We start from the raw sequence: 144,179 nt of genomic DNA on the forward strand, positions 1-144,179 counted from the left end.
AATGATGGAATGCCTTTAGAGATTTTATCATATGATATTCCCTATCACTTGCACTTATATTAATTTGGAGGGAACAAATTAAAACAGTCCCTATGTTTGGTTTAGGTCATACCAAAGTGGCTCCTACTAATTTTCATAAAGTCAGATTCAAATGGGCCCAAAAGAGGTTAGGGTTCCGCAGGATTCCTCTTGCGGAGGAAACTAATCAAGGGGTCCATTGAAAAGGGAGATCATCCAATTTGTGGAGATCATCCACAAATTGATCCAAACAATTAATAACTTGTAAAGATCCTAATTAGTTTAAGTTAACACACAATCAGCCCATTAATCCCATGTATTATCAAATAATAACATCTAGGTATATGGGCTAAACTACAAAAAACAGTATGACCCATATAGCAGTTATGCTAAAAATGAGATGATGTTGCTTTAACTTAGCAAAATTAGGTCTTACAAGGGAGGGCCGAATTATAACATGTGATGGGCCATCAAACCCTTGGCCCATAACCGAATTTAAGCCACTTAAAACGTGACCCATGGGGCTGAGATCAGACACAATCAAACCATGGGTTTGGTCCAACCAGTTTGGACCAAACTAGGTCAATTCGGCCTAGGGTTTGGTGTCCAAAACATGTTACAATTTCTAAGATTTTGATCTAAAATTATTAACGGCCAAAATTGACATTCAATCACAGCAAGAAACACAAAACATAGGGCTGCAAGAGTGATGGTCTGAATCTAATCCAGACGAATTGCAAAGTAGCAAGAAACTGTTAATCACAGATTGTAGATTTCTCAGCAAAAATTTCTTCTTCTCCTCTACGCGCTCCAGCAAGTCTTCCAATGTAAAAAAATAGAAAACCCTAATTTTCTATTAATTACATTAGAATAAATCCTAATACATTTTGTCTAAAAATATTATTTACAAACCAAAATTGAATAGATAAATCACAGGGTGCGCAAATCATGGTGCCAATAAAGAATTCGATCTCCACCACACCAACAACCTAAAAAATCAAGAAACAATAATAGAACAATTCTAAAAATATTGCAGAATATTATAAAATTAATTTTAGATCAAATCACCCAAAACTGAGAACCAATTTCTCATAAAAACAATAAACTGTGCATATCGAGTAGAACCATTCAACCGATTTCGATCTGCTTCAGATCTAATCTAAATCTAGTTCAAGATTGAACCTAGATCCGATACCACTAAAGGGAAGGGAGATCCAACATATGGATCGCCGAACCATGCAATATGGCTGGGCAAAATTTCAAAAATTTCTTTTCTCCCTTCTAGGAATCATATTCCCAGTTTTAGAAAAACTACATTTTTCAATGATCATTCTTGCACCAAACCGGACCAGATCTGAAACCAAAGGAAAGGGAGAAGAATACCTGATATGGAATCCACACGTGTAGTTCCCAAAGTAGGTTTTCATGCCCAAAGAGGGTACCAAAACCCGCTTCCACTTAAGATGGCACAACCTAGGATGAAACAGGTTCAACAATGTAGTCCTTTAGCAAGAACTGTAATCCAACAACTTGGATCAAGTAAGGGAGTATGAGTACAAAATGTGATCTGATTTTCTTGCAAAATCAGAGGTAGGAACTGATTTCTATCAGTCCAAAAGGTGGAGAACATTTTAGGTATGTATGGCGGCAAGAGCAGAAGCATAGAGGTAGAACTAAGAGCAGTATATTGTGTGTGTTGGAGCATTTTGCCCTTTCCTATTTATAGATCTTAAAGAACAGCTCTCATAATCTAATTAGGATCTTCCTAATCCAAATCTTTATTTGGATCTGGACTCTTTAAGTGGATAAGGCTTATCCTCTTATCCTATTTGTTGATCCAAACCCATATCCATCCCCAAATTCACCCATGTCACATGACTGCTTAAGCTATCATGTGACATCCTGATTAATCCAATTAATCTTTCGGCTTTAGGCCCATTAAGGAGGTGGCTCACGTTCCTTATTAATTGCTAACTAACTTGGCTCACTTTGTATGGTGTGGAACCCTAATAATGACCTCACAAAAGTCTATATGGGTTCAGCCTAGCTTTTATAACAAATCCTAACCGAAATCACTGTTAATGAACCCCTGAGTCCATCACTATGGGCTCTTAATGGGCCCAACATTTACATTAAATGGTCCCTGAGTCTAGCCATCCTATGAAGGCCCAAGGACAATGAACTTAAGTGAGATATAGCCCATCAGGTATAAAAGCCCTAAATGGTCTTACACTTAACATCTCAGCCCTTAATGATTAAACACTGTCCAACAAAAGAGGACCTCTCCCTCAGCTGCAAGATACATTGTTACACTCTCTGCTCGAATGGATCCCAGGAATCAAAACCTTTTCCAAACCTTTTTCTTAAAACATAATATATATTATATATTATATATTATATATTATATTATATTATATATTATATATTATATATTATATTATATTATATATATATATATACATATAAATATATTTTGCAAAAACAAATCTCAAACAAGTTTGAAATCGATTGCCGGCAATTTTGGTATCCATCAGAGAGAGTGCAGTCCCGATCATTCACTTTGTCCAACAAAGGGGTTGATCCTATCACTATGAACACCCACTCGAGTCAATTTTCAGACTGCCCCAACATACCTAGGGTTTTGACCCCCGAAGGATCTCACTGATTAGCATATCAAAGATACCCTAATCCAACACCCAGTGCAGTACCATAATCGAGTCTAGGGGTTAGGTGTCACTTTCCAGTTTTTTCCACCAGTCTCCAAGGTCCAAGGCACAACTGAAAATTGGTATGGGCTTAGTGTTTCAAACAAACACATGCTACATGTGCTTCGGGTCTAACCTTGGCAGCTGAGACAAGCTACCACAACCGACTTGGCAGCACATTAGTGTTAGCCTTGGTAGGATAAACTTCCCCAAGTCTATCCAATGGCTAAAAACATTCTAAATTAACACAAGTCTCAAAAGTGTCCAGTTTAAGGGTAATTATACAGAAACACACCATATATAACATGAATCAATTATGTACTTTTATTCATTTACAATAAATTTATATGTACATCAATCTTATTGGAGAGAAGGGCATACACTGTCTAACAACAGTTACAGTTGTCCCAAGTAAAGTACAACTTCATCATCCTTCAGCCTTCTACTTTCCTTGAATCCCTGCAATGTGTTACATGCATGAGTGGAAGCACTAGAGTCAATACACCAAGATGCAGAAGTAACCAACATATTGGTTTCTATGACAAAAGATTCAAAGTTACCTTCTTTGTTCTTGCGGGATTCCATATACTGAAGACAATTCCTCTTCCAGTGCCCAGTCTTCTTGTAAAAGTGACATTTATCTAATGACTTGTCTCTCTTCAACTTTTTCGGTTTACCTCCCTTTTTTTTAGTCCTCTTCTTACCCTTTCTCTTCTTCTTGCTGAATTTTCCACATTCAACAAGCATGGCTATCGGCTTGTCCTTCTTTATCAGTTCCTCAACTCTTTGCAACATATTGCTAAGCTCCAGCAAGCTAATTTTTAGCTTGTTCATGTTGTAGTTAATGATAAACTGATTGAAGGACGAGGGTAGAGAGTTCAGGACAGCATCAGTTTTGGTCTCATCGTCAAGTTGGAAGCCAAGAGCCTCTAATTCATTTATATAAACTATCTTCCGCATGGCATGGTCATGAACTGGTTAGCTTTCGATCATCCTCGTAGTCATCAACAATTTCAGGACCTTCTATCTTGCTGAACGATTCTACTCCTCATACATCATTTTTAAACTATCCAATATATCGTTGTAGATATCAATTTTATCAAATTTTCTCTGGATAAAGTTGTCAAAAGAGGCTATGACATAAATCCAAGCAAGAGAATTTTTCTCTTTCCATTCCTGATATTCCCTCCTTCGTGCTTCAAAAGCCTTGTCACCCAGATGTTCCAATGCTAGATTTTTGGCAAACTTATCCAATTTCTTGGACGTGAGCACTAGATTAAGGTTATGGTACCAGTCTACATAATTAGGTCCTTTCAATTTGTTGTCGCCTAACAATTTGGCGAACTGTCTATGTGCCATTTTTTATAAAAGACATGAATAATTAGCCCACGACCATAATATTGTTTCATGTTATCTTTCATAGAATTGACTTTTATTTATGTTCCATCTCCATTTGTTCAGCTTTGAAATTCCCCTCCTATCTCAGTAACGAGGACACAATTCATGTCTTTGGAAATGTGAAAAATCACATAGGTGCATGGGGCCAACTGTTTCAGTTGCATAACCCCACCACTTTCTGTGAAGGATCACATATCCACCCATCCAATGAGCTTTCCCTTTCGCCTCTATTAAACAAGGTTCATTGCCATTTTAGGTTAAGCCTTTCTATTTAGTAAGTGCAGACCCATCAAGTAAGTTGGGCGAAATTTTAAAAAATTTCTCTCGCCCATGTGGGAATCACATTCCCTATTTTACAAAATCAGCATTTTCAAGGATCGATCTTGAACCTAAACCGAACCAGATCTGAAACCAAAAGGTAGGAGAGGGATATACCTGATACGGAGTAGCAGTAACTCCCAATGAAGGTGTTCACACCCAAGAAAAGCTCCAAAGACTGTTCCCACTGAAGATGACACAGCGTAGGGTGGAGCAGAATCAGCAAGTAGTTCTTCACAAGAATCAAATCATTCAGCAAAAATTCGATGGAGGGTATGTGAGCATTACTTCATATAAGTTTTTCTCCAAAAACTTATATCAAGAACCCTTCTTGATCGCTCCTACAGTGGAGAACGAACTGATAATGGCAGCAGCAGGAGGAGGGCGAAAGAGAAGATGGTGCAGTCTTACTATTGTCTTCTCTCTTTCTGTGATCTGAGATCTGATTGAGTTGTTATTTTTTTTTCTCTAGAGGTTCGCCCTCCTCCTCCTTTTATAGCCTTATTTCCTAATTCAAATCATTATTTGAATTTGGACTCCCTTTAAGAGATAAGGATAAGCCCTTATCTTATTTGCATATTAGATCAGCCCTCCTAATCTCATTAGGAGCTTCCTGATCCAAATCCTTATTTGGATCTGGACTCTCCGAGTGGATAGGGATAACTCCCCGTCTTATATGCTAATCCAAAACCCAAATCCACCCCTTTTTATTTAATCTAATTAAACTAGTTCGAATTGGGCTTTAGGCCCATTAAGTCCATGTGCTCACTAGCCTTCCAAACTGCTGCCCAGTTGGGTTTCCTTGTATGGTGTGGGACCCAAACATTGATCTACACATAAGCCACATGGGTTCAGCCTAGCCTCTGTTACAAGGCCTGGCCAAGTTCACTGTTATGGACAGTAAACCCCTGAGCCCATCACCATGGGCTCTTAATGGGCCCAACACTTACGCTAAGTGGTCTCTGGGCCAACCCACCTTATAAAAACACAGGGATTATGGGAAGATGCAAGATTAGCCCATCAAGTATTACCCTCAATGGTCTAACACTTAACCTCTCAGCCCATAATGATCAAACACTACCCGACAAGAGAGGACCTCTCCCTCGGCTACAAGGAATAGTGTTGCACTCTTCCTCAGCCCATAATGATCACCCACTCAAATGAATTCTCGGACTGTCCCAACATACCCAGGTTTTGACCCCCTCTAAGGATCTCACTGATTGGCATATCAAAGACAACCAAATCTGACACCTAGTGCAGTATCATAATCGAGTCTAGGGGTCAGGTGTAACATTCCAGTTTTTCCCATCAATCTCCAAGGTCCAAGGCAATACTGAAATTCTGGTCTGGTTCAGGGTTTCAAGATAACCCACACTACATGTACCTCAGGTCTCACCCTGACAGTTGAGTCAAGCCACCCTAACCAACTTGGCGGCACATCAGTGTCAGCCTTGGCAGGATAAATCTCCCAGATCTATCCTACGGCTGTGAAGATTCTAAACTAACATGAGTCTCATATGTGTCCAGTTTAAGGGTATTACACAGAAACACACCACAATAACATGAATTGAATATGTACTTTATTCATTTACAATAAATGTCATAAGTACATCATTTTGATTGGAGCTAAGGGCATACACTATCTAACAGCTCCCACTTGCAGTTAGGTCCAATCTGGTATAAGCTAGAGTCTCATACTTTCCACGTGTTTCTCAAACACTTTTTGAGTCAGTGGCTTAGTCAATGGGTCTACTACATTCTTCGTTGATGCTACCTTCTGATTCAGGATGTCCCCTCTTCCAACTATCTCCCCAGTACATGGTACTTCCTCTCAATGTGCTTCGACTTTGAGTGGGCTCTTGGCTCCTTAGCCTGAGCGATAGCTCCATTGTTGTCACACAACAGCAGAATGGGTGATGTGCTAGATGGAACTACTACCAATTCATGAATGAACTTCTTCATCCATACGGCTTCTTTGGCAGCCTCACTTGTGGCAATGTATTCAGCTTCGGTTGTGGATTCTGCCATGGACCCCTGTTTGTTGTTTTTCCAGCAAATAGTACACGATCCTATCATGAAAACATACCCATATGTAGGCTTTCTATCATCTGGATCTGACTAGAAGTCGACATCAGTATACCCCCGGATCTTTAGTGAGCTACCATCGAATACCAGACAATACTCTTTTGTCTTTTGAAGGTACTTAAGTATATTTTTTATAGCAGTCCAGTGCTCCTGCCCTGGGTTGGCCTAAAATCTACTTACCACACTCACTGCCTGAGCAATGTTAGGATGAGTGCACAGCATGGCATACATGATGTTCCCTACGGCTGAGGCATAGGGAACATCCTTCATGCCTTCAATCTCCTCAGAATCTTGGGAGACATCCCCTTGGCGAGAGTGACTCTGTACCTGAAATGAACATTTTCTTTCTTGGAGTTCTCCATGATATATCTCTTGACTGTTTTGTCAATGTAAGCAGATTGGGATAATCAAATTATCCTCTTCGATCTATCTCTATAGAGTCGAAGACCCAGTATATAGGAGGTTTCTCCAAGATCTTTCATGAAGAATTGCTGTGAAGGCCATACTTTCACTGTAGTCAACATTCCTACATCATTCCCAATGAGCAGAATGTCATCTACATACAAAACCAAGAACGTAACCTTATCCCCACTGGATTTCTTGTAAACACAAGGTTCATCAGGATTCCGCTCAAAGTCAAACTTTTTGATAGTAGAGTCAAACTGGATGTTCCAATTCCTAGAAGCTTACCTAAGTCCATATATGAACCTATTTGATTTACATACCATGTGTTCCTGACCCGCAGCTATGAAACCTTGCGGTTGTTGCATATAGATATCTTTAGTAAGATTTCTATTCAGGAACGCAGTTTTGACATTCATTTGTCAAATCTCATAGTCATGGTATGCTGCTACAGCTAGCAGGATCCTAATGGATTTAAGCATGGTCACTGGCAAAAAGGTTTCCTCATAATCGATGCCCTCTTTCTAAGTATACCCCTTCGCCACCTAACGAGCTTTATAGGTCTCAACCTTACCATCAAGGCCCTTCTTCCTCTTATAGATCGATTTGCAACCGATTGCTTTTACCCCAGGGGGCAGATCTACTAGTGTCCAGACTCCATTGGTCTCCATTGAGTCCATCTCAGCTCTCATGGCATCTACCCACTTCAAGGAATCTATGTCCAACATAGCTTCCATATAAGCCACGGGATCCTCCTCACTGGTCGTAGCTTCCACCAGGTAACTATCCTGATCAAAGCCGAAACGAACTAGAGGCCTGGATACCTGGGTAGATCTTCTAGGTTAGTCATTACCTAGAACTTGTGGGACATCTCCCACTGACCCTGAGCTCTCATCATCAAGAACAACTTCCAGATGATGATTGTTCAGGATGTAATCATCCTCCAAGAAATGGGCATTTCAGATACAGAACACCTTTTGTTCTCCTAGGTCATAGATAGGTAACCTACAGAGCCTTTGGGGTAGCCTATGAATAGGCAATGGCTGGTCTTGGATTCCAATTTGTCCGCAATCGTTCTTTTAACATGTGTTGGACAACCCCAAATCTTCAAGTGTCTCACACTTGGTTTCTTTCCACTCCAAAGCTCATAGGGAGTCTTCGGAACTGATTCGGTCGGAACCTGGTTCAGCACATATATCGCAGTCTCCAATGCGTAACCCCAAAAGGATGTGGGTAACTCTAAGTGCACGAGAAGTGATCAGACCATATCCAATAAGGTCTTGTTCCTCCTCTCTGAAACACCATTAAGTTGTGGTGTAGCAGGAGGAGCTAACTATGATACTATCCCCTTAACCTTTAAGTAGTCCCTGAATTTTTTAGAGAGATACTCGCCACCTCGATCTGATCGAAGGGTCTTAATTTTTCTCCCTGAATTTTTTAGAGAGATACTCGCTACCTCGATACTCACCACCTCATTAGGTACACGTAACCGTACTGAGAGTAGTCATCGGTGAATGTTATGAAATAAATGTGTTGGTTATGTGTCCTAACACTCAGGCGACCACATACATCAGTATGTATAAGATGGAGCATGCCTGTACATCTTTTAGGCTTACCGTTAAATGGCAATTTCATCATCTTACCGTGAAGGCAAGGTTCATAGGTGGAAAGATCTTCTATCGCTAGAAATTCCAAAGGACCATCCTTTACCAACCTTGTGATATGATCTATAATAATATGGCCAAGTCGGTAATGCCACAGGCACGTGGGATTAACTGTATCACGGATTCTTTTCTTGGGGATATCAACCGACGTAGTTTTGGCTATGTTAGTTTCCAGAGAAGGATGGAGAACATAGAGACCATTCTCAAGTTCTCCGTATGCGAGGAATTTGTTATTTCTTTTGATAGTAATCAAATTTCTTCTCAAATTCTATACATAAATGCAAATTTTCAGTATAATTATTCCTTCTCTAAAAATTAACTCTACGGTTCCTATAGCCATAGCTGCAACACTTGCAGAAGTCCCCAAGTAAAGAGTTACTTCTCCGTCATTCAGTCTTCTGCTTATCCTGAACCCCTACAGTGAGTTACACGCATGAGTCGAAGCCCTAGAGCCAATACACCAGGAAGCTGAAGTTACCAACAAATTGGTTTCTATGACACAGGATTCAAAATTACCTTTCTTGGATTCCAGGTATTGAGGACATTTCCTCTTCCAATGGTTGGTCTGTTTGCAGAAGTGACAAGCATCTGATGCTCTATCCTTCTTCTGCTTCTTGGACTTGGTGGCCTTCTTCTAGGGCTTTCTCACCTTCCTCTTTTTCTTGCTTGACTTGATAGCTTCAACAAGCATAGCAAGAGCCTCATCCTTCTTTATCAATTCTTCGGCCCTCTACAACATATTGTTGAGTTCCTGAATGCTGACATTCAGCTTGTTCATGTTATAGTTCATGATGAACGGATTGAAGGAAGGAAGCAGAGAATTCAAGATGGCGTCTACCTTTGTGACATGGTCAAGCCCGGATCCAAGAGCCTCAAGTTCATTGATATAACCCATCATCGGAAGATAATGGTCATGAACCTGCTGGTTCTTGGACATCTGTGCGGTCATGAACTGCTTCAAGAGCTTTTGGCGAGTAGAACGGTTTTGCTCTTCATACATTGTCTTTAGACTATCCAATATGTCATTGGCCAACTCGATCTGATCGAACTACCTCTATATCGGATTGTCTAGGGAGGCAATGATGTAAAACCGGGCCAGGGAATTTTTCTCTTCCCATTCTTGGTAGTCCCTCCTGTGGGCCTTAGAAGCCCTATCTCCTGGACGCTATGATCACCCACTCAGGTGAATTCTCGAACTATCCCAACATACCCAGGTTTTGACCCCCTCTAAGGATCTCACTGATTGGCATATCAAAGACAACCCAATCCGACAACTAGTGCAGTATCATAATCGAGTCTAGGGATTAGGTGTAACATTCCATTTTTGCCCATCAATCTCCAAGGTCCAGAGCAATACTGGAATTCTGGTCCGGTTCAGAGTTTCAAGAAAACCCACACTACATGTACCTCAGGTCTCACCCTGGCAGCTGAGACAAGCCACCCCAACCAACTTGGTGGCACATCAGTGTCAGCGTTGGTAGAATAAATCTCCTCAGATCTATCCAATGGCTATGAAGATTCTAAACTAACGCGAGTCTCATATGTGTCCAGTTTAAGGTTATTACATAGAAACACACCACAATAACATAAATCAAATATGTACTTTATTCATTTACAACAAATGTCATAAGGTACATCATTCTGATTGAAGCTAAGGGCATACACTGTCTAACACAAAAGGGGTCTTCAAATAAGGGTCGAATTGGTCCATGTAATGGGCCATCAAACCCTTGGCCTAAAACTGAAATAGAATCACTCAAACCATGATCCAAGGGGCTTTGATCAGACTCCAAAAAACTATAGATTCAGCCCAACAAGATTGGACCAAAACTAGGTTAAATCGGCCAAGGGTTGGTGTAAAAAACATGCAGCAGTTCTTATAATTAATGATCTGAAATTTATCATTTATGATTCATAATCAAAACAGCAAATAAACAGAAAATAATAAAGCTAGGGCTGATAGTGTGATGGTCTGAATCCGATCCGGACAAAACTGCAATCCTGCAATTTGCAGATTGTTCTCCATCTACAAATTTTGTCTTCCCCGTGTGCTCCAGCGATTTCTCTTATGTAAAAAAATAGAAAAAACCCTAATTTCTCTTACTTCAAGAAAAACCTAATACAATTTTTCTAAAAGGAAAAAAATTATTATAGACCCGATAATCAAAATAATGAATATCGAGTACATAGAACTTGGCACCGTAAAGATTTCGATCTCCCTCACACATTCATCCCAAGAATTCAAGAATTCACTATTGAACAGTTCTAAAATATATCAGAATATAATCAAAAAAATTTCAGATAATTTGCCTAATTTCTGAGAACCGATTTCACAGAAAAACTACTAAGTCCTCAAATCAGCAAGACTAGTTCTTGTCGATTTGAGTTTTGGTTTCAAATCTGATTTGGTTCAGTTCAAGGCTGAACCTAAGGCTCTGATACCATTGAAGGAAGGTTTAGGATCCATCACATGGATGGTCGAACTATGCTAGATGGCTAGGAAAATTTTCAAAAATTTCCAGACCTTCCAGAAATCGTATTCCCTAAGTTTCGAAAAATTGCATTTTTCTTGGATCGGTCTTGCACTGAACCGGACCAGATTTGAAACCAAACAAATAGGGAGATGTATACCTGATACAAATACCACAAGTTTAGATCCCAAGATGGAAGTTCACACCCAATCAGTTCCTAAAACTAACTTCCACTAAAAATGGCGCAGCTTGATCTTGAAGTCGATTCAGCAACGCAGTTTTCAATAAAACTGCAATCCAACTACTTGGATTGAACTGGAAAGGTGAGCATGAAATTTCTCTGCTTTTTCTTGTAAAATTCAGAGAATGAACTGATCTTTATCAGTCCCAAAAGCTATAGTTGAATTAGGGTTTCTTGGGAGACAAAAGAAGAAGAGAGAGAGCAGAATTGACAAGTGTTTTAGATCAATTCGCCCTCTTCTTTTTTTATCTCTTTATGGAGCACTTCTCCTAATCAAATTAGGAGATTATCCAAATCTTTATTTGGATATGGACTCTATTAAGAGATAAGACTCATCCTCTAAAGAGGATAGGTGCTCCATACCCATTTCTAAACCCAAATTTGCCCCATGTCGCATGACAACTTAAGCTATCATGTGACATCTTAATTAATCATATTAATTATGGGTCTTAGGCCCATCAGCTATATGGCTCACGACCCAAGAGTGTTGCTTGGAGAATTTAGGTTTGATTTGTATGGCGTGGAACCACACAATAACCTCACATATGCCCACATGGGTTCAGCCCAACCTCTGTGAAAAGGCCTACCCGAATTCACTACTAAACGTAGTGAACCCCTGAGCTCATCACTATGGGCTCAAAATGGGCCCAACATTTACTGTTAAATGATCCTTAAATACAGTCATCCTATGAAGACACAAGGATAATGGACTTAAGTAAGACAAAGTCCATCAGGTAATCAACCCTTAATGGTCTCTTACACTTAACCTCTCAGCCCATAATGATCAAACATTGCCCGACAAGGAAGCACCTCTCCCCTGGCTGCAAGGTGTAGTGTCACACTCGCTACTCGGATGGATCCTAGAAATTAAAACCTTTTTGCAAACACTTTTCATAAAACTTAATATATATATATATACCATATACATATATTTTGCAAAACCAAATCTCAAACACAGTTGAAATCTTCTACCGGCAGTTTTGCAAACTCGATCATTCACTTTGTCCAACAAAGGCATCGATCCTATCACTATGATCACCCACTTAAGTGAATTCTCAAACTACCCCAACATACCCAGGTTTTGACCCACCATGGATCTCACTAATTGGCAGATCAAAGACAACACAATCCAACACCTAGTGTAGTACCATAATCAAGTCTAGGGGTTATGTGCAACTTTCCAATTTTTCCCATCAATCCCCAACGTCCAAGGCATAACTGAAAATGATACGAGTTTAGTGTTTCAACCAAACACACACTACATGTGCTTTGGGTCTAACCCTAGCAACTAAAACATGCTGCCCCAACTTCTTTGGCAGCACATTAATGTCAGCCTTGGTAGGATAAACTCCCCAAGCCTATCCAATGGCTGAGAACATTCTAAACTAACACGAGTGTGTGTTCAGTTTTAAGGTGTAAATTTATAGAAACATACCAATGTCAACATGAAACAATAATGTACTTTTATTTATTTACAATAAATGTATCTATACAGCAGTCTGATTGGAGTTAAGGGCAAAAACTGCCTAACAGTTACTAACTGGAGTGCCTATCCCATAGTGTTGGGAGCCGGCATCAAGACTGAATCGTCTTCTCAAGTTTGAGTGTAAAGCCAAAGTGGGGAGTCAATGTTCTCTACCTCACTTCTGTTCATATCAAGAGTTTTTGATGTTGTTGTAAATAGTCAAAATACAATCATGTTTTATGTCATTCCATGACACTAGCGAAACTACATCGGGCCTTACCGCTTTCACAAGGGTACATAGCGCAGCCCATATCATGGGCCTAGCCCCTATCATAAATAAATTTTTATTTCCCCCCATTAGTTATTGCTCTACCTTCCTTGTACCCAGGAATTCCCACTTGAGCTAGATGATTTTGACATTGAGTTGACATCGCTCTCATGGGCATTGAACAAGAAGATCCTAGTGAGGAAATTCTGAAGGAGCTTCTTAATCAAATAGAGCAATTTGGAGAGAATAAGCCAAATGTCGAGTCTGAGACCATAAATTTGGGTACTAAGGGTGAGCCGAAGGAAGTCTTGATTGGAGCAGATTTATCCTAGGAGTAGAGAGCAGACTTGATAAAACTATTGCATAAATACAACAACATTTTTGTGTGGTCTTATAAAGATATGTCTGGTTTGGATACCGATCTGGTGGATCACAAGATTCCCACTTATTCTGATGTAAAACCAGTCAAACAAAAGCTCTGCAAACTTAACCCGAAGTGGTCACTTCAAATTCAAGAAGTTAAGAAGCAGTTTGAGGCTGGGTTCATAGAGGTAGCCACATACCTAGAGTGGCTAGCCAATGTCATTCTAGTACTAAAGAAAAATGGTAAAGTTTGGATGTGTGTTGATGATTTTCAGAATCTCAATCGAGCAAGCCCTAAGACCGATTTCCCTTTTTCCAAATTTTGACATCCCCGTGGACGAAACAGCCGGACATGAAATGTTTTCATTTATGGATGGGTTTTTAGGTTATAATCAGATAAAGATGGATGAGTCTGATAAGGAGAATGCTGCTTTTATCACACCTTGGGGTGTTTTCTGTTACAAGGTAATGCCTTTTGGGTTGAAAAATGCTGGAGAAACTTACCAGTGAGATATGACTACCCTTTTCCATGACATGATCCACAAGGAAATGGAAGTTTACGTGGATGACATGATAGCAAAATCCAAAAGGCGGAAGACCATCTGTAGGATCTTTGCAAATTGTTTGATAGGCTCAGACACTTTAAGTTGTGACTTAACCCCCAAAAATGTATTTTTGGGACACAATCAGGTAAGCTCGGATTCATAGTCAGCAGAAGGGGTATTGAAATAGATCCTGCCAAGGCTAAGGCCATCATTGATATGCCTCCACCCAAAATAGAGTTGAAAATTCAAAGTTTCTTAAGACGTTTGCAGTACATCCGTAAATTAATTGCACAATTGACTCCCATCTGCGAGCCCATCTTTAAGCTGCTCAAGAAGAACACTCCAATAATTTGGAATCAAGAATGTCAAGTTGCATTTGACAAAATCAAAGAATACCTTCATCCCCCTGTTTTGGTAACTCCGGCACCAGGTCGTCCTCTCTGTATGTACCTTTCAGTTCAAGAGAATTCAATGGGTTTTATACTTGGGCAACAAGATGAAATTGGGAAGAAAGGGTCATCTACTACTTGAGTCAGAAATTCAATGAATATGCATGTCGTTATACGATGGTGGAGAAAACCTGTCTCGCCCTCACTTGAGCTTGTCAAAAGTTGTGACACTATTCGTTGTCCTATCCATTTCTTCCCATATCTAGAATGGACCCTCTGAAGTATTTATTCGAAAGGCCAGTAATTACCAGTTGGATATTCAGATGGATCATGCTAATATCAGAATTTGACATCATATATGTGACCTATAAGGCAATTAAAGACCAGGCTATAGAAAATTATTTGGCAGGAAATCCTTCCGCTAGTTATAATGCTTTGTTGACAGATTTTCCAGATGAATCAATCTTAGAGGCACGGGGCCAAGCTTGTGGGAGATGGACTATTTATTTTGATGATTCTCCAATTTGAATGGCTGGCGAGTAGGTATTATTCTTGTACATCCTGACAGTTTGCATTATCCGTTTGCTATTAGCCTTGATTTTTCTAATACCAACAACACATGTAAATGGGAGGCTTTCTTGAGAGCACTCAATATGGCAAAAGATTGGGGTGTTAAGGAAGTTGGTGTCTTTGGAGATTCCTTCTTGGTCATCAGCCAAGCCCGGGGTGATTGGGAAGTTCAGGATGATCGATTGGTCCTCTATTATAATTACCTTCAAGAAGTGTTGCAGGGTATTGGTAGCATACTAGATCCGTCACAGACTTGCGATATCATTTTATGCCCATCGCATGTCAGGAATAGCACTCTACTCATCACAGATGTTGGATAGCAGTATGTGCTCATCCTAGGTCTCAAAAGGCACTTTATGCCCATCACAAGTCTTGGATAGCCTTTTGTGCTCATTGCAAATGCGTGAACTTTACATTACTTTGATAAAGTGTCATTGTGCTATTATAGAAGTGCCTCGATTACTCTAGTACCTCAGACATTGCTTATTGTCTTGTTTTTTTATTTCAAGTGTATGATTTATATGAATTACAATATGGAAAAAATACAGTCTAATGCTATGATTTGGTAGAAATAGTACAACAAATAAGGTATGATCATTAACAAAGACTTGATAAAAATACTTTGATCCATGGTTGTAGGTTGGTAGGATGGATAATTACTTAAGGTATCACCTTTAAATTTTGAGCCAATCAAGCTACTAGAGCAAAATACGACACATCATCCAAATATGGACCGACCGCTCAAGATCCTTACATCCATCATCAAGAGTCAACCACCAACCAAGCCAAACAACGATTGTTTCATTGAAGGTTCACATCCGTTCTTTAAGTAGAGTTGTGAATCAAACCAAGCTCTAGCGGTAGGACAACCACTCATCATCTACTTCGCATAAGGAACAAGTCCTCACCTGAGTGTGCGCCTTTGTGATGTCCAAGTTCAAATAGATAAAATATTTTGCTCTACACGCCAAATTAGTATAGATGTATAGGAGTGCAAATGAAAAGAATTCAAATTCTGGTTTAATTTTGTTTTAGGTTTTATTTTTTCTACTCCAGGTCTTATTTCACTTCATTTGTTTTGCTACAAAACAAAATAAGATAAAATTTGAAATAAAAATAAATGAGAATCTACACTCGAATCATTTTTACTATCATAATTTTGCATCAGTACAAATAAATTTCCACTTCAACCAAATGTAACCTTAAGGCTCTGCAAGGAGTACAAATACAAATATTTAGAGTGCAAAGTTTGTATTTTGTATTGTTTTGTATGTAAGCACTATACATATTTATATTTGCACAATCAACAATCTCTTAATGGGATGTGGGGTGTTTCCAATGAAATCAATGATGGAATTCGCTGCAAAGCATAAACTCTACACATGCTAGCATGGGAATCCGACAACACATTGAGAACATTTCTACACCAATTTAATACACACACACTATCTATCTATCTATCTATCTATGTATATATATATAGGAGATCTGGACTCAATAAGCAGTGACCACCCTCTCAGTTTATTCAAGGGAAAATTCCCGATTAGTACCCCGTGCTTTGGGCCTAGTGCCACTTTGGTCCCCAAACTTTAAAACGCAAGAATTTATGCCAATTCAGTACCTGCCGTTAACCAACCATTAACTAACCATTAAGTGACATTTGAACAGATATAAATGCCCTTCGAGTTTCATCTAATTCCTTTGTCAATCATCCAAATTAGATGACACTCAAAGGGCATTTGTATCTTTTCAAATGCCGCTTAACGACTGATTAACAGGCTGGTTAACAGCAGGTACTGGATTGGTAAGTTTTGAAAGTTTGGGTATTGAACTGCCGCATTTTAAAGTTCAAGGACTAAAGTGGAACTAGGCCCAAATTACAGGGTACTAATTGAGAATTTTCCCTTTATTCAATATGTGATCCTCACTAAGACAATTTCATTTGTGTCATTCCAAAGACTCAAGAAAATAAAGATCAATTTGGGTCCAATAAATTTGGATCAGTGTAGTTGCAACTTGCATATTCTTGCTTAATTCAGACGGAAACAGATGCTAAAAATACACAGATTTACATATGATCCAGCATAAATCTCACCAGATAAAAGGCTCTAAAAATGTTTAATTTCTATACATAATAGGTCTATATCAAGGGCCATTTGGATGAAAAATTCCACAAACATTATTAATCCTTCTCTTTCTCTTGGGCAGTATGGTTGAAAATTACAAATCTCAACTCAAATCTTGGAAGCATCTGCTGTAATTCTGCTTAAAGCGGTTGCAACCTTGGAACCAGATGGGCGGCACAAATGCTTGGAGATGAACTCCCCAGCCAATATGACTTTCCTAAGATCCACATCTGTCTTCACACCAAGCCCGTTGAGCAGGTACACAACATCCTCAGTGGCAACATTCCCAGATGCACCCTTGGCATATGGACACCCCCCAAGGCCAGAAACAGAAGAATCTATGGTGCCAACCCCTATCTGTTTAAATCAGAAAATAAGAAAGAGTTAAGAGCATGGATCAAAAGGAACACCCACATTCAAGGTAGAAAAACCCATCCGTGAATCTGCCACATGCACACCTTCACTCACAAGGAAACTGGGATCCTCCACTCAGTGGATCTAATCATCACACAAGAGGCCAAAAATTCTTCCATAAAAGCATGAATGTAAGCCATGAGCTAGATTTTACCGAGCATTTCCAATGAATTACTTACTGGATACTCAGTTTCTTGATCAAGCCTAGGTGAATGTGCATTCATACACATGTACACATGCGTTGGTTCAAGTTAGGAAATTATAAGTCTTTATGTAATTCAATCTCACCAAAGGATGGTGCATATAATATCATATCTGAAGTGTAGTATAACCTGGACTGACTCAACTAGTGTCCTAATTAAGGTAAGTTGAAATTAGGCATTGGACCAGGCTCAGGACGACGCCTGAGATTGGTTATAGTTTACCGATTCTGGAATTGTGCATTAAAGCATAGTTGACTCCATTGTCCACGGATTACACTACTATAGTATACATGCAGGAAATTCCATCAAATATTCTCACAAACTCCTCATTAAACATTCTTCAGTATTCAATTTAGAGTTGCACAAGATTTCTTACTTGAAGGGATACCAAAATATTTGCCAGAGCTTGACCATAAGTATCATGAAAATGAACAGCAAGCTTCTCAGAAGGAACAACCGCCATCACAGCTTCAAGCATTGGAACAACAGAACCTGTTCCAAAGGAGAGAACAGAGTTTATCAGAGAACTAGACAGTATAGAGGAAAGCATCAGATAATGCTTATCATGAGGTTTTAGTAGTGTAGAGGAAAGTATTTAAATAGCAAGGGGCAATAAAAAGAACAGTAAAAACTGATCTACAATCTACAGCACCATAAGTAGTGATCTGTTGCAATTTGAAGGAAGAGATAGGAGCATATCAAAAAGAACATGGATTGAAGTAGTGAGAAACGATTTGATGGCCTATAATTAAACAATGGAACAATGCAAGGTAGGATTCATGTAGGCGACTCTGTAGAGTTGGGACATGGCTTTGTTGATTTGAGCACAGCTTAGTGGTATGATAAACTGAGAAACTAGCATTTACCTGTCCAAAGCCCGCAGAAGTAATAAATCAGTAGTAATGTATTATCACCAGGGCTCGAGTCCTCCCCCCCCCCCCCCCCACTCAAGGTCTGGTATCCATTAGCTGATATATGGACCCACCTAAATGGGCTTATTCAGAATGTTTATGCAAATGTCCTTGTGTTAGATAGTTATGCCCTTAGCACCAATCAGATTGATGTATCTTTTGGCATTTATTGTAAATGAATAAAGTACATAATTGATTCATGTCATTGTGGTGTATTTTTGTGTAATACCCTTAAACTGGACACTTATGAGACTCGTATTAGTTTAGAATCTTCACAGCCGTTGGATAGATCTGGGGAGATTTATCGTGCCAAGGCTGACACTGATGAACCACCAAGTTAGTAGGGGTGGCTTGTCTCAGCTGCCAGGTTGAGACCTGAGGTACATGCAGTGTGGGTTTTCTTGAAACCCTGAACTGGACCAAAATTCCAATATTACCCTGGACCTTGGAGATAGATGGGCAAAACTGGAATGTTACACCTGACCCCTAGACTCAATTATGGTACTGCACTAGGTGTCAGATCGGACTGTCTTTGATATGCCAATCAGTGAGATCCTTAGAGGGGGTCAAAACCTGGGTATGTTAGGACAGTCCGAGAATTCATCTGAGTGGGTGATCATAGTGACAGGATCAGCCCCTTTGTCGAACAAAGTGAATGATCGGGGATGCACTCTCTCTGATGGAAGCCTAAACTGCCGGCAGTTGATTTCAACCGTTGAAATTTGTTTTTGCAAAATATATTTATATAGAGATATACATATATATATTATGGTTTCAAAATGTTTGCAAAAGGTTTTAATTCCCGGGATCCATGTGAGTAGAGAGTGCAACACTGTTCCTTGCAGCCGAGGGAGAGGTCCTCTCTTGTCGGGCAGTGTTTGATCATTATGGGTTGAGAGGTTAAGTGTAAGACCATTGAGGGTAATACCTGATGGGCTAATCTTGCATCTGCCCACAGTCCTTGGGCTTTCATAAGGTGGCTGGACCCAATGACCATTTAGTGTAAATGTTGGGCCCATTAAGAGTCCATAGTGATGGGCTCAGGGGTTCACTGTCTCCTACAGTGAATTCGGCCAGGCCTTGTAACAAAGGTTGATGTGGCTAATGTGTAGATAAATGTTTGGGTCCCACGCCATACAAAGAAAGCCAACTAGGCAGCAGGTTAAGAGGTTAAGTGAGCACATAAACTTAATGGGCCTAAAGCCCAATTCGAACTGGATTAATTAGATTAATTAGATTAATTAAATAGGGGCGGATCTGGGTTTGGATCAGCAGATAAGGATAAGAGGATAAGTCTTATCCACTTAAAGAGTCCAGATCCAAATAAAGATTTCGATCAGGAAACTCCTAATTTGATTAGGATTAAGTTAATCTTAAACTGTAGATAAAATAAGGAATTATCTTTATCACTTAAAAAGTCCAAATCCAAATAAAGATTTGGATCAGGAAACTCCTAATCAGATTAGGAGGCTGCCTCTTTAAGGCTATAAATAAGAGAGCAGGGCGGACATGCAAAACACACCGGACATATCACACCAATCTGTAGAGTTCTTCCCTGTTCTTGCTGCCCCTACCTAGTTCGATCTCCACTTGTGGGAGTGATCAAGAATTGTTCTTGATATTGTTTTTTGGTAGAAGAAGCAATCTGAAGTCGTGCTCACCAGCCCTCTACTCCATTCTTGCTGAAGAATTCGGTTCTTGCTGAAGAGCCGTCCTGCCGATCCTGCTTCACCACACACTGTCATCTTCAGTGGAAGCGGGTTTTGGTTATCTCCTTGGGCGTGAACACCTTCATTAGGAGTTACTTACAAGGGCTAGAAATAATAAACCATGACAGAAAAAACTTTTGCAGTCCCTTGCAAAAGAACATTCAATATGAGGATTGAAGTGACTCAAATCTGAATATCTGATACTAGGTAGATGCATCTAGGGCCATTATATCCCAAACATGTCTCATGGTTCTAAATGTTGCCAAAATTTCATGCAATTTAGGAATACATCTGATTGATAAGTTACAACAAAAATTAAACTAAAATTTTGCTAGAAACTCATTGGAGAACATAATAGATTGAAATATTGCCAAGACAAAAGGTGCACTTGTGCCACTTGCTACAGAGACAGGGATAGTGAGGATTAATATTGTAAATTTATTTCTAGTTGTACTATACATCATGTATCTTAGGGACAGATTTGTCCTTTTACTTTACATTAATATATAAATATTTTTTTCTTGGTGTGTGTTAGAATGTTAGAGTGATGTTTGGCTGATAAGAGTTCTTATTAGCCCATTCTTATGTTTAACTTATCTTGTAACTAGGCTTGTGTTAATGGGCCTGGGCCTAATCCTGTTTAATGATTCAAGTCATCTGGGTGTCCCATCACTAATCAGGGGCATCCCAGTAATTTCTTGTACCTTGTACCATATTCATCTATAAATAAAGGACTGGTCGACTGGATAGAACAGTTCGACATTCTCTTCAATTCTGTGGTTCTCTTCTCCTCATTGCTACTTCGAGTATAGCTCTTCAGATTACATGGTATCAGAGCATTAGCTCCTTCCTGGTTTCAGCAGGCGCACTTTTTTTTCTCTTGCTGTCCTTTCCTCTTCTCTCTTCCTTTTCTGGGTTGCTGCAGTGAAGACCTAGGAGTGTAAGAGAGTAAAGCAAGTTTGAACCTAGGACAGACCTGGTTGAGGGCTGATTCAGCAGTCCTAGCACTAGCCAAGAGGGTGAAAACTTCCTCTACAGTTGCAGCTTCGTGCTCCAACAAGACTTGTGCAGAACAAGTGGTAAAGACTTAGCTCCTTCAACTTCGGTTGCAGTCTTGGTGCATCAGAACAAGTGGTAAAGGCTTAGCTCCTTCAACTTCAGTTGCAGTTTCGGTGCATCAGCTTCTACAGTTGCAGTCTTGGTGCATCAGCAAGACTCTTACAGAACTGCGGCAACCTCAGTTACAGATTTTCTTCAGGTCGGTTATCAGCCCTACTCTTGGACTGAACTGGTTCAGTTACAGAACTTTACCTTTTACCAGAACTGCGACAACTTTTGCACCACACAGTTGCAGCCTTAAACTTTTACCAACACTGTGAACTGGTTCAATTACAGACCTCTACTTGCTACTGTACCCGTACTGTGAACACAGTGACCAATTTGGCCAGTTCTTAACAGAATCACCTATAGTACTGTGAACAACTCTTGGACTGAAGTCAAGATGTCCTCACTATCCGGTGAAGTTTCCTCTAGAGATAACAGACCTGTTACAAGGTCCTCAAACCTGGAAAACCCTAATCTGCACAGCTTGCAGATTACAAGTGTGCTACTAGATGAGTATAACTTCAAAGAGTGGTCTGTCTCAGCAATGTTGTTCATTACCTCTCGTGACCTCACAGGCTATTTGGATGGAGACAAGAAACAACCAGAAATTGGCAGTCCTGAATACACCGTGTGGCGCAAGGAAAATGCCACAGTCATGTCTTGGTTGCTGGCCTCTATGACTCCTAGGGTGGCCAGAACTGTTCATCATTTCCCCGCAGCTGCTAAAATTTGGGAGAAAGTATCTAAGACATATGGCCAGAAAAAGAACAATGCTAGAATCTACAGGCTGAACCAAGACATTGCAGCCCTAAGGCAAGGAGACATGTCCGTGGCAACCTACTTTGCAACACTGGAAGGCCTCTAGGAAGAGCTTGACCACCATTTGATTTTGGATTGGGAAAATGCTAATGATAAGGGGAGGCATGATAAGCAGATTGAGGAGGACAGAGCCTTCAAGTTTCTGGCGGGTCTTGACCTTGTATATGAAGGTATAAGGTTACAGATTCTAGGGAGGGATGAATTACCTGAACTTCACCATGTCTACTACCTGGTGAGGAATGAAGAAGTAAGGAGAAAGGAGATGCAAGTTGACTTCCAGACAGTCAACAGAACTACCTGGAGAACATTCAGCCTTAGTCTCCACTAAGGGGAATAGATCTTCAGACAAGAAGTCCCTCAAGTGTACACATTGTGGTGGTGAAAAACACACAAAGGAAAAATGTTGGGTCCTGTACCCTCATCTGAAGCCAGCTGCTCTAAGAAAGGACAAAAGGCAACATAAGGGCCACACGGCAAGTGGGAATCTTGCCACCAACAACAGTAGTGACAACTCACAGAGTATTCAGACAGTGTCATCTTCCACCGCAAGGCAGGCTGCCAACTCCTCTAGACCATGTACTTTGGGCTTCACAGCTAGTGAGGTAGAGGTTCTTAGCCGGGCATTAGCCCGTCTGAAGAACAATTCTTTAGCTTCCACCTCTCTTGCCAAATCAGGTACAACCTCTGCATTTAGTGCATCTAGTTCCATTAATTCTACCTCTTGGGTGATTGATTCAGGAGCCACTGACCATATGACACATATGTCCTCCTTATTCTCCACATATCATCTGTTGTCTGGCCAGGATAAGATGCGAGTAGCCGATGGGTCCCTCTCCACCATCTCTGGAAAGGGGGTGGTTGACCTAAGCAAGGATCTCTCTATTAAATCAGTCCTACATGTTCCTAATCTTACCTCAAATCTGTTGTCTGTTTCAAAGCTTACAAAAAACTTGAACTGTAGTATAACTTTCTTTCCTTCTCATTGTGTCTTCCATGACAGATTGACGAGGAGAACGATTGGGAGTGTCATGAGTATGGGGGCCTCTACTATTTTGATGAAGATGTCAGCTCAGCCTTGCAAGCTTCTACTACTAGTCCGGAAAGTGTGGAGTCAATAGCTAGGCTGCACTTGTGGCATGCTAGGCTAGGTCATTTGTCTTTTTCTTCCTTAGCAATGTTGTTTACCGAATTATGTAAGGGCATTCTGAGTCAGAGTTTAATTTGTGATGTGTGTCAAATGTCAAAACAATGTAGATCAATGTATCCAATTTCTAGTAATGAAATTCAAGCCCCTTTTGATTTGGTTCATTCTGATGTTTGGGGTCCTTCACCCATTGTTTCTATTGATGGCTTCCGTTACTTTATCAGTTTTATTGACCATTATTCTCGGTGCACTTGGATTTATCTGTTGAAAGGACGTGAAGAAGTTCCCCGGATAACTATGATGTTTTGCAAGATGGTTGAAACACAATTTGATAAAAAGATCAAGCAATTCCGTTCAGACAATGCAGCTGAATACTTTGAAAGATTTCTGAACTCATTCATGGAAGATGCAGGCATGTTACATCAATCATCATGTGCTTACACCCCTCAGCAAAATGGGGTTGCTGAGCGCAAGAACAGGCATCTATTGGAGACAGCTCGAGCCCTTCTTTTCCAGCACAATGTGCCCAAGCAATATTGGTCTCAAGCTATTCTTACTGCATCTTACCTGATAAATCGGATGCCATCTAAGGTACTGGGTATGAAGACCCCTTTCTCTATTTTGTGTCCCACTCTTCCAAAATTTCCTCTTCCCCCGCGGGTTTTTGGTTGTACATGCTTCATACATGTGAAAGATCCAAAGAAGACCAAGCTGGATCCTAAGGCTACAAATGGAATATTTTTGGGGTACTCTCCTACGCAAAAGGGGTATAAGTGTTATGATCCTATCTCCAAGAAAAAATATGTCACTAGGGATGTAGTATTTTTTGAGTCTCAACCCTATTTCCAGTCTTCTCAGAATCCTCTTCAAGGGGAGAGTAGTGGGTTGGAAGAGGATTCTCATTCTCCCTTCTTTTTTGTTCCCATTTCATCACCTTCCACTACTACTAGCTGTAACATTCCGGGTCAACCTAGTGAGACTTCCACTGTGCCAGATGCTCCTGAAGGTTCCAGTAAACAAGAAAAAGAGATACTTACATACAGTAGAAGGAAGAAGGCCCATCAACCTCATGATTGCAACTAGTTGAACTCAGATCAATCTATCTCTACAATCCAAGGTAATTCTGATTCACTCAATTCAGATTTGGATCTTCCTATTGCTCTCCGTAAGCCTGTTCGTTCTTGTACCACTCGGCATCCCATAGCCGATTATGTTTCTTACTCACACTTATCCCCTGCCTATCATTCCTTTGTGTCTGCCCTTTCCTCTGTATGTGTCCCTTCCAGGTATTCAGAGGCGGCATCTGATCCGAGGTGGAAAGAAGCCATGAATGAGGAGATGAAAGCCCTAATGAAAGCAAGGACATGGGAATTGGTGGACCTGCCTGAAGGGAAAGGCACTGTTGGGTGCAAGTGGGTATTCACAGTAAAGCACAGGGAAGATGGGTCAATTGAGAGGTACAAGGCTAGACTTGTGGCAAAGGGATTTACACAAAAGGAAGGAATTGACTACAAGGAAACCTTTGCCCCAGTAGCAAAGCTCAACACAATCAGGGTTCTACTGTCACTAGCAGCAAAATTCTCTTGGGAACTTCATCAACTGGATGTGAAGAATGCCTTCCTAAATGGTGATCTTCATGAAGAGGTATTCATGGAACCCCCACCTGGATATGATGTTGGAAAGAAGGTATGTAAACTAAGGAAAGCATTATATGGTTTGAAGCAATCTCCCCGGGCATGGTTTGAGAGACTTTGTTTGGCCATGAAGAAAGTAGGGTACACTCAGAGCAGTGCAGATCATACATTGTTTACAAGGAGACAGGATGACAAACTTACAGCACTCATTGTGTATGTGGATGATATGGTGATTACTGGAAATGATGTGAAAGAGATGAAGAGGCTGAAGGAGTTCTTAGCTTCAGAATTTGAGATCAAAGACCTGGGAAATCTGAGATACTTTCTTGGAATTGAAGTTGCTAGATCAAGAGAAGTAATCTACATATGTCAAAGAAAGTATGTGCTAGATCTCCTAGAAGAAACAGGCATGATGGGGTGCAGGCCAGTAGACACTCCAATAGAACCAAGCCATGGATTACAAGAATCAATGGGTGAGGAATACTGTGATAAGAAAAGGTACCAAAAGTTGGTAGGAAAACTGATATACTTATCCCTTACTCGGCCAGATATTGCCTATGCAGTGCATGTTGTCAGTCAATTCATGCACTCACCAAAGGCTCCTCATATGAGAGCAGTAGAAAGAATCCTCAGATACTTGAAAACTTGCCCAGGGAAAGGAATTGTATTCAGAAAAAACAGCAGACTTGAAATTGAAGCCTACACTGATGCTGATTGGGCTGGGTCCGTTGGAGACAGAAAATCAACCTCAGGTTACTGTACATTCTTGGGAGGAAACCTAGTCACATGGCGTAGTAAGAAGCAGAATGTTGTGGCTAGATCAAGTGCAAAAGCAGAATACGGGGCTATGGCACACGGGGTTGCTGAACTCTTATGGCTCAGGACTCTCCTTAATGAGTTTGGTATCAAGACTAAGGGTCCTCTCAAGCTGTATTGTGATAATAAAGCTGCTATCAACATTGCCAACAATCCTGTGCAGCATGACAGGACAAAACATATTGAAATTGATCGACACTTTATCAGAGAGAGAATTATTTCAGGAGAACTTTGTGTGCCTTATACTCCATCAGAGATGCAGATTGCAGATGTATTAACTAAAGGGCTGGCATCAACGAAGTTCAGGGACATACTTGGCAAGATAAACATGATTGATATTCATGCTTAGCTTGAGGGGGAGTGTTAGAATGTTAGAGTGATGTTTGGCTGATAAGAGTTCTTATTAGCCCATTCTTATGTTTAACTTATCTTGTAACTAGGCTTGTGTTAATGGGCCTGGGCCTAATCCTGTTTAATGATTTAAGTCATCTGGGTGTCCCATCACTAATCAGGGGCATCCCAGTAATTTCTTGTACCTTGTACCATATTCATCTATAAATAAAGGACTGGTCGACTGGATAGAACAGTTCGACATTCTCTTCAGTTCTGTGGTTCTCTTCTCCTCATTGCTACTTCGAGTATAGCTCTTCAGATTACAGTGTGGTTAACTGACTTAGACACACCACAAATCTGTTCACATTCTTTATTTGAACTGCACTAACAGGTATCAGAGAAAGTTCAATCCTCTAGACATTGATTTTTTTGTGTAAATTTGTGAAACCTCTCCTGAAGTTTCAAGGAAGGTAAATGCAATTATGAAACTTTAGGGGAGATTTCAGAAATTTACCCTTTCTTGATTGGAAACTGTAGCTTCATTAAATATATTTCGAAGTACAACTGTCAACCCTAAGAATATGGTGTTGACCCAAGTTACATTCAGTAGTCGTACAGGACTACAGATATCTTTTAGATTTTGAACAGAAAATAAAAGAAACATAGAAGAGAAGAGGAGAAGAGAAGAAGAGAGATGAGAGGGAGAACTTGTGGAAGGGTTTTAGAAGGAAGAGAGTGGTTGGTGTTGTAAGACAGCCGCCCCACCCTTTAAATTTATATACATAGTTTCATAATTGTAATAGGACTTAATGCTTACATGGCAAGATAAGATAAGATAAGATAAGATTAAAACTAATCCTACTAGGAAAGCTAACCCTAATCAATGACTTAAATCTAAATACAACTTAAGTTGTCACACAAGTACACTAATGTGGGGTCCACAATTTCCTACACTCCCCCTCAAGTTGGGAGTAGATGTTTGTCATTCCCAACTTGCATAGATCTTCCAACTTTTTTCTTGAAACAGCCTTGATGAGAAGGTCTGCAAGCTGCATGTCAGAGGTGATGTAGGGAAGGCATACTTCTTGAGATGTAACCCTTTCTTTGATAAAATGCTGGTCCACTTCAATATGCTTAGTGCTGTCGTGCTATACTAGATTATGGGCTATATTAATGGCAGCCTGATTATCACAATACAACATTAGGGGTTTCTCATAAACAGCACCCAGTTCCTCAAATAATAATCTTAACCATAGAATCTCAGCCACACCACTTGCCATGGACCTATATTCAGCTTCAGCACTGGAACAAGAAACAACACTTTGTTTCTTAATCTTCCAGGAGACCAAATTACCTCCTACAAAGGCACAATATCCAGAGGTTGATCTTTGATCATCAACACACCCAGCCCAATTAGCATCTATGTACTATCTTCATGTGGTTATTATTCTTGAACAAAATGCCTCTGCCTGGGGACCTCTTCAAATATGCTAATATCTGAAGGAATGAGAGATCCATCATATGGATGGTCGAACCCTGCAGGTAGTTTGGGCGAAATTTCAAAAATTTCCTCTCCCCTCATCTGGGAATCACGTTCCCTGTTTTTCGAAAATCTGCATTTTCAATGATCAATCTTCAACCATAAACTGAACCAAATCTGAAACCAGGAGCAGGAGAGGGATATATCTGATACGGAGAAACAATATCTCCCAATGGAGGTGTTCACGCCCAAGGAAGGAACCAAAGACTGCTCCCACTGAAGATGGCACAGTGTAGGATGGAGCAGAATCAGCAGTGTTCTTCCAAAGAACCAGATCCTTCGCAAGAATCAACTGGACGACACGTGAGCACTACTTCCAATTAGCCCTTTCACAAAGGACTGATATCAAGAACTGTTCTTGATCACTCCTACTGTCCTGGAGATGCACTGGCAATGGCGGCGGCGGCGGCGGCAGGGAGATACAGCGCAGTCTTACTGGAAGTTGTTTTCTCTCTTCTATAATCTTTTCTCTATAGATGAGAATTGTATTTTGAGGCTACCACCCCCTCCTTTTATAACCTTAAAAGGGATCAGCTCTTAATCCTATTAGGAGTTGCTGATCCAAATCTTATTTGGATTTAAATCCCCTTTAAGTGATAAGGATGAGTCCTTATCTTATCTGCAGATTAGATCAGCCCTTCCTGATCTTATCAGGAGGTTTCCAGATTCAAATATTTATTTGGATCTGGACTCTCTGAGTGGATAGGGATAAGACCCTATCCTATCTGCTAATCTAATCTCATATCCGCCCCCTTCTTTAACTGATCAAATCAGCCTAGTTCGAAATGGGCTTTAGGACCAATAAGTATATGTGCTCATTTATCCTTCCAAACTGTTGCCCAATTGGGCTTCCTTGTATGGCATGGGACCCAAGCATTGATATACACATCAGCCACAAGGGTTCGGCCCAACCTTTGTTACAAGGCCTAGCCGAATTCACTAGAAAGCCCAGTGAACCCCTTGAGCCCATCACATGGACTCTATGGGCCCAACACTTACACTAAGTGGTCCCTGGGCCAAGCCACCTTGTAACACCCAGGGACTGTGGGCAGATGCAAGATTAGCCCATCAGGTATTACCCTCAATGGTCTTACACTTAACCTCTCAGCCCATAATGATCAAACATTGCCCGACAGGAGAGGACCTCTCCTTCAGCTGCAAGGAACAGTGCTACACTCTCTACTCACATGGATCCCGAGAATTAAAACCTTTTTGGAAATTATTTGAAAGCATGATATATATATTTATATCCATATATAAAATATATTTTGCAAAACAAATTTCAACGATTGAAATTGGCTACCGGCAGTCTCGGTTTCCATTAGAGAGAGTGCATCCCCGATCATTACCTTTGTCCAACAAAGGGGCTGATCATGTCACTATGATCACCCACTCAGATGAATTCTCGAACTGTCCCAACATACCCAGGTTTTGACCCCTCTAAGGATCTCACTGATTGGCATATCAAAGACAACCCAATCCGACACCTAGTGCAGTATCATAATTGAGTCTAGGGGTCAGGTGTTACTTTCCAGTTTTTCCCACTAATCTCCAAGGTCCAGGGCAATACTGGAAATCTGGTCCAGTTCAAGGTTTCTAGCAAACCTACACTACATGTACCTCGGGTCTCACCCTGGCAGCTGAAACAGGCCACCCCAACACTTGGCGGCACATCAGTGTCAGCCTTAGCAGGATAAATCTCCCCAGACCTATCCAACGGCTGTGAAGATTTTAAACTAACACGAGTCTCATTAAGTGTCCAATTTAAGGGTATTACACAGAAACACACCACAATAACACAAATCAAATATGTACTTTATTCATTTACAATAAATGTCATAATGTACATCAATCTGATTGGAGCTAAGGGCATACACTGTCTAACAATATCCTCTCAACTGCAAGGAGGTGAGTAATTCTAGGAGAGTGCACATACTACTAACTACACTGACTGCATAACTGATGTCAGGTCGTGTGAGGCAAAGATAGAGAAGTTTTCCAACTAACCGTTGGAACATAGCTTTATCTTCAAGAAGCTCTCCACCCTCTGCATTGATCTGTGGTTCTGTTCAATAGGTGTGTCTACAAGCTTAACTCCCAACTTTCCTATTTCTTCTAGTAGATCAAGGACATATTTTCGTTGAGAGACAAAAATCCCATGCTAGGATCTAGCTACCTCAATGCCCAAGAAGTATCGTAGTTCCCCCAAATCTTTTACCTCAAACTCTTGATGGAGTTGCTTAAGAGACTCGGTTTCACTAGTATCACTCCCTGTTACTACAATATCGTCCACATACAAAGCAAGCAAGGTTACGGAAGAATCCACTCTCTTAATAAACAAGGTGTGGTCTGACTGGGCCTGCACATATCCACACCTTTCAAGGGCTCATATGAATCTATCAAACCAAGCTTTGGGGGATTGTTTTAGTCCATATAAGGCTTTGTTCAACCAACAAACCTTTTTTCTTGTCTCCGTACCATAAAATCTAGGAGGCAACTGCATGTAAACTTCTTCCTGCAAGTCTCCATTGAGGAAGGCATTTTCAACATCCATCTGATACAATGGCCAAGAATAACTAGCTGCAAGAGATAATAGGACACTGATAGTGGTCATCTTTGCTACTGGCAAAGATATCTTTTAGATTTTGAACAGAAAATAAAGGAAAATAGAAGAGAAGAGAGATAAGAGGGAGAACTCATGGAAGGGTTTTAGAAGAAAGTGGTTGGTGTTGTAAAACAGCCGCCCCACCCTTTAAATTTATATACATAGTTTCATAATTGTAATAGGACTTAATGCTTACATGGCAAGGTAAGATAAGATAAGATTAAAACTAATCCTATTAGGAAAGCTAATCCTAATCAATTACTTGAATCTAAATACAACTCAGGTTGTCACACGAGTACACTAATGTGGGGTCCACAATTTCCTACACATTCTAATTACAACACTACCGAAAACATGTTCTCCCCGTACAATCACTTGTTTTGCTAAAGTATCTAGTCCATTTCCTGTGATTTTTGTCCACTTGAAACCAATGTTTTCAAAATCATCCACAATTTGAATCGTATGATTCAAATCGAATCGGGGCTAAAATGATACAAATATATGTATAAATTGTTCTTTCAATTAATTGTACGATTTGTAATCAATTTGATAGCTCAACAAATCTCCTTCTCCTATTGGTCCCACAAGCGTACCAATAATTCTGCCCTCTTCATCTCTAAAGTTCAATTTCCTCCTTTGAAGTGTTGGTGGGGACCAAAGTTCCTATACCACAAGAAATCTTTAAACAATTCACTTATTTTCAACTAATAAACAAGGTTCAAAGTATTGGAAATGCCGTGTATCGGAAAGACAATTTTAATAGACATATCGGGATACGCCTTGGATACACATGTATATCGAAGAAAAATTAAGATACGTATTGGAAACACTATAAATACTTCAATAAACCATAAAAATACGACAATAACACCAAATTTAAGGCCTCAATGTGGTGTACATGCATTGAATTAGTATATTTTAATGGTTTTATGAAGAAATACAACATAGTAAATTATAATTTCATTAAAAAACCTATGCTTAACTATAATTTATAAATAATAATTCTTAAGTTTTAAGGGATGGGAAAACCTAACTATCCTATCGCACCATAAAACATGCATTTGCACAACTTCTAAGTGAAAATGTAATTAATAATTATTTCTTATTTAAATAATTATTATTTATATTCTATTTTCAAAAATTATAAAAAATAAATAAACATTATATAATATTCTCAACTTGGATTGGAATTTGATAGCAGCCTCAACTGCTTTAAAAGTGGATGATCTTTAATGACATTAAAGTTGATGAATTCATTAAAGGGTGGAATGTGATGGCAGTTCCAACCACTTTGAAAAATGTTATGGTGCAAGAAAGGTGGGCTCTTTCCAGAAGCAATAGAATTAAAATGGATTTTGGTGGTAGCTCATATGGCAACCCAGGCCCTTCAGGTATGGGGAAGTTTTCAGGGATGGGATGGGCTCTATAATATCCCTATTCTCAGGACCAATAGGGGTGGTGACTCCTTGACAACAGAAATTGCAGTTCTTGTTCAAGGATTAAGGTTATCCAAGTAGCTGAATCTAAGAGAAAAAGAGGTTGAAGAGGAGTCCATGTTGGTTGTGGGATGGATGATTAATAAAAGCATGGGACTTTGGGTGCATTCTCAGGCATGAAAGAAGTTTTGAAATTAGCTATAGCTAGAGAGGTTGAGGCCACCTTTAGGTGGGTTAACTGATCTGCAAATGCATTGGTTGACTAAACAAGGTGTATATAGGGATAAACTTTTTTTGGCCAATTTTCACACATAAAAGGAAAAGCGGGTTCAGCTCCAGCTGAACCAACTGTAGAGAGATTGGGCCGAATGGGCCTTAGTTTTCTTTGTTTTAATAGCATTATATCTGTTGTTAATTCTGTTGTATGGCCCTTCTTTATGGGCCTGTTTTTATTTCTTTTTAACTTTACACATTTTTATTTCAACATAATATAATCAAATGAGAGAGATCAAACTACTCTCTTCTCTCTAAATAATTGGAGAAACTTAGTTATGGGTTCTAGAGACACTTTGAAGATAGGGCTTATGGATTAAAGGGAATTTTTTTATTTCCTCTAAGATCAATTAGGTTGGGTAGTGTTCTGGAACCTCTAGTAGGAGCGGCTGCACTTTCTCTCCTCCCATCCTATCGAGTCCTGTGAAACCCTAGTTTGGGTGGTTGAATAGTAGTTTTTTGCTTTTGGTTAGCAATTCTTGATTAGTAAAGCCCTAATTTGATTTCCTTTTGCATTTGTTCAATCAATGAAGCAAATTGGAGGAGAAAGTTGGATGAAACCACTGTTAGGAGCAGTGACCAACTGTAGAGACTATAGAGACTCTGTTAGGAGCAGTGACCAACTGTAGAGACTATAGAGACTCTGTTAGGAGCAATGACCACTATAAACTTGGATGAAACCAACTATTTTGCCTATGTCTCAGTCTATAAAGGCACGCGTGTAGTAGAGGGAAATGGGGTTACATGACCAGGAGCAAGAAGAAACCTGCAAAGGGTGATCCTAACTATGAAAGGTGGCTGCAAGAAAATTACACAGTAGTGTGGTTAGTAAATTCAATGCAGCCACATATTAGTTGGCATTGTGGATGGAAACTGCAAAGGAAGTGTGGAACGGTGTCACAGAGGCCTATACCCAAAAGTTGAATTTTGCCCGAGCCTACAAATTGAAGAATGATGTGAATAACCTGAGAGAGGGGGAGAAGCTCTTAGCCATCTACTTCTCCATGCTGAAATCTCGTTGGCAGGAGATTGAATTGATGGAAACTGTTGTTTGGGGATGTTCAAAGTATGCTGAAACAAATAGGAAGTTGGTGGAGAGAAATAAAATCTTTTGAGTTCCTCACCGGACTCAACCCGGAATGATATTGTGAGGCAAAATGTTTTAGCAAAGGATGACGTGACTTTGTTTCAGGCATATGCTATGGTGAGTATGAGGAGAGCAGAAGACAGGTTTAGTCTGTAGACCCACAAGTTGATCACCATGCTAATGCCAGGATGAAGTCAAAGGTCAACACTAAGAAGAAAGATGTTGTTTGTGAGTACTACAAGAAGACTAAACATACTAAAGACACCTATTGGAAGCTACATCTAGAGCTCATGCCTACCAGGTTCAAGAATGGAAATAGTGGAAAAAGGATTTTGTTAGGTGCTGCCTAACTCAGTGTTCGTACAGTGAACCAAGCTCCCATGGAGAGAGGAAAAACTGAAGGGGAACAGAGGGGGAGAGAGAGGGATGTTCGAAAGGAATTCTTCCTTTCATCCTTTCTTCCCCTGGTCTTTATAGCCCAGGTAAGTTGTTTACAGTACACAGTTTGTTACAAAACTGTTACAGTTTGTTGTAGGACTGTTACTTTGTTCTAACAGTCTGCAACTTGGATTAACCTCTTGCTGACGTGGCTTCTCCCTTTTCTTGTAAACTTTATATGTAAGCCGGCTGTTCCCGTGCATGGATCTTGGTTTGACGCAGCTCTTGGTCTTAAAACCCCCCCTGGATAAGTTGGACCTTTCCCTTAAGGTCAATATGGGGAAACTGGTGTTGTAGTTATAGATAGGGTTCCCACGTTGCATCCTCTTCTGGCAGCTGTGACCAGACGGCTAAAGCTTCTGGAATAATGTGGGAGCCTTTCTTGGCCCATCTGAACTTAGTGATACGCACCGGCTCTGTTTCTAGGTCCATATCACTTGGAATTTGGGAAGATATGGTTGAGTTATAGCATCTGGTTTCAAGCATTTTTTTGAGAACTAAGACATGGAAAACTGGGTGCACTCTTGAATCTGGTGGGAGATCCAATCTGTATGAAAGAGGTCCAATTTTCTCCATGATCTTGAAAGGTCCAAAGTAGCAAGGTGCCAGCTTGTTCCATCATTGTTTTTGTACTGAAAGCAACTTGTAGGGGAGCAATTTCAAGTAAACCATGTCACCAACCTGATAGTGTACTTCTCTATGATGTTTATCATATGATTGTTTCATCCATTGTTGGGCCCCAGGCAGGTTCTGTTTAAGTTCCTGTAGAATGATGTCTCGATTCAGCAGGTGTTCTTCAAGTGAAACTACTACTATAGAACCCTTCTCATTGGAAATTCAGTGTAGGTGGGTCATGACCATATAATGCCCTAAAAGGGGTCATTCCCCCTAATATCAGATGGGTAGTGTTGTCCCACCATTCAGCCCAATGCAACCAGTTGAACCATTGTCTAGGCTTGGTTCCGGTGAAGCATCGTAAATATGTTTCTAAGCAACAATTGACCACCTCTGTTTTCCCATCTGACTATGGATGGTAGCTTGTGGATTTGCTTAGCTGTACGCCTTGGAGGCAAAAAAGTTCTTTCCAAAAGAGGTTGATGAAGATTGGATCTCTGTCAGAAACAATAGACTTTGGGAAACCGTGAAGACGAGCTATTTCCCAAACAAAAGTGTCAGCTACTGTAATTACAGTAATTGGATGTGACAGTGCTAAGAAATGGTTGTATTTTGTAAGGCGATCAACCACCACTAATATTACTGATTTACCGGCAGAGGTTGGTAGGCCCGTTATAAAATCCATAGAAACATCATCCCAAACTTGGCTAGGTATGGGTAATGGTTTTAGCAAGCCAGCTGGGGATTGGGCCTCATATTTGCATTGTTGACATACCTGGCATGTAGATATGTATTTCCTTATGGAATTTAGCATAGGACTCCTGAGTGTCCACCCATCGGTGTCGCATGGAAGTAATTCATTAGCTGGTCCAAAAGGGCTGAGTCCGCTGACAACACCATTCTACCTTTATAGTACAGCACTGACCCTTGGATAGAATACCCAGGTTTGATACCTGGTTGTTGCAACAACTGCGCTTTTATTGCTTGGAGTTCCTTATTATTGTCTGCTTCCTCCCATAATTGGTCCAATAGTGCTGTAGTGGGTTGTTGGAACACATGCAATTGGAGTATTCTATCCAATGATTGTTTGGGTTAGAAAGCAGAAACCGCAACCTACCGCCATGGAAGAGAAAGAGAAGAAGTAACAGAGTGGCACCCCCTAACACCCACCACTACCAAGCCGAGCTCTACACGGGATTTCATCCCCAGAGATCAACCTACGCCCACCGTAGAGTTCTCGGAGTAAATCCTCATCAGATCCTACTTTCAAGCCGAGCTCCAACGTCAAAGGACTCCATTTTGGCGGCCAGTTCATCATAACGCGCACCTCTGGAGTTCCTACGCCTCCTTGCTCTGCCACCCACTAACGCTCACCATAACTCTTAACTTTCAAGATTGTTACGGATATTCCTGGCACAACCGATTCATCCTTCGGTAAGCAGGTCTCTCTCCCTGAAAAGTCTTCTTTATTGATTTATTTCTTCATATATATATGGAATCCATCTTGATCACAGGCAGAGAAATCGTGGGGTGTGAGACCCCGAAGCCAGTTATCGGCATCCACAGGTTTGTCTTCATTCTGTTCAAGCAGAGGGGGAGGCAAATAGTGAAGCCTCCAGCTTAACACAAGGAAGTTCTCGGAACAGAAAGAACGGCCTGGGGCTCCCAATAGCTGCAATTTACTTCAACACACAGAAAGAAACTGCAGCTAGACGACGATAAAGAAGAAGAAGAAGAAGAGATGCCTAAGCCTAAAGAGAGTAGAGTTGGTGTACGGGAGAGTTTATTAGGACAAAGTGGTTCTGCTTCACAAGGAGTGTTAGCACTACTACTGCTTCACGAGGAGTGTCAGCACTCGGAGGTTCGTCATCAACGATGTTTGTCATCGCCGGTGAATGCCTTGGTGAAGAAGAAGCCCATACCCCTTCTTCAAGCAAATGAAGCAAGTTTTCTCGAGTTTTTCCACCAAGGTCGCACTGTTTTGGTGCAACCCCGATTACATGATTTTTGGATCTCACATCCCACGTTTTTCTCATCCCATCCCCATATTTCCCTCAAAACAAATATGGTAAAATCAAATCCATCAAATCAAGATATTGTGTTTGCAAATAGCAATAGTTGATGGGAATAGACCGGAGAAAATTTGAGCAAAACCATGTTTCTTAGGCATTCATAATAATCTAATCTATGAGAATCATCTGCAACCTATCAAAGGTCTTAGCCAAGATTTGGGCATTTTGGATTTATGAATTATGACCACATAGATGATTGAACAAAACATCTTATTAAATAGACAATGGAAATCCTCAATCAACAGCCCAATTTAGCACTCTAAATAACATAGTAAAAACCTTCCAGATGGATGACCAAAGGCCATATTTACCAGAAGACTCAAACCTAAACTTCTTTATTACATAAATTTAAGAAAAAGGGTTACCTAATGTTGGTCCTCTTTATCCCAGGTTTTGGGAGGGATGGACTGGATAGAAGCCTAAACTTTGCCTTTTTTTTTCTTTTGTAAAAAGAGTATGCTGTCAGACTTGAATGCAAGTTCTCACAGTTGTCGGCTGACTCAGCCCAAAAAGTTACCTTGCAATAGGCAAATACATCAATATATCCCCATTAATGCAACTAATACCCCAATAAATAATTTTTGCAGTGCTCCACAAGTGGGATTCTAAGTCCAAACTTCAAAGCAAAGGATGCCTTTGTGAAATATTTTAAGCTTAAGTTCTAACTTGATGTATTTTTGGAAAATGAAAATGGTTTAGAACATTACCAGGTGTTCCAACCCCAATTGTATCACCAAGCGAGATTTCAAAGCAACCCATATCATAAAGCTCCTTCGCTACATATGCTACTTTTGAAGGTAGAACCGGTCCTTCCACTGGGCACCCAACAACACATGATACATACCTACCATTATTGCACAAACAATTATTTCAATTATTTTTGTAACAATGATAAGAACACACAAAACATTGTATTGTTTTTTCTTCTATGACAGACTTTATGATGATAATGATAAAAGAGAAATGATACATAAAAAATAATCATAGTGTACAACATAGAGCAAAGATCAGACTTTATGATAATGAGTACAAACTGAATTTAACTTAAGCAAGCCTTATCCCAACTATTTGAGTTTAGCCGCATAATGAAATTTGTGTGCTATGTTCATTGCATGAAATGTTAGACAGTGTATGCCCTTAGCTCTAATCAGATTGATGTACATAAACATTTATCAATAAATGAATAAAGTACTGTTGGAAGATTTCTGTAATTATGTATTATATTTGATTTTGTGCTATTTTAAGTAGTTGAGAGATTTGTGAGCTGTACAAATTTTTTAGGAATCAGCTTTATCTTCCCTTTAAGTAGGGAGATATGTTACCTAGTTTGTATCCTTTAATTAGGGAGATTTGTTACCTAGTTTGTATCCTTTAATTAGGGAGATTTGTTACCTAGTTTGTTTCCTAGAGAGAGCTATAAATTTCGATGTACAGAAGCATAATGAGATATCCCATTCTTCATATCTTTCTGTCTCTTCTTTATGGTATCAGAGCAGAAAAGACCTAGGGTTTGTTTCTGCATTTCTGTCCCTAAAAATGTCTGAAGTCACGTCCAGTTCTCAGCCTTCTCAGCCTGAGCCCCAGATTGTCCGGAATCTGCCTGAAAATCACTCTATTCAGATCACTACAATCCGACTAAATGGTGACAACTTTCTCCGGTGGTCACAATCTGTTCGCATGTATCTCAGAGGGAGAGGGAAAATTGGCTATATCACAGGAGACACGAAGAAGCTTGATGTGAAGGATCCAGCCTATGCTGTTTGGGATGCTGAAGATTCCATGGTGATGACTTGGTTGGTTAACTCCATGATTGAAGAGATAGGTGCAAATTATCTCTGCTATTCTACAGCCAAGGAATTATGGGACAATGTCTCACAGATGTACTCTGATTTGGAGAATCAATACCAAGTGTACGAATTATCTCTACAACTCGGAGATATTCGCCAAGGTGAGAATTCTGTGACTAAGTATTTTAATTCTCTTAAGAGAATTTGGCAGGACCTGGACTTATTCAACGATTACGAGTGGAAGTCACCCGATGACTGCAATTATCACAAGAAGATGGTGAATGTTGGCCGAGTCTTCAAGTTTCTTGCAGGTTTAAACGTTGAATTCGATGAGGCTCATGGCCGAATTATTGGAAGAAACCCTCTGCCCCCAACTGGTGAAGTATTTGCAGAAGTACGTAGAGAAGAAAGCCGGAGACAAGTGATGCTTGGAAAGAAGGCTGTAGGTACAACCGGACCTATGGCAGAGTCAGCCCTGATTATTTCCGAGGCCCAAGTCAGTCGAAAGTCAGCCCAAAATCAGCGGGTTGGAGACAAGAATAACCTACGCTGTGACTACTGTGGGAAACCTCGCCATACCCGAGAGAATTGCTACAAACTGCACGGGAGACCACCCAATTGGAGGGTGAACAAACCTGGTGGACAGAATATACCTACAGCAAACGAGGCCGAATCATCCCCATTCAGCAAAGAGCAAATAGATCATCTACTTAAACTTCTAAAATCTTATTCGTCACCTAATACTCCCATCGGGTCTATGGCACAAACAGGTAGCAATTCTTTGGCATTCTCAATGCTAGGAAAATCCGGCCCTTGGATCATAGATTCAGGGGCCTCCGATCATATGACAAGTTGCTCTAACCTATTTAGTTCCTATTATCCTTGTTCCGGTTTTGAAAAAGTAAGAATAGCTGATGGTAGTCTTTCATCTATTGAAGGCAAAGGAAACATTAAAATTTCAGAAAAAATTACTCTGAAATCTGTTTTACATGTTCCAAAACTTGCCTGCAATCTTCTTTCTGTCAGCAGATTGTCGAAAGATACTAACTGCTCCATTCTTTTTCTTCCTTCCACTTGTGTTTTTCAAGACCATAACTCAGGGAAGACGATTGGAACTACTAGAGATAAATGGACTCTACTACTTTGATGAAACCTCTACTGGTAACAAAAAAGTTCATGGTTTAAGTAGTACGAGTTCAATCCATGTCTGTGATCAAGTTATATTATGGCATAGAAGATTAGGACATCCTAGTTTTCCATATCTCAAATATTTATTTCCTAAAGTGTTTAAAGGAGTTGATTGGTCAAAACTTCATTGTGAGTCTTGTCATTTGGCTAAAGATCATTGTGCTTTATTTCCAATAAAACCTTATTCTGCTTCAAAATCATTTTATTTGTTACATAGTGATGTTTGGGGCCCATCTAAGGTTAACACACTTTCTGGAAAAAAATGGTTTGTGACTTTTATTGATGACCATACAAGGGTATGTTGGGTTTACTTGTTGGAAGGGAAATCAGAGGTTGAACAAAGATTTAAAGAATTTTTCCTAATGATTGAAAATCAATTTCAAACCAAAATTGGTATTCTAAGATCAGATAATGGGACTGAATACTTTAACAAATACTTAGGAGCATTTCTAACCGAAAAAGGTATTATCCATCAATCAACTTGTCGTGACACACCATGTTTTCTATGAATGTATCTAAATATCTCTGGGGAAATGCTCTCCTAACTGCATGTTATCTGATAAATAGAATGCCATCTCGAGTTTTAAAATATGAAACTCCTTTACAGAATCTAAAAAATTGTTTTCCCACATCTCGAATAACTACGGATCTTCCTTTAAAAGTGTTTGGTTGTGTCTATTATGTGTATATACCAAATGTTTTTCGATCAAAACTGGATCCAAAAGCTGAAAAATGTGTGTTTCTTGGTTATGCATCTAATAAAAAAGGGTACAAATGCTTTAATCCAGTTACAAAGAAATTTTTTGAGAGTATGGATGTACACTTTGTTGAGGACCAACCTTTCTTTCAAAAAAATTCTCTTCAGGGGGAGAACATAAGTAAGGAAAATAATTTTTGGGAAACTTTACCTATTCTAGAAGAATTTATACCTTTGATTAATTCTGATAAGCAAGGTTCGAAAACAATTGTTGAAAGAATGGAACCTAGTGATAGTACTCTTAATCCAAATTTGCCAGAAACTACGTTATTAGAGACAGGGGAGAAGTACTTCAAACGGATCACAATCCTCATCCTGAGCTTCAGTTTTATACCAGGAAGAAGTTTCACAAAAGTACTACTGTTCCAGTTGTTCCTACAGCAAAAGTCCAATCCAATTTGCCGAGTGAAGATCCTACAACTCAGAGTAATCCTTCTTCTACCCCTATTCCGTCTTTATCTAATGATTTGCCTAATCTGTCTTCTTCAGATCTTGACATTCCAATTTCATTAAGAAAAGGAACCCAAACTTGCACAAAACATCCTATTGCAAAATGCTTGTCATATGAGAAATTATCACATACTCATAAAGCATTTGTGTCTAGGATTTCTAATCTGTATGTGCCAAGAACTGTTCAGGAAGCATTAGATGATCCGAAATGGAGGTTAGCTGTGATGGAAGAGATGAATGCTCTTAGAAAGAGTAATACATGGAGTATTACTATCTACCCCATGACAAGAAGACAGTTGGATGCAAATGGGTGTTTATAGTAAAGTGCAAGGCTGATGGAAGTGTGGAGAGATACCAAGCAAGACTCGTAGCAAAAGGATTTACCCAAACTCATGGTATAGACTACCAAGAGACTTTTGCTCCTGTTGCTAAAATTAACTCTATCAGAATACTTCTTTCCCTTGCAGTTAATTTTAACTGGCCACTTCGTCAGTTCGATGTCAAGAATGCATTCTTGAATGGAGACCTAAAGGAAGAAGTATATATGAACCTACCACCAGGTTTTGAAGAAAGTCTTGGAAGAGGCAAAGTTTGCAGGTTAAAAAAATCCCTATATGGGCTAAAGCAATCACCAAGAGCTTGGTTTGAACGATTTGGGAATGCAATAAGGCGGCACGGCTTCTCACAAAGTCAAGTTGATCATACTTTATTTTTCAAGCACTCCGCCAAAGGTAAAATAGCTATTTTGATAGTGTATGTAGACGATATTATCATGACTGGGGATGATTTATTTGAAATCAACAAGTTGAAGAATAAGCTTGAGGCTGAATTTGACATTAAAGACTTGGGAAAACTTAAATATTTTCTCGGAATGGAGTTTGCAAGGTCCAAGGAGGGAATCTTTATCAACCAACGCAAATACATTCTTGATTTGCTTAAGGAGACAGGGATGACAGGTTGTAAAGCCGCAGAAACTCCAATGGACCCAAATATGAAGTTAAAAGCAGTAACAGTAAATGAGGTGGTTGATCGAGAACATTATCAAAGATTAGTTGGAAGACTAATCTATTTGTCGCACACAAGACCTGACATAGCCTTTGCAGTAAGTGTAGTAAGTCAGTTTATGCATTCACCTGGACCTACTCACTTTGAAGTTGTGTTCAAAATTTTGAGATATCTGAAAGGAACTCCGGGGAAAGGACTCTTGTTCAAAAATAGGGTCATCTCCAAGTCGAAGCCTACACAGATGCAGATTGGGCAGGTGATATAAATGATAGAAGATCTACTTCAGGTTACTGCACTTTGGTAGGAGGGAATTTGGTCACTTGGAGAAGCAAAAAACAGAGTGTTGTAGCAAGGAGTAGTGCAGAGGCAAAATTCCGCTTTGTTGCACATGGCTTTTGTGAAGTGCTATGGATCAAAAGGCTCCTAGAAGAATTGAAGGTTCCAACACCAACACCTATTAAAGTCTATTGTGATAACAAGGCAGCTATTTCCATAGCTCATAATCCAGTTCTACATGATAGAACAAAGCATGTAGAAGTGGATAAACACTTCATCAAGGAGAAGATAGATAGTGGCGTGATATGCATGTCCTACATACCCACCACAAGCCAAGTAGCAGACATTCTCACCAAAGGGCTTCCTAGGGCACAGTATGAGAACTTAGTTAGCAAGCTTGCCATGAGTGATATATTCATGCCAGCTTGAGGGGGAGTGTTGGAAGATTTCTGTAATTATGTATTATATTTGATTTTGTGCTATTTTAAGTAGTTGAGAGATTTGTGAGCTGTACAAATTTTTTAGGAATTAGCTTTATCTTCCCTTTAATTAGGGAGATATGTTACCTAGTTTGTATGCTTTAATTAGGGAGATTCGTTACCTAGTTTGTATCCTTTAATTAGGGAGATTTGTTACCTAGTTTGTTTCCTAGAGAGAGCTATAAATTTCGATGTACAGAAGCATAATGAGATATCCCATTCTTCATATCTTTTTGTCTCTTCTTTAAGTACATTATTGTTTTATGTTTAAATTGGTGTCTGTTAATTACTCTTTAGACTAGACAGTTATGAGACTCGTATTAGTTTAGAATGTTCTCAACCATTGGATAAACTTGGGGAGTTTATCCTGACAACGCTGACATTAGTGTGCTACTGAATTGGTGGAGCAACCTATCTCAGTTTCTAGGTTTGGACCCCAAGCACCACTAGTGGGTGTTTGGAAGAAATACTGGATCTAGACTAATTTCGAGTTATGCCTTGGACCATGGAGATAGATGGGCAAAACTGGAAAGCACTAGGTTTTTGGACTGAACTGTCTTTAATATGCTAACTAGTGAGATCCATCAAGGTTCAAATATCTGGGTATGTTGGGGCAGCTTGGGAAATTACTCAAGTGGGTGATCATAGTGATAGGATCAAGTTCTCAAGTACTAATATGTCAAATAATTAACAAACAACCTATTAATATGTCAAATAACAACAAAAATCTAAAATAATCAAGTTCTCAAGTACTCATCAATCAACATTAAGTTCATGATTTCAAGTAAGCTGCAAGCCATCAATGCAATACAATGAACAATCACATAGAGTCAAAGTCATGTCATAAGCAATTTTCTTTCAAAAAAAGAGAGACAATTTCTTACGAAAAAGAAGAGTCATAGACAGTTTTCTATCCAAAAAATGAGTCATAGACAATTTTATACAAAACAAAAGTCATAGACAATTTTCTACAAACGAAATGAGTCTAATGTTTCAGCCATTCTTCAAGACTCAACCAGCATCCTCTTCATCTTCATTGTCATCTGACTTGCGGTCATCAAAATTCTCTTTCATTTCTTCTTCAACTTTAACTTCAACATCAACTTCTTCTTCATCTTCCAATTGAAGTTGTCTTGGTCTTTTTCCACTAGCTTTTGTTGCTTTTGCTTGTGAAGTTGAAGCTCTAGACCTTGTATACCTTAGTGGCTCTTCAACTCCAGAAGCACGAGCAATATCTCCCCATGTTAGTGTATCATCATCAAATACCAAATCAGCTTCTGCACCATGCTCATCATGTCCTACCTCCCCCATTAACCATTAATTACTCTCATCTATATCTTTTAGTGAAATGGGGTCATTGGTGCTACGTGAGTCAAAACTTTCTTTAAGCATATGTTGAACTTAACAAATACCAAGTCATTCAATCGCTTCTGATCCAACCAATTTCTTTTCTTAGTATGAATTTGTTAATTCAAAAAATTAAAAGTGTAAATTTAAAATAATTTATCCAAAAAAATAGAAGTATTCTAGTGTAGTAGTTTGGCATACATCCCGATGCACTACATGTCAAACTTAGGACTTTCACTGCAATCTTTTGTAGATTTGGGGTAGAAGCACCAAATATGGTCCACCAATCAGCTAAAAAGTATAAATGTTAACTGAATTAGTGATTAGACTAACTAAAAATATTAGGAGTGTAAAATATTAATATTAAATCAATGTTATTATTTACCTAGTGCTTTAATCTTCCTTTGGGAAATAGCCATATCAAAACCAAAACTGCCTTCTGCAGGGTAAGCTGAATGCAAAAAAAGGTGGAAATGGAGTGAAAAAAGTAGGGAAATGATGAGGTTGGCTTGGGGATTAAATGACAAAGCAGGAAAGGGAGAGGGATCTATAAGAGGGGGAGGGGAGAAGAAAGGTCATTGAAAGGGTGGGGGTTTCTCTAATTTGTTTTATGGATTTAAAAATTCTTTTGTGGAATGTGAGGGGGTTAGGGTCAGGTAAGAGAAGGATGGTGATCTGCGATCTACTTAAAAGATAGAAATCGGATGTGGTGTTCTTCCAAGAAACCAAGTTGGATGCAGCGGAAGCAGAAATAATCAGAAGTGTTTGGAGGGCCAAGTAAGGTGGGTGAGTAAATTGGCGAGAGGAAGTGCGAGGGGTATCCTAACGATATGGGACAGATCAAAATGTAAGCTTGTCTCTTCTCATGTGGGGGCTTTTACGGTAACGGTAATCTTGGAGTTTGAGGGAGGCTTTCAAGGGTAATTCACTAAAGTTTATATGGGCCCACAATTAGTGCAGAGAGGGATAGGTTGTGGGAAGACCTGGCTGAAGCAAGAGGGGTGCACTCTATCCCATGGGTAATAGGGGGGGACTTTAATGTGGTTAGATTCTTGGAGGAAAGAAAGGGTGGAAATAGGCAGACAAGGGACATGAGAAGGTTTGCTGACTTTGTGGATGGTTTTGATCTTATTGTTCTCCCTTTGTTGGGGGCTCAATATACTTGGACTAATAACCAGGAAACCTCAGCATTGGTCAAGTTAGATAGATTTCTCATATCTCCAGATTGGGAAGATGCATTTAGTCCCATAAAGCAAGTGGCCCTCCCAAGACCTATTTCGAATCATGCTCCTATCCAGTTGGTGTGTGGAATGCAAAATCCGAATAAAACCCCCTTCAAAATGGAAAATATGTGGTTTGAAGAGGAGGGGCTGGTTCCCTTGTTGACCTCTAAATGGATTGAATTGCAGCTAGAAGGTACGAGTTCATTCAAATTTGCTAAGAAAATCAAAGTAGTCAAGGACACCCTGAAGTCTTGGAGACGAGAGTACCATGGGATATCAGAATCAAAGAAAAAGAGATGCCTTGAAGTGATTAAGGAGCTGGATACAGCTGAGGAATCCGGTCCTCTAACTGAGGAAGATAGAAAGAGAAGAGTGGAAGCAAAGATGTCCATTGACAGGCTACTGTTAGAGATGAAATTAAGTGGAGGCAAAGGGTCAAGGTCAAATGGCTTAAGGAGGGGGACAGGAACTCCACGTTTTTTCATAAAATGGAAAATGCAAGAATTAGATATAAGCAGCTTGTGAGGCTGGAGTTTGAGGAGTTAGTGGGAGAGGATGGGGCTAAAATGAAGCTCATTGCCACCAAGTACTTTGCAGAATTATTCCAGGAAATTTGGACTAGAAGACCTTATCCTACAAATCTAGAGTTTAGGAAGATTTCTGATTCTCAACAAAGAGAAATGGAAGCCCCCTTTACTGAGGCTGAAATATGGCATGTGATCAAGAATATGGAAGTAGATAAATCTCTAGGGCCAGATGGTCTTACAAGCCTTTTCTATAAGAAGTGCTGGGAGGTGGTGAAAGAGGATTTAATGAAAGTGTTTCAAGACTTCCATCAAAATGCAGCTCTAGAAAGAAGTCTAAATTCCGCGTTCATCTCCTTAATACCTAAAGTGGAAGGGCCAAAGGGGCAACCAACATTAAAGACTTCAGGCCCATCAGTTTATTAAATAGCTTCTGTAAAATTCTGGCTAAGGTTCTTGCAGAAAGAATGAAATCAGTGATGAATTCTATGATTGTAAAGAATCAATTTGTATTTATGCCGAGAAGATAGTTGTTAGATAGTGTCCTGGTGGCAAATGAATTGATAGTGATAAGGACGCACTAGACGACCTGCTCTAGGAACACTCTTGAATCAAGTTGTTATGTGCACCCAGAAGCTAGAAAACAAGCTATAGTTTATCAGATTAGAACCTTAAGGAAACTAATTCCTTAAAGACCCCAATCTTGAAGACGCCACAAAGGTTGATCACTCCCTTGATAAGTCAAGATATTGTATTCTACCAAGAACACAAGAAGGCAAGGCTAAGCTTGCTGAAAATACCTCTATATTATTGATCAATCTCGTATTACATAGTTGTGGCCTTTATATAGGCATGTAAACATCATTATCTTATAAGGAAACTCCTAATCTTACAAGGAAACTCCTAACTAATGATTATCTTATCAAGAAACACCTAAATGATGAGGATCCCTTTAATTTAGGAAAGCAAATCGGCCTTGATATAGAAATCCTTCTAAAAGACTATAACTAATGACAACTAAGCATAGAAAAGTCAAAGTAAACAGAACAAGATAAAGACAAGCCCAACAAGACAAAACAAGCCCATCAATACATCTTAACATGCAAATTGGGCCTTTTCTTATCATGTTCATGCGCCAAGCCCATCAAGCTTTGTTCTTCAAGTTCTAAGCCTTGCACATCGTCTTGCACATAAAGATAGGTGATTATCCTTGGTGAAGCTTTGGGAACTGTTAGAACAGTCTTAGAATCTTGTAGAACAGCCTCTTTGTCACGCACTTCCATGATTAAGCCTTGTAAAGCCTCTTTCATCCCCTTTGTTCTTACCCTAGTCATTGGCCCACCGATTCCTTGCAAAGGATCTTGAGATTATTTGGGAATATTAGCTTGAGCCATTTGGCCAGCACCTCGATCTCCATTAGATAGACTCAAGGAGAAGCGAAGGCAAATCAGGGTTGATTTGTAAGCTGGATCTGGAAAAAGCCTACGACCATGCTAATTGGAAGTGTTTGGATTTGGTACTGGAAATGATGAATTTTGGTCAGAAATGGAGGAACTGGATTAAAGTTTGTGTTTCTTCCCCCAAATTTGTGGTGCTAGTCAATGGTGAGTCAACTGACTTCTTTAAAAGCTCTAGAGGTCTCAGACAAGGGGACCCCCTTTCCCCTTTGATGTTCATTTGTATAATGGAGGTGTTGTCCCTCTTTGTTCATCGAGTTAGCGAAGAAGGCTTATGGAAAGGGTTTGAATCAGTTCCAGGTAGGGAAAAAGTGCAGTTACTCTAGTTTGCAGATGACACATTGCGTTTTATTGATGCAGATCTAAGTCAACTGAAAATCATGCTTGGGTTGTTAGTTGGTTTGAAGTGGCAACAAGTTTAAAGGTAAAATGTGCCAAGAGTAGAGTAATCCCTGTGGGGAAGGTTGAGAATCTTGAAGTGCTAGCTGAAGCTCTTGCTTGTCAAATCAGGTACCTTCCAACAATGTATTTAGGGCTCCCCTTGCAGGGCAAATGCTCTTCCTCTCTAATTTGGGATCCGGTGGTGGAAAGATTGAAAAGGAAATTGGCATCATGGAATGCCAAATATCTCTCTTTGGAGGGTAGAATCACTCTTCTAAAGTGTTCTCTGTCTAACCTCCCCTCCTATATCCCCTTTCTCTTCCCTATCCCTACCAAAGTGGCGATCAAAATAGAAAGACTACAAAGAAATTTCCTTTGGAAGGGCTAGGAGGAGGAAAAGAAAATACACTTAGTTAGTTGGAAACAGGTGTGTACTCCGAAAGAAAGAGGTGGCTAAGGGGTGAGAAATCTGAAAACTTTTAACAAAGCTCTTATGGGTAAATGTCTGGAGATTTGCTAGAGAAAGAACTAGCTGGTGGAGGTCTTTAATGGCAGACAAGTATAAAACAGATGGAGGGGATTGGACAACAACCTTGGTCCTTCCTTCCTTGGGTTGCTCTCTTTGGAAGAAAATTATGGAAATCTACCCTCTGGTTCAAAGTGGTTTGTCCCTTAAGTTGGGCTTATGTCTTCGCTTGAAATCTTGGAAAAACAATTGGTGTAACAATAGGTCCCTTGAAGAGTTGTTCCCTCGCTTGTTTCAACTTGCAAAGAATCAAGAGGTTATGGTGACAAATTGTTGTGAGTTGATGGGGATGTTAGACAGTTTTGTATGCCCTTAGCTTCAATCAAGATGATGTACTTTATGAGTTTATTGTAAATGAATAAAAGTGCATATTTGATTCATGTTCCCTTGGTATGTTTCTATGTAATACCCTTAAACTGGACACTTAATGAGACTCGTGTTAGTTTAGAATGTTCACAGCCAGTGGGTCGGTCTGGGGAGACCTATCCTGACAAGGCTGACACTGTGGTGCCACCAAGTCGGTTGGGGTGGCCTGTCTCAGCTGCCAGGGTGAGACCCTAGGCACATACAGTGTAGGATTAATTGAATCTATGAACTGGACCAGATTTCCAGTATTGCCCTGGATCTTGGAGATTGATGGGCAAAACTGAAAAGTTACACCCGACCCCTAGACTTGATTATGATATTGCACTAGGTGTCGAATTGGGTTGTCTTTGATATACCAATCAGTGAGATCCTTAGCAGGGGTCAAAACCTGGGTATGTTGGGACAGTCTGAGAATTCATCTGACTGGGTGATCATAGTGACAGGATCAGCCCCTTTGTCGGACAAAGGTAATGATCGGGGATGCACCTCTCTGTTGGAAACCAAGACTGCCGACAGCCAATTTCAATCGTTGAGATTTGTTTTGCAAAATATGTTTTATATAAGATATGAAAATATATATATTATGGTTTCGAAATTATTTGCAAAAGGTTTTAATTCCCGGGATCCATATAAGCAGAGAGTGCAACACTGCTCCTTGCAGCCGAGGGAGAGGTCCTCTCTTGTCGGGCAGTGTATGATCATTATGGGCTGAGAGGTTAAGTGTAAGACCATTGAGGATAATACCTGATGGGCTAATCTTGCATCTGCCCACAGTCCCTGGGTGTTACAAGGTGGCTTGGCCCAGGGACCACTTAGGGTAACTGTTGGGCCCATAGAGCCCATAAGATGGGTTTCAAGGGGTGCACTGTCCATAACAGTGTATTCGGCCAGGCCTTGTAACAAAGGCTGAGCCGAACCCATGTGGCTGATGTGTAGATCAATGTTTGGGTCCCACGCCATACAAGGAAGCCCAACTAGGTAGCAGCTTGGAAGGCTAAGTGAATACATAAACTTAAATGGGCCTTAAGCCCATTTCGAACTGGGTTGATTTGATTAGTCACTTAAAGGGGCAAATTCTGAGATGGATCAGCTGATAGGATTGGGCCCAGACCCTATCCACTTAGAGAGTCCAAGATCTAAATAAGATTTAGAGAGTCCAAGATCTAAATAAGATCTAAATAAGATTTAGATCTGGAAGCCTCCTAATTAGATTAGGAGATGGCTGATCTGATTTGCAGATAAGATAAGGGTTATCCCTTATCACTTAAAGGGACTTCTTATCCAAATACGATTTGGATCAGTAACTCCTAATGGGATTAGGAGCTAATCCCTTTAAGATTATAAAAGGAGGAGGGGGCGGCAGCCTTTAGACATGCAACACACAACTCATGTCTTCAAAGCTAAAATCACAAGAGAGAATTCTGCACCCTGCAAATACTCTCTTGCTGCCTCCTTCCTGCAGCCGCCGCCTCCAGCAGTTCAATCTCCTCTCTACAGGAGTAATCAAGATTCGATCTTGACATCAATCTTTTGGAGAAAAGATTGATTGGAGCTGTATTCACAAGCCATCCAGTTGATTCTTGCGAAGGGTCAAGTTCTTTTGGAAGAACACTGTTGATTCTGCTCCATCCTCCACTGCGCCATCTTCAATGGGAGCAGACTTTGGATCCTTCCTTGGGTGTGAACACCTCTGTTGGGAGTTACTGTTTCTCCGTATCGGGTATAATCCCTCCCTACTCCTTTTGGTCCAGATCTGGTTCAGTTTATGGTTCAAGAATGATCCTTGAAAATATGATTTTCTAAATAGGGAATACGATTCCCAGTTGAAGGGAGAGAAAAAATTTTGAAATTCGCTCCCTTATTCCGCAATCTTTGGGCGTCCATGTGATGGATATCCTATCCCTTCAGGGGAATAGTATTGTATGGAGCCCTAAGTTCAGAAGACCTTTCCAAGATTGGGAAGTGGAACAAGTGGTGAACCTGTTGGACTTGCTCTCTAGTCAAGTTTTGAACCCATTGGAAGAAGATGCTTGGATTTGGAAGTGGAATGCCGATGGATTATTCACTATAAGCTCTTTAGCCAAAAGACTAGCTAGTGAAGATCTGGATAACTTTCCTACTAATAGAATCTGGACTCAGATTCCTCCTCTCAAAGTGAATGCACTACTGTGGGTGGTGGTATTAGACAAAAATCTAACTAAACAGAATTTGACAAAAAGAGGAATTCTGATTCAAAACATGATGTGCGAGCTGTGTGGGCAAGCAGAGAAGGACAACAATCATCTCTTCATCAATTGTCCTTTTGCAGCTGGAATTTGGGTGTTAGACAGTGTATGCCCTTGGCTCCAATCAGATTGATGTACATATGCATTTATTGTAAATAAATAAAAATACATAATTGATTCATGTTATAATTGGTGTGTTTCTAAGTAATTACCCCTAAACTGGACACTTATGAGACTCATGTTAGTTTAGAATGTTCTCAGCCATTGGATAGACTTGGGGAAGTTTATCCTGCCAAGGCTGACACTAGTGTGCTGCCAAGAAGGTTGGGGTAGGGTATCTCAGCTGCCAGGGTTAGACCCGAAGCACATGCAGTGTGTGTTTGTTCGAAACACTAAACCTGGACCAATTTCCAATTATGCCCTAGACCTTGGAGACTGGTGGGCAAAACTGGAAAGTTACACATAACCCCTAGACTTGATTATGGTACTACACTAGGTGCCGGATTGGGTTGTCTTTGATATGCCAATCAGTGAGATCCTTTGGGGGTGAAAACTTGGGTATGTTGGGTCAGTTTGAGAATTCACTCGAGTGGGTAATCATAGTGATAGGATCAGCCCCTTTGTCGGACAAAGTGAATGACCGAGATTGCACTCTCTCTGATGGAAACCAAAACTGTTGGCAGTCGATTTCCAAATTGTTTGAGATTTGTTTTGCAAAATATATTTATATGATAATATATATATATATATATATATATATATTATGTTTTAAGAAAAAGGTTTGCAAAAGGTTTTAATTCCCTGGACTCATCCGAGTATAGAGACCATTTAGGGTTGAGAGGTTAAGTGTAAGAGACCATTTAGGGTTGTTTTACCAGATGAGCTACATCTCACTTAAGTCCATTGTCCTTGGGCCTTCATAGGATGGCTGGACTCAAGGATCCTTTAGTGTAAATGTTGGGCCCATTAAGAGCCTATACTGATGGACTTAGGGGTTCATTGTACTTGACAGTGAATTTGGCCAGGCTTTTTCACAAAAGTTGGGCCGAACCCATATGGAATTATGTGAGGTCATTGTTGGGGTCCCACGCCATACATAGAGCCAAATGGGCCAACAACTATCTAGGGCCATGAGCCACTTACTTAATGGGCCTAAAGCCCATGATTAATCAGATTAATTAAGAAGTCATAGGATAGCTTAAGCAGTCATGTGACATGGGTGAATATGGGTATGGATATGGGTTTGGATCAGCAATTAGGATAAGAGGATAACTCTTATCCACTTAAAGAGTCCATATCCAAATAAATATTTGGATTAAAGACTCCTCCTAATTGGATTAGGAGTGCCAATCCTTAAGGCTTATAAAAGGAGGAGGGGGTGAATTACTCCAGTAACACTTCTGCTCTAAGTTCTCTCCTTTTGCTCTTGACGCCCAAAACCCTAGTTCGACCTCCAGTTCTTGAACTGATAGAAATCAGTTCTGATATCTGATTTTTGCACGAACATATCAGATTCAATTCATGCTCACACCCTTGCTCGATCCAAGTTGTTGGATTACAGTTCTTGCTGAAGGATTGTGTTGCTAAACCGGCTTCAACCTAAGTTGCACCATCTTCACTGGAAGCTGGTTTTGGTACCTTCTTTGGGTGTGAACTACCACTTTGGGAGCTACACTTGTGGATTCCGTATCAAGTATACTTCTCCCTTCTTTTTGGTTTCAAATTTAGTCCGGTTTGGTACAAGAACAATCCTTAAAAAATGCAGTTTTTCTAAAACTGAGAATACGATTCCCGAAAGGGTAAAATTTGGAACCATTTTCTCTCATCGGAAGGTATTTCCTGGGTCATGCCAAATCAGGTTTCGGATCTTCTAAGGAGTTGGGATTTGTTAGGCCTTTCTAAGTTGGCTGGAAGTGTGTGGTGGGTTATCCCTGCAGCTGTTATCAATTCCATATGGGCAGAGAGAAACAGAAGAATCTTTCAGAATTAGAAAAAGGAGGCGAACTGTCCTGTGTCTGGTGCAGTGGGAAAGCTTGTATCGTGGACAGCAGGTGTAAAAGGCATACAGCCAAGAGTCTTGGGGTCTCAATTAAGTTCTGTTAGTATATTTGAATTGTAATGTAAACTGAGAGGCTGTTCTCAGTCTTTGCTCCCTTCTGGGAGGCCTTTGTATGGTTCTGATTTCTATTAATAAATTTACCTTTAACTTTTTCAAAAAAAAAAATGAATGCAGTTAAATATAATAAAATTGTACAGCTAATCTACAAATAATTGATTAAAACATGGCTTGGTAACTGCATAAAAGTGTTGATTATTGTTGATGCATGAGTGGTGCAACATGGGCACTCAAAATATGAACTGAGATAAATCAATTATCCTCAGTACATAGACTCGTAGAGGGAAAAAAAATGTTCCACAGAATAATAAAAATAACAGAAAAATGAAAAACAATTTCATTAGAATTAGACAAGCCAGAAAACATACCCACGTACAGGAATTGAGAGTTTTTTGGCAGCAAGAGTAATAGCTCGATAATGGATAAGACTATCTTCAATGCTGCAATTGATGTTAGACTTTGAAAAGGACTCTGAAGCTGATGCAAAAATAGCCACTTCCTTAGCTCCAGCTGCAATAGCTGCTTCAAAACCCTACAAAGAGGCAACGTAAAATTGTCAAGATTTTCTTTAGAAAAATTTTACATGGTTTTAGATCCAGGCAAGATTGCTTACTTTAAGGTTAGGTGTTAAGACAGGGAATCTTACACCTTCAATCTTCTGAACTGCTTCCATTACACCCTTTGCATCAGCTAGCTGAAACATAATATGTAAATCATGCCTGGCTTCATTTTTCTTTTTTATTATTTTTTTGTAACATTCTCAAAAAGTTATTTGTTAGAAAAGTGTAATAGTCAAAGGTAGCAGACCAATAAAAGCCATAATATAGTATAAACTATAAAGTCTAAACATAAGATGTAAATTTTCTGCTTTTAAGCATATCCCTCTAACTAGTTTTGACCAACATTTTATTTATTATGTGTAGCAATATTTATTGCCTTCAAAACCCTCTTCTATTGATAATAAAAACTGAGCAATGAACAAATAAAATCAAAATGCAGTAGATATACAAGAAGACAAGGAGAAAATACAAGTATCCCAAAAGAGATCAAAGAAGGATTTCCAGAAATTATAGGTGCACATGCACTGGCCTTGGATTTGGCCATGCTATGTTCAGTGCTTTAAAAGTGAGAAGCGCAACTAAAGCACAAGGGTTTCCTATAGCCTAAGGCATGCACATGAGAAAAATGAGGCACAACTCTTGAAAAAAAAATCAAAAGAAAAGCTTAAAATACAAAAATCTCATGAGTTAAATTGTTTAGAGCATCATGTTATTAAATGGTGATAAGAAATCACGTGTTGAGATAGAAAGAGAATTTATTAAGAAATAATAGAACTCAACCCCTATTATTAATATGAATATTGAAGCCCCTTCTGAAAGCCATTATCAATATTCATGTTATTAATGTTAATAATGAAGCCTGTTCAATTCCTATATAGCTAAATTTTTTAAACTCTAAACATCAATAGGTAACACAAATTCAAGATTCATCAAAACATAACAGTAAATCAGGTGAGGTGCACCCCGGAAAATGAGACTCACCTGTTAGCCTATGCACACCTTTTAAAACAATAGCTGAGCTCTGGCCCAGTTCTAAAGATCTCTATAAAGAACTCGAGTCAATACCAGGTGAGGCTTAGCCCTGTTAATAACCTGACCTATCCCTGTACCCCTGTAAAATATCATGTACTTTATTTTTTAATTTGCAAAATATTAATTGTAACTCATATGGACAATAATACATTTACCTTAATGAAATTAAGTTTTCATGTATTAAATACTTTTGAGAAAGGAAAAGCATAGTATAATGTCTTGATATCAAAAGTATGGTCCTCTGTACAATGAGAAACTGTACATGCATCCAATTGGAGACCCGAAAAAAACATCCACCCTCAAAAAAGAAGAAAAGGCATCATTTCCGAATCCATGATGGGCAGACATCCAGCCCTTTAAAAACCCTTCTGCTGCATTAATAACCACTGATTCAGATGCTGACTTCTGCCTCTGCAGTTTCTTTCAAGCCAAATTGCCCACGACATTGCAGCTGGAATTGAGAACCAACAGATGTTCCCTTTTCTTGCCATACCCAGAACTTGCCACCCCTCTAACAGTTCTTTCACCAACCCAGGGGCACAACAATGCAAGTTTATAGCTCCAAGAAAATAATGCCAGATTGAAGCACTAAAACTACAGTGCAGAAATAAGTGACTAGAAGTCTCCTCTTGGTTACAGAAAACACACAGCAAATCTGGAACATTAAAACCTTTCTTCAACAGCATGGATTTTGTCAAACATTTTTCCCAAACAGCCACCCATATGAAGAATTTTACTTTGGGGGGAGCTGCATTCCGCCAGATGATCTTACATGGGAATAAAACTGTTGCCTCACCAACAAGACCAATATAGAAGGATTTAACAGAAAACTCTCCAGTGTTTGTCCACTTCCAACACCTTGAATCTTGAACTTGCAGGTACAGCTGATGATTTTGAAGGACATCAAAAAGTCAGACCGCTGATGCAGTAGGGTTGGAACAAACTAACACAAGACAGAAAGAGAGAGGAAGAGAGAGTAGAAAGGGTAGAGAAAGAGAAAAGAGAGAGAAATCCCAAGGAATCACTCCAAGGAACACAATAATTACAAAAAGTGCCACTCTTTGTCTTGTGCACCAAGAAACACAATAACTTTCTATCTTCTAATGTAAATAAACTGAAAATTGAAAGACAAGCACTACTAAGCTATAGGAACAAGATGCTATAGCCCAAGTCCACATTGGGCTGGTCAAAATGACAAAAATACCCCTGACCAGATCAGTCCAAGTCCCAAGAGTCTTCTCCATGCCAAATCAGAACCTGTTCGTTGGCCTTCTTACGAGAATAGGCCTTATAATACATAAGACCGACACCCATCAACCGCCAAAGCTAGTTTCCAGTCATTAAAACTTCTTGTGAACCAGACAAACTGTGAAGGTGATTGTGGAGAAATATAGATCAAGGAATAATGGGTTGGATGCTGTTATTCCCCACGGTACTTACGGTTGTGGGTGTGGAAAGGAATTTGTAAGGCTTATAAGCAGTTCAGTAGGTGCATCAAATTTAAAGTGGGACATGGAAGAAAAATCAGGTTCTGGTTAGACCTGTGGGCTGGTGAATGCACTCCAAAAGAGTTGTTCCCGGCCTTGTATAATATGGATGCAGATAAGGAGGCTTTAGTGGCTGGTTCTTTTTTGTTTCAGGAAGGCAGATTAGTTTGGGTTCCTCTCTTTAGGAGAAGTTTTAATGACTGGGAAATTCAGCAGATGGCAGAGTTTCTTAATCTGTTACAAAACCAACAACTAGATGTCCAGATGCAAGACTCAAGAGTGTGGAAATGGACACAAAGTTAGGAGAATACTCAGTCAAATCTTTTTACAATTTTGTAGTGGGGAGGCCTGAAAACCCTTTCCCGAATCAGGTAATTTGGGGGATTTTGGCTTCTCCAAAAGTCAAGTTTTTTGTATGGGTGGTGGTTCTGGACAGGTGTTTGTCCAAAGAAATGCTGCTGAAAAAAGGGCTCTTTTTGTCAGATTGGAGGTGATGTTTTTGCAATGAGCAAGTGGAATCATCCAGGCATCTCCTCCTCCACTGCAAGTTTAGTTCTGCAGTTTGGCCTCACTTCTTCAAATCTCTGAATCTAAGTTGGTGTATGCCAGCGTCAGTTAGAGATCTGTTTGAGGAATGGCAAATTCGGGGTATGTCTGAAAAAGGAAAATTATGCTGGAATTCCATCCCTTTGGCAGTGCTGTGGGCTGTGTGGTCAGAAAGGAACAATAGGATTTTTGAAAAAAAAAAATCTTCTACTAAAGTGGAGGTCATTAACTGGTCAATAAAGGTTTTGAAAAGTTGGATGTCTATACATACTGTTTTTAAAGATAGTTTTCTGATTATACTTTTTTGAGGATGGCCTTTTGAGGTCCTTTTGTAAAGCTACTCAATGTACAGATGACCTATTATTAATACGATCATACTTTACCTTTTCTCAAAAAAAAATTATAACTTCTCGTGAAGAAAGGAGACCATATAATCCTATTGTTTTCCACCATAAAAGAATCTGCAACTAAATTCATGACTCTTGCTAACTGCATCTCCAAAATTACCACAAGAAATTTTTCTCTTATAAGGCTCCCCATCCCAGCTGATCCGGGAAACAATGCAGCAATGATACCATCTTTGTCCCTAAAGGCCTTCCCTACTCCAAAGGGATTAGATTACTCTTTACCCCTACTACTCCCATCAAAATTATAAAGTATTCTAAAGGATGTAGGATCTTTGTGATTAATGTGCAGGCTGCTTCTTTGAAAATTTTTTGCCACCTCACCCAATCCCACCAAACATCATCATAGGAATAAAAGGTGAGAATATTTCCAATTTTCTAACCCAATGAATCACCCAAGCTGATGTAGGATCTTTGTGATTCAGAACTATTCCTGCAACAACTGAGGTCTGAGTGTGTAGCACAAACAAAGGACTAGTAGAGAAAGAAGAGGAGAGATGGAAATAAGATGAAACCCTAGGCAATACACCGCCAACTTGACAATCACACCAAATTCTGTAGAGAAGCTTTCTTCTTCATTAGTAAAAACTGTCCTCCAAATGAGCCTTACAAACTTAATAAGAAGAAGCTCCCAAAGTAAAAAACTTGCCCAACAAGCCACTTTAAGAGAGAAAAAAAAAAAAAAAAAAAGCTAGATTAGACTAAACCTGCCCCAAGCAATTACAAACATAAAGCCAAACAAAGGGAAATTACTAGACTAAGACCTGTTCCCAAACATAACCCCTAAACATGCAAAAGTACAAAAATGCCCCTGCTGACCAGAAATGTAAGAAAACCAAATAAGTCCTGTCCAGCAGTAAGCTTAACCACACAAAGAGCATCTTAGGTGGATTGAAGACTCTAGGGTCTTCCTAAATTCATCCTCTACTAATCCAGCTCCCATGTGTGCCCCATATCTTCGTAATTATGCCAAACGAGCACAGTAGCAGATTTGATTCTCTTTTGACATGCCTTAAGCCGATCCCGATCATCTCTCCCCGGCTTGGAAAAACTCGGCTCCATCGAGTAAAAGAATGGTACCTCTCATACATATCACAATTCAGGCATTAGAACTCATTGGCAGTGATCCAAGTGCAATCAAAGTGAGGATGGCCTTTCCATTTGACAAGAAACTTGTGATATCCCCCATGTCGTGTTGAAACAATTTGATCATCAATAACATCTTTGATCTCTTCCTTGGTAATGGGGGCTGATGGTAAGCAGCCAACGAATAGGTCCATATTGGTTGTATCACCATGATACTGTACGGACCGATTTATGTCTCTTATATCTTCTTTTCTTTTTTGGCTCTTGGGACCACACCTTTATGTTGTAACTTATGTACATTATCCTTTTGCTTTATTCTTTCTTGTAACAGAGACACAACTGTCCTTTCCATAACTCTGTACACTTCCATATATAAGATATCTTTTCTGGGCGTGTGACCCACTAGAACACACCCTTTCATTTTTTGGTTCTTCTCTGGTTTGAAGTGAGTTGACATGGTATCAGAGCAGGTTTTTTCAACCTGTCCTTGATTGAAATCTGTCTTGGTTTGGCCAGGATATTTTGCTTAATGATGTCAAACTCAGGGTCTAGTAAGAAATTCAAACACCCTATTTCTCTCCACCAACTTCCTATACATTTCAGCATCATTCTTACTCTCCCATACAACTATCTCCATAACATCAATTTCTTGCCATAGGGATTTCAGTATAGAATAGTAGATTGCTACACTCTTCTCCCCCTGTCTTAGGTTTTTCACGTCACTTTTCAACTTGTAGACTCTGGCTACATTCAACTTCTGTGAATAGGTCTCAGTAACACTATCCCATATCTCCTTAGCCGAAGACATCCAGAAATAATGCTTACTTATATGAGGTTGCATAAAGTTGACCAACCATCCAATAACTGTATAATCCATTTCTCAAATTCAGGGTCCGTCTCTTCGGGTTTCACTTTACTACCTGTGAGATACCCGAGTTTTCCTCTACTACAGACATAAATTCTTATAGATTGTGCCCAAGCAAGATAATTTGTCCCATCTAGCTTGATTGTGGTCACACCAGTCATAACGGAATCTACTGAGCCGAGGCCGGAAACCGGCACTTGCTTGAACTCACTTCCATATGGCTCCATTAATCAAACAAAAATCAAAGAACTAGAAATTTGGTCTATATAAACTTACTTGAAGTCAAACTAGAAACCAGATGCTTGAAAACTAGGGTTTTACTCCGTCCAATTGTTGGGGAGGAAGAGAGAAGATACAGCGCTCCTACCAGAGCTTCCCAATCACTTCCAAACCTGAGTCGCCCTCCTTTAGGAGTCAAAAGACACCTCCCAAGCACAGAGCACCACACCCAAAGCTTCACCTTTACCTATACCTTCGAAAATCTCTATTCGGCTAAGGTTTTGAGCAGCAACAGAACAGCACCACTTCTTGGCAATATCCAGCCAGATTTAAACTCTCCAAACCCTCTACGAACTAGGCCAGAGATCCTCTAAGCTATAGAGAACCTATCTCTCCATACACTCTCTTAACCGAAGGGTGTATGGGAAAAGAGGAAGAATAAAAGAAGGAAGAAAGAAACCTGCTCTGATACCAAGATGTAAACTAGTCCTCAAAAATAGGTGTAAACTTGAAAAATTAGGGAGAAAAAGGAGGAAGAAAAGTAAGAGCAGCAGTACAAGAGAAGAAAATGGAGAAAAGAGGAGGAAGAAGAAGAAAGGTTCAAATGATCCTTCCCTCTCTTCTCTAATCCTTTTTACTAAAATTAATGTTAAAATAGGGCGGCCAGTTAGGCAGTAACATAAAGAGATCAAACAAAAAAGAAATAACAGGCCCATTATCTAACAGGAAAATAGAAAAAATATTACAAGAGAAGATACTAGGACCCATTCGTCCCAGTCTCTTTATAGATGGGAGGAAGATTTTGAATTTCCTAATGCATCTGAGACCTGAATATGAAATTGTAAAGTCCAACATTATCAGTATGGGCACTCCTCCGGCACTTGACACAATTTTGGGTGAACTTCTCAAGGAAGAAAATAGACTCATTACTCAATCGACCTTGGGGTTGAAATCTGATTCTGGAACAGAGACAGCCTTTCTGATGAACAAATCGCAAGGACTTGCCCCAAGAACGTGTTATGAATGTAAGGAATATGGACACATTATTTCACATTGTCAGAAGAAAATTTTTTGTACTTATTGTAAGCAACATGGGCATATCATTTCTGAATGTCCTACATAGCTACCTAAGGGGAATGGTTCATGTTCTAAGAAGAGTCAACATAAGGCTTTCTAGACAACAATTGAAGGTATGGATATAGGGAGTACTACTTCAGTAGGAAAGGATGAAAACTTTGGAGCTCTTACAGAAGAAAGAATGTGGTAGCTAGTATCCTCAACTATTTCCTTTGCATTTTCAACCATCAGACTTTTTGGTGAGTCATCTTATTATTATTCCTCTCCCAGTAACTTATGGATCATTGATTCCAGTGCCTTTAACCATATGACGGGGGCACACATTGGTCAACCCGCTAAACCCAAATCTTTGAATAAACATATTATTATTGCTAACGGAGAGAAATTGGATATTGTAAGATGCAATGATTTGTCTTTGTCAACATCTATTAATTCCTACTTTCATCTCCCTAAAAGTTTAATTGTTCCTAAACTTACAACAAATCTGATTTCAATCGTTCAACTAGTTGAGGATGGTAACATTTGTGAGTGGTGTGGTAAGGCTAAGTGTCGTGGTCCCCTTGAAAGACAAAGGAAGGCTAGAAGCAAAGATAGGCTAAGGGCTTCTATCAACATAATCGTATGTTCGTTATGATCCATGCCTCTTTTTATAGGGAGAAATCCCGAGGTCCTGAAAGGAAGGAGCCAAAAGAAATTGGTTCCCATTTGAAAAGGGAAACTTTGATTCGATGTCAGTTGTTAGGGGGACACTACTAAGGGTTCGCCATGTGTCTTATGAGATCTCTCCAGGACGAGGTTTCCTTTCATCTGAGGATTCTAATAATACACATGGCATGGATGATGTTAGTGCTAGTCTTACGTGTCTTTCTTGATCCTACTGGGCATCTTGTCATGAGTGATATCGGCTAGCCGTTGTGTTTTCATTCATCACTGATTTGCGATGGCTTTGAGCTCATCACAAGCTCACAATGGCTCATCGCACGTCTGTGTAGGCTCTGAGCTCACTACAAGTCTATGCATGCTTTGAGATCATGCAATTCTATGCAAGCTCTGAGCTCATCACAAATCTATGTCGAGTTGTGAACTCGTCACAGATGTTTTTGTAGCATTGGTTTAGTACCTTCTGTGCCATTGCAATCGTAGTGAACATGTACTTACAATTAGCCCCCCTACTTATTGGTAAGCATGAGCTTATCAATAAGCATTTGTGTCATTGGTTCGTTTTGGAAGTCTGTAACGGGGTGAAGAATTTGATTTGATTTATGGGGGTTATTGCGTTGTTGGGTTCATTATTTCAAGGCTAGAGGGATTTTGTGGAAAATCATGAGTATCGCGGTTTCTTGTTTTTGTCACCCTCCATGATTTCCGACTAGGGTTTTCTTGGTTAGGAATGTATGCTCATTTGGTTGAGCTATGTGAGTGTTCCTGTTCCTAGATAAGGTGCGCGGTGGTGATAATTTTTTAATTGGGTAGATTATTAGCCCCCTTTCTTATTGGTAAGTGTGAGCTTATCAATAAGCACTTCTGTCCTTAATGTATTCTGGTATTGTTTAGGTGACATGTGGGGAGTAGTTTTGAGTTCGTTCTCCATCTAGTTGTTGAATTTATCTATGGGTTTTCGATGGGGTCAATTGTTTTGGTATACTCAGCCCCCTGCCTTTTGACGGAGTGCTTTCTATTAAGAAATGTTTCAGTATTTGGCGAAGTTCTCAGCCCCCCTATTTATCGATAAGAAGTGTTTTGTCAAAAGAAAGTTCAGTCTTATAGTTTGATTTTCAGCCCCCTGTTTCTCGATGGAAAGTGTTTTGTCAAAAGACAGTTCAGGCTTATGGTTTGACTTTCATACAGCCCGTTGCCAAACATGGACATTCTTATTGATTCAATGGTCAGGAACCAGCTGATTTCTTTCCTGGATGTATACAGTGGATACAATCAAATATACATGGACCTTGTAGATGCACCCCACACAGCGTTCAGAACACCAATTGTGAACTTTTACTACAAAATGATGCCCTTTGGTCTGAAGAATGTTGGAGCCACATACCAGAGAGAGATGACAAGAGTATTTCATGATATGATGCACAAAGAGATCGAGTACAATGTGGATGATATAGTGAAGGCAAAGAAAAGAGAGGACCACTCCGACATGCTGAGAAAAGTATTCACCAGATATAGGGCCTTCAACTTAAGGCTCAACCCACCAAAGTGTGCGTTCGGAGTACAGTGAGGAAAGCTTTTGGGGTATCGAGTTAACCATACCGGGACCCACCTAGATGAGATAAAAGTAAAAGTAGTCCTGGACTTACCTTCCCCAAACACTGAGTCACAACTAAAAACCTTACGGAAATTCTCCTACCTTAGAAGGTTCATCCCTAGTCTAGCACATGCAGCAATTCCTCTACTTAAGCTAACCAAGAAGTCCACAGAATACAAATGGTCAACACAGCATTAGCATGCTTTTGACCAACTAAAGCAAACACTGGCCAAAGTCCCAACCATGTCCCCTCCAAGGAATGGCCGAGAATTCAGGGTGTATAGCATCAAACTCAGAAACAATAGGATGTCTGTTAGCCCAAGAGAATGATGAGGGTGTCGAGTGTCCAATCTATTATGCCAATAGAACTCTAAAGCCGACGGAGAAGAATTATTCACACATGGAACAGTAGTGTTTAGCTCTAGTCTTCGCTACACAAAAGTTCAGACACTACATCCTAGGCCAAAAAGTGAAGTTAATCGCAAGAAGCAATCCAATTAAATACTTCATCGATAGACCCCCACTCTCTAGGAGACTTGTGAAGTGAATGATGCAGTTAAGTGAATACAGCATCGAATACACCCAACCCAAAGCAATTAAATGCCAAGCAGTCACAGACCTCCTAGCTGCCTTCCCCACTAATGACAATTTTCCCATCTCTGAAGAGGTACTCAGAGAACTTCCCCTCATCACAGTAGTAGAAGCAGCAGAATGGACCTTGACATTCGATGGCAGTAGTACAAATTCCTCCGCAAGAGCTAGAGTCACATCGACTTCACCTACTAGAGAAACATCAGCCTACTCATTTAAACTATAATTTCCCTGCTCTCACAACATCGCAGAGTATGAGGCACTAGTGTTAGGCTTGACAGTAGCAAGGGATTCAGGAGCAAAGAAGGTAAAAGTAGTAGGGGATTCCAAACTAGTGATTGGACAAACGGAGGGCAGCACAACGGTGAAAGAGTTGGCAATTCTGCCATATAGAACATTGATCCAAAGGTTGACCAGAGACCTGGAGATAACCTATGAACATTGTAGAGAACACTAATGTGGACCCCACTTATGTGGTCCCCACTGTGTTTGTATGGCAGCATTATTTCTGTTAGTTATGACAATGTAAGTTGGTAGTTATTTCAGCTTTATTATTAGTTATCTTTTATTCTATTTGCCATGTAAGCAATAAGGGCAATTCAGCCCTTTTACAATTAATCAACATATATAAATATTAAGAGTGGGTCGGCAGATGTTATGACCTTCCCCCTCTTTTTTTTGAAGTTTCTTCGTGTGCTTCTTCTCTTCTTCTCCTCTTCAATTTCTGCATCTGTTTTCTTTTAAATTCAAGACAGATTGTAGTCTTGATCGACTACTTGGTCAGAGCCGACCTAGGAGCTCTTATGCTAGTCTAATTAGGCCGACTACATGAGAATCTCTTAGGTTTGGAAGTTTTTCAACAAAGAAGGAGGATCGGCTGATTCTTAGAGGCTACTGGTAGTGTGCAGCTGATTCAGGAGATTGTAGAAGTTTGGAAGAGTTCCAATAGTCAGGAAGAATCAGAAGAAGCTTCGGATCCTCAAGATTAGGGTTTTGCATCAGACAGAAGATGGCGACCAAAGATTTTTTCATAAAGTAAGCGTTTTTCTTGAGATTAACTTTAGAAAAGATCATCTTGGTTTATTCTGAGAGGTGCGTCTGGAAAATCTTTGTTTTTTCCTGTGCTTTCTTTACGGTTTTGAGAGAAAACCCTAAAATTCAGAACTGTTGTTGGTTTCAGATCAAAATTTGAACTGGTTTCATTCAGAAATCTGTTTTTTTGTTCTTTGGAAGACCTAGGCCAGCTGTTATCAGTTGTTTGGGTGCTGTTTCTCCTATTACAGTAGTTAAGAAAGGGTTTTTCATTAATTATTGATCAAGAATGAAGTTCAAGAATCAAGGGGAAGGTGTTTTGGGGACTAGCAATTCTAGTAACATGTCTGAGAATACCTTTCAGATTACAACTGTTAAGTTTGATGGATCAAACTACTTAGAATGGGCTCGATCGGCTATGATGGCCATTGGGGGTAGAGGAAAACTGAACTACTTGTTGGGAGATGTGAAAGAACCAACTAAGGAGGACCAAACTTATACCAAATGGGTTCAGGAGAACAATTTGGTTATGACATGGTTGTGCAACTCTATGCAGCCACATATTAGCCGGAACTATTTGTGGGCAAACACAGCTAAAGAAATCTGGAATGTCATGAAAGAAACCTACGCCCAACCCCTTAATGTTGCTAGGGCTTATGAACTGAAATGTGAGGTTAACAACCATAAGCAAGGACAAAAACCAGTCTCGGTTTACTTCTCTACCTTGAAATCTTTGTGGCATGAAATTGACCACCTAGAAACACTCAAGTGGGAAAGTCAGAAGGATGCGCAGACTAATAGAAAGCAGGTTGAAACTAATAGGGTTTTTGAGTTCCTAGATGGTCTGAATCCTGAATATGATATTGTGAGATAGCAATTACTAACATGAGACAGTGTGACCCTATCACAAGCCTACTCCTTAGTGCATAGTGAAGAGACTATGAGAAAGGTTATGATGCAGCATCAGCCCTTCCCGCCAGCCTTGGCAGTAGTTAAACCTAAGTCTGGAGGTGATACGGAGAGGGATATAAAGAAGGAAGACAAGCGGGATCTAGTAATGTGAACATTGCAAGAAACCTAAGCATATTAAAGACACCTGTTGGAAGTTGCACCCTCATCTTGTTCCAGCAAAACTCATGAACAAAAGGGGTAATGCTAATATGGCTATTAATACTGATTGTGCACCCTCGTCAGGCACAAAAGGCACACCTCTAGACACCCTAGCTTCTATCCAGGCTGCCCTAACTTGGTTGGAAAAGGAAGTTACCAATTCAGCTCAATCATCTCAACCGCCATCAGCTCCTCCCACATCATCTTTTGCTCATTCACGCACTCGGGCCTCAGCTACACCTGTTGGAAGTTGCACCCTCATCTTGTTCCAGCAAAACTTAGGAACAAAAGAGGTAATGCTAATATGGCTGTTAATACTGATTGTGCACCCTCGTCGGGCACAAAAGGCACACCTCTAGACACCCTAGCTTCTATCCAGGCTGCCCTGACTTAGTTGGAAAAGGAAGTTAGCAATTCAGCTCAATCATCTCAACCGCCATCAGCTCCTCCCACATCATCTTTTGCTCATTCACGTACTCGGGCCTCAACTCATCATGCTTCAGCTCCAGGTAACACTGAACATTGTTGGGTAATAGACTCAGGTGCATCTGACCGTATGACTGGCTTGCCATCACTGTTCACTACCTATCACTTATTTTCTGGCAGAGATAAAGTGTCTATTGTTGATGATTCTCTTGTTCCCATTTCTGGCATGGGAGACATCAAGTTGTCTAATACCATTTCCTTATCTCAGTTCTGCATGTTCCTAAGCTTAATATTAACTTTCTTTCAGTCAGTAGCATTACAAAACATCAAAATTGTTGAGTAACCTTTTTCCCTGACCGATGTGTTTTTCAGGACTTGGAGACAGGGAAGGTGATTGGGACTAGCCGTGAGACGAATGGAATCTATCTGCTTGGAGAGAGTTCTCATTGGGAAGACAGTGAAGATAGGAAGTCTTTTGTTTCTCAATCTGTTAGTCAGGTTATGCTTTGGCATAATTGGTTGGGTCATTTATCTTTTCGGTCTTTGAAGAGTTTGTTCACTAATTTATTTGAGTCTGTTCAGATGTCCAGTTTGAGATGTGAGAGTTGTGAGCTTGCAAAGAATTGTAGAACATCTTATTCATTGAGTAATAAAAGTAGTAATCCTTTTGATATTGTGCTTACCAATGTTTGGGGCCCTTATCACATCACTGCTATAGGGGGATACAAATATTTCTTGTTGTTTGTTGATGACTATACCCATTTTTCTTGGGTTTACCTTATGCGTTCTCGAGATGAGGTTCTTGCTTTGACCCAGATCTTTCATCAATTGATTTTAACCCAATTTGGGGTCAAAATCAAAATCTTCAGATCCAATAATGCGAAAGAATACTTTGCCAAGCCATTAGCCTCTTATTTGCTTGATCATGGGATTATCCACCAGAGTACTTGTCCTCATACACCACAGCAAAATTGGGTTGTTGAAAGAAAGAATAGGCACATATTGGAGGTCGCCAGAAGCATTATCATTAACTTCAATGTGCCTATTCGTTTCTAGGGAGATGCTATTCTTACAACAGTGCATCTCATCAATCGAGTTCCTTCACGGGTTCTTGACATGAAGCCTCCATTTACCCTTCTATATCCTGATAAATAATTGTTTAATGTTCCCCTTAAAACCTTTGATTGTACTTTCTTTGTTCAGATTCATAGACCTCATCGTTCCAATTGATCCTAAGGCCTCCAAATGTATTTTTCTTGGTTATGCACAAACTCAAAAAGGATATTGCTGCCATGAACCCACTTCTAGGAGAAGATTTGTCTCTATGGATGTTACATTCTTTGAGGATGTACCCTATTATCCTAAGGTTTCTCCTTAGGGGGAGAGAAGTGAGTGTGGGGTTAACTCATCAAAAGTTCCTTTACCTGTTCCATTGAGTGATGAGGGATGTAATGGGGAGGGTTGTCAGAGGTGTCAGGATTTGAGAGTCTATCACAGGCGGTGGAGGCAGGTTGATTTCGGTCATCAATAGTCCAGGCCAGCCCCAGTTCCTTTTGCGGATCTAGATCCAAGTACCACAGTCCCTTTATCAAATCCAAGTTCTACTGAGATACTTTCCACTGTTGAACCCTTACCTCCTTTGGATGACCTTGACCTCCTCATTGCAATCTGTAAAGGCAAACGGCATTGCACCACATCCACAGCCCACTGCATTTCCCAGTTCTTGTTCTATGATCAACTGTCCCTCTCTTACAGGTCCTTTCTCACATCCATTGCTGATATTCCTATCCCTAGAACAGTGCAGAAAGCCTTGTCGGTTCCTGAGTGGAAAGATGCAATGAAGGTTGAAATGGATGCTCTTCTGAGGAATAATACTTGGGAGCTAGTTGACAAGCCTAAAGGGAAGAAACCGGTTGGATGTAGATGGGTATTTACTATGAAACATAATGTCGATAGTTCCATTGAAAGGTATAAGGCCCGGTTAGTTGCAAAGGGATTTACTCAGACTACTTGGAGACTTTTGCTCCAAAAGCAAAGATGACCACTATTAGAGTTTTATTATCCCTTGCAGCAAATTACTCTTGGCCCTTGTTCCAGATGGATGTTAAAAATGCCTTCCTCAATGGAGACTTACAGGAGGAAGTCTATGTGTAGTTGCCTCCTGGATTTTATGATGCAAAAACAAGAAAGAATGTTTGCCGATTGAATAAAGCCTTGTATGGACTAAAACAGTCCCCCAGAGCTTGGTTTGATAGATTCAGACAAGCCCTTGAAAATTTTGGCTATGTACAGGCCCAGTCAGACCATACATTGTTCATTAAGAGAGTGGACTCTTCCTTGACCTTGCTTGTTGTATATGTGGATGATATTGTAGTGACAGGGAATGATAACAATGAGATTGAGTCTCTTAAACAACTCCTTCATCAAGTGTTTGAGGTGAAAGATCAGGGAGAGCTACGATACTTCTTGGGTATTGAGGTAGCTAGATCTAAACATGAGATTTTTGTTTCTCAAAGAAAGTATGTTCTAGATCTGTTGGAAGAAACTGGAAAGTTGAGTGTTAAACCTGCAGATACACCTATTGAACAGAATCACAAGATCAATGCAGAGGGTGGAGAGCCACTTGAAGATAAAGCTATGTTCCAATGGTTAGTTGGAAAACTCCTCTATCTTTGTCTCACACGACCGGATATCAATTATGCGATCAGCATTGTCAGTCAGTATATGCACTCTTCTAGAACTACTCACCAACTTGCAGTTGAGAGGATATTAACATATTTGAAGAGGTGCCCAGGTATAGGTATACTATTCAAGAATAATGATCACATGAAGATAGAGGTTTATACAGATGCTAATTGGGTAGGGAGTGTTGATGATAGAAGGTCTACCTCTGGATATTGTGCTTTTGTAGGAGGTAACCTTGTCTCTTGGAGGAGTAAGAAACAAAGTGTTGTTTCTCATTCTAGTGCTAAAGCTGAATATAGATCCATGACTAATGGTGTGGCTGAAATCCTATGGTTGAAATCACTATTTGAGGAGTTGGATATTGTTTATGAGAAGCCCTTAATGTTGTATTGTGATAATCAAGCTGCTATTAATATAGCTCATAATCCGGTACAGCATAACAAAACTAAGCATATTGAAGTAGACCGACATTTTGTCAGAGAGAGTTTCATCTCAAGAAGTGTCTTCTGTATATCACCTCCAGCATGCAACTCGCAAATCTTCTCACCAAGGTTGTTCCAAGGAAGAAGTTAGAAGCAGACCTATGCAAATTGAGAATGACAAATATCTATTCCCAACTTGAGGGGGAGTGTAGAGAACACTGGTGTGGTCCCCACTGTGTTCGTATGGCAGCATTATTTTTATTAGTTATGACAATGTTAGTTGGTAGTTATTTCAGTTAGTTATTTCAGCTTCATTGGTAGTTATCTTTTATTCTATTTGCCATGTAAGCAATAAGGTCAATTCAGCCCTATTACAATTAGTCAACATATATAAATATTAAGAGTGGGTCGGCAGATGTTATGACCTTCCCTCTCTCTTTTCTGAAGTTCTCTTCGTGTGCTGCTTCTCTTCTTCTCCTCTTCAATTTCTGCATCTGTTTTCTTTTAAATTCAAGACAGATTGTAGTCTTGATCGACTACTAACACCATAATAGAGCCAAAAATAGGTATGTCGACGCACTAGCCACCCTGGGATCTAAAATACAACCAAGCGAGAGCCCAATTACCATAACAATTCAAATGCAATGTGAGCCATCAACAGAAAGATTGGGGCGCTGGGTCACAACAAAGGATGATGTTAAAGAAGACTGGAGATATAGTATAACACAAAAATTAAGTAACCTAATGATGACGATGCAAGATGGCAAGATCCTTCTAAGGTTCCAATGGTGATTCGGGTGTTATATCACAGAATGGTAGATGGAGTAAGGGCAAGGTGCCTAGGGCCCAAGGAAGCAGTAGTGACGACAACACTTTATAGGAGGCTGCAAAGGTTGGAATACTACTGGCCAGAGATGAAAGTAGACTCGACCAAGATACAGAACGACTGTGAGAGATGTATACCAAAGGCAAACAAAAATGAATGCCTCACAATGTGTGATGTGCATTGGTGAGATATGTATATAGATTACATCCAAAACAGTATCACACCAGTTGGCCCAATATTGTGAAGAAAACTTCTAACCAAAGCCAAAAGGTTTTACCTACAAGACGGAGTATTGTACAGAAAATCCTACACAGAGTAACCTCTATGTTGCCTAGCCGGTGAGGAAATAGAAGAAGCACTGAATGCAGCCCATAGATCTAAACCAGCCCCACATCAAGGACAAAAACCACTGGCAACCCCAGGAGCGATGCTATAAGCCTCGACAACCCCGGGAAGGCCCTGGCTACCCTAGTCTCCCCTTCTTCGGTGAGCTCTGTATAATATATCGCATCCTGGAGATGGGTCTTCGTTCTCTCGAATGGGATGCGAGTGGTTGGGATCCTGACAATGCGGTGAGCTTTGTGTAATATGTGGACAGGACCAATGTCAAACCGTGTATCAGGGGTCACCCCAACAAGGCGTGATATGTTGTTCTTCCAAAAATCATCCGGAATTCCTGGTTGATGCAAAATGGTCCAATAGCCATCGACAACTCAATCGACCCCTCTGTGATCGATGCATTACCGTTAAAGTCAGTAACTTCCATGGGCAACCCTTTAATAGTTTCCCTCTATATGTTCATCAGTCTCTAAGGTGTGGAGGGAGATCAATTTTACAAAGCTTCCCTAATCAATCAATGACCGCCACATCTCATAACCCCCTATTTTGGTTGTGACGTATAGAGGCTAATTGTGGTTAGGGTCTATGGCCAGTATGCCGTCTGAGTGAACTCTACGTGGAACTTGTCCATGCGATGAGGTTCAAGTGGCCTCTTGAACACTTCTGCTAGCGCCCTGATGGCAAGTCGTTGTGTTGCAGCGCTAGCCCCTTGCTTATTGAGGAACTGCTATAAGTCCGGGCTTTGCTCGAACTGTTGGATCAGCATATCCAAACGATCACCTCTTGATGTCCCTACTACATTGATGCTGCCCCCTTGGGGATATGCAGGGAGGGGGTTGGTTTCTACTTGTGTTGGCTTTCTCTTAACAAAGTCATCTAGTTTTTTACTTTCTGCACGAACAGCCGACGAAGGGTGAAACAGTCCATCAAGTCGTAGTTTGGTGACTGGTAGTAATTGCACCACCTCCCCCCATGCCTTTCTTTCTCTGGGTCAACTCTAGGTGGTGGTGGTGGTAGGCTAATTACACGATCTTCCACCAGCTTATTCATTATCACGATAACTTCACTTTTACTGCAAGAAAAAGGGGGAGGGGTGGTAATAGTGGGCCATTTTGCCAATTCTAGTCGTCGATGCGATAATAAGGCCCCTGATTAGGCCCCCTGTTGTTCCGAGGCCTACGGTAGACGGCGTATGCTTCATTCCTCGCATATTGTAATGTTGTTGAGACTAACTGAGGTGTGGTGTTCGTGACAGTGTGTTTTTCTTTCCGCGCACTTCCACAACTGACTGAAGGTCTCCACATCAATATTTTCAATGCCTATTCCGTAGGCCGGATGCATTCCTTGCACGCACTGTTCAACGAAGCTTTTCTCTGTCGCGTGCTCATCGAAGACTAAATGAGTTAATTTTTAGAACCTCATGACATAAGCCAGAAGGTCCTCCCCAGCACGCTGCTCTGTGTTGCATAGGTCTGCCATCGTCAACCTCCACTCCAGGGTGAACCATTTGGAAAGAAACATTTTCTGCCCACGAGTCTATACTCCCCGCGATCAAATTGACAAACCATGTGTACGCTGGTCCGATCAAATACTTGAAGAACTCTCTAACCTTCAAATCTCCATCCAAGGCAAACGATCCCGATGCGTCCTCAAACTTGTTAACATGCTCTTGCGGGCTTCTCTTCTACCCGTCGTACTGTGGCCATTGCTACTGTGGGACATAACCAGAGAGATACAGATTGTACAAGATGCAGTTAGAATAGGGCTTTTGGAGTACGAGTGCAGACTTGGATTTGTTGTGGCTTTCTTCCGTTAGGCCCTAGACATACTCTTTCAATTCGATGTGGCTGATGGGTGCCTCCATCGTCGTGTTATCCTGTAGGACTACACGAAGTTGTTCAACGATGAAGAAATGGGTTCTTTGCGCCACGTCTGGTACTGGTGCGGGTTGGTTTTGGGTACATTGTCAGTTAGATTAGGGTTCAAGTTCACGGGGTGGTTAACAAGGACAGATACAAAAGGGCCAGCAAGTGTGAATGGGGAATGCTCAATTGCAGATGCCCTTTGGAGTAGTTGCAAGGTGTTTCTCATCTTGGACTGCATCTGCTCTAACCGGTCAAAACGAGCCTCAAAGTCATATGCCTTGTTGGACAGGATTTCAATGTCAACCAGTTCCGCAAACTCCTGACCAATCTGGTCCCCAACCTTTGGGTTGACATTCTTGTGTTCATTGGACTGCTCCTCTGGGACAGGGTAAAGGTTGATCCTACAGGCAACCATCCTTCATGATCAAGGAATAACCAGAGATTCTAATATGAGTAGGACTCAATGCCAGGTCTCCACTACAAACAGCTTATAGACTTCACCAGCAAGCTAGCTGGCACCTTCACTCATTAGTATATTACAATCAAATAATAAGTAAAAGGACAAAACTACCCCTAAGTCACTAAACATAAAATAACAGTATATAAATAATGAGAATCAAATTTGGTCTACTAATCATATTGAAGGTTAAGGTAAACTATTTGGACTTGTTGAAAATTTTGTTGGATCAGGTCAGTTCAAGTTGTTTAGGAACAACTCAGGCCCAAGCCAGGGAAAACAAGCAACACAATGGAGAATTGTCAACTTTAAAAGAAAGCACTAAAATGTCATTGATCAAAGAGTTAAAATAATTAAATAAAATACAATCAACTTAAGTATGTTACCTGTGGTACCCATTTTGGTGAAACAAAACTTGTGGCCTCAACAACAGACAATCCAGAAGATACTAGCCTTTGTATCAACTCAACTTTCACAGTCGTAGGCACCATAGACTTCTCATTTTGCAATCCATCCCTTGGGCCAACTTCAACGATCTTCACAAATTTCGGTATCCCCCTTAAAAACTGTCGTACAAAATAAATCCCTCCTTATGCAACAACATGAAGTAAAAACTAACTAAAAATTGGCCCATGTAAACAAATTCCATAAATTGCAATCAAAAACTAAATTTTAACAAAATATATGGATCATTGAAAATAAAAAAATTATTCAGCTCAGACTTAATATGTCAAAACACCTGATGCAGGGACAAGAAAATTGAAATTGTCTATTTCTTTTTTGCACATTTTTTTACAATAGGGGTGTTCAAGTCATTTAATTTAAAATTCTACAGCCATTGATTACATAAATTAGGAATTATCATGGTTTCTTTTTTTTTTGAGGTAAAGTATGACAGTGGCAATTCTACAATTGTTTTTCTTAGTTCTATTAGGATTGGCTTAAGGGTGCCTGTACAATTTTTTTGGTAATAAATTAAAAAAAAAAAAAGAAAACTTTATTAATATGATAAGACAGAAATTACATGAAAAGGTGATAAGCTATCACCCAAAGAAGAAAAAAGAAGCTCATCACCACCCTCCTAGACCCTCAAATAGACAAAATGTCCCCCTACAAGCCCCTCAATACAATTACCACCCAATAAATCAATTTACGCCCACCATCAAGACCCCATTCACTCCATCCAGAAAACAACCAGCTCTGCCCTGGATTAAATAATATTCATAGAATATCTCTTTTCCAATTCCATGAATATCTTACTTGCAAAATTTTCCCCTCACAAAATGAGAAGCCCCAAAGCTTTTCTCACTTGGACCTCTGTTTCAACAATTTTTTTCCATATCAACTCTCCTCCTCTACCTCTTCTTACATGATCTAAAACCACCACATCCCCAACCTCATGATCTTAATCATCGTTCTCTTGCATAGGGGTGTCCATACAATTGCAAAACATCGATAATAAAATTTGCTTGTTGCTGCTATGGTTAGTGGTTCTAATAAGCCCTTGAGTGATTTTAGGGCTTATTAGAATCCATCAATCTATCTATCCTATCTCTGACTCTGCAAGAAGCCATTACAACCACTAACAGCTTACAAATTCATCATCAAACAAGTTCATACAAAACCTCTCAAGGACAGAAACTGATCCAGGTACATTATTTTCTAGTTTACACCCAACTCAAAATTTCCTGTTCCAACAACTTCCATCTTTTTGTGTCAAATCAAGGCAATGCCTATGCATTAAGGAATATTTTGGGATTGCCTTTTGCTTCACCTCGGTATTTTTGTACAGGGGTATTAATTCAGGAGCTGAAGAATCAAATTTGAAATTTTCTGAATTTTTCTGTATTTCTGTATATTTGGGATAGTATGGGTATTTTCGTCATTTTGACCAAACCCATGTGAGCTTGGACTATGGCATCTTGTTCCTCTATCTTAGTAGTGCTTCTCTTTCAATTTTCAGTTTATTTGCATTAGTAGGTAGAAAGTTATTATGTTTCTTGATGCACAAGACAGTTTGTTGTTCCTTATATTTGGTTTTATTCTTTCCTTCTGATCACTCCTCTTCGACTTTTTAATTTTGATAATCCCCATTATTGTGTCTCGGCCTCTGACTTATCTAGGTTTACCCCTTGGAGCAAATCCAAAAGAGGAAGGTTTTTGGAACCCAGTAATAAAGAGCTTCTGTAGAAAGTTGGCTAGCTGGAAGAAAAGGTTTTTGTCTCTAGGTGGCATGATTAGTTTGATCAGATCAACACAGGCTAACTTACCAGTATATTACCTATAGTATTTAAGATTCCAGCTAGTGTTAAGCATAAAAAAAAAAGATTCCAGCTAGTGTTTCTAAGCAGATAAAGATGATGATGAAGAACTTTCTGTGGGAACCAGGGGAGAAAAAGAGAGATCACAAGAGCAGTTGGGATGTTGTGTATAGATAAAAAAACAGGGGGGTTGGGCTTAGGGAATTTACAAAGAAGGAAAATAGCCCTGTTAGGCAAGTGTCTTTGGAGATTGCCTCAGGATAGGGACAAATTTGGTCCAAGGTGATAGTGAGCATTCATGGGCTCTTGGATAAAGGATGGGATGCTGCTAGTGTAACGCCTACGCCAAACAAACCTCTCCTTGGAAGGCCATCAGTGCAATTTTACCTATATTCCCCACTTGCGTTGGGCTCCATTTGGAAGGAGTACAAATACAAATATGTAGGGTGCAAAACCTTATATTTTGTATTATTTTGTATAGATTTGTACTGTACATATTTGTATTTGTATTCCTTCCAAACTGAGCCTTAGGTAAATTTTTGTAATGGTAATAATAGTATAAAGCTCTAGGAAAATATCTGGTTGGGGACCTCCTTCCAAAGGACCAATTTCCCTTTATCTATGCCATAAGAATGAGACAATTTTCAAGTTCAATGTTAGTTAATGGTACAGTGGTAGATTTCTTTCCAACTAAACAAGGGATAAGACAAGGAGATCCCCTTTCGCCTTTTATGTTCACACTTCTAGCAAATGTTCTGAGCAAAATTGTTTTGAGGGAAGACTCGAGAGGGATAGTATGAGGGTGGAGAGTGGGGAGAGATGTAAATATTGCCCATTTAAACGTTTCAGTGCAGCTTTTTGTAAGGATATCAAATCTAAAGATAAATTTTGAAAAAGTTGCTTAGTTGGAATGAATATGGAGCAAGAGAAATTGGCAAATTGTGCAAATATTTTAGGTTTCAGTGTTGTGTCTTGGCCTCTGACTTATCTAGGTTTACCCCTTGGAGCAAATCCAAAAGAGGTAGGTTTTTGGAATCCAGTAATAAAGAGCTTTTCTAGAAAGTTGGCTAGCTGGAAGAAAAGGTTTTTGTTTCTAGGTGGCAGGATTACTTTGATCAAACCAATACAGGCTAATCAATTATCAAAAAAAAAAATCAACACAGGCTAATTTACCGGTATATTACATGTCAGTCTTTAAGATTCCAGCTAGTGTTTGTAAGCAGATAAAGATGATGATGACACCTTCTGTGGGAACCGGGGGAGAAAAAGAGAGATCACAAGATAAGTTGGGATGTTGTGTATAGATAAAAAAAGTAGGGGGGTTGGGCTTAGGGAATTTACAAAGAAAGAAAATAGCCCTGTTAGGCAAGTGTCTTTGGAGATTGCGTCAGGATAAGGATAAATTTGGTCCAAGGTGATAGTGAACATTCATGGGCTCTTGGATAATGGATGGGATGCTGCTAGTGTAACGCCTACGCCAAACAAAAACCTCTCCTTGGAAGGCCATCAGTGCAATTTAACTTTTACCTATATTCCCCACTTTCGTTAGGTACAATTTTTGTAATGGTAATAATAGTATAAAGCTCTAGGAAAACGTCTGGTTGTGGACCTCCCTCTAAAGGACCAATTTCCCTTTATCTATGTCATAAGAATGAGACAATTTCCAAGTTCCTTGTTCAATCTTCATCTTCAAATAATGTTGTCAATTGGGACTTGAGTTTCCAGAAGAGTCTCAAAGACTTTGAATTTCAGTGTGCTTAACCTATTACAAATGTTGGAGGTAGTTTCCCTTGAACCTTCTAGGCCTAATAGCCAAATTTGGATTTGTACCTCTTCTAGTTCCTTCTCTTGTGCCTTTTTCTACAAATCCTTGTCACAACCCTCCACTAGTTTTCTGCCTTCTTTTCCAGTGAAAGAGGTGTGGTGTAAACACATCCCACCAAGGGTTGTTGCTTTTTGTTGGGAAGTTATACATGGAAAGATTAAGACCCTTGATCTACTTCAAAGAAAGCGGCCAAGATGGTGTTTATCCCCTCATTGGTGTGTGTTATGCAAGGACGATGGTATGAGTTGCCTTCAACCTTTTATTTCCTATTCTTTTATTACTTCTATTTGGGGTTGCTGTTTTCTTTGTTTGGGTGCAAGTGGAATCCTTCGGTTGGCCAAAGAAGAGAGGGAGATTAATGTGGAGATGTATAAGTGCTGGCTACTCTTTGGACAACTTTACAGTTTCTGTTCCGAAACTGTAAATAATGAATTTCATCCGTAGAGTCAAAAAGATACACAAGAAGCCCCCGTACAATTAGACTCTGTAGATGGGGGATATACAGCCACAAGTATACCATCCAACTATCTCACCGTATTATGTGTGTACAAAAACACTAATCCAAACAAAAAAAAGGAACTGTAAATTCTTCCTTCAAACAATTTGTAATTATCCAATCAAGAAAACATTCCCATTATCCTTTTGCTAACCTCTTCTGCTGAACCCTGCTCTCTTTCAAATATTCTAGAAACCCTTCTGCTAACCTCTTCTCTAAGAGAACCCATGATGTCCTTCAGAAAGCACATCTCCACTGCAAACAGATTTAGCATTCTTGTCTAGATCCTGTAGGTGAACTTAACAATGCAGCAATCTGAGGCTTCACCTCTTGTTAGTCTATTGTAGAATGATTTTGCAGTAAATTTTCGAGATGTTTCCCAAGCCCAAACCTTCCTCCCATCATCCCTCTCCCACTCACCCTTGAGTTATATAGCTTCTATAGTAGATCAATGAAAGATGTCACCCTTGAGCTATATAGCTTCTGTAGCAGATCAATGAAAGATGTTACCCCCCAATCATTTAAATTTCCGTGGAATTGCAGGTTCCATACCCTATTACCATTCTGAGTTTCCATTTAATCAGGGATATATCAAACAAATTAGGATATGCCTTCATAAGCAGTTCTTCACACCAGTTTCCTTCCAGAATAATCCGTTCCCAACTTCATACTTAATTCTCTTACTGAAACGTGGGTATGCTTTCTGAATCCCCTTCCACGCTAAACATCTGTAAGTGGAGTTCGCAGCACCTGAATCCAAATCTCTGCTGTTAGAAACATACTTGGCCACCACAACCCTTCTTCATAAGCTATTTGATTTTCAAGCTCACTAATTGTCATTTTGCTTCCTTCTTCCATCCCCTCCATAGAAAATCCTACATTTTCTTCTCTAAGACAGCAGCTACTCTTGCTGGAATCAAACAAGTAATACATTGGAAGGATGCTAGCACACTCTTAATAAGAGTTACCTTACCTCCTTTAGTCAAATATTTAACTTCCGTGAAGTTTCCTGTCCACTTTTTCTACAATAGGCTCCCATATAGCTTTAGTTACATTTGGCCCCCAATGGCATTCCCAGGTACTTCGTTGGAAGTCTACTATTATGATTCAGCCTGCCCTTGAGTTCTGTTAGTCTGATAACAGCCAAGAAGAGAGAAGAAGAAAGAAGAAAGAAAGAGAGAGAGAAAAGAGGAGAAAATGAGAGAAGAAAAGTCTGATTCGAATGAGAGAAAAATTACCTCTCCCATTCAGCCAGACATGTTTTATATTACTAACATAATGGAAAAGACACATGTGCCCTTAATTAAGTGAGGGGCACTAGTTCTAATATAATATTACAGACCGGCAACCTCAACATAAGTATAAAGACAGAAATACCCCTACATACTCAACACTAACACTCCCCCTCAAGCTGGTGAGTATATATCATATAATCCCAGCTTGTTACATATGTCGTCCACTCTTCCCTGACTCAACCCTTTAGTAAATAAGTCTGCCCACTGGTTCCCTGTGTTAACATATGCAGTGTCTATCACTCCATTCAGAACCTTCTCTCTCACAAAGTGACAGTCAACCTCTATGTGCTTGGTTCTTTCATGAAACACTGGATTAGAAGAAATATGAACTGCAGCCTGATTGTCACAATAAAGTTTCATTGGAGTGTTAACATTGTATCCTATCTCCTGTAAAAGGTTCCTTAGCCACACTAATTCACAAGTAGTATGTGCCATAGCTCTATATTCTGCCTCTGCACTGCTTCTCGCCATGACTATCTGCTTCTTACTTTTCCATGTCACCAGATTACCCCCAAGAAAAGTGCAATAGCCTGTGGTAGACCTCCTATCAAACATAGAACCAACCCAGTTAGCATCAGTATATCCTTCTATTTCAAGTTTTCCACCACTTTGGTATATCAAACCACAACAAGGAGCCCCTTTTAAATACCTCACAATTCTTAGAACCGCATCCCAATGAGGAACCAGAGGTTTCTGCATGAACTGACTTACCACACTAACTACAAATGAAATATCTGGACGAGTAATGGTTAGGTAGTTCAGTTTACCTACAAGTCACCGGTATCTTCCAGGGTCTTCAAACACTTCACCCATATCACTACTCAGCTTAGTATTTGTTTATATAGGTGTTTCAACTGGTTTAGCACCTAATAAACTTGTTTCCTCCAACAAATCAAGCACATATTTCCTCTGACACAAATTAATACCATGCTTAGACCTTGCTACTTCTATCCCCAAGAAATATTTCAGTTTACCAAGGTCTTTTGTTTGAAAATGTTCCTGTAGAAAAGTCTTCAACCTATCAATGCCATTTTATCATTCCCGGTAATAACAATATCATCTACATACACCACCAATAGGATTTTTCCTGCCTGAGAGTCATGACTAAAGACTAAATGATCAACTTGGCACTGTTTCATACCAAACTTCTTTACCACCTCACTGAACCTACCAAACCATGCTCGAGGAGACTGTTTAAGCCCATAAATAGCCTTCTTTAGTTTGCATACCTTACCATCCTCCCCCTGAGCAACAAACCCCGGTGGTTGCTCCATATAGACCTCCTCGAGCAAATCACCATGCAAGAAAGTATTCTTGATATCAAGCTGATAAAGGGGCCAATCATACATAGCAGCAAGAGAGATCACAACACGAACTGAACCTATCTTAGCAACTGGGGAGAAGGTCTCTGTGTAGTCAATACCATAGGTTTGGAAGTACCCTTTTGCAACCAATCTAGCTTTCAGGCACTCTACACTACCATCAAGTAAATACTTAACAGTATAAACCCACTTACAACCGACAGCCTGCTTCCCAGAAGGAAGAGTGGTGAGGTCCCAAGTATGATTATGAGTTAGAGCTGAGAGTTCTTCTTCCATTGCACGGCACCACCCTGGAGAGGCAAGGGCTTCCTGGACATCCTTAGGGACAACAATTGAGGATAGAAAAGAGATAAATTGGCGATGGGAAGCGGAAAGGCGAGTGAGTGAAAACATAATTAGAAATAAGATGAAGGGTACAAGTGCATTTACCTTTCTGCAAGGCAATGGGAAGATCAAGATCAGATACTGGGTTTGGGGCTGGTGTGGAGACAACTGTCGGATCTGTCGACATTGATGGAGTTAGAGTAGCAGCCGGTACATGTGGGCGATGTGTATATACACTTGACGGATAGGTGGCCGTTCAACAGGTGGTGGCACTAGAGGCAAGGACTTGGTCACACCTAGAACAAGGGGAACAGAATCCGCAATTGAAAGTGGAAGAGGAGGTCATGAGGAGGAAGAAGCATCACCGGACCCCAAGAAAAACGAAGTAGACTCAAAGAAGGTAACATCAGCACACACAAAGGAACGTCGAGAACTAGGATGATAACACTTATACCCTTTCTGGGTCCGAGAACAGCCATGGAAGATGCACTTAATGGATCGTGCATCTAACTTGTCCTTCTCGGGGCCCAGATTATGGACGAAGTAAATACACCCAAAAACCCGAGGAGAAAGAGGAAACGGAGACAAGGTGGGAAACAAGGTAGTGAATGGGGAATGACCATCAAGGATAGACGTGGGCATCCGATTAATCAAGAAGCAAGAAGTAAGCACCGCATCACTCCAAAAGGGTTTGGGAACATTCATGTGATGCATGACGGATCGAGTTGTTTCCAAAAGATGACGATTCTTTCTCTTAGCCACCCCATTTTGTTGTGGGGTGTAGGTACATGAGATCTGATGTATAATGCCATGTTGGTCCAAGTATTCTTGAAATGATGAAGAGAAATATTCACGGCCATTATCGGACGAAAATTTTTAATGTGAACAACAAATTTGTTGTGAATCTCAGCATAAAATTTTTGGAAGATGGTAAACAATTCACTCATTTCTTTCATTAAATAGAGCCACGTCATCTTTGAATAATCATCAATAAAAATGACAAAATATCTATATCCACTGTATGACATCACTTTATAAGGACCCCAAACATCTAAACGAACCAAAGAAAAAGGACTTGACACACGGTTATCAACCCTAGGACTAAAGGGAACACGATGATGTTTCCCCAACTAACACGACTCACAATCTAAAACAGAAAGTTGACTCAATGAAGGAACCAAAGACTTCAAAACTTTCAACGAAGAATGACCAAATCGACAGTGCCACTAGAGAGGAGAGAGAGATGACTGGAGAGTTGTTGATGTTCTTCCACCACCGTCAAGATAATACAACCCACCAGCTTCATGCCCTCCACCAATCTTCATCCCCGTCTTGAGATCCTGAAAAACACACGAAGAAGGATAAAAAGTAATAGAGCATTTGAGTGACTTGGTCAACTTACTAACAGACATAAGATTAAACGGAAATTTAGGAACAATCAAAACTGAGGATAAAGATAAGGGGGTCATGTTAACATTGCCAACACCACAAATGGAGGATGTGGAACCATTAGCAAGGCTAACAGATTGTGATATTAGGCAATGAGAGAGGGAAGAAAACACACCTGGAGTTCCAGTCAATAATCCAGGGATTGGGTGTGGATGCCAAACAAGCCATACCTGAGTGTGCGAAAGTATGGCTTGAACAAACCTCTCATACTCATTACGGGGAACACTCACCATCTCCTTCCTGAGAACATCTGTGGATGTAGGAGGCATCTGATCAGCTGAACAACTCTCCTGTCTGAAACTGGCGTCACTTGTCATGGCATGATTGGCCCAAGTTAAGGGTGGACCATGCAAGTCATAGCAATAATTAATGGTATGTCCATCCATACCATAATGAGCACATCTCCTCAGACCCGAGCCACGTCCTCTACCACGGGCTCCCCTGAATCTCTACCTCCAGTACGACCACCACCACGGTTATATGTAGGTCCACCACCACCACTCCGGCCATATACCGGACCACTGCTACCACTACGACCAGACTGAGCTCCCCGAACTCCACCTCTAACACCACGGCCCCTTGATACTGCAAAGACTGATCTATCAGAAACATTAGAGTTCTCAGTAGATCCAATGGAAGTCCTCCGAAGTCAAGCAAACACCTCTTCTAAGGAAGGGAGAGCTGACCCTCCTAGTATCTGAGCCCGCACTAGTTCATACTCAGACTTCAATCCCACCAAAAATCGAGTCACATCAAGTTGTTCTCTCTGTTGTTGCTGAATTTTGACATCAGAAGTGAGGGGGTGAGAAACATTCAACTCATTATGAATGTTTCTCATACTAGCATGGTACTCCTCAAGACTTTGATTGCCCTGTTGCAGATTAAAGTATACCTGATACAGCTGATATACTTTGGTTGTATTGTCTTGACCAGAATACAACTTCTTAGCATGGTCCCACACATCTTTGGTAGTGTCAAGAAACATGAAATTTACACTAATCTTGGGTTCCATATTGTTCCATAACCACATGATAATCTATGCATCCTCTTGTTCCCAGTCATCATACTCATGAGAATCAATGGAGGGTTTCTCCTCCCTTATGTGTTTCACCTTCTTCTTTGCCTTCAGAAAAACTTCTATAGATTTAGCCCAAGGTACATAATTCTCTCCATTCAGTTTAATGGAGGTCATTTGAACATTCAAGTAGTCAGTAGGTATCATCACATTAGATTTGCTAACACCGCTATCTCCCATTGCTGAATTCTGTTATTACTGAATTCGTCACACTGCACACTACTTGATCACACTGATCACACTAGTTTCAGCACTTGTTATTGCTGAAGATTGCACTCTTTACACCATAAACCCTACCCCACAACTACCTAAAATCTCACCACACTATATGAGGACCACTCCCCCTTCGAATCACACTAAAAAACAACATAAACCCTAGCACATTACAGTCTAAAATCCCACCATACAATCTAGAACATACTTCCTATTTGATTCATAACAAAAATATGCATAGAAATCTCTTACCTCATCACCCACCACACAAAAAGAAATCAGACCACACAAAATACCCACTGCACTACATGAATCAGCCCTCTTCTCTTCATTGATTAGGGGAGGGCTTCTTAGAAACCACAGCAACCAACCATGAACAGCACAATTGGAAGCATAGAGACCTCCAAGGGAAGAGGGCGACCACTCCTTTTCAGCCCCTTCCCTTATCTCCAATCAATGGCAGAGAAATCAAGAGAAAACCCTAGAATGAGTGCGCAGAAAACAGAAATCTGGGCAGATCCGAGTTGCTTAGTTGTGCTCTAATACCATATTATGATTCGGCCTGCCCTTAAGTTCTGTTAGTCTGATAACAGCCAAGAAGAGAGAAGAAGAAAGAAGAAAGAAAGAGAGAGAGAGAGAGAGAGAGAGAGAGAGAGAGAGAAGAGGAGAAAAGGAGAGAAAAAAAGTCTGGTTCGAATGAGAGAAAAATTACCTCTCCCATTCGGCCAGACATGTTTTATATTACTAACATAATAGAAAAGACACATGTGCCCTTACTTAAGTGAGGGACACTAGTTCTGATATAACATTACAGATCAGCAACCTCAACATAAGTATAAAGACAGAAATACCCCTACATACTCGACACTAACATCTACCAAGATTGCACCCCTTGTTCTTCAGCCCACTCCTAAACTTCAGCCACCTATCCTACTGATAGTATTTCACTTTTGTGTATTTTATGTATGGTCCAGTGACCGCTTCAAACCATCTCAATACAGCTCTAATGTTCCATAGCTGCTCTTGAGAAGAGCATCAAACCATTTTCTGAGTTCTATTTTTAAGGAATTTCTAGGATTCTAATTAAGCGTCAGGTGCAGTTTTAGTAAGTACCAAATTTCCAAACTTTGAGGAGCCCATATACCCATAAATCTGCCCAAGTCAGCAGAATTGAATAAGAATTTAATTGAGTTTTCATTCTCTATGTTGTTGTTTTTCCGTTCTCTTGAAATCAATGTTTTGCAAATTGAAATCATATTGTAATCCGTAGAGAAGATTGAATCAAATCAAATAATGAATCATAAATCGTTAGATTATCTCTATTATTCATAAACTTGTCAAAAATATATAGATATACTAAAAGGCTAAATATATATAGGAAAGTGATTTTACCCTATTTTTAACTCATACCTATCATATATGTACCTACAACAGTAGAATGTACCACTTGTACAATAGAAGCCTAATATGTTATAGTCACATTTGACTTGAAGTCAATTAAGCCACATACAATGGCTCTTTAACGTAACCTAAGGAAAATAAATTCAATGTATGGTCTTAGATAACGTAAATAAATCATTTTCTAGTAAGGGATTTAAAACAAGTCTCCCTTGATAACACCAAGTATAAATAATAAAAAACAAAGTACAGAACTAATTCTTAATTGAATTTATATGAATTGTAGTGATGCAGGAATCATAAAAATCGTAAGATTTATGTTTTTTTAAGGTAAAGTTAACTATTTCATTAAATCAAAAAAGATATCCCCCATACAACAGGAGGTTGTACATAAGATTCATAAATCATATGATTTATGAATCAAATTGTATGATTCTAACAAAAAGCGAAAGATTTTTGCAGAAAAGGATTCAGACATAAGATTTGAATCAAAACCCTTGGGATTAATGATTCAACATTCAAGTCATGAATAGCATTATAAATTGTAAGATTTTGACAACATTGCTTGAAATCTGTGTTGAAGAAACACACGATTTCTTCGTTTCTCTTTGTTATTCTAATAGTTCTTTGTTACTAGAAGAAAACCAAGAACTATTCTCTGGATTTTCCCTGAATTCAGAGTATACTTTGCTGGACTTTTAAGTAAGGCTACCTTACCCTCCTAGTCTCCTCCCTGGGTCTATTTTATTTATTTAAATAAAATACAGGCACTACAAAAAAATGAATTACATAATATAAAAAGGAGCCAATAAAATAACAGAGCAATAAATAAAATAGAGGCACTACAAAACAACAGAAGTCTATTTGAAATTTAAAAGTACCTTATTGGTTAGACCACTTATGTCCTTGTAATTGCATTGAGAGATAAAATGTTGATTGGACATATAGGAATCACATACACTTCCATAGACCCTATGGCTCCTACCAAAGCTTAACATCTTTTGATTTAAGGAGCACCCATCCCTTCTCAGTCTTCTCCATCGTAAAGTTTCTCTTGCAAATTCTCCACTGCAAAAAGGAGCATGAATGTTGCTTTTGCTAACATATATACGAATAAGACTCTCTTTGGTTCACAGTCAGGATAGGAATTAGAATTAGAATTAGAACTAGAATCGAAATCCCCCAGAATCAAAATCAGAATTACCTATTGCCAATGCCTGTTTGGTTCAGACAAGAATCGGAGTCAGATTTCAAAATTTTTTATTTTTATTAGTTTATTAATATTTTATTATTATTGTTATATTATTTTATTATTATATTACTATTATTACTTTTATTATTTTGTTATATTAGTATTAATTTATTATTACTTTAATAATATTATATTATTAATGCTTTATTATTATTTTATTAGTATTTAATAATTAATATCTTAGTATTTATTATTAATTTATTAATATATTATTTTATTTTATTTTATTTTATTTTAATATTTTATTAAAAGTTTATTAATAATGTATTATTTTATTAATAGTTTATTCATATTATTATTACTACTGTTGATAATATTACATTAATATTTTTTTAGTACTTTATTATTATTGTTATTGTTACCCCTTTTCCTCTCTTGCCTATTTCTTCTTCAGAGTGATCTATCTTTTTGTTGTTTACTCCAGCAACAAGAGTTTCCTCTCTTTCTAATCTCTTGCTCATTCTTTACTGGACAGCATTCCGTCTTCTTCATCCTTAATCACCTAAAGCCCCTAGTTACAAGATATTCTGTGATAGAGAAAAGAAAAGAAAAGAGAAGAGAAAAGAAGTTTTTTTGTCAAGAGAATGAGGTGTGTCACTGTTCACACCCAGAAATTTTTTACTTAAACATAATGAATAAATAATCAAAAAAGCCCATGACTAGGCGCCCTAATACAAAAACATATAAAAGGATAAAAATCCCCTTACACTCAGCAATCCCCCTCAAGCCAAGCATAGATATTTGTCATGCCCAGCTTCTCCAAATTGTTGTCAAGTTTTGATTTGGGAGCGCCTTGACAATCAGCCAACTAATCTTCAGACCACACAAAAGGTAAACAAATCTCTCCACTAGCAACTCTTTCTCTAATTCAGCGCTTATCAACCTCTATATGCTTTGTACAGTCATGCAAATATTATATTAATATTTTATTAGTACTTTATTATTATTGTTATTGTTGTTGTTATTGTTACCCTTTTTTCCTCCCTCGCCTACTTCTTCTTCTGAATGGTTTAACTTTTTGTTGTTTACTATAGCAACAAGAGTTTTGTTGCTGATCAAAAAAAAATGGTTGAGCCGGCATACAACCTCTGATTGTATTTGTTTTTAATTATTGAATGAATTCAAGCTCTTTGTTGCTGATCAAAAACAAATAGTTGAGCCGGCATACCCACTCAACCCAATTCAGTTCATTCTCTTCTCCCTTCTCTCTTAGTTCTGTCACTCTCACCTGTTACTTTTTTCTCTCTTAATCATTTGTTTATTATCCTATAAAGTTAAACTCCGATGGAGTAGGGAAAATCCGAGCCCCTCAAATAATAGGGGGAGTATTATTGATCAAAAAAAAATAGGGGGAGTATTTAGGAATGCAATTGGAAGCATTTTAGCAGACTTCTCAGGTCCAGGAGTTGGTGATTCAGCTACAGCAGAGAATTTTGCTACTTTGACAAGCCCCAGATTAACTAAATCAGCAAAATGTAAAGAGTATAATAGTAGAGGGTGTTCCGAGGTGATTATAGCCTGGTTGGAATGTGAAGACAGGGGCATAAAGATTCAGATATGCTTTAAGGGAGATACAATCTGTTGGGTGCTGCCTAACTCAGGGTTCAATGAATGAACCAACTCCTAAGGAGAGAGGGAAAACTGAAGGGAAACAGAGGGAGAGAGAGAGAAAGCGAAAGAGAGATGTTCAAATGGAATTCTTCTCTTCTTCATCATTTCTTCCTCTGGTCTTTATAGCCCAGGTAAGATGTTTACAGTTTACAGTTTGTTACAAGACTGTTACAGTTTGTTGTAGGACTGTTACTTTGTTCTAACAGTCTGCCACTTGGATTAACCTCTTGCTGACATGGCTTCTCCCTTTTCTTGTAAACTTGATATGTAGGATGGCTGTTCCCGTGCATGGGTCTTGGTTTGCCGCAGCTCTTGGTCTTAACAATACCCCCCTGGTTAAGTTGGACCTTGCCCTCAAGGTCAATATGGGGAAACTGGTGTTGCAGTTGTAGATAGGGTTCCCACATTGCATCCTCTTCCGGCAGCTGTGGCCAGACGACTAAAGCTTCTGGAACAATGTGAGAGCCTTTCTTGAACCATCTGAAATTAGTGATATGACCGGCTCTGTTTCTAGGTCCATACCACTTCAGAATTTGGGAAGATATTGTTGAGTTATAGCATCTGGTTTCAAGCATTTTTTGAGAACCGAGACATGGAAAACTGGGTGCACTTTTGAATCTGGTGGGAGACACAATCTGTATGCAAGAGGTCCAATTTTCTCCAAGATCTTGAAAGGTCCAAAGTAGCGAGGTGCCAACTTGTTCCATCGCTGTTTTTGTACTGAAAGCAACTTGTAGGGGAGCAGTTTCAAGTAAACCATGTCACCAACCTGATAGTGTACTTCTCTATGATGTTTATCACATGATTGTTTCATCCATTATTGGGCCCGGAACAGGCTCTGTTTAAGTTCCTGTAGAATGATGTCTCAATTCAGCAGGTGTTCTTCAAGTGAAGCTACTGCAGTAGAGCCCATCTCATAAGGAATCAATGTAGGTGGGTCACGACCATATAATGCCCTAAAAGGGGTCATTCCTGCTGATATCTGATAGGTAGTGTTGTACCACCATTCAGCCCAATGGAACCAGCTGAACCATTGTCTTGGCTTGGTTCCGGTGAAGCATCGTAAATATGTTTCTAAGCAACGATTGACCACCTCTGTTTGCCCATCTGATTATGGATGGTAACTTGTGAATTTGCTTAGCTGTACGCCTTGGAGGCGAAAAACGGAAAAAGTTCTTTCCAAAGAGGCTGATGAAGATTGGATCTGTCACTTTGGGAAACCATGAAGACAAGCTATTTCCTGAACAAAAGTGTCAGCTACTGTAATTGCAGTAAATGGATGTGGCAGTGCTAAGAAGTGGCTGTATTTTGTAAGGCAATCAACCACCACTAATATGACTGATTTACTGGCAGAGGTTGGTAGGCCCGTTATAAAATCCATAGAAATCCCAAACTTGGCTAGGTATTGGTAATGGTTTTAGTAGGCCAGCTGGGGATTGGGCCTCATACTTGCATTGTTGACATACCATGTAGATATGTATTTCCTTATGGAATTTAGCATACCCATACAATAAAATTGGGACAACATTCTCTTATATGTGCGTAGAACTCCTAAGTGTCCACCCTTCGGTGTCGCATTGAAGTAATTCAGTAGTTGGTCCAAAAGGGCTGAGTCCGCTGGCAACACCATTCTACCTTTATAGTACAGCATTGACCCTTGGATAGAATACCCAGGTTGGATACCTAGTTGCTGCAACAACTGTGCTTTTATTGCTTGGAGTTCCTTATTATTGTCTGCTTCCTCCCGTAATTGGTCCAATACTGCTGTAGTAGGTCGTTGGGACACATGCAATTGGAGTATGCTCTCCGCTCATTGCTTGGGTTGACATGACAGCACAACTTTATTTGTTCCTCCAGGTTTGTATTCAATAGTGTAATCAAAGCCCATTAACTTTGAAACCCAACACTGCTGGTCTAGAGAAAGGACCTGTTGTTCCAATAGGAATTTCAGACTTTAGTGATTAGTCTTAATCACAAACTTACGGCCTGGCAGGTAGGAGCGCCAATGCTGAACTGCCAATACAACTGCCATCAATTCCCGGTTGTAGACTGAAGTGATTTTGTGTGGTGGATAAGGCCTTACTGAAGAAGGCAAGGGTCTGACAATCTTGCATCAGCACTGCTCCCACGCCCAGTCCCGACGCGTCGCACTCGACCACAAAAGGTTTGTTGAAATCTGGTAAAGCTAGAGCTGATGGGGATGACACTGCTGCTCTTAAGGCTTCAAATGCTACTTGGGTTTTGTTATTCCAGATGAAAGAGTCTTTCTTTAGGACTGTCAGTGGTGCTGCAATTATCTCATAGCTTTTAATGAAGCGTCGGTAGTACCCTGTGAGTCCTAGAAATGTCCGGAGTTCCTTGGTGTTATGTGGTGTTGGCCACTGTTGGATGGTAGATATCTTGTCTGGATCTGCTGAGACCATCCCATCTTCCACCACATGGCCCAAATAGTGTACATGGGCCTAACCAAAGGCACACTTCGATTCTTTGGCATACAACTGATTTTGTAAGAGAATGTCTAGAGTAATCTGTAAATCCACTAAATGTTTGGGCCCATGTTGGGCTGTACCCCAAAATGTCATCAAAAAAGACTAATATGAAACGATGTAAATGTGGCCTAAACAAGTCATTCATTAAGGCTTGGAAGGTTGTCGGGGCATTGGTGAGGCCAAATGGCATAACCCGGAACTCATAGTGGCCAACATGAGTCCGGAAGGCTGTTTTTCGAATGTCACTTTCGTGGACTCTAATCTGATGGTATCTAGCCCGTAAGTCCAACTTTAAGAGATTTTTGCAGTCTTGAGTTCATCCAAGAGCTCATCTATTACCAGAATCGGAAAGCGGTCCTTAACTGTAATATTATTAAGTGCCCGATAATCCACACAAAATCGCCACGTCCCATCTTTCTTCTTGACAAGAACAATGGGTGAAGAAAATGGGTTGTGACTGGGTTAAATAAAATTTTTATCCAACAGTTCTTGAACCTACTTTTCAATTTCTTGTTTTTGAAAATAGGGATAACGGTAGGGCCTTACATTGGTAGGAGACATATCCGGCAATAGTGGAATTCCGTGATCATGACTCCTTGTTGGGGGTAGACTTGTTGGCTCCTTGAAAACTGCAGCATATTGTCGGAGAATGTTACTTAGCTGTTATTTGTAATCAGCTTGAGTGAATGTATCCTGGGCCTAGGATAATGTTGGGCTTGTATGATTTGATCCCCAGATAATGAGCTGATTTGGGTCTCATGCTTCTTTCAACATGGATGCCAAGCTTACTGGGCTGGCTCGGCTAGCTGAGTGACCTTGTAAATGCACTCTTGTTCCTTCTATCATGAAATCCATAGACAAACAGGCCCAATCGCATAGAACAGGCCCAAGTTGCTGCAACCACTGAATTCCCAATACAATATCAGCCCCACTTAACTCCAATAGGAAAAGATCAACCACAAATTGTTGCTCTTGGATGCGTAACCCAATGTTGTGCAAATTACATAGCATTGGAGTGAGGTCCCATTTGCCACATGGACCTTAAATGAGGCTATGGGCTGAACTGGTAATCCCAATCGTTTGACTAGCACAGCGGTTGCAAAGTTTAGAGTGCTACCACTGTCAATGAGGATAGACACTTGGCGACCCCGAACTAGACCCGTCACCCTCATGGTTTGGGGTGATGAAAACCCCGCTAGGGCCTGTAATGAGATTTCTGGTTGTATGGTCTCAGCCTAGTGTTCGTCAGTCGACGATCTTTCTTCCAGTTGCTGATCCTCTTCTTCATCCTTAGTCTATTAAGAAGGCTTGTTGAGACTTGCATCTATGGTCGGGGCTGAACTTCTCTTCGCAATTGTAGCAGAGACCTTTGTCTCGGAGATTTTGCATTTCTGCCCATGTTAATTTCTTGAATGGAATAGCGGGGCTCGGGCCTAACTTACCTGGTGGTTTGCCTAAGATGTTGCCTTTTTTATTGGGTCTCATCCCTTCCGGTCTGGGTGCTGTAAATGATTTGTTCATCTGCTTCCACAGGCGGTTCAGACATCGGGCTCGAGCTATCTTTTCTTCTTGGGTGCAGGCTAGGGCTGTCGCGGCCATCACAGTTGACGAATGCATCGCCTTGACCTCTAACCGTATTTCTTCCTAGAGTCCTTCCACAAAAGCTCCGACCAGTGCCTTCTTCGGCCACCCTTGGACTCTTAATGATTGACGTTCAAACTTTAATTGGTAGTCACAAACACTTCCTACTTGCTTTATCTTCGCAAGACTCTTGTCAAAATCTTCAAAACCAAAAGCCCCGAATTGGATACAGGGCATCAGTGAAGTTGAGAAATGAAATATGGGGGTGCCCTCGATGATACCACCGATACCAAAGGATTGCATCTCCATCCAGATGCATTGCTGCCAACGCCACCCTGTCTGGTTCGGACGTTTCATTGTACTCAAAGAATCTTTCTGCCCTGTATATCCAAGGGATGGGGTCTCCTCCTGAGAAGACCGAAAAGCTCAGTTTGGTGTTTCTTTCCAAGGTGGAGCTGCTTCTTCAATTACTCCCTTGGCTATCCCTATCCTGGTCAATTTCTCTATCTTCAACTGGCGGACTCTGTTCTAGTCTTTGCAAGATCTCCGTTAGTATATCCTTGATACCTCGCATCTCACCTGAGACTCGATGAAGCTCGACCTCCACCTGATCAACCCGTGCCTCCATGGCTGTAGCTCAAGTATTTGTCATAGCTCCGATACCAAACTGTTAGGTGCTGCCTAACTCAGGGTTCGTTGAGTGAACCAACTCCTAAAGAGAGAGGGAAAACTGAAGGGGAATAGAAGGAGAGAGAGAGAGAGAGAGAGAGCGAAAGAGAGAGATGTTCGAATGAAATTCTTCTCGTCTTCATCATTTCTTCCTCTGGTCTTTATAGCCCAGGTAAGTTGTTTACAGTTTACAGTTTGTTACAAGACTGTTACAGTTTGTTGTAGGACTGTTACTTTGTTCTAACAGCCTGCCACTTGGATTAACCTCTTGCTGGCGTGGCTTCTCCCTTTTCTTGTAAACTTGATATGTAGGCTGGCTATTCCCATTGGTTTGCCACAGCTGTTGGTCTTAACACAATCTTTGTCAGCTGAACTGAACTGTCTCTTTATATGGAAGCCTAGATCTGCAAACAACATGGCTAATGGCGTAGCTAAGCTCAGAGCTAACAGAAATAATCCAATTTGGGGTTTGGTAAATCAATTGTAAAAGTTTGAATGATACAGTAGTTAGAAGGCTAGCTGAGGCTACCTTTCTTGGGGATTTTATATTGTGCTTTATCTTTTCATTAATATTCTCAATAATAAATTCAGCAGTTACTGATCAAAAAATGAACAAGCTCTAATAATATACACCTTTTTCACTAATGTTACAAGTACATTTAGAGTATTTTAGACACAAAATCATGACAACCATAATAATCCCACAAAGAAAGTTATGATATTGATAACCACAATAAAATTTAATAAGAATTTTAACTATGTAAAATGAATAAAGGGCATTGGCAACTTTTATACAGAAGTAGATTGCAAGCTATTCCTTTCAAGCTACTAATAGTTACTCATGGTAGTAACACTAAAATGAATATCCTTATTTGAAAAAATGACGATTTGCAAAGATAAGAACTAGAAGCGTTCAGCGTAAGGAAAAATGGACTTACTTGCAACTGTTAGATGAGCTACAACTCCTCCCCACAATCAAACAACTTTCCATTCCCATGTCATCAGATATGGGCCTGCAACCACTAAGTGAGGACCTTTGGATCCTATCGATGCTGTTCATGTGAGGCAAGTTTTCAAGACCAAGTAACTCCTCCAAACTAGACATTGTAGAATGAAATGTGAAAAGTGGAACTGGAACAAATGCATGGGATAAGTAAGTGCTCCACCACGAACACTTGCGCAAGGCCTTAGTTGCAAGCATTAGTGTATAAAGGATTGATGCATCTGAGGAAAAGACTAAAGCTCATTCGCAAAATGCAGATAACTAATTACAGTGAAAGAAAATATTGTGAATAAATTTTAAGCCAATGCAAAAGCGTGATCCAATCATTGCCAGGCTTTTACAAGGAACTAGCTTTATTGCAAAAATGACAGAACAATATATTGAACTTTGTAGCAAAGAATGCCCAGAAAAAGAAGCATTCTCATATGTCTACACATTTGAGCAGAAAGTGTAATAACTAAGGGATCCAACAAAGAAATTCTTATAGAAATAACATCATTAAATAGGGCTGTCAATGAACAAATTTTGGTCCAATCCGATCTGATCTAATAAGAATATGTTATAAATAATCCAGAAACAATCCAATCTGAATCCAATTAAAAGAGAACCAATCCAATTCTTTTTAATGTAAATGGATCATATTTGATCTAATCCTATCCAATCTAACTGAAATTGAAAAAAAAAAAAAAAAGAAAAAAAAAGGCACTCTTAAGTTAATTTAACTTACTCATAGAAGATTCAGCTTGTTTTAAACGTGTGGGACCCACTTTTTTGGTACATTGCATATCCTTATTATATAATGCAGATACTATATAAAAAGTTCCTCTCCCTCTCTCTGCTCATTAAAAGTTCTCTGTGTCCAATACCCCAAGCCTCTTTGCCTCTCTCTCCTATAGCTGATTCCATGTGTAGTGCACCTCCCCATTATTTTATTACTTTATTTTATTTTTTCTTGTTTATCTTTTTTTTATTTTTTTTTCTTTTTTACCTTTTTATTTATTTATTTATTTTAACTTTTAATTAATTTTATTATTATTATTATAAACTGTTTTATTTTTTCATGGTTATATTTTTTTCTCTTTTTTTATTTTTATCAATTATTAATCTTTTTGTTATTTTTCTTATTGAATCCTATTGGTATATTTATTTACCAATTAATGATCAGCCTAATCTTTTTCCTCTAAATCTGTCAAACTTGCCAATATCCCCTATTTACCAATTGAGCCATTCGGATTCACAAATTAAACCTATTACATCCAGGTTTTTATAATTATATTTTTTGTTTATATATATATATATATACATATTTTATCATTATTATTGCTAATATTATTATTTTTATATAAATTTTATTTATCTACATTTTCTTCCATTATCTACTGCAGCAAAAACCAGATGCAATTTCAAGAAGCCAAGTTAAACGACTATTTCATTCAAATCTGTGTAATTAAAATGAATTAAACATCTCCATCAACACATTCTAATCCTCAAGAAGAAAGAAAACTAAAACAAACAAATAGAGGCAAGCTAGCATTTGTAATCAGACGGGAAGAAGATCAATTGTAGAAAAGAACAGAGGTAATCAAAATTTCGGGAGAGCAAGCATGACAGAGTTAGGTAGGCATCGAGAGAGCTTATAGTAACCAGTTTCACCGGGTTCCGTCAACTCTCTGATTCTCCCTCAAATCCCATTTAATCCATAGCCAAGAATAGGAAAAGAAAACAATGTTTATATAGAAAAATAAAAATTAAAAAAAAAAAAAAACGAAACTAGAGGAGCAACCAAGTAGTTCAGACTGGACTTACCTAACTGGGTGTCAGCCTGGAATCGATCGCTGCTGCAAGGGAGTTCAGTCCACTTTGATCTAGGAGTGTGGAGATCCTAACCTCCTCCTAACAACAAGGATAACTGACGGATTGCAAACGGGAGCTTGGCGAAAAAAAACACGATCGTCTAAGCGCGTGCTTTATCTTCAGATGATGATGGTTTAGAGAAGGCAATGGGTTTGGTGAGGAGAGCAATATTCGCCGTTCGAAGCCAAGAGGAACCCGATCACACAGAATTAAAAATAAGTGCTTGTGCCTATTCGATTTAGCATTTATTTGCATTTGGCATCCACATTTTTGAACTTCTTATTTTAAAAAATTACTTATTTTATATTAGCATTTCATGATCTTTTTTTCCACTAAGCAGATAAATAAGCAACTGCGACTATATTGTCATTCATTTTCTTTCAAATTTGCAAAATATACAATCCAGAGGGAATGAATCAAAGGTACTTTGATAAAAGTGCTTTTATAAAAGTACTTCTATAAAATTACTTTTATAAAAATGTTTTTATAAAAGTACTTTCTTAAAAATGTTTTTATAAAAGTGTTTTTATAAAAGTACTTTCATAAAAGTGCTTTTATAGAAGTGTTTTCATCAAAGTGCTTTTATAAAAGTGTTTTCATAAAAATATTTTCATAAAAATGCTTTTATAAAAGTACTTTTCATAGAAGTGCTTTGTAAAAATACTTTTTCTAAAAATGCTTTCATAAAAGTACTTTCATAAAAATACTTTACTTTTGTAAAAGTACTTTTCATAAAATTACTTTTATAAAAGTGCCTTTGTAAAATTGCTTTTATAAAAGGGTATAATTGGTATTTCAAAAAATTAACATGAACAAGTCTGAGAGAAAAAAAAATGATTAAGTGCGTATTGTATGAGCACTTAAAAAATGATGGAAATTTGAGCTTAAAAAATCAGCCCTTATTTTTAAGATAAGCACTTATTTCAGGCTTCTTTCCCAAACACCAATAAGTGCTTAATGGCATGGTCCACAACCAAATAAGCACACTCCCAAACATGGCCTAAGTGTGCTAAAAATGGGTCAACATTTTGTCTATTTTATGCTGAAATATCACATGCCTTCCAAATCTGGTTCGATCACATGAAACCTGATTTTTAATCCTTCCAATAGTGGTATTAGAGTACTAAGTTTAGTTATTGGAGTAAACCAAATGAGATTTAAAATAAATATAAAATCGGCATGAATTAGTCTAGTCGATTTGACCTAGTTGACATATGAAATGTGTAAGTGGGATGATAAGGCAATAGAGAATGGTCTCCTTAAGAACGAAGATAGAGTTGCTTCTCGGTTAGAGTTACGAGTAGGCTTAATTCTCTGGAGGGAGAAGGTTAGGAGGTTTTCAGCTAGGAAATTTTGAAGCTTCTCGTGTCCCCCAATGGCTTGTGTCTTCTACCTTTCATAGAGGAGATCCCGATGCTATATAAAGAAGAGTCCAAAAGATGACTTTTCCTATTAGGAAAGGGAATCTTGACTCTCCCACCAGCCATCAAGTAAAACTCTACTAGGGTTTTCCCATGTGTTCAACGAGATCCTTTAAGAATAAAGTTTCCTTTTTCCCAAGGATTCTCGCATAGCACGTATTGGTTACATCCCTTCATAAGTTTTCTCTTGGCCATGTATCGAGGATGAGATCTCTGGTCGGCTAACGTGTCTGGGTGTCTTAGTAGTCATCCTCGAGATGCCTTGTTGCAACTTGTTGTGACTATAAGAAGTGTAAGTCGACTGTGAATGGGTATTTAATCACAGTTTTGGACAACATTTAACATTCATCATAGATGTGTGACACTATCCCATGCTTATCACGAGTTTTGGATGATGGTTTGTGCTCATCGCAGGCTACGAGTGATGTTTTGTGCTCATCGCAAGCCTTGGATGACATTTTATGCTCATCACAAGTCCCAAATGACAATTTATGCTAATAGCAGGCCAAGATGACAATTTATGCTCATCACATGTGTGTGATCCTTTCATTGCGTCTATAGAATGTTGGCATGTTGTTGCAAAGGTTTATTAGTCATTTTGATATCTTAAACATTGTCTAACATGTTGCCTAGTTTGTCCGTAGCATTCTTCCCATCTGGGGTTTCTCCATGTGGTTCTTATCTACAGCCTCTATTACAATTCTCATGGTAGTGAATTTCATATACTTACAATTAGCCCCCTGCTTATGGATAAGAGTAGAGTATTCTTATCAATAAACACTCATTGGGATCTTCTCTGTTCATCTAGTAGCATGTCTTCATAGTTAGAGAATTGAGGGTGAAGGAGTTAACTGCTTTATTGCAAGTCGTGGGCTTATGAATGTCACCAAAAGAAAATGATTCAAGTGATTTTGTGTATTGCTGAAATCAAGAGCATAATTGGGGTGTTTTATAGACTGTTCAGGTCATGTACAAAGTGTTGAAGGTGTTGGTGGGAGTAAAGTCATGGTGGCATTTTGTTATTCGTATGGTGTGATTTGGTGTCCCTATAAATTAGCCCCCCTGTTTCTTGATAGAAGGTCTTGTGCCAAGAAACATTTAAGTCATGGAAATATTGTTAAGTTTACAACCCCCTTGTGTCTTGATAGAAGGCATTCTGTCAAGAAACATTCGAAGAGGGAATGTCGAGTTAAGTTTTCAGCCTCCCTATATATTCTACTAGGGTTGAGCTGAGTGCATTTTGTTGAAAGGTGTGTTCATAAAGTTAGAGGCATATCAATACGTGCCTAAAGTTGTTGTAACACCCAAATGATTGTGCAGCATCGATGGCAGCTTTAATTAATTTGTTTAAAGATCGCCCCACCTTTTTTAGGGATATTCTTATAAATTTTATTTTGAATTGAAGTTGCTAATTGGCTCATGTGGAGGAGTACATGAGCAATCATTTCAACTATCACATGATGCTACCTATTTTCTTGGCAAGTGCGACATAATGTTTTAAGAGAGGTGGTGTCTTTCCTCCTCAATTCGCACTTCTGTGTTGGTAGTTGAAGAGTTTTCTTATTCTACCTATTCTCTTAGTTCACTATCTTTGTGCTTCCTTTCTTTTGTTCGTCATCTCCTTAGGGTTTCCTTTCTCAAGTCAAATGGTGCCCCATAAGTAGAAAAAATATGTTTGGGAGGTTTGTCCCTTCATTGATTATGTCTGAGAGGTGGACACTACAGAGCCACTCAAAGAATACGAAGCAGTTAAAACGTCCTTAGAAAGGGTTTCTAGCCTCTTGTGCCAGTTTCCTTAGGGAAAGATGACAAATAACAACATCGTGGAGGGTAATGAGCTTCTATGTTTGTACTGGTAGCAAAAGCAAAGTGTCACTTATAGGTGCTTAGAGCCAAAGATAGAGATTACTAAATGGTAAGCCAGTTTGACTTTGTGGGTGACATATGTGATGGAGAACCCTATGTATTGTAGGCTCCTTCACAACGATGGTCTTCTCAAGTTGGTCGACTGCTCCATGCATCTGCCCGGGCATGACAGTGTGGATTTCATAGAGCCACTTTTGGTCCACTAGTGTTGTCGAACACACACCTTTGCTGGCACCTTCGGTGAGTTTGGGATAATGGTGGAGGATGTCGCTGCCCTATTGGCACCGCCCCTGGTTGGGCTGTTTCAACTAATAATCTACAATATGATGAGTCCATTCCATGTGAGTTCTCCAGCATCTACGAGGAGCTGGTAGAAGAGATACAACAATTTAAGGCTATGGTAGATATGTGACTAGTGCCCGTGGTAAAACCCCAATTGATAAATGGATCAAGCCATTGAGATTTATGCTAGGAGGGCGGACAACCAATGTCATTGGCCACCTTCATTCTATATGTTGCATCGCAGTTTCTGTTTTAGGTAGCCCCAACTACAGGCACTGGTGCCTCTTGTCATTCTTGCAGTTGGCAAGTGCCAACTTGCCCTGGCTTCTATGTTCCTGGGCTATCTATATGAGAGAATAGAATAGTTTAAGGCTAGGGTAGATGTGACTAGTGCCTGTGGTGAAATTCCAATTGATACATGGATCAAACCATTGAGATTTATACTAGGAGAGCGGACAACCAATGTCATTTGGCCACCTTCATTCTATATGTTGCATCGTGGTTTCTATTTTAGGCAGCCCCGACTACAGGCATTGGTGCCTCTTGTCATTCTTGTAGTTGGTGGGTGCCAACTTGCCCTGGCTTCTATGTTCCTAGGCTATCTATATGAGCGAATAGATGACACCATTCACCAAGTGGTGGACCCCAATTATACGAGGAGGGTGTCCTATGTATTCTCCATATTCCTTATTATGTTCATATACAAGAGGTTTGAATTGAATGTTACCCCACGAGACTTGTCCCCCCTAGAGGTTCACATGGCAAACTTAGAAGGGACAGATTCGGAGAATGTCACACTAGACGTCTCTCATAGAAAGCGTTGGCTAAATGTCAGGAGAGGGAAGAACTTCAATGTTTTTTGATCAGTAGGAACTTCGACGTTAATGGCTTGGAAGCTCAATTTGCAGATGTTGACAACTTCATTCATAGTCCTTAAGCGGAGCATGTGACTCACACCATGCCATTCTGCATTAGGATGAATGCTCATGAGGGAGGTGACCAGCAATACATAGTTGGCACCAATAACCTGGTGGTGGGTGTCGACCATCTTGTTTTATGGCCTGGGGTAATCAGCAATGTGGACAAGGCAAGGGAAGCGCAATCATGCACATACTAGCTTGACTGCCTCTTGCATTAATTCAGTTATGAAAGTATGGGATCGTAGTTTCTCCGATCTTATGGTGAAGATGTATTTTGGCAGAGGCACAATGGTCTCGCCTTTGCCAACATCACACACTTCCCTCTGGCTGGGTTTAAGTGTGTGGAGGTATGTAGTTCATTGCACCGTGTCCATTTATGTTCTTTGTTTGGGGGATTCCAAATGTTCTTAGTAATGGAGTTGTAGTCGAGGAATGTGATGGCTCCTCCGCTAGGGCATGTGGTAGAACAAGTAGATGAATGGCTCCATACTACCCATAGCCACCACACCACTTCAATGATGAAGTTTAACACGTAACGGTCCAAGAAGGCCAATAGACACTACAAACAAAGGAAAGCGGTCCATGAGTGAGGCAGGCTGTGAGAGATGGAAAACGACTCGCTTGGGCTTAATAGGAGTCACCACCCATTCATTAGTTATGGAAATGGAGGTGATGGGACCTCTAAGATATACATCAGAAAACACATTGGTTTAATAAACCAGTCTAGGTAAGACTCAGATGGGAGAGGGAAGGGGTTAGGCACCTCTCTCCTAGGTTCAATAGGTGGGAGCCCACATGGGATTCCAAATAAGCACAAATTAAAGCAAGCAATTCATTAACTAACTAAGAGCAACTAATAATTAATAAAGCTAAACAAAATCATGAATAAACCATCATAAGAAAATTCCCCTAATTAAAAATATTTTTTTTATTTCATTTCTTTTTTTTTAATTTAATTTTTATCATTTGTTTATGTTATTTTCTTATGAAAACCTATTTTTATTTTCATTCATTTTTTTTTAATTTTTCTATTTTCTAAATTTGTTTGAATCTTTTATTTTTATTTTTATATTACTTTTTTACTTCACTTTTTTATCAATAATAACAATGAATTTGATTAACAATTTAGAAATTAAGAAATTACATAGAAGAGGAAATAAAGAATCTTAACTCCCTACTACACCAATTTACACCCAAACCATGAAACAATTACAAAACAGCCCAAAAAAGAGAGTTTCTATTCACCCCTTGCCTAGCTAAATCATCTACTAATGAATTTGCATTTCTCTTTATCCATGTATAACGAACTTCAATGTCCTTAGTCAGCCACTTCAATTTCCTCTTTTCATTGTTGTAATTCCAAAGCTTAGAGGTGTCCTCTTTTAGCCAATTCACCACAATTTCAAAATCACCTTCTGTGATCAATTTTTTTTAATATACATGTCCTTGACACTTTGAATCTCTTCAAGAACTCATAGAATCTCAGCCCTCAAGGAATCTCCCACCCTAATTGGACCGGAATACATAGCTAACAGATTCCCTTTTCCATCTCTTATCGTTCCCTTATTCCGGAGGGCCCTGAATTGCCCATGCTGCTGCCATCAAAATTCAGTTTGGTAAACCCGTGAGGTAGAGGTGTCCAGCAAGAACTTGTAATCTTCTTAATTGAAGCTGAATTTGTAATCTCCTTCCAACTTTTTATCATCCCATCAACTGAGGAGTCTATAAACAATTACAAAGTTTTCAACCAATGTATCACCCTAATATGGATAGCCTCCAAGATTACTTCCAAGCTTCTCTCCTTATATGAGAAAATTTGTGAGTTTCTCTCCTCCTAAACAGTCCAACATACTGCAGCCCTAACACATCTTCACATGATTTTGGTCCTTTTTATTGGCCAGTGACGCATGGAAGTGAATAAACTTTGTACATTCAAAGGGAGGGTCCACCTGCACCCAATTAAAGAAGTAAATCATTCCCAAATAACTTTAACAAACTGATAAGAAATTAGTAAATGGTATCCAGACTCACCATCGGATTTATAGAGGACACACCAGTGAGGAGACAAACAACTACTGGGTCTTTTTCTTTGAAGTAAATCCCCTATATTAACTCTTTCCAGAAAGGCTTCCCAATAGAAACTCCCAACCTTTGAAGGTATAGGTTGACACCACACCTCTTTAACAGGGAAGGACAATCCAACAGAAGAAGGGGTTAAAGGGCTTAAAGAAAGAGGCATAAGTGTAAGAACTCGAGGGAGTGAGAGTCCAGAATCTATTATCTATCTTTGTTGGTTCAAGGAAAACCCCATCAAGAATGAATAATAAGGCTGAAATATAGTCTAACTCTATGTCCCTGATATCTCTTCTCAAACCTAGGTTCCAGTCAAATCTAGAAGGTGAATTAGAAGGTACAAGGAAGGAGGAAATTGGTACATTTTCAAGGGTAGAGATACTAAAAAGGGTTGGAAATTGATCTTTCAAAGAGGAATCCCCAACCCAAACATGTTCCCAAAATTTAATGAGGTTGCCTGGGTGCAAATCATACCTAATCCAGGGAGAGAACAATGGCAAAATAGCTTGAATAGCTTTCCAAGGAGATGCTCTTGTAGTCCTTGCTAGAACCCCAGAATCCCATCCATTGTCTTCCACCCCATGAATACTTCCCACTATCTTAACCCAAAGTCTTTCTTTATCGAGTGAAAATCTCCATAACTATTTCCCTAATAATGCTAGGTTCCTATTCTTTATGTTCCCAATTCCCAGACCTCCCTCATTCTTACTTCTACACACCACCTCCCACCTAACCTTATGGTCCTTCTTCTCCTCCCCCGACTCCCATAGAAAAATTCTCATTAGTTTTTCCAACCTACTAGCCACCCTAATCGGAACCTTAAAGACTGACAAAAAATAAACAAGAAGGTTAGCAAGTTTGGACACAATTAGAGTGATTCTCCCTCTAAGAGACAAATAGTTTTTCTTCCAATTGGCAAGTCTCTTTTCAAACCTCTCCACAATAGGAGTCAAAAAATCACATTTCTGAGGATTATCTCCCAATGGTAATCCAAGGTAGTTTAAGGGGCCAATTAGATACTACACATCCCAAAATGTCTGCACACTCACATACCTCCCCTTCCCCCATATTGACTCCAACTATACAAGTTTTCTCAAAATTCACTTTAAGGTTTGACATTTGATAAAAAAGTTGAATAGTAAGCTTCAGGTTTCTAATCCTATTAATATCCCCTCCTTCACAAAACAAAATTGTGTCATCTACAAATCGCAAGTTTGTGAGTGGTATGTTTTCTCTTCTAACTCTCCATCCTCTTATTAAATCCATAGAATCTGCTTTGGAGATTAGTCTCCCGAACACTTTTGCAACCAATGTAAATAGAAAAGGGGATAGGGGGTCTCCTTGGAGATTAGTCTAATCCCGAACACTTCTGCTTTGGAGATTAGTCTAATCCCTCTCAAAATTGGAATATAGTCCACTATCCCATTTACCAAAATGGAGTAATGGTAATTCCTAATGCAGCCCATCACCCGTTTTCACCAAATGTCTCTAAACCCAAAGTTGATCATCACCTCTAGTAGGAAAGACCAATCAACTAAGTTATAAGCCTTTTCCAAATCTAATTTGCAAACCATCCCTCTTCTCCTAGATCTCTTAAAGTCCTCTAAACTCTCATTTGCTACAAGTATCTTATCTGTTATCTAGGGTGCAACTTTTGCGGGTTAGGAGTGGGATTTTGTCAAAATTTCAAAGGGCCCAACCCGAAACATGAGCCCGAAATAATATAAACTGTTAGCTCGGGCCAACCCAACTTGCACCCTGACTGTTATCTGCCTCCCCTTCACAAAAACTCCTTGATTATTTGCTATGATTGCTGGGAGAACCTTCCTAATTCTAATGGATAGCACCTTAGTAATGATCTTATAAAGGCTATTAACTAAACTAATAAGCCTATAATCCTTCAAATGGCTTGCACCACTTTTCTTGTGTACCAATGCAATGAATGTAGAATTTAGCCCAAGGTTAATGACTCCTTTGGTATGGAATTTATCAAATACCAACCTTAGGTCCTCTTTTAGTATCTCCCAACAATCCTGATAAAAATCCATCGTAAAATCATCCGGGCCTGGTGCCTTTGATCTATCCATTGAAAATATTGCATCTTTTATCTCTTCCAAATCAAATTTCTTTTCTAGCTACTCTCTATCTTCTATCTTTAGTGTTGCCCATTCCAAATCTTATTATTTATGGGCCTTCTAAATATAGACCTAAAATGATTTGCAAATTCTCTTGCAATCTCTCTTTGATTGGTAACTATTACCCCTTCAATCTCCAAACTTGAAATAAAGGTTATTCTCCTTCTGCTACTTGCCATAGCATGAAAAAACTTAGTTTTCCTACCCCCCTCTTTCAACCATTTACATCTTGACTTCTGCCTCTAACTTATTTCCTCCTAAAGAAGATAGTCCTCTAACTATTTATGCAATTGCCATTTTTGTTCCTTATCTTCTACTATTAGGCTGCCCCTCCCTTCTTTGCTATTCAGATCTTCAATTGGTGCAATCATACTTTGCTTCATTTCCTCTAGTCTCTCAAACTCTAAAAGATTCCAATCATTGATTCTAGCTTTCAGAAATTGGAGCTTTTTGTGAAACCGCATCCCACTCCTTTCCACTGTTGAGTTGCTCTCTGACCACCAGTCTTTAACTTTGTTAATGAATACCGGGTGTCCTAACCACATGTTTTCAAATCTAAATGAGCAAGACCTGCATTTCTCACATCCTCCTTACAAAGTACAATAGGCCAATGGTCGGAGGTCACCCTCGGAAGTGCTTTAGAGTTCAGATTCCCCTAATGTTCTTCCCAATCATTTGAAAATAAAAATCTGTCCAAATTAGAGGAAATTGGATTGACTTAGAGATTGGACCAGGTATAACACCTTTGTGACAATGGGATCTCTTTAAGTTTAAAAGCATCAACAAATTGATCAAATCTCATCATACTTGTGGTAGACCTCTGCCTAGAACTATTTGTTTCTTCTAAGAATCTGATTACATTGAAGTCACCTCCTAAGCACCATGACCCTTCCCACAAACCCCTCATGTCAGCTAGTTCTTCTCATAATTTTCTCCTCTCTATAATCATTTGGACCATACACATTAGTTAGCACCCATTCAAATCCATCATCCACTTGCCTAAATTTCAAGGAAACTGAAAATTATCCTATCAATTCCTCCAAACCTACAACTACCTCATTCTTCGACATTGTCACAACACCCTTGCAAATCCCCAGGAAGGTAAAGCCACCCCACTAATCCCCCTACCTCTCCACACACTCCTTGCCCATTTGATGTCAAATTCTACTCTTTTAGTTTCCTATAACAGTACCACATCTGGATCTATTTTCTTGATGGCCTCTTTTATTACTGCTCCCTCCCTTGCATTGCCCAATCCCCTAACATCCCAGCTTATGATCCTCATTAATCTTTATTCTCCCACCCTTACACCTGCTACCCACACTTGTTTCATTTTCTCCTTTCCTCTCTAACACCAAAACTTTTATCTCCTTCCACATCCTTCACCAATCTTCCAGCCTCACTCATTTTTCTCCATTTAGTCTTGACTTCTTCTCTCTTTTTTCTAAGAACCCTTTCAGATTATTTGGATCTTTCAATTTACACCCCAACTTTTGTACGAATGCTGCCATAGAATCCTCACTGGTCAGCTCTCTTTTGTCTGTCTCTTTATTTCTCTCCTCCTGACCTATGTCCCCACCTTCTTCTTCCTCATGAGTTCCTTCTACACTAGACTCTTCTTCCCCTTCTTTTTGTGGGTTATTCTCCTCAACTTTGCTTTTCTATCATCCCTCTTTAGAGCTTGTTCTCACCCCTTTCATTCCCTATTCTATCAACATACTTCATTGCCAAAAACCGCCAAGGTCTGTCAAATCCATGGCTACAACATATATTTATTTTTTATTATTTTTCATTTTCATTTTTATCAAAAATTTTACATAAATGCCCTTTTATAGATCTCTTTTTCTCTTCATAAATGACCCTCTCCCTTCGAATCTACAGATAGGCCTAACTATACTTGCTATATTATCACCTTCCCTATTATCATCTCCTCTCTTCCTCCACCCTTTTATATTTTCCTTTGGTTCTACAACTATTTATTCACATTTTATTTTTAGGTAAATTTCTTAAACTACCCTTATGGTTTAGCTAATTGACTAAGTGTACCCTTATTGTTTGAAAATTGACTAACACTACCCCTGCTATTTCTAACAATTGACTAATACTTCCCTTACTGTTAGCTTCCATTAATAGAAATACAAAAAAGACTATTTTACCCTTCATTCTTCTTCAAATTTTCAAAATAAAACCTTCACTCTCCATTATCAATTCTACCATGTAATCAAGAACCCCTTTTGGTTCAATTACAGACACTTAATAGCATCTCTGAAAATCTCATTAATGATAGCCATGAAATGTGGCAAACGATCAAATAAAAAAAAGTTGATGATGCCATGAAACATTAAAAGAAGAGTATTATTATGGGCAATAAATCGTGTTCAAAATCCTAACTAAAAAACAAAGGAAAACTACAGCTCGTTTGGGTGGGCTCCGAAGACTACGAAGAAGCCAATTTGGCAACTTTTAGCCCCAAAAATAGATTCTCTCCGAGATGGGTATGAAATAGTTCTAGGCGATGTAACACAGAGTAGAGTGTTTTACGGACCTGGTGGACCATATGCATTGTTCGGTGGGAAGGACGAAAGTGGAGCTCTTGCAAAGATGTCCTTTGAAGAGAAGGATTTAACTAGCGATATCTCAGGGCTTGGTCCTTTTGAACTAGATGCCTTATAGGACTATAAATACAAGTTTATGAGCAAGTACTTTTAAGGTTGGAACTATTACGAAAACTATTCCTGTAACTGATGGACCCTCCCCTGGTGATTCCTCTAAAGCTATGAAGCAAGATGACGTTGCTAAACCTACAGAAGATGGGCCATCAAAGAACACACTGATTGATCAAGTGAAGGAATGCCATTAGGTCCATCTGAAGGAAGTAAAAAATGGAGATAGCGCTGAAAGGAAGTAAACTTACAACATTTGGCATTCAAATGGTATGAGACATGTATTTCATCAATTTTATTTCTTCTAAGGAGTTCTCTGTTTAGTGTAGTTGAATATTGTAGAGAGAGACATGCTACAACCAACCTGTTGTTGTGTTGGTGCAGTTAAAAATACTCGCGACAAAGGTGGAGACGAAGCAGGTGAAGAAGGAGATCCAGGAGAGAGAGCACCACCATTGATGAGAAAAACCACTTTCTTGTATGGAAGCCAACGATGGTTTACCAATTCATGTTCTCATCGACTAGTTTCAAAACTGGAAGGGTAATCTGAAAAGCCAACAATGACGAGGGCTGAATTTCAGTGAGACCACACCTTTGATGGGTTTTTCAGTATCCGAGCAAAAGTTGGTATTGGGTTTTAGAAGGAAAAAGGGGACAAGGAAGGGGTAATATTGGGGTTTAGAAGAATTTTAAACGTCAAGTGGTATCACATGTATATGGGTTTTGATGGAATATTGACAGATATTAACAGTAAGGGTAGAGTTAGTCAATTGTTAGAAACTATAGGGGTAGCATCAGTCAATTTTCAAACAGTAAGGGTACACTTAGTCAATTAGCTAAACAATAAGGGTAGTTTAAGAAATTTACCCTTTATTTTTTATCTACTATTGCAAAACACTTTGTTTACGTGAGAAATCCAGGTTGATTGTCTTCTCTGATTCCGATACTGGGGGCATTGGATAATTAAAACAAAAAAAGGATCTACAATCATGATCTGAAGAGGTCGAATTAAACTATTGGTCAGCTTAAATTCTTGTAGAAGGGAAATGATGAAATAACTAACATAAAAAATAGCGATCAATTGAGTTAATCAAATATTATGTGCGGAAGAAATCAATCATAGAAAAAAAAACAAAAAAAAAACAAGAAATAAAACAATGGTCCATCATTAAATGCTTTTTTGATGAATAATCCATCATTTAGATACTTAGCAAATATATTTCACTCAAGCCAATTCAGGAAACAATCAAAACATCAAAAGAAAGCTATGAAAGAACATCATTAATGTTAGAGATTTTATAGAGCCTGATTCAGCAAAAGCCTCATCATTGGCTTTAACACCTAAATCCTATAAAGAAAGAGAATAAAATAAGAAAAGAAAACAAGAAACAAGGGGATTGGAAAGGAAGGTTATAGGGGAGGAAGGAACTTACTTGGGATCGATTTATATCCTGAAATATAATGTTGCGATAGGGATGCTCTACTATAGCCAAATCGCTCTTTCAACACCAAATTTATGCGAACTTGCAATTAAGAGATGGATGAGATGACAAATGACCGTTGTTTGAAGTTAAGAGGAGTATGATCTCAAATTGTTAATGCTACCACCAGTTTCATTCATCTGGTGGAAGAATAAAGAGCTTTCAGGCCCAATGACTGGTTTGGGGAACCGAAGTGGTGAAAGGAACTGATATGGGCATTAGGGAATAGAAATGTTCTAAGAATAACGGTGTGAAATCACTGATAATCTAATACAAAAAAGGAAGATGGATTTCATGGTTGCAAGGTTTTCTTCGTTATTGGGTCAAGTTTAGAAGTGGAAGACAATTTGAAAGTGATGTCAGTCAGGGAAAAGAAGAAAGTGAGGGGAGGAAGAAGAAAAGGGAAGAAAGGAAGAGAAAAAAGAGAGGGAGAAAAGAAGAGAGAAGGGAGAGACGAAGAGAGGGTTGAGATGTTGCCACCAATGGTTTGGTGTTGCGATGGCGAAGATGAATAGTAAATGTGGGCACTAGGTTTACTTGCTTACTTTGGGTTTTATTTATAGGGGTTTTTATAGTCCAGTCCACCTCAGAAAGCTAACCCTCACCGTACAGGCTAGATGAATCTTGCCCATGGATTGATGCCAAATTCACGGGCAAGATGCAGTTTATAGTGGAGGGAACTAGTAGACTAGGAGGAGGCTGTAATTTTAGATTTCTGAGGTGGATTGCGGTCCACTTATTCCTTATTTTATTTATATGGGATCAATAGTACTTTTGTAATTTTAGAAAATCTAAGGGTATTTTTGTAATTTCAATAAATTTGGCTAAAATCAGTTCAAAAGTTAAAATCGGGGTTTTTGGTTCAATGGGTTCTAGGTATAGAGAGGCGCTTTACATGTGTGGGCTGACAAGATTAACCAAAATGAAATCTTTTTTGATAGATATGTAAACAGGGGTATTTTCATTTGAAATATGGAAGGGTGGGGTTTTTTAACGTTTTGAGTTGATTGGTCACATCAAATTGGGCTTATCAGGCCTAGACTGGACAGATCTAGAAAAAAGGGCTTGATTCGATCAATCCGAAGCCTTAAATTGGAATCTTTATGCGATGGAGGGGCAACCAAGGATATTTTTGGTTGAAATTTCATAGGATAGGATTTCTAAGCATCTAGGACCTGGTGGTAATGTCTCATTGGTTTAGGGGGGTCAAGATTATAGGAATTCGGGCCAATGAGAGGATCTAGAACAAAATCCTGGTTTGATTAAGGGATAAACGTGGGAATGTTGGGTTAAAATTTTATAGGCAGATATTTTGGTGTGTTGTCAACACCATATTTTTGCTTGGTTCGCCGCCTGAACCACCAATTTACCCCAAACACCTGATCAGACCCATCCGACCTCTCCAAAACACCCAAAAATCCAGAAAACCCAACTTTTAACCCCAAAACCCTCAAATACACCGTTAAACATATCTGATGCCCATCCGATGGCCCTGATCGGACTCACTTACACATAAACCAATGAATCAAACACAACCACCAGACCCAGGACCTCCCAAAACACCTACCTGTAAATTTTCAGCTTAAGACTCCATTTACCCCTTTATCGAGCTAAGATTCAATTCTGATGCCTCTCAATAGCCTAAACACCCAGACTCAAATTCCCTTGATCTTGATGCATCCAAACCAATCAGACCACACAATTATACTCTAGATACATCAAAATACCTTCCCATAAAGTTTTAACCCCAAATTCCCCCATTCGCCCTTCCATCAAACCAAATTTCCATTTCGGATCATCTCATTGACCCAAATTTCTAAACCTTGACCCCCAAGACTATCAGACCTCACCATCATATCCTGGAAACCTCCAAGTACCCATCTATAAAATTTGATCCCAAAACAACTTTGCTTACCCCTCTATTGCACCAAGATTCCTTTTTGAGGTCACAGATTTGCCGAATTCTAAGTCTACCCATTCCGGTTCTAGTTGGCTCAATCTAACCTCACTAATCAAATCATATTACCCAAAAAACTCTACCTTGTGAATTTTCATCCAAAACAGACCTTGTTTGCTCCTTAATAATGTAGGTTCCATTTTGAGGCTCCAAATTAATCGAATATATCAAATCATACAACCCAAAAACTCTACCAATTAACTCAGAATGTCCAAAAACCCCATTGACGGGTTGTCGAAGCCCTCAAAATTAATGCTAGTCCCACAATAAAATTTTTGTAGTAATAGTGGTATTAGGTCGAATCCCACAGGAAGCTAGGGATTAATTTCTTAACCGAATGCGCAAAATAATAGAGTGAAAAAACTAAATAATTAAAAATTCTAAACAAACAAGAAAGCAAATAGCAACGAACAAACAAGAGAAATCAGTCTTACTGAATTCTGATTCAAGGGTTTGGTTAGTCAATTGGTCATCGATCATAGGTAAATTTCGGTGGACTTGCAATTCAAGCATTTAACCTTAGATTTATTAGGATAGCCATAATAAACCTTGTGTTTTCCTAATTCAGCTGACCAAACCCAGCATTCGATCAATACTTATCACTAATCGGCTGGGTATGATAGTGTTCCATATCAACTAGTGACAGCATTAAGCTTTGTGAAAATAGTTAAACCAAAATAACAATAATTGAAATAGCTGCAATTATCGAATCTTATTCCATCGATTCCCTTTAGGTTAAAACATGTCAATACATTGGTCAAAGGCTGTCACGAACAATTGACCCAGAAAGACATTAACCTAATTGTTACTTGTATCATTATTCGTGACAATTACAGATCACCGAACTATTGATAGTAGTAGGAAAATCAACATTAATTAATTTGTCAGACTAATTAACATTAACATCCAACGAGAAAATGTACAAGAACCAATGAATACTTGAATTAAAAAGCAAGAACTTGAATAAAATACAGAACCTCACGATGACACAATTGAACCTCCCCCCACACTTAAACTTTGCCCGTCCTCGGGCAAGGCAAAACTCAAGCAAAACAAAAGAACTACCTTCTGATTTTTAATTTTTCTTTCTCTTAACATAAGGCCTGATCCATTGCATGCTTCGGTCCAGACTTGGTAACCTTCCCATTTTCTATTTATTTTTCCCTTTTGACTTGTCCAATAGTGATTTCAAATCACCATTCCTCATGGTCTCAAGTTAAATCGATAGTAAAGGAAACAAGCCTTCCACCAGCTGGACCTTCTTGGATTGAACAAGTACTCATTGCTTTAACAAACCAATTCAGCCAGATTCAATTATCTTTCTTTTTTTCTTAGGCCAAAACAAGGTGTGTTATTGCCATAAGCTTGCTATGTATCACATCTCCACCACTTAGTATGAATTCCAAGGGTCTGATGGTGAGAATGAGTTTGGGGTTCTAGGGTGAGTGCATTTTATGCTCCATCTCACCTTTGCTTTCGTTTCTAGATGTGAATGCATTTTATGCTCTATCTCACATTAGCCATGATTTTATTCTTTTTTTTTTTGCACAAGAACGAATCATAAGGCATCACCATCTGATCCATGAACTCATTGATCGTGGTCTCAACATGCCTAACACAACAAGTTCTAGAATAATCAAACCATGTTTGACAGATATTTATGTGAAAATCAATCAGGCCCTTATGCGGACAATTTAAATGCATCTTGCCTATTGATTGATTAAAATAATGAGGTACCATATGCAGCAAAAAAAATTCAGTTAGTCATGCTTGCATCCTGTCCTATCTATTCAGCCTAGACACATAATTCCTGGTAAGTCGAAATCATTCAAGGATAAGTTCTAGGGAGCAGAAATTTCAAAAGGCAAAGTCAAGAAGTGATGATCAAAGCATGCTAGGGTTATTCCAAATTCCACCAGATTTCCCTAAATCCCCCACACTTAAGTTATACATTGTCCCCAATGTATGTGGCTATGCATATAGTAGAAGGATTTAGGGGAACTTCCCTGTGCGCCTTGTTGGGTTCATTCAAATATAAAATCAACTGCTAAACACAGAAATCAAAACAAAATAACAAAATTAACTAAACACAATGGGTTGCCTCCCATAAGTGCAATTGTTTAACGTCATTATGCTCGACGTCCTCATTTCTTCTTTAACTTGATGAATAACAAGGAATGTGCAACGAGATGTCTACCATAGAGGAGACATTTGCATCCTTATGGAACAACTTCAAATGACGCCCATTCACCTTGAAAACCTTGCATGTATCGAGACTTCAGATCTCTACTGCACCATAAGGAAACACATCAGTAACAATAAATGGACATATCCATCTGGAACGCAACTTACCTGGCATGATTTGGATTCGAGAATTGTACAATAAAACCTTTTGCCCAATTATAAATTGTTTTCTCAAAAGTAAATTATCATGGAACAATTTGGTATTCTCTTTGTAGATCTTTGAATTCTCATAGGCTTCTAACTACAACTCTTCCAGTTCTTGCACTTGGAGCTTTCTTGCCTTGCCAACTTCTTCCATGCTCATATTGCAGCATTTGATTGCCCAATAGGCCCTATGTTCAATTTCGACTGGCAAGTGGCAAGATTTGCCAAAAATCAACATCTCTATTGGAAATTCCAGCTTGTCCGTTAGTCTGGGGATGATAAGCAGTGGCGACTCGATGATGCACCCCATACTTCCTCAGCAAGACTTCGACAACTCTATTGCAAAAATGGGTCCCTTGATCATTTATAATGGCTCAAGGAATGCCAAACCTACTGAAAATGTTAGATTTGATAAACCCTACAACACATTTAGAATCATCAGTCCTGGTGGCTTTTGCTTCCACCCATTTTGAGACATAATCGACTGCCAAAAGTATATAAGCAAAACCTCAAGAGGGAGGAAAGGGTCCCATGAAATCAATACCTAGTGGGCTGTATTGGACAACCCTATTTAGAGATGCATACTTGTTTTGAAAAAATTGTGAAAGATTTCGTAGACAAGAATGGGGGTTTGGGGCATCTCATTCCTACGAGAAAATGCACCTGTTTGTTGACATCTTTCACAAATTTTTCAAAACAAGTATGCATCTCTAAACAGGGTTGTCCAATACAACCCACTATCTAAAACCTTTCGAGCAGTTCTCTTTAGTCCAAATTGACCACCACAAGCATAATTATGACAAAAGCTTAAAATAGACATATGCTCATTCTCAGGGACACACCTCCTAATTACTTGATCAGAGCAGAATTTCCATATGTAGGGTTCGTCCCATACATAATATTTTATGTCATACTTGATTTTATTCTTCATGGATTTGCTAAGATAATTAGGCAAAATTCTGGTAACCAAGTAGTTCACAATATCAGCATACCAAGGGACCATACCATTTATGTGAAACAGCTCAGAGAAGGGTGAGGAGTCCTCATCTTTTACCAACCTGCTTAGATGATCCGCCACTGAGTTTTCAGCTCCCCTTCGATCCTTAATCTCTAAATCAATCTCTTGGAACAAGAGTATCCACCTTATCAGCCTCGGTTTTGACTCCTTCTTCGCTAGCAGGTATTTCAAAGCTGCATGATCAGAAAATACAATTACTTTAGAGCCAAGTAAATATGATCAAAATTTATCTAAAGCAAACGCAATTGCTAATAGCTCCATTTCAGTTGTTGTGTAGTTGCACTGTGCAACACTCAATGTTTTTGAAGCATAGTAGATGACATGACTCCTCCCATCAACTCGTTGACCTGAAACAACCCCTACCACATAGTTGCTTGCATCGCTCATGATCTCAAAGGGCAAGTTCCAATCAGGTGGTTGAATAATGGGTGCAATTGTTAATAGTTTCTTGAGCTTGTCAAATGCTTCCTTGCACTCATCACCGAAATCGAAAGGCACATCCTTCTACAACAAATTGGACAATGGCAAGGCGATTTTTGAAAAGTCTCTGATGAACCTGCGATAGAAACCTACATGTCCAAGAAAGGAACGAACTTCCCTAACATTTGTAGGGTAGGGTAAGTTTACAATTAAATCAATCTTGGCCTTGTCGACCTCTATTCCCCTAGCTGAAATAACGTGTCGTAGCACAATGCCTTCCTTTACCATAAAGTGGCTTTTTTCATAATTCAAGACAAGATTTGTCTCTACACATCAATTCAAAATTTTACTTAAATTAATTAAGCAATCATCAAACGAATCACCATAAACAGTAAAATCATCCATGAACACTTCAATGCACTTCTCAATAAAATCAGAAAATATACTTATCATGCATCTTTGAAAAGTGCCTGGAGCGTTACACAAACCAAAGGGCATTCATCTGTAAGCAGAAGTACCAAAGGGGTAAGTGAAGGTTGTTTTCTCTTGGTCCTCTTGGGCAATAACAATCTAATAATATCCTGAGAATCCATCGAGAAAAACAAAAGAAGGCCGTACCTGCTAATCTTTCTAACATTTGATTGATGAAGGGTAAGGGAAAGTCGTCCTTTCGAGTGGCCAAATTGAGTTTTTGAAAATAAATTACCATACGCCAGCCAGTTTGTACCCTCATTGGGATTAGTTCATTATTCTGATTTTTTACCACAACTATCCCAGTTTTCTTAGGTACAACATGTATAGGACTTACCCATTTACTTTCCGAAATTGGGTAAGTTATCCCTTCATCTAATAGCCTAAGTACTTCTTTCATCACTACCACTTTCATTACTGGGTTGAGTTTTCTTTGTGGTTCTCTAACTGGTTTGGCGCCATCCTCCAAAAGGATCCTATGCATGCAAATTGAGGGGCTGACCCCCTTTATGTCGGCTAAGGTCCAACCAATCACCGCCTTATGTTCCTTTAGGACTTTGATGAGCCACTCCTCTTGTTCTTCGGTCAACCCTTTCGCAATGATCACGGGTAGTGTTTCTTTTTCTCCCAAGTATGCATACTTGAGATGATTAGGTAAAGTCTTTAGTTCCAACTCCGGAGCCTGCAAAACAGAAGGCAACAATTTCTTATGAGAAAATGTTGATGAAATATCATAATTACTTACCTTTTATTCCGGCATCGGTTCCGGACTGTCATAGGATGCATCTGACTCCTCCTCCTTGTCCAATTGTGCACTGAATTCCAGTTCATCATCCATGTCCTCCTCTCCAAAAACTTCCTGCACAATTGAATCAATGGTATCAATAGAGCAGATCGAATGGCATTCACTTGGATATTTCATAGCTTCGAAAATGTTAAATTTGACAACCGCTCAAGATTGGTTGCACAACCGCTCATCATCCTCTCCAAAAACTTCCTACCATACTTTATTGGTTGCACAACCGCTCAAGGACTTCAGTGAAGTGGTGAAAGGAGCTGTCAGAATCGAAGAATCTCTTAGGCATGGATGGATTTACCCATTGATGGTTGGAGTAGGGGCAACCATCTTCGAGAAAAAGAAGTTTGGTTCCAAGCATCAAGGAGGGAGTGAAGTACAATTCATATTTGGCCACCTAGCTATCTTTGCAGCCACAACTCCATCTAATCATTCTTTTAGGGTGCCTACTTTAATGCGTCAACAATCACATCAATAGCAGCACACCCCAAGGGTGCAACAAAGTCCCCAAACAAAAAAGGAGTTGTCCCACTTCCTTGTTTAAACTCTCAGTTGTTACCTGCCTTGCTGGATGATGGATATCTAGATTTGCTGGAAGAGAGACCTTCCTTAGTGCATAATCCAAAGCATTACGATGAGGATGCCTATTGTGACTATCATAGAAGCCTGGGGCATGACACTGATAATTTCCATCAGCTCAAGATTGTAGTTCAGAAGCCATGTGATCAAGGTGTCATTGCATTTTCTGAGCCTCAGGAGTCATCTGTGAATTAAGTCCTCCCTTTTGTCAGCATATTTTGAATGTCCTCTTTGGTTAGTTTTGAGTATCATTTGTAATGTCAAGCCATTTGCGTGAATTTGAATGTAATCTCTAAGATAGGGGGTCAATGCTCTCTACCCTATCTCCAATCACCGAGAGTTTCCTTTTGTTATTACATCTACTTTACTATTCTCTCTTCTTTGCCATTCCAAAGCATTTTAAACTACATCCGACTTGATTCCTTTCAAAGGTGTATGTAGAGCAGTCCATCTCATGCGTTCGACCACTCCCATAAATAAAATATTATTTTCCCCATTTTTTCCTTACCTTGCCTGAGATGCTTACCTATAGGGCAGTGACAAGTCTGTTCAGGGTTGTTTACCCGTAGAAGAAGGCAAAGTTTTTGCCTCTTCTCAGAATCCCAAAGGCATGCCTGAGGAAAGTTAGTTGTTGATAAAGATCTCTATAGTTGAACTTCCTATTGACCTCCCAATCCATAATAAAGCCATCTTCCTTGTCCAAACTGGAGCAGAATTGCAACTGCCAAAGCATAGCACATTCCCTTTGAATATTGCTTGAGCTGGCACAGAATAAAGGCACCATCCTAACCTAGTGCTCTATCGATTAATCAAAGAAAGGACTAGAGGCCATCCTTGGTCGTTCCTCTTGCCTCATTCTTCCCTTAATTTCACAAAAGTTGCTAGTTAACCACTTGAGCATATACATTAGACCTTCTTTTGGCAAACTAGCCAAACCCATAGCATGCACCTTAGGGATCACCAAACGGCTTAAAAAAACAAAAAAAAAAAAAAAAGAAGAGAAAAACAGAGAAAAGAAAAAAAGAAAACAAAAGAAAGAGAGAAAGAAGAAGGAGAATGCCTTAAGGGCTTTGCTCGACATATACTTTGCTCAACATATGCTGTTGAGAATGAAATACTCAAGTAAAGTGGGGTGGTTATCAAGGAAGATCAATGCAAAAGTTGAATTGACAAACGAAAAATCAAGAAGCAGTCCGGAGAAACTAGGGCAATTAATATGATTTTATCATTATAGGAGCTTTTATGATGACACCTACATGTAGTTTTGATTTTCCCTACCCATTTACATTTTGTCCCAAAATAAAGTCCTTGATCAATAAGAATGCACGATTCATGTTGATGAATAATATGAAAAGCAATGTCCACCCAAATATGGCCATGAATATTGCATTAATAAAAAAATCAAAAAAGAAAAAAAAGGAAGAGAGAAGATGAAAATATGATGATGAGAGTAGACCTTGAATTAAATCCATAAGGTGACGATTCAAGCAATTGATGCCTATATCAATTGTTATTCGAGCATTTTAACCTATCATTTGTAACCTCCATCCCATACCACGTTTCATCCTAATGAGCAAGACCTCCTCGATCTTCGAGAAATCGACAAGTCAGCACTGGATAGATCTATTTGGCTGGCGATGAAGGGTAAGTTGTCACTCACTCCATTTAAGTATCAGCTTCATAGCCCACCATTGTTGTTAACCAAAAAACAGAGTAAACAAAAAAAAAAGAGAGAAAAAGAAAAAAAAGAAAACTGGAGAAAACCCCCTCTGGTAAAGGCTTTTCTTATAGTGAATCCCTTGTTCAACAACTTACAATTTCGTCACGCATGCTTTTGAATTTAATGAATTTTGAGTAATGACCTTGAAGAGATGATACACACTCTCATTTGATGCGAACTAGACATAGCCCATTTGGATGTAATTACTCTCATATGAGTTGAGTTTGAAAGCACTTTTGCCCTTGAGTTTTGAAGCTCTTCCTTCTTGCCATTCCATTATTTCATGACCCTTGTGCATTGCTTGATAATTGGAAACTTCCTTGAACCACAGTATGAGGAGACATTTTGACCTATTCAGTGCATACCTAGCTTCTATGTTGGCTCTTCCATCACATCATGAACTTTTGCTTGCTTATATGTTGGTTCTTTTTAGCTCTTTTGTGCAAACCTTTACCATATTTTTCAAAAATCCCTTCAAATATTTATCTCACTCTTTGGTGTTTTGCTTCTTGAGTCCATAACTTGATTAAAGATTTGTTAGTTGAAGTGTTTGAATTCCAATTTCATTGATGATGTTCATTAAAATTCCATTGGTCATGTCAGCCTCTATGCTTTGAACTGCGTCAGAAACTCCATTGGTCATGTCAACCTGCTTTAGCCCGCGTTAGAAATTCCATTGGTCATGTCAACCTCTATGCTTTGACCCACGTCATAAATTCCGTTGGTCATGTCAGCTTCTATGCGTTGACCCGAATCATAAATTCTGTTGGTCATGTTAGCCTCTATGCTTTGGCTAGTGTTAGAAATTCCATGGGTCATGTCAACCTCTATTCTTTGACTCGCATCTGTCTTTCGTTGGTCATGTCAACCTCTATGCTTTGACTTGTGTTAAAAATTCTATTGGTCATGTCAGCCTCTATGCTTTGATTTACATTTGTCTTCCATTGGTCATGTTTGTTAGACAGTTTTCTATGCCCTTGGTTCAAATCTGGTTCAGTTTATGGTTTAAGAATGATTTTTGAAAATATGATTTTCTAAATAGGGAATTCGATTCCTAGTTGAATGGAGAGAAAAATTTTTGAAATTCGCCCCCTTTAGTCCACATTCTTTGGGCATCCATGTGATGGATTTCCTATCCCTTCAGTGTTAGCCTCTATGCTTTGACCTGCGTCAGAAAATCCCGTTGGTCATGTCAGCCTGTATGCTTTGTTTGACCCACGTTAGAAAATTCCGTTGGTCATGTCAGCCTCTATGCTTTGACCCATGCCAGAAATTCCATTGATCATGTCAGCCTTTTATGCTTTGACCCGCGTCAAAAAATTTTGTTGGTCATGTTAGCCTCTATGCTTTGACTTGCGTTAGAAATTCCATTGGTCATGTTAGCCTCTATGCTTTGACTTACGTCAGAAAATCCCGTTGGTCATTTCAGCCTCTATGCTTTGACCCATGCCTGTCTTCCGTTGGTAATGTCAACCTCTATGTTTTGACCTGTGCCAGAAAATCCCGTTGGCCATGTTAGCCCCTATGCTTTGACCCACATTAGAAAATTCCATTGGTCATGTCAGCCTCTTGCATTGGCGTGCGCCACAAAATTCCGTTGGTCATGTCAGCCTCTATGCTTTGACTTGCGTCTGTCTTCCGTTGGTCATATCAGCCTCTATGCCTTGACCCACGTCAAAAATTCCGTTGGTCATGTCAGCCTCTATGCTTCGGCCCACGTTAGAAAATCCCATAGGTCATGTCAGCCTTTATGCTTTGACCCCTGTTAGAAACCCAGTTTGTAAGTCTCCTTCCTTTGACCAACACTAGTTTTAATTGAGTAAATAGAGATGATAAATGATAATAAAAAATTAGAGAAAATAAGAAAGAAAAGAAAAACAAAAAAAATATAAAAGAAAAAAGAAAAGAATGAATGATAAATAATGCCTGAAACTCTTATTTTAAATTGCGTTATATCAAAAAGCAGTTATTAAAATCTTTTAAAATGTTATAAAAAAACTAAAAAAAAACTAAAGAATATTTGTTGGTGTTTTATGATTGTGCTTCGCAAGAATTTTTAACCTTTGTCTTAATGATTGATTTGTTTGTCTCCGACATGATTTTCTTAGTGATAGCTTTACTTTAATCCAGTTTTCGCAGATTTACTTTAATCAAGTTTTCACAGATGTACCCCAATTTCGTAAGGTTTTTGATACCTAAGAGGGTTTTTTTTTTCCAAAATGAGTAGTTTTCATATTATCATTTGTTTTTATTGTTTTATTTTACGGCAAATGTTCATTGATTCTGAAGGTTCTTGATACTTAGGAGAGGTCACTTTGCCAAGAATAAAATGGCATGAGCATAATGAAATGATGATGTACGAGGACTCCATTTCTTCTTTGCCTTCCCTCACTGTAATCCTCCCTCATCGTCTCACTCCTCTTTCAAGCTGCCCTTTACAATAATCTCTACGTGCTTCTTTAGGTCTTTGTTGTTTTGTAGTTTCCTACCTCACAACAAAGAGGGGTAGTTGTTAGCACTCGATTTTTGCTCGGTCCACCACCTGAAACCCCAATTTAACCTAAATACCTAATCAAACCGATCCGACCTCTTTGAAACACCAAAAAACCCAGAAACCCAACTTTCAACCCAAAACCCTTAGATGCCCATCTGATGACCCTTATCGACCTCACTTACACCTCAATCATTGGATCATACACAACCAGAAGACCTAGGATTTTCCAAAACACCTAACTGTAAAATTTCAGCTGAAGACTCCTCCATTTACCCCTTCATTGAGCAAAGATTCCATTCCGATGCTTCTTGATAGCTAAGATTCAATTCTGATGCCTCTCAATAGCCTAAACACCCAGACTTAGATTCCCTTGATCTTGACGAATCTGAACCAACCAAACCACACCATTAAACTCTAGATACATCAAAATACCTGCTCATAAAGTTTCAACCCCAGATTCCCCCATTCGCCCTTCCATCAAACCAAAATTCCATTCCGGATCATCTTGTTGATCCAAATTTCTACACCCTTGACCCCCCAAGACTAATTGACTCAATCTAACCTCACCAATCAAATCCTACTACCCCGAAACCCTACCTTGTGAATTTTCATCCAAAATAGACCTTGTTTGCCCCTTAAAAACAAAGATTCCATTCCGAGGCTCCAAAATAATCGAATCAAGCCCTTTCCTGATCTGAGCCAAGTTAGGCCAATCTGACCCCACCAATTAACTCAGAATGTCCAAAATCCCTATCCTGCTAAATTTTATTCAAAACTACCCTCATTTGCGTCTTCATTTAAAAAGATTCTATTTTGGCCAATCTCATTAGCCTTCACACACAAAACCCCCATCTCCAGTCAAACCCATCTCAACCCTCCATTTTTTACCAAAAATCTTAACCATTCATTCAAAACTCCGATTGGACCACCTTTTGACTCGATTTGACCAAACTTTTCCAAAATTACAAAAGTGCCCCAAATTCCCAAAATTTACGAAACTGCCCCAGCACCCTAGTATTTAACCAAGCCTTTCTTCTTCATTCGAGGGGGACTATTCTTCTTCTTCCCCGTTTGAACCCAGACACAGAGTGGCGGTGAGAAGGTTGAGCTCTTTCCGTCTTCTCTCTCTAGACCATTCTAGTTTCTTCCCCTTCTTTATCTTCTACTCTCCTCTCTGTCATCTTCTTCCTTTTTCCCCAAAGGATCTGACCCGAGCTCTGTTTTCGTCATCTTTAACCTTGCGGCGAGAACAGAGCTCGACATAATCACTTATTTCCTTCTCTTCTCCCGTCATTCTCTATCTCTCTCCCTCTTTCTTTTTAATTTTTTTTCACCATTCCTGACCCTTTCTTGTCGAACTAACACATCCACCAAATCCTAAGAATTTGAAGCTCTGCACTGTTCGTCGCCTTCCTCTCTTCGTCATCGAACAACAATAGCGAAATTTCCCACTCTCGGCGTTTGGTAGCAGATCGAGACCTCCCCTGTTCTACAAGTTTTTTTTTGTCCTGAGTTGAGCTAATTGCAGAAACCGTCGCCATTAATCGGACTTTATCATTACGCTCCTTGCACACCCTGTCCCTGATTCATATCGACGGAACACACCGAACTCATCGAGATTTCTCATTTGTAGCATTCATTTTCAGGCCAACATAAGCCCAGGTAAATCAGGTTATCTTCTTTATTTTATTTCCACTCTTTTAGTTCTTTTGTTATGTCTTTGCTGTGATTGGGATTGGGGGGAGCGACAGTCAAAGGAGTTAGTGATGAAGCTCTGCAGAACCAGCTCTGGTAAACCGTATAGTCCTTCTCAACCTTAGTGGTGGTCGTTTCTTTACTGAATTGATGCATTTAGATCAGCTGTTAGCCCCTTATTGTCTTGCTGTGATTGTTATCATAAATTAAATTCTGCTCCATCTCATTTTAATTCTGAAAATGAAATACTATTCTTTCCTTCTTCGGGTTTTCTAATATTTTCTTTTTTCATTTATTTTGTTTTATTTTATTTGATTTTTTTAAAAAATTGTTTTCCATTTTGTTCTGTATGTAAGGCTGATATCGATTTAGTTTCATGGCTGTCGGTTAGTTAGTTTATGTTTTCCTTTTATCATTCTATTTCCTTAGTCGTATGATTGGAGTAATCCAAGGGAGGGATGAGAACAGGGCGGTGGTATTTCAGTTTAGCATTGAGTTTCATAATTCCATTAAACTCTAAGAGTACAACTCTTGGGAAGTAGCATAAAAGACCATTTTGACCCTCTTTATTTCTTAGAGTATTTAGTAGTATGGCAAGGGTCTAACCCTCTATTGACTAATATGAAAAGATACTTCATCTCTCAATTGGTGCACTTCAGTCTTGCCCCGTGCCTTTTGAATTCTAAGATGTCTAGTACGTATACGAATGGTAAAGGTCCTGGCATCTCTTTAACCAATGCCAAAAGATACTTTTCTCCTTTAAGTAAGCTCTGTGGCTCCAAAATCTAGAGGTATCCAGTAAGTACAAATATGGCTAAAGGACTTTGGTCCTTTAATCAATATTAAATGATACTTCATTGGTATGCATATGCTTTTATTTAAAATAAACTAAGGGTGTTATAATAATGGCCTACTAACCCTCTTCTTTTTTTGACAAAAAATGAATCAAGCCTTTTTTGAATATCCAGGATGTTGTGCACTCCTTAAAGACCGGTTTCTCGAAAAACCTGATGACATTAGAGCTATTGGAGGGACACGGAAAATGTTATGAATTTATCACCGGTGCAGTTGGAATGGTTAATGCTGAAGGCGACCTTTGAGTGTTGGGATCCTAAAAAAATGGTTTTTTCCTTTGGGGAAATTGAGATGTATCTAACATCAGAACATGTAGCTTATCTTCGGCAAATGCCCATCGAAATGAGATTGCCTTCCTAGTTGGCAAGCAAGGGTACAAAGCAGACTTATGCATTCTTAGCATGCAAAAAGCCCCAACTACAGATGGTAGAGGAAAAATTCATCACAGTTCAGTTTCTCCTAAACCACAACACCCTAGTATTCAAATCAAATAAGTCGGAGATGGATAGGAAAGGACAACAAAATGCCTTGTTCATGGCCATTGTAGGACATCTCCTCTTCCCACTCGACTGTAAAAGGATTCACACAAGACTAGTCATAGTGTTGCGTCAAATCAAAGAAGCATCGTCGGTCACCTTGGTCCCCATGATCTTAGTAGATACTTTGTAGGGCTTAACCATGTTGCACACATAGAGCATGGTCATTCCATGGATCCCTCCATATCTTACGGCTGTGGTTGATACAACATCTAGCACATTTGGTCATTTACACCAGAAAGTTTTTATCTCAACCCACATACAAGGTAAAAGAAATATTGAGCACTAATCCAGGTAGCAGCATTGACGGAGAAACAAAACTTGGTATTATTGCAAAGGGTCATGAAAGGAAAGATCAATTGGAACATTGGGTTGTTTGTCCAAGAAGGGTATAATCAACCTCGTCTAGCCGCAGAAGGAAGAGAAAGCATGGTTCTAGCAGGTTTATATGGATCAACACCATATGTCCTAGTACTGGTCCTAAGGAAACTAGTCTTCTTACAGTTCATTCCAACTAGCGATGACATCAAAGGGGACATGGTTGATTTCATCAAGTATCGTGGGAACATGGAAAGGAGGTTCAGAGAGCATTGGGCTTCTAGCCTCCAAGACGATGTGTGATCATACATACAGGGATTGGGTGTGCAATCAAAGTTTCTCATCAGCTCTGGTGCCATCGCCCGAGCTCCTCACCCTAGTAAAGCCTCTATCCAAAGGTACCATATCAAAGGAATATCTCAAGCGACCTTTAGACAATCCATATTTGAAAGTAGTACTAGAACTTCATGAGAAAAATAGGATAAATGAGGAGTAGGAAGTAAGGATCGGGAGGCACAATGATTCTATAAAGAAGCAAATAACAGAGCACATCAAGCAAAAATGGAAAATGAAAATAGAAGAGTTCGATTTAAGGAAGGAAATTATTGAATTAAAAGAGAGATTGGAAAATCAAAGGAAAAAGTTAAGTGAAGCCCAACAAAGCCATGTTGAAACAACGGAGAAATTATCAGAGGCACTTCAAGAGAAACAAAGGTTGGAAATCGAAACCGATGAAATTCACTGCCAGCTCCATCAAGTTAGGAATGGGGCTACTAGTGCCAATGTCTGATATGAACAGTTAGTCGACCACATGAAAGCATACATGATGTAGGTGGAAAATTGAATGGCGATACTCGAAGGCACCTTGACATTCTATGGCATTGACATTCATCCCCACTGATCAGGATTGTTGTATTTCCTTTTCCTTTTGAAAAAAAATGGAGGTAGTAAACATTAACGAAGATACTATCTTTTTTTAGGGCCATTATTGTCTCACTCAAATACCAACTAAACACAATAGCTGTTTGAGGAAAATATACCATTCTAGTAGGTTGCATCAAACTTTGAAGCTAACAAACTTCCAATCTTAACATTCAAACTGGGCATATACAATTACCATAAATCAAAATCGCCAAAAGTATCAAATTCATTAAATTGGCAAAATCAAAAGTCACCAAACGAAACATCAAACCAAGATTATCAAATTCATTGAATCAACTCATCAAATGGCAAAAATCAAAATCAAAGCTAAGTTTATCAAATTTATCAAAGTTATCAAATCAATTCATCCAATAAAATTAAAATCAAAGCATCAAAAATCGAAATCAAGTTTATCAAAATTATCCAATTCATCAAATCATCATATCAAATAAAAAATTTTCAAATCAATTCATCAAACATAAAAAATCAAAATCAAATCATAAAAACCAAAATTAAGCATATGAAATTCATCAAATTAACCCATCAAATAGAATAAAAATTAACAAATTGATCAAAAATCAAAACAAAAAAATAAAATAATCTCATAAACTGTTGAAAATGGATTTCTTTGTCTCATGCAATCAGTGAATAATATTTGACCTAATCCAGGAAAACATGAGGACCAATAGAATTGTGACCCAGTCCTTCGCCTGCACCATGGCAACCGAAGACACAACCTTGGAGGGCTCAGGGTAGCAGGACACGATCATTGTGGAGACCACTACACCCACTACTGTTTCATACAATGATTTGCTCCGTCTTTAAGAAAATCTTTCAGAAATGTGTGCTCGACTAGATTCACTCTCAAAAAGAAATGTTGCCAACCCCCAAACAACCACCCAAGCTCAAACCTTCACTATCCCCACCACTACTGGGATTCCTATCCTGTTCATATTCATCGCCGGTACTGAATCACTGACCCCAAGGTCATAACCTACCATCTTTACCAAGTAATCTGCAACACTAGTAGTCAACCAAGTTGATGACTTTGAAGAAGAAGACCCTCGTATCTCCCAGTCTATCCTCCCAATCAAGCTAGCCTCGCTTGCAAGCAATCCTATGAGGGAGGAAATAGAGAAAATGAAGGAAGATTTCAAGAAATTAAAAAGGTTTCATAACCCATGAATTTTGGACTATAAAGAATTGTGCTTATACCCGGATGCAGTACTCCAAGAAAAATTTAAATTGCCTAAATTGGAAAAGTATGATGGAAAAGGTTACGCTTAAACCCACCTGAGGATCTTCTGTGGAGATATGTTCCAAAATGGGTCAGACGAGAGGCTCCTTATTCAGGTATTCCAAAAAAGTTTGACAGGTGATGCATGGACCTGGTTCGCCATGTTGGACCCTACAAAGAAGAAATATTGGAAACATGTTTCTGAAGCCTTTTTGTTCCATTACTCCTTTAACATGGAACCGGTTCCCTATCGAGCCAACTTAGAAGCCTTGTCACAGAATGAAGGAGAAAATTTTCTTGAGTATGCATATTGGTGGAGGGAAACAACATCAAAACTGAGGTATCCAATGCCTAAGGAAGAAATGGTAAGGATGTTCATAGGAACATTAGGTGAGCCATATTATTCAAAGTTGATTGCCCAACCTCCTAAGGATTTTAATGAGGTTGTTAGGGGGGCCAATCGGATCGAGGCGGCCATAAGGCAAGGAAGAATCAATCCCTCAATTGAGGGAGTTGACCCATCCCAAGCCTTTGTTAGACAACCCCCCATCAAGAAGAAGTCAAAAAGTGAAGTGCATGCTATTTCCCCTTCCTCTCACCAACAAATTCGGCCTAGCTTTGTTGTAGCCACTTACTCTAGAAATCCTCGACCACCATTTTACTTACCTACACTATCATTGCCAATGCCTATCACACCCCAACCATTTCGTCCAGTGCCAGCTTCACGACCATACCAGTCACCCACTCCCCAATAGCCGCCGATGGTAGCCGACCAAAACCCTTACATCTAAAAAGAGAAGAGGATACAATTTACCCTTGCCATACCCTCATTCTTAGTTATTTCCTACATTTGTCAATGAAGGGTACTTAAGTTTTTTGACATGGAAACTGCCACCGGAATCTAAGCCAAGAGGGTACGATGAGAATGCCCACTATGCATACCACCAAGGCCTAGGGCATGTGACCTATAAGTGTTGGCAACTTAAGTATGTAGTTCAGAGGTTGATTGACGACGGACACATCACCTTTCAAGCAGAGCAACCGAAGTAGAAACTAATTGGGATCACTAGAAATCCCATGCAACCACATGGAGCAGGACCAAGCAATAGCATTCATTGTATCGAAGAAGATATGCAGATCATGGACCCTATAGTGTTGATTTTTCTGATAGGGACCCTACCTATAGTAGCAATGCCATGAATTCAACCACCTTTTGACACCAGTGGTAGCATACATTGGTCAAACCGATTTAGAACGTCGAGCCTTATTAAGATTCAGAAAATTTTTTCCTCCAAGACAGGTGACTAGGGCAGCAGATAAAGGAAGGCTAAGATAGGGGAGGATCCGAATGAAGAGAGAAAAATCAAGGAGAATGATGATTTCCTAAGAGCCATTAAAAGTCTTGATATAATGTAGTGGATTTAGGAAAAATGCCAACATAAATTTCAATACTTGGGATGTTATTATCTTTAGAACATGATAGGAATAAGGTCATGGAAGTTTTCAAAAGGGCTCTAGACCTCCCAAGTATAGAATCGGAAAGGATATCACAGATGGTCAATATGATTTTGGCCCCTCAAGTCATAACTTTTTCAGATAATGAGATCCCAATAGATGGTGTTACCAACAATCTTCCATTATATATCACAGTGACTTATAGAGGAATGAGGGTTGGTGGATAATGGGTCCAATTTAAGTTTTTGCGCTCTCGAAACACCACAAGCACTAGGAATGGGTATACATGATGTGAAGAAGAGACCCATTGCGGTAAGGCCATTGACAATTCAGTTAGGCCAAATTTGGGAGATGTAACACTTAATGTGACTATTGAAAGGGTTACTTATCAGATTTAGTTCCAAGTTCAAGACATTCAAGTATCTTTTACCTTGTTACTAGGGAGACCTTGGCTTCATTCTGCTAGAATCGTGCCATATTTCTTGCACTAGAGACTAAAATTGGTCCATGATAATGAAACTCATTACAATCCTTAGGGACAATCAGATTGCACCAGCTATGAAATCATTAGTTCAACACCTGGAGGAAGGTCTAGGTTTCTTCTCTTACCAGTTTGAAGAAGTGAATTCCATCGAGAAGGTTCAAGAGGCAAAGAAAGTTCAAGGGATGATAACAACACCCCTTCAAATGATGGCTCATATAAAGTTCGACCCAAGAAAAGGGTTAGGAATTAAGCAACAAGGGAGATTGAACCCAGTTAAGGCTAAGGGATCTCTCCCTCGATTTAAAGTGGGTTATAAACCTGATGAACATGACCTACTTGGCCTACGAGGTGGGAAGAAGAAAGGTGTACATCTTTCAACCCCACTTCATTTTGTCAAACTTAGTAACCTAGCAACAATGCCTTCAAGCTAGCCTTGAAACCCCCTTTGACATCCCAGAAATTTCACTGCTTTTTCTTGAAGACCAAGAAGATCAAAAGGACATCAACTCATCATTAAAGGCCTGGGAGGAAAAGGAAATTGAGGTAATCTACATGCCTTGTCCCATCGATCGGGGCAAGGTGGAAATTCCTATTGCACTAGAGGTAATTGATGAGCTTGAAGATCATGCCATTTGGGAATCCTTGAATGGAAATGTATGTGTGATAGGAGGCGAATTGATTGAAGACCCTGCCCAGTCAATTGTCCCTTTACAAGAGCTTGTTCGTAACCAGATGTCTTCTCCAACTACCATGGGTCTAGAGGCCCCTTCTCTTGAGGTTTGTTAAGCTATAATTCTTGGACCAGGGGGTCAATGCTTTCTACCCTATGTCTCAGTCCTAAAAGCAGCTTTTGTACTCCTTTTCCTTGAACTACGACTGACCTGATCCCCCTAAAAAGGGTACGTAGGCAGCCTTGGTTCACAACCTGGGCTTGGCCACGTTTTTGAAAAAACTCCTTTTTGTCCAGATCCAATTCCCATGTTCATTCCTCCTTTTGATCTTATAGAAACCTGAACCCTTCTCACAAGCCTATGACTTCGACCTTGAGTTAGACTTTGCTCTCATGGGGATAGAGGAGGAACCTCTTGAGGAGGAGATCCCTCAAAATATCCTTGATCAGATTGAATGACAAAAGGGAAGAAGACTAGAAGATGATTCAAAAGAAGTTAATCTTGGAACTAATGATGATCCAAAGTTGATAAAAATTGGGAGCCTTTTAATCCCAAAGCAGAGACTTGACATGATAGAATTATTGAAAGAGTTTAGGGACGTGTTCGCATGGTCCTACAAAGACATGCCGGGATTGGACACAGACTTGTTGGTACATAAGATTCCCATATATCCCAATGCAAAACCATTAAAGCAATAGCTCAACAAGCTATACCCAAAGTGGTCTTTGAAAGACTTCGAAAATTCCGCCTTAGGTTAAATCCTTAGAAATGCATCATTGGGGCATCATTAGGTAGGCTATTAGGCTTTACCATTAGTCAAAAGGGGACTGAGATTGACCCTGCTATGGTCAAAACAATTGTTGAGATGCCTCCTCCCCGAACAGAAAAGGAAATTATAAGTTTTTTGGAAAGATTCCAATATATCTGTAGATTTGTAGCGCAACTTATGCCAATTTGCAAACCAGTTTTGAAGTTGCTAAGAAAGAATACCCCGGTAAAATGGAATGAAGACTATCAAGAAGCATTTGACAAAATTAAGGAGTACTTGACCAATCCATCAATATTAGCTCCCCCTAGGCCGGGGGAAACCTTGCTCATGTCTTTGTCAATACTGGAAGATTTCGTTGGATGCATGTTGGGGTAGCATGATGAGACGGGTAAAAAGGAAAGAGCCATTTATTACTTAAGTCAGAAATTCCGTGACTACGAGACAAGGTACACTATGCTAGAAAAAAACATGTCTAGCCCTCATTTGGGCCTATCAGAAGCTATGCCATTACATGTTAGCTCATTTGGTGTTGCTCATTTCTAGAATGAACCCCATCAAGTATTTGTCCCAAAGACATGCAGTTACCAGTCGAGTCTCCTGTTGGATCATGCTCATTTCTGAATATGACATCAAGTATGTGACACAAAAGGCAATCAAAGGGAAAGCCATTTTAGACCATTTAGCTGATAACCCTGCCTTGGAGTATGAGGCAATATCAACAAATTTCCTAGATGAAACTATATTGGAAATATAAGTGGGGAAAAGGTGGAAGGCATACTTTGACAGAGCATCAAACCAAAGTGGATGGGGAGTAGGAATTATCCTTGTGGACCCCCAAGGCACTCACTCCTTTTATCTATCTATCTGGACTTTCTCAACACTAATAACACATGTGAATGGGAAGCATGCCTATGAGTAGTCTGAATGGCACTGGATTGGGGCATCGATGAATTGGAAATTTATGGGGACTCTTTCTTGGTCATTAGTTAAGCCAAGGGTAATTGGGAAGTATGGGATGAGGGACTAGCATTGTATCATAACTGTCTCAAGGAGTTGATGAAAAAGTTTAAGTGCATCTCATTCAATTATCTACCTAGAGAAGACAACCACTTTGTGGATTCTTTAGCTTCCCTTGGATTAGCCATGCGTTTACCTCCCAACATGGCGGTAGAACCAATTTATTTAAGTTGGGATAGTGAACCTGCCTAAATGAGTAGCATACTGGAAATCACAATAAAAGATGAAGAATTAGATGATAAACCGTGGTTTTGTGACATCAAAAACTTCTTGGAGCATTAAGCATTTCCAGAAGGGGCAGATCCCAAGGTGAGAAGAACTACAACTAGGCTAGTAGGGCATTTCATCATAGTTGGGGGGATATTGTATCAAAAGTCCTCAGGATTACCTTGGCTTTGATGTTTAGATGAAGAAGAAGCACAAGGAAAGATTGAGGAGGTACATGGTGGCATATGTGGCCCTCACATGAATGGGCATATGCTGGCCAAAAAGTTGCTCCGAATGGGATTTTATTGGATGACAATGGATGAGGATTGTTGTCAACATGTGTAGAGATGTCATGCTTGTCATGTCTTTGGTCGAAAGAAAAATGCGCCTCCCTCAAAGCTATATTGTTTAACTACACCTTGGCCTTTCTCAATATGGGGAATTGACATGGTTAGTCTGTTGCAACCTACAACAAATGGGCATAAGTTCATATTGGCCGCCATTGATTATTTCACTAAGTGGGTAGAAGCAATGTCTGTAGCTTGCTCAACAATGACCAAGACAGTTCAATTCATTAAGAGCAGCATCATTGCCATATATGTAGCACCTTGCGAGATCATCTCAGATAATGGAAAAAATTTTGTTAGAAAGGAAGTCATAACCCTCTGCAATCATTTCGAGATTAAGTAGTTGCATTCAGCCCCTTATCAACCTCAAATGAATGGAGCAATAGAGGCTACAAACAAGAACATTGAAAAAATTCTGAAGATGTCTCTTACCTACAAGTATTGGCAGGACATGTTACCATATACTCTTTTGGCTTACCGCAGTTAGTCAGAACATTAATAGGGGCAACACCGTATTCATTAGTGTATGGCATGGAGGCAGTCCTACCAACAGAAGTTGAAGTGACATATTTGCATCTGATACTAGAGTCAGAGATCCAGAGACAGATTGGGTCCAAGCACGTTATGAGTAGTTGGCATTCTTAGATGAAACACAATTGAGAGCTATGACCCATACTCAAGCCTATCAAATGCGAACGACACGTGCATTCAACAAGAGGGTACGTTCCCGAGATGTGTAGTCTGGTGAATTAGTGCTCAGAAGAACCGTTTTGAACTAGCTTGTGACAAAGGGGCAAGTTTACTCTCACCTATGAAGGCCCTTACATTGTTAGAAATAGGTTATCAGAGGAACACTAATACTCAGCAGAATGGATGATGAATGTCAGCACCCGATTTTTGCTCAGTCCTCTACCTAAACCTTTAATTTCCCCAAACACCCAATCAAACTCATCTAACCTCTCTAAAACACTCAAAAACCCAAAAAACTTGAGTTTTACCCCGAGAACCCTCAGATCCTTCGTTAAACATGCCTGATTCTTATCTGATGGCCCTGACTGCCCCTCATTTACACCTCAACCATTAGATTAGACATAACCATTAGACCTAGAACCTTCCAAAACACCTACCCATGAAATTTGAACTCAAGATTCCTCCATTCACCCATTCATCAAACAAAGATTCCATTTCGACCCTTCTCACACTCACAACGCATATCCACTTGATCCGAACACATCTAAACCAATCAAACCTTTCCAATCACTCCAAAATACTATAAAACTCCTACATATGAAATTTCATCCCAAAACACCTCCATTTACCCTCAATCATACCAAGATTTTATTTCAAGGTCCTAGATTAATTGGATTAAAAATTTGCCCGATCTAGTCCCAGTTGGCTTAATCTAACCTCATCAATCACCTTAGACTGCCTAAAAACCCTACTCTATGAAATTTCACCCAAAATTACCTTTATTTGCCCATTCATCACACAAAGATTTTATTTCGAGCCCCTAGATTAATCGAATCGAACCCTTTCCAGATCTGTGTCCATTTCGGGCCTAGTCGGGCCAATCCAACCCTGCCAAACAACTCAGATTGTCTAAAAACCCCACCCTATAAAATTTCAGCCAAAAATATCCTCATTAACCCTTCCATCCAAAAAGATTTCATTTTGGTCAATCTTGCTAGCCCACACACACAAATCCACTCTCTGCGGTCAAACCCACTATAACCCTCTGTCAGCTGACCCAAATCCCATCTTTGAGCTAAAAAGCCCGATCCGATTACCTCCTTGAACCATTTTAGGTCCGAAATCGTAAATTACAAAATACGCCTTTAATCTTTCAGAATTTATAGAACCCATCCTAGCACCTTTTTAAAAGGGACCGAACCCCTCATTTTCACCCTAAGCAGAGAAGATGAGGGAAGTTCTTACTGTTCATCGACATTTTTGCCCAAACTGTCGGAGGCGGTGGCGATTTCATTCCCCTCTATATCAGACTTTGCCGGTTTCATTCATCATTTTTCCTGTATTTCTTTCTCCATTTTTCACCTTCGCCTCCATTTCCTTCCTCTAGTCTGAAGCCCATTGTTCGTTTCTCACTGTTCATCATCTCCTTCAGTGAACAATGACGACATCTACCTCTCTCTCTCTCTCTCTCTCAGTAATCCCTCTCCTACAAAATCTAGAGCGAGATTCATCAACCTTAATACCATCACTTCTCTCATCTGTTCTATGGAAGATTATCACATATTCAACACCCTTCAGCAAACTGCAACTCCTCTATTCAGCAGACTTCCTCAGGAGGCCGATGAACTTCAGAGGCCAGGAGGATTCGTACGACTGTCGTAGTTTTTTATCATCTCTTACAAAACACTCCAAGCTTATCTAGACTCCCATTCACAGCATCGGTCCTCTGGTCAGGACATCCCTCAAGTAATCCGTACCAACCTCTCTATCAGTTCATTCTAACAGTGAGGGTTCAAGGTTGGGGATCAGACCGATGGAGTAGATTCCACCAGACTCGTTCCCGTAGGTTGGTTCCCCAGCCGAACCTAACCTGGAGTTTAGTTTATTGTTTGCTATCATGTGTGGTTAGATCTATACATACCTCTGTATGTTAGATTATTGTTCATTTACTTTTTTTTTTCTTTTAGATTTAGCATTGATAGTTGTTCAGGTTTAAACCATATATGTTTCGAATAGTATTATGAATGTGAGTCTATTTCACTACTAGATTTCTCCTCTCATTATTTGAAGTTGAAATTGTGTTAGATCAATTTCTTTTAGAGTGCTCAATGAATCCTTTTCTTCCTCTTGTTGATTTTTTTTTTCAATGGTGTGTTTTCAATTAGTTAGATTTCTTCAAATTAAGATTATTTCATAGAAATCATGTCTCCTTTCTTCTCTAGAAGTTTGTGATTCACTGTCAAATTTATAGATGATATACTTAACTTTATGTTCACCTTGCTTCCTCTCATTACCCCTTTATTGAATCAGTTGGAGCTGCAATCTCTAAAAGTTTACCAAGAGATGTAATTCTTGATTTAAGCTTAATAAAATGGCAATACAAGGCTTGCTTTTGTTTGTGTTATGTTTCTAGAATCTTCTCATTGTTGTTTAAAGCTTGTTTAGGAAAATAATGCTAATGATAGTATCTTCAAATTCACTAGAAGGGAGGCCATCTTCGAATTATGCTTAAATTGTAATTCATTCCATGTATCAACTTTTATCAATGAAATGAAGGGAGGCCATCTTTGGCTGTTTTCCATTACATTTCCTTTTGTCCATTACAATTATAATAACTCATTAATTAGACAGTTAAGCTTTGTTACCTTTTCCTTGAATTTCCCAATATTTGGATATTAGGAGTCCTCAAAGGTAATGCAAAATAAATGAAAAAGAGAAGGAGGAATTAAAGGAAGAAGCAAGAAAGGAAAAAAGAAAAAAGAGAAAAAAAGAGGAAGAAGAAGAAAAGAAGAAAAGAAAAAAAAAAGAACATGATGAAGGAAAACAAAGATAGAGAGAGAAAAATGGGGAAAATTAAGGTTTTAAGAATTTTAGCTTCCTGATAACCCATGAACCAAGTTGTGTTAGCAGCCCACCTACCCTTGAGCCTTAACCACATTTCATCCTAGTAGTGCGACCTCTTCAATCAAAGATAAAAATAGGAACATGGAAATGGATCACAAAGAAAGCGTCTATGAACGTCAAGAAAATCGACAGTTCACTTCATGGCCAAATAAATGGAATCGCCACCCATCAGAATTTCATAACTGGGAGTGATGGGTCTCCTGAAATTGCATTTGGTAAAATATTTTGGGGTTAATAGCGACTCCATACCTTCCGGCCAAGATAAGGCTACTCTGGGTAAGTTGAGAGAGAGAGAGAGAGAGGGAAGGGGTTAGGCACCCCTCTCTCTCGTCAGTGTGAATACTGGCTTTTCCCTTTTCTCTCGGAGCCGATGTGAGAATCTAAGTTCACCTTGATGTGGGAGGACTTGAAAGCCTCTCTCATTTCCTCTAGACCAACCCCCTTTTGGACGTAGGGTCCGAGCAAAAGGATGAATTCTCACCCCTTTTCTATCAGACCCTTGACGGAATCATGAAAATGTATATCTAAAGTGTACTGAACAATTGACATTCGTAAAATAAAGAGCTTAAAAGTAATATTTTTCCATAATAATTTTATAAATGTCAATTTTATTATTTGTGCAATTTTTATGCTGAAAGAATTAATAATTGAATGGAGGAAAGCCCAAACATAGGTCCAAGAAACCCAAACCCAAGTTCCTTGGCCCAAGTATGAGTGTTGATTCGGTGATTCTTGAGGATATGGACAGCTAAGAGATAGAGATACAATTTATCTGTTGATAGCTATCTATAAATCAATCTCTATCTAGGCAAAAATTGGGGGATAAGACGCGGATCTGGGCTGAGCAGATTGAGGAGCCTGGCAGCACAATAAAATGGAAAAATCTAACCTAAAAAGGGGACGACTTTCAGAGATTATTTGGCGTTATTTTCTTAGTCTTTCACAGAGGAGAAGATGGGAGAATGACGTCCAAGCGCGGCTAAAACTTCAACAAGGCTAGGGAGGATCTTGATCGATGAGTTTTATTTGTTATTTTACTTTTATTCTTTGAGAGATATGTTTAATTTTGTTATTGAGAGATTTCTTTTATTATTTTGATAAACCCTGAAGTTATGTTCTTCAATTTCCATATAAGATTAGTCATTCTCTTTTCATGTGCAATTTGTTAGAAAATAATTGATTGGGTAGATTTATTTTATGAGTTGATCCTTGATTGTAATACTGTCAATTTGATATGTTCTTCTTGGATAGCTTGTAAAAATAGATCACTCTGTTATTCATCGAAAATTAATTCTCTCAGAACAAATACTTTTGTTCTTGTCATTGGTTTCAAAGTTATATTTTCCAATTGTTTGTTTGGGATGTGAAACTTGCAATTCAGTAATAAATAGGAATCAAAGTTGTGACCAGTTAGGCAAATCGATCAAGTGAATCTTGAAGCCTGGTTCATCATAATACTACTTTCATCCTTTAATCATTGTTACTTTTATTCAAATATTTTTGTTCTTCTTTTTATTTTTAAAAAATCATTTTTCTAGGTTATTCACTCTTAGCGATAACTCCTTTTGTTGGTTTAATCAGTTTCTCTGTGGATTCGACAGCTAAAGCTATGTTTCAACGACTACTTAGCCAAGGGTAATAATTTTGGGCAAGACAACCCCCACCTTCGGACTCAGTTGATTGGTCTGAAGAGAGCAAAGAAACGCTTCAACCTCTCTAAGGGAAGCACCGATTCTCACATAAACTTAAACTTAACGCACAAAAACTAATTGGCAGAAAAAAAAACTAAAAAAAAGAAAAATAGATAAGAATCAAGGAGATGAGGTAAAACATTTTTACCTCTTGTAACCTGAAACAATTGAAACTTGATGATTTGGGACTTTGACTGGCTTGGATGGTCGCTAAATGGATACCTACGAAGATCTGAGAAGGTTGATGATGCAATGGGATTAATACTGTAGCGACAATAGGCGACATGACATCTCTAGCAACTTAGCGATTTTCTATTCTTAGAGCTTTCTCTCTCGAACTCTCATTTGGTAGCCTTTAGACTTTTAAGAAGAAAACGGTGAGAGAAAACATACCTCCTTTCCCAGCTTCTCCTTCGACTTTTCCTCTCTCATGGAACCCCCCTCTTTCAAAGCTCTCCCTCTAACTCTCGAATTCGGTCACTCCCAGGAAAAAACGCTAAGAGCTCCCCCTTCTGTATTCGAAGAGACCCCCCCTTTTTCCAACCTTTCACCCTTTTTTCATTTAAGAATAGCGCCTCTTATTTATAATAGGAAGGAAGGGGTGTTTTTGAACAAAGACTAAGAAAAAAGAGTGTCACAATAGGGTTTGGGGGTATCAACTTGGTATTTTCTAGAAACTTGGGGTAATCTGGGAATTAGGTTAGGGGGAATTCGGGTAACTTGGTCAAGGGCATTTTGGTTATTTTGATAGGAGGGGTATTTTGGTAATTTTGGTTGAAAAGGTAGATCAAGTAATTTTGGTCAAGGGCATTTTGGTAATTTCAAAAGGATGGGGTATTTTGGTAATTTCGATAGGAAGGGTATTTTGGTGATTTTGGTAGGAGGGGTATTAATTCAGAGGGTATTTGGGGAATAAGGTTAAAGGGGTTGTTCGGATAATTATGGTAAAGGGGATTTTGGTAATTTTAGTTAAAGGGGTAATTTGGGTAATTTTGGTTAAGGGAATTTTGGTAATTTTGGAAGGAGGGGGTATTTTGGTAAGAAGGGCATTAAGTCAGAGGGTATTTTTGAACCTAGGTCAGAGGAGTAGTTCGGGTAATTTGGGTCAAGGGTATTTTGGGAATTTAGGGGAATTTTAGAAGGTGGGGCATTTTTAGGATTTAGGTCAAGGGTAATTTTAGAATTGGACAAAGGGGTAATTCAGGTAATTTTGGTAAAGGGCATTTTGATGATTTAGGGAGATTTTAGAAAGAGGGCATTTTTAGGAATTAGGTCAGTGGTAGTTTGGGAATTGGTCAAAGGGGTAGTTCGGGTAATTTGGGTCAAGGGTATTTTCGGAATTTAGGGGAATTTTAGAAGGAGGGGCATTTTCAGGATTTAGGTCAGGGGTAATTTTAGAATTGGACAAAGGGGTAATTCAAGTAATTTTGGTAAACGTCATTTTGATGATTTAAGGGATTTTAGAAAGAGCGCATTTTTGGGAATTAGGTCAGGGGTAGTTTGGGAATTGGTCAAAGGGGTAGTTTGGGTAATTTTGGTCAAGGGGATTTTGTTGATTTTGGGAGGGGTACTTTGGTAATTTTAGTTAAAGGGGGGTAATTTGGGTATTTTTGGTTGAGGGCATTTTGGTAATTTTGGTAGGAGGGGTATTAAGTTAGAGAGTATTTTGGGAATAAGGTTAGAGGGGTAATTTGGGAGTTTGGCTAGAGGTAATTTGGTAATTTTGAGGAAATGGGTCAAATCTGGTCTAGGAGGGTCAAATTGGTCTTTTGGTTCAATGGCGATGATTTCGAGCCATCAAATGGAAGGTTGGGATGGGTTTGATCGGTGAGATTTGATTGGTTTAGATGTGTTCGGATCAAGGGAATCTGGGTTTCGAGTGTTTAGGCAAACGAGAGGCATCAGAACGAAATCTTGGTTTGATGAGGGGGTAAATGGAGGAATCTTGAGCTAAAATTTCACAGGTGGGTATTTGGGGTGTTTGGGTTCTGATGGTTGTGTTTGATCTAATGGTTGAGGTGTAAGTTGGGGTTGATAGGGGCCATTGGACAGGTATGGGGCAGGGTAGGTTTAACAGTGGATCTGAGGGCTCTTGGGGTGAAATTTGGGTTTTCTGGGTTTTTGGGTGTTTTGGAGAGGTTGGGAGGGTCTGATCGGAGGTTCGGGTGAATTAAAGGTTTAGGTGTCGGACTGTGCAAAAATCGGGTGCTAACAGCGTCTCTCCATCCCCTTGTGGAAATGATGAGAGGAGTGAGTGGAGAGAAATAACAAGTAGTTGCACGGCCTGAAAGGGAAGAGTGAAAACCAAAAAGGGCGTTCTAAGTAAAAGTATCAGGTCGTGGTAAGATCAGATTTCGTCGGCCCAGATGAAAACTAGTAATGGCTCCGGTGCACAACAATTAGGCAACACCTAGGCTTGGTGAAAACCCAGATTAGGGTATTGAGGGCAAAAAAAGGTAAAAGAAAAAGAAAGAAAATAGAAAAAAAGACAAAAAAAGGGGGGTCCAGCTTATCAGTACGCTAGGGAATCCTATCGTTAGTAGGTTCTCTCCTCTATTCGTATGAGTGCAAAGTCTTCTCCCTCTTTAGTTCTATAAGAGACTTTACTTCAATGTTTGATACACCTCCCAATTCCGATAATTACCGTGTGATTAAAATTAGACCAAGGTTATGTAAGGGCCCACGACTGGATAGAGTAAACCTTGACCTTGCCCATCTTCTAAGGGTATGCATTTGGCATTTGCACCATTCTTCCAAAAAATGATAGTAATAATGAATAAAATCCAAAAATAAAAATCAAATACCATAATCAACGATCAAAATTATCAAATAATCAGATTTCAAATTCATCAAATATCAAAATTTCAAATAATCAAATATCATCAAATAGCAAATCAAAATCAAATATCAAACATCAAACATCAAATATTATAATCAAATTCATCAAATATCAAAATTATCAAATAATCAAATATCAAACAAATCAAAAACACATAATCAAATATCAAATATCAAAATCAAATCGTCAAATTCATCAAATATCAAAATTATCAAATCATCAAATAATCAAATATCAAATTCATCAAATAATCAAATATCAAAATCAATTCATCAAATATCACAGTATCAAATTCTTTAAGTATCAAATCAAAATCAAATCATCAAATATCAAATATCAAAATCAAATCATCAAGTTCATCAAATATCAATGTCAGCACCCGATTTTTGCTCGGTCCACTGCTTGAACCTCCAACTTACCCCAAACACCTGATTAGACTTTTCTTACCCCTCCGGAACACCCAAAATCTCGAGAATCCCCAGATTTCATACCCAAAAGCCCTCAAAGTCACCATTAAACCTACCTGATCTACCCGCACTTACGCCTCAACCATTAGATTAGACACAACCATCAGTTCCTAGACACCCCCAAAATACCCACCTGCAAAATCTCAACCCAAAATACTGCCCTCCAATCGCACCAGGATTCCACTTTAAGACCTCAGATTAATCGAACCGAGCCTTTCTAAATCTGTCCAATCCAGACCCAATTGGCCCAATGTGGCCTTACCACGTGTCTCAAACCGTCCAAAGAACTTAAATCTTAGTCCGTAAATCCTCAAAACACGTTATAGACCTCATCTGATACCCTAACCAAATTACCAAAATACCTCTCCCACTAAAATTACCGAAATGCCCTTGACCAAAGTTACCCAAATTACCTTGACTAAAATACCCCTACAAAAATTACCAAAACGCCCTTGGCCAAAGTTACCCAAATTACCCCTGACCTAATTCCCAAAATGTCCCTCCTTCCAAAATTACCAAAAAACCCTTAACCAAAGTTATCCAAATTACCCCCGACCTAAATCCCAAAATGTCCTTCCTTCCAAAATTACCAAAATGCTCTTGACTAAAGTTACCCAAATTATCCCTAACCTAATCCCCAAAATGTCCCTCCTTCCAAAATTACCAAAACGCCCTTGACTAAAGTTACCCTAATTACCTCCGACTTGATTCCCCAAACATCCCTCCTTCCAAAATTACCAAAATGCCCTTGACCAAAGTTATCCAAATTACCCCCGACCTAATTCCCAAAATGTACCTCCTTCCAAAACTATCAAAACACCCTTGACCAAAGTTACCCAAATTAGCCCTGAGCTAATTCCCAAAATGTCCCTCATTCCAAACTTACCAAAATGCCATTGACCAAAGTTACCCAGATTAGCTCGACCAAAATTACCTAGATATCCCCCTACCAGAATTACCAAAACACCCTTAACAAAAGTTACCCAAATTACCCCAAGCGTCGAAAATACCCCCCTTCTTCCCCCAATTTGCCCCTTTAAAGACACCGATCTAATGATATACCTCCCTCAAACCCTAGCCTACCCGCCTGAAAACCCATTTATCTCAGTTTTTCTTTAGAAATCCCCTTCCTTCCAATTATAAAAAAGGAGGGGCACAACTCCCAATCGGAGGGAGGCTTCTTCGAGAGGAGAGGAGAGAACTGAAGAGAGGGGGTTTCACACTTGTGGTTTTCCTTTGGGAGGTTGCCGAATGGAGAGTTGAGGGAGAGTTCTCAGAAAGGCAACGTATCAGGTATATCCCTAATACCTTGGGTGTGAACACCTTCATTGGGAGTTACTACTACTCCGTATCAGGTATATCCCTCTCCTACCTTTTGGTTCCAGATCTGGTTCGATTATTGATTCAAGATTGATCATTGAAAATGCAGTTTTCTAAAACAAGGAATATGATTCACACATGGGAGAGAGAGAAATTTTTGAAATTTCACCCTACCTACCTGCAGGGTTCGGCTATCCATATGATGGATCTCTCATCCCTTCAGTGGTATCAGAGCCATGGTTCAAATCTTGAACCGAAATAAATCAGATCCGAACCTACGCAAATGGGTAGAAGGCGTTCTACCTGATTTGCGCAGATTATGTTTTTTCTGGGAAATTGTTTCCCAGATGAAGGGCGAATGATCTGAAATTAATTTTTTATAAATCTGAAATTTATTTAGAATTGTTCTTTATAATTTTCTTGATTTATGGGTTGTTTGTACAAAAGAGATCGAATTCTTTATTGGCGCAACATATCAACGATTTTGCAGTTCTATTAATTTTGGTTTGTAATTAATTTTTTTAATTTATAGACTGAATGTATAGGAATTTGGTCTGATGTAATATTAATAGAAAATTAGGGTTTTTCTATTTATTTTATTTCAAGATTGAAGCTGGACGCACAGGAGAAGGAGATTTCGCAGATGGAAAAATCGCTATCTGCAATTTGCAGTTTATGAAACTTTAAACTATGATCTAACATCTGTTTTGTAGGTTGGGAGATGTGCGAACAGCCCTGTTGCTGATTTCTGTTTGTCTTTGATCAGTAATTAATTTCAGATCATTTTCTTAAATTAATTCTTGAATTAAAAATCAAACCCTAGACCCATTCGAACCAGATTGGACCAAATTGGTTGGACTGAATCTGTGGTTCGATGGGGGCTGTTCTCAGCCCTAGTTTCCCACTTTTGGGTCAAGGGCATGATATTAAATTGTGAGACTTAATTCGGCCCACACCTGTAAGGCCCAGTTTTAAGGTATATGGACCGAACTGTTAAAGCCCACTAATTGTAGAAAAGCTATATGGGCCAAACTGCTAACTGCTATTCAACCCATATACCTAGATAATATTAATCAGTAATATTATGGATTAAATTGGGCTTTAATAATGGGCTTTATAGATATTAGTTGATTGGATCAATTCTATCATTGCATGTGATGTATGGATGTGTGATGTGCAACGTTCATGGGCCATAAGCACTTGGCTCATGCAGATACGATAGTGGCTCTTGCACACACTATGGCTGAATGCACATCATTGCCATGGTGTCCTTAAGATCATTGGATGATCCTCCCTTTGTGGTGGACCCCACACATTCCCCAAAGAGGAACCGTGTGGAACCTTAGCCGTTTAGGGCCCACCTAAATCTGGTTTTATGAAAGTCAGTGGGAGCCACTTTGGTTTGACCTAAATCAAACTAGGGCGTAACTTTTTTTTCCCTCCTGAAATATGAGTGCATGTGATAGGGAGATTCATATGATGAACTCTCTAAAGGCCTTTCGTCATTAGCATGAAGATGGGTCCTTCAGTTATGAGGAGATGCACCATAAAATTGGGCTATCCAAGTGTTGTTGGATCTATTGGAATGTTTCATAAGATTGATAGGGGCGTTATAGACCGATGTGGGAAGGGCCTATCCTAAAATGGAAGACTCTCTCATGGTACCTTGGCGTTCACGAATATGATGGGTGATCACTCACTGGACAGAAAGGTTTAACCTAAAATGGCAATGAACCTTGTCTGACAGAGGCCAAAGAGAAAGCTCATATGATGAGTGGATATGATCCTTCATAGAAAGGTGGTGGGGTTATGCAGCTGAAACAGTTGGCTCCATGCACCTTATGTGATTTCTCACATTTGCATAGACATAATCACAGTATTCGTGAATAAGATAGGAGGAAAATCTTGGAGATTAATAAATGAGAATGTAACATAGATTAAAAGCAATATCTATGTAGATAACATGAAACAAATTAGGTTGTGGACTGATGTTTGCTTTTTACCAGAAATGGCAAACAAACAATTTGCAAAGCTGTTGAACAACAATAAACTAAATGGACCAAACTATGTTGACTGGTATCATAACCTTATGTTGGTCCTAACTTTTGAGAAGTTGGACAAGCTGGCTAAAAACCCTGCCCCTGAGCGTCCGAGTGATAGGGCTTCTAAGGCCCGTAGGAGGGACTACCAAGAGTGGGAAGAGAAAAATTCCCTGGCCCGGTGCTATGTCACTGCCTCCTTGGACAATCCGATAGAGAGGCAGTTTGATCAGATCAAACTGGCCAACGACATATTGGACAGTCTAAAGACAATGTACGAAGAGCGTAACCGTTCTACTCGGCAAAAGGTCTTGAAATAGTTCATGACTGCATAAATGTCCAAGAACTAGCAAGTTCATGACCATTGTCTTCAGATGATAGGATATATCAATGAACTTGAGGCTCTTGGATCCGGGTTGGACTATGTGACCAAGGTAGATGCCATCCTAAATTCTTTGCCTCCTTCCTTCAATCAGCTCATCATGAACTACAACATGAACAAGCTGAATGTCAGTATCCTGAAACTCAACAATATGTTGTAGAGGGCTGAAGAATTGGTAAAGAAGGATGAACCCATAGCCATGCTTGTTGAAGCAGGCAAGTTGGGCAAGAACAAGAGGAAGGCAAAGAGAAAGCCATAGAAGAAGGCAACCAAGTTTAAGAGGCAGAAGAAGGACAGGGCATTAGATGCTTGTCACTTCTACAAACAGACCGGTCACTGGAAGAGGAACTGTCCTCAATAACTGGAATCCAAGAAACAAGGTAATTTCGAATCCTATGTCATAGAAACCAATTTATTGGTGACTTCTGCTTCCTAGTGTATTGACTCCGGGGCATCGACTCATGCGTGTAACTCATTGTAGGGATTCATGGTAAGTAGAAGGCTGAGTGACAGAGAAGTAACGCTTTACTTGGGGACTTCTGCAAGTGTTGCAACTGCGGTTATAGGAACCATAGAGTTATTTTTCAAAGAATGATCTATTGTACTTAAAGATTGTCTTTATGTACAGAATTTGAGAAGAAATTTGATTTCTGTTTCAAAATCGTGTGCAGATTGATATTCTATTCTTTTTGGTAATACGATTACTATTAAAAGAAATAACAAATTCATCGCATACGGAAAACTTGAGAATGGTCTCTATGTTCTCCATCCTTCTCTAGAAACTAACATAGCCGAAACTACGTCGATTGATAACCCCAAGAAAAGAATCCGTAATATAATTAATCCCACGTGCCTGTGGCATTACCGACTTGGCCATATTAATATAGATTGTATCACAAGGTTGGTAAATGATGGTCCTTTGGATTTTCTAACTGTAGAAGATCTTCCCACTTGTGAACCTTGCCTTCAGGGTAAGATGACGAAACAATCATTTCACAGTAAGTTTGAAAGATGGACAGGCATGCTTGACCTTGTACATACTGATGTATGTGGTCCCCTGAGTATTACGACTCATAACCAGCACGTGTATTTTATTACATTCACCGAGGATTATTCTTGGTATGGTTACGTGTACCTAATGAGACACAAGTCTGAATCATTTGAAAATTTCAAAGAGTTTAGACAAGAGGTCGAGAAACAATTAGGGAGAGAAATTAAGACCCTTCAATCGGATCAAGGTGGCGAGTATCTCTCTGACGAATTCAGGGACTACTTAAAGGTCAATGGGATAGTATCACAGTTAGCTCCTCTTGCTACACGACAACTAAACGGTGTTTCAGAGAGGAGGAATAAGACCTTATTGGATATGGTCCGGTCACTTCTCGTGCACTTAGAGTTACCCACATCATTTTGGGGTTTCAGATTAAAGACTGTGATATACGTGTTGAACTGGGTTCCAACCAAATCAGTTCCGAATGCTCCATATGAACTTTGGACTGGAAAGAAACCAAATGTCAGACACTTGAAGATTTGGGGTTGTCTAACACACATTAAAAGAATGAGTGCGGACAAATTGGAATCAAAGACCAGTCGTTTCCTATTTGTAGGCTACCCTTAAGGGCTCTATGGGTTACATATTCTATGACCCAGGTGAACAGAAGGTGTTCTGTAGGCGAAATGCCCATTTTTTGGAGGATGATTACATCCTAAACAATCATCGTCAAGAAGTTGTTCTTGATGAAGAGAGCTCAGGGTTAGTGGGAGATGTCCCACAAGTTCCAGGTAATGACCAACCTAGAAGATCTACCCGGGTTTCCAAGCCTCTGGTTCATCTTAGCTATGACTAGGATAGTTACTTGGTGGAAGCTATGACCAATGAGAAGGATTTCGTGACTTATATGGAAGGTATGTTGGACATAGATTCCTTGAAGTGGGTAGATGCCATGAGAGCTGAGATGGACTCGATGGATACCAATGAAGTCTGCACTCTAGTAGATCTGCCGTTTGGGGTAAAAGCAATTGGTTGCAAATGGATCTACAAGAGGAAGAAAGGCATTGATGGTAAGGTTGAGACCTACAAGGCTCGTCTGGTGGCGAAAGGGTATACTCAGAAAGGGGGCATCGATTATGAGGAAACCATTTCGCCGGTGGCCATGCTTAAATCCATTAGGATCTTGCTAGATGTAGCAGCATACCATGATTATGAGATTTGACAAATGGATGTCAAAACTGCATTCCTAAATAGAGATCTTATTAAATATATCTATATGCAACAACCGCAAGGTTTCATAGCTATGGGTCAGGAACACATGGTATGTAAATTAAATACATCCATATATGGACTTAAGCAACTTTCTAGGAGTGGGAACATCCGGTTTGACTCTACTGTCAAAAGGTTTGACTTTGAGTAGAACCCGGATGAGCCCTGTGTTTACAGGAAATCCAGTGGTGATAAGATTACGTTTTTGGTTCCGTACGTAGACGACATTCTAATCATTAAGAATGATGTAGGAATGTTGAGTACAGTGAAAGTGTGGCTTTCACAGCAATTCTCCATGAAAGATCTTAGAGAAGCCTCCTATATACTGGGTCTTCGACTCTATAGAGATAGATCGAAGAGGATAATAGGATTATCCCAATCTGCTTACATTGACAAGATAGTCAAAAGATACAGCATGGATAACTCCAAGAAAGGAAATGTTCCTTTTAGGCATGGAGTCACTCTCTCCAAGGGCATGTCTCCCGAGACTCCTGAGGAGCTTGAGGGCATGAAGGGTGTTCCCTATGCCTCAACCGTAGGGAGCGTCATGTATTCCATGCTGTGCACTCGTCCTGACATCGCTCAGGTAGTGAGTGTGGTCAGCAGATTCCAAGCCAACCTAGGGCAGGAGCACTGGACTGCTGTGAAAAATATACTTAAATACCTTCGAAGGACAAAAGAGTTTTGTCTGGTATTCGATGGT

General features: G+C 39.4%; 1 protein-coding gene and 1 long non-coding RNA gene across 4 annotated transcripts; one reads left to right on the plus strand and one right to left on the minus strand.

The window, feature by feature from the left end:
• Window positions 1–16,871: 16,871 nt before the first annotated feature.
• On the minus strand, window positions 16,872–94,056 carry LOC148871569 (hydroxymethylglutaryl-CoA lyase, mitochondrial-like). 3 transcript variants are annotated; one of them, XM_088973421.1, is made up of 9 exons: window positions 93,641–94,056; window positions 91,770–92,055; window positions 84,111–84,297; window positions 71,958–72,137; window positions 52,902–52,982; window positions 52,657–52,820; window positions 36,889–37,025; window positions 18,022–18,137; window positions 16,872–17,385 (listed from the first exon to the last, which is right to left on the minus strand). In XM_088973421.1, exons 2-9 carry the CDS (start codon window positions 92,030–92,032, stop codon window positions 17,137–17,139), a joined length of 1,377 nt encoding a protein of 458 aa, XP_088829547.1. In that variant the 5' UTR covers window positions 92,033–92,055; window positions 93,641–94,056; the 3' UTR covers window positions 16,872–17,136. The 3 variants fall into 3 exon arrangements, with proteins under 3 accessions (XP_088829547.1, XP_088829548.1, XP_088829549.1); XM_088973422.1 differs by having other exon boundaries at window positions 91,770–91,962; window positions 93,641–93,907; XM_088973423.1 differs by lacking the exons at window positions 16,872–17,385; window positions 18,022–18,137; window positions 36,889–37,025; window positions 52,657–52,820; window positions 52,902–52,982 and adding an exon at window positions 54,037–54,764 and having other exon boundaries at window positions 93,641–93,907.
• A 25,361-nt stretch (window positions 94,057–119,417) lies between these two features.
• Window positions 119,418–122,805, plus strand: LOC148871570 (uncharacterized). Its single transcript, XR_016106735.1, has 2 exons — window positions 119,418–120,034; window positions 121,036–122,805. It is a non-coding gene; the product is annotated as an uncharacterized LOC148871570 (long non-coding RNA).
• The last annotated feature ends 21,374 nt before the right edge of the window (window positions 122,806–144,179 follow it).

The sequence above is a fragment of the Nelumbo lutea genome, chromosome 2 (genome assembly GCF_056320005.1).
Source record: "Nelumbo lutea isolate HS-2025 chromosome 2, American lotus-T2T, whole genome shotgun sequence".
Lineage (NCBI taxonomy): Eukaryota > Viridiplantae > Streptophyta > Magnoliopsida > Proteales > Nelumbonaceae > Nelumbo > Nelumbo lutea.

What these genes read in the sequence shown, in the direction of transcription:
- LOC148871569 (XM_088973421.1), bottom strand. Translation starts at nt 92,032, where the DNA reads ATGCTTGCAACTAAGGCCTTGCGCAAGTGTTCGTGGTGGAGCACTTAC. An exon ending in CTCTCAATTCCTGTACGTGG is followed by an intron (nt 37,026 to 52,656) that starts GTATGTTTTCTG and finishes CAATAATGGTAG; the next exon opens with GTATGTATCATGTGTTGTTG. An exon ending in ATATTTTGGTATCCCTTCAA is followed by an intron (nt 17,386 to 18,021) that starts GTAAGAAATCTT and finishes TGATTTAAACAG; the next exon opens with ATAGGGGTTGGCACCATAGA.